The sequence below is a fragment of the Miscanthus floridulus genome, chromosome 8 (genome assembly GCF_019320115.1).
Source record: "Miscanthus floridulus cultivar M001 chromosome 8, ASM1932011v1, whole genome shotgun sequence".
Classification (NCBI taxonomy): domain Eukaryota; kingdom Viridiplantae; phylum Streptophyta; class Magnoliopsida; order Poales; family Poaceae; genus Miscanthus; species Miscanthus floridulus.
The window spans coordinates 228,532,723-228,673,748 of NC_089587.1; the positions used below are offsets into that span (position 1 = coordinate 228,532,723).

Consider the following 141,026-nt stretch of genomic DNA (forward strand, 5'->3'; position numbering starts at 1 on the left):
TCAATGGTCATCCAAACAATAATATTCGAACTGTGGCCATTTTAATACCATGGCTGCTTTGGTATTGAACCCAATTCAATTCCAGCCCCTCTAATATCTACATCCAAACGGACCCTAATTGGCCGCTATTAATTTGATCCTGTACAACACTACTTTATATATTGGCAACTAATTAACTATTGTGTGATATTTGTGTGAATTAAGCCAACTATTAATATTCCCTCCATTTCATATTACTTACCATTGTAGCATTCAAATTTTTCTATAAAAATATTTGTCATTCACACATTCTAAAACACTGCACCCTTCATCAATGTAATCGCATGGCTTCTTTAATTTGAAAAGAAAAACATTATGATCTTATCTTATTATTATTAATAATAATTATAGGCTCCAATGGAGCCTCCAAGTTAATTATCACTAGACATGTTAGAAAAAAGGACCCGAACTGTTTACATATCTGTTGACATATTTTAGCATCCAAAATCTGTCACTTTTTTAACCAATCACAACTTTGCAAAATTTGACAGATAACTACAAAGAAAATCTGTCAAATCTGTTAACGGGTAAACAACCAAAAAAACCCAATAAAGAAAGAACATAAACACAGCATGTGGTAGGCCTAAAAAAAGCCCAGTTGTAAGGTCCTAATGGCTAGAGACGGGGTGAATAGCCTATTAAAAATTTCTACAACAACACTTAGCAAAACGGTTAGATAATTATGAGGCGAAGCAAGTGTTGCGCTAGCCTACTAAAATTTCAAGCCACCTACCACAATTCTAGTTTATATATAGTTTCTATCCACACAATAGCTATGTCACTACACTAAGTTAGTGCCCTCTCAAATGCTAACTAAAGAGCCACACTAACCAAACTAACAAGCTCTCACAACTAGCTACACTAAAGAGCTTGACAACTAGTTTGTGGTATTATAAAGAGAGAGAGCAAGATAGTTATATCGCCGGGTTGAGGAGTGAACCAATCAATCACAAGGATGAATACCAATGAAGACCAATCACCTCGAAATCAAATGTTGACACAATGATTTTTTACCGAGGTTCACTTGCTTGTCGGCAAGCTACTCCTTGTTGTGGCGATTCACTCACTTGGAGGTTCACGCGCTAATTGGCATCACACGCCAAACCCTCAATAGGGTGCCTCACAACCAACACAAAATGAGGATCACACAAGCCACGAGTAATTCACTAGAGTACCCTTTGGCTCTCCGTCGGGGAAAGGTCAAGAACCCCTCATAATCACCATGATCAGAGCCAGAGACAATCACCAACCTCCGCTCGACGATCCTCGCTGCTCCAAGCCATCTAGGTGGCGGCAACCACCAAGAGTAACAAGCGAATCCCGTAGCGAAACACGAACACCAAGTGCCTCTAAATGCAAACACTCAAGCAATGCACTTGGATTCTCTCCTAATCTCATAAAGATGTTGAATCTATGATGGAGATGAGTGGGAGGGCTTTGGCTAAGCTCACAAGGTTGCTATGTCAATGCAAATGGCCAAGAGAGTGAGCTAGAGCCAGCAATGGGGCATAAATAGAAGCCCCTACGAAATAGAGCCATTATACCCCTTCACTGGGCACTGCTCGAGGTGACCGGACGCTCCGGTCAGATCGACCAGATGTAGGACCCCAGCATCTAGTCGCCCGATGCTTGCCACGTGTCATTGGCTTCAAACGTTGATCGCCTGATCTCAACGGTCATAAGTACATTTAAGTAGTGACCAGACACGCTGCTTAAAAGTGACCGGACGTAGGACCCCAACGTCCGGTCATTTCTAGTAAGGTTCCACTCGTGATCGAACGCGTCAGTTGGATCATGATCGGATGTAGGACCCCAGCGTCCGGTCACTTCCAGTAAGCCTCCACTCGTGACCGGACACGTCTGGTCATGACCGACCGAGCTGACCCAGCGTCCAGTCACTCACTGTCTCCTCTGTGCGCTGCCACATCAGTAGGACCGAATGTAGTCAGCCAGTGTCTGATCACGAAGTTACCCAGCGTCCGGTCGAAGACCGATGCTAGCGTCTTCACTGCTTCCACTGACCGGACGCACCGGTCCAGTTGAGGCCAGCGTTCGATGCACTCTACAAAATCCTATCTTTTCTATACAGGGCATCGGTGGCACCGTCGGACTGTCCATACTCTACGGGCAGACACTCCATTGGTGAAGTTTCTCACCCTTGCTCAAATGTGCCAACCACCAAGTGTATCACCTTGTGCACATGTGTGTTAGCATATTTTCACAAACTTTTTCAAGAGTGTTAGCATTCCACTAGATCCTAGATGCATATGCAATGAGTTAGAGCATCTAGTGGTACTTTGATAACCGCATTTCAATACGAGTTTTAACCCTCTTAATAGTATGGCTATTGAACCTAAATATGATCACACTCGCTAAGTGTCTTGATCACCGAAACAAAATGGCTCCTACCACTTATACCTTTGCCTTGAGCCTTTTGTTTTTCTCTTTCTTCTTTTCAAGTCCAAGCACTAGATCATCACCATGGCATCACCATCAACATATCATGATCATCATTTGCTTCACCACTTGGAATGTGCTACCTATCTCATGACCACTTTGATAAACTAGGTTAGCACTTAGGGTTTCATAAATTTACCAAAACTAAACTAGAGCTGTCAAAAGGACATAAAGAGAATTGATATTAATCAGCAAAAAGGGGGCAGCCAGCCGCAACATAACGAAGCAGCCAAAACAGATCGAAGGAGCCACAAAAATGGCGGTAGAGGAAGATGACGAAGACAAAAGGGGAACAAAAGCAAAAGGTAACAAATCTCCATCCCAAACTCCAAAGTTACACCACAAACTCGGCAAAAACTTTTAATACAAGTACACTTCTTAGATTTGATGAGCACTAATCACACCTGCTGACCTGCACCATGAAAAAAGAAAGGGGAAAGAATTAGACAAGATCCCTAGAATAACAACCCTAACCTCAAAGCAGAACACATTAATTCTTCTGGTGTGCATGAGTTTTTGTAATAGCATAATGCATCAACTATGCAGAAGCCAAAATGACTATTCTACTGTAGTTGTTTCATCAGTAACAATACCCTATTTTTTATAATACAAGCTTCTAGGACAAAATCATTCTACTGCTTTTGATGTTTCTCAGTACCAGTACCCTGTTTTCTTTGATGTGTTCATTCTTTTGCATTGCCACTATATGGTATGCAGCAAAAGCGGCAGCAAAAAAATCATATAATTTGCAAAAGGAGTCATGGGTCTGAACTCTGAAAAGAAGCACGGGCATGTACAATTTCTCTTACAGAACTTTATCTTCTTTTCATTCAAAATATATATAATCCCTGTTTGCCAAAATTCAATCTTACAGGTCTTGTGCCTGTAACTAGAAGTCTAGGTTTTACCATAAAACATCCTACCTCACCAAAATCTTACAGGACTTTATCTTACTGATTTCAAAATGAACTAAATTGACAAAACTGTATGGCCAATTGCAGATGATGGGCACAATAGAAATTGTGTTGCTACTGCTATAAGAAACATTGAAGGAAGCCTCAAAGATAAATGAGTACTACAGGATGCAGATGAAGACAAAAAGAAGGAACTTCTCTGAACAAAACTTCTTCAAGAATTTAAACATTTACATTGCAAAAAAAAGTGACACGTATTACTCCACAGGAAAAAATGATAGGTGTTACAAAACAAGAAACATGATGCACACAGGAAGCAGATACATAATCCATGCAAGTATATGATCAAGCATTTGATCTCAATCATATGAGCTATAGCCAATTGCTTAACCAAATAATGTGTACACCAACAAATCAGCAGATGCTTGCTACACATAGCAACACATTGGATGCAAATGATGATTGGCCAAGATTCATGATGGACATGCCCATAAGCAGCTATACAGAACTACTAACAACACCAGAAAATATAGAGGTATGGAGAAATAGTATTTGATATTTATTCAACTAGTGTAAGGCCAGAGAGGTATTGAAAAGGATGAAAGGAGGTAAGACGATGGGACCGGATGGTATCTCAATCGAGGTGTGGAGATGCCTCGGGGACATAGCTATAGTATGGCTAACCAAGCTGTTCGACCATATTTTTCGATCGAACAAGATGTCTGACGAGTGGAGAAGTATATTGGTACCGATCTACAAGAATAAAGGGGATATTCAAAGTTATACTAATTACCGAGGAATTAAGTTGATGAGTCATACTATGAAGCTATGGGAGAGAGTTATCGAGCATCGCTTGAGAGCAATAACGTGGGTCTCTATGAACCAATTTGGTTTCATGCCTAGAAGGTCAACCATGAAAGCCATTTTCTTAATACGATAAGTTATAGAGCGGTATAGGGAGAAGAAAAAGGACCTACACATGGGTTTTATTGACTTGGAGAAGGCTTATGATAAAATATCAAGGAATATTATGTGGTGGGATTTGGACAAACATAAAGTTCCAATGAAGTACGTCGGGCTCATTAAGGACATGTACAGTACAACAATGTTGTGACTAGTGTTCGAACAAGTGATGGAGACATGAATGACTTTCCGATTAGGATAGGACTACATCAAGGGTCAGCTTTGAGCCCTTATCTGTTTGTCTTAGTGATGGATGAGGTCACAAGGGACATACAAGGGGACATCCCTTGGTGTATGCTTTTCGCGGACGATGTAGTGCTAGTTGATGAAAGCTAGACAGGAGTGAATCAGAAACTGGAGTTATGGCGAGAGACTTTAGAGTCCAAAGGTTTTAGACTCAGTAGAACTAAAACTGAGTATATGAGATATGACTTCGGCACTACTACTCGGGAGGAGAAAGATATTAGTTTGGAAGGTCAAGTAGTGCCTAGGAAGGATACCTTTCGATATTTAGGATCAATGCTATAGAGAGACCTGCTATGTTGTATGATGCAGAATGTTGGCCAACAAAAAGATGGCATGTTCGACAGATAAGTGTCACAGAAATGCGTATGTTGCGTTGGATTTGTGGTCATACAAGAAGGGATCGAGTTCGGAAGGATGATATACGTGATAGATTAGGGGTAGCACCAATTGAAGAAAAGCTTATGCAACATCGGTTGAGATGGTTTGGACATGTCCAACGGAGACCTCTAGAGGCACCGGTGCATAGTGGAATCCTAAGCCAGGATAGTAACGTGAAGAGAGACAGAGAAAGACCGAAGTTGACTTGGGTAGAGGCAATAAAAGGAGATTTGAAAGGATAAAATATACCCAAAGACTTAACCTTAGATAGGAGTGCTCGGGAAATAGCTATTCACGTGCCTAAACCTTGATTGTTTCTGCTGGGTTTCAACTCTATCCTACCCTAACTTGTTTGGGACTTAAAGGCTTTGTTGTTGTTGTAGTAGTGTAAGAAATACAAATATAGCACTAACAAACTCGTGTTTGTTGACCACATGTTTCTAGAATAGCATGATCATATCAACAAGCAAGATAAGTGGAAGGACCTTCACAAGTGAACAAACATCTAACTACAAGCATGGTAACTTTGTCCTCACATCAGATGATGGGATGCCCATAGCAAGTGACATCAATACATTTTTCAATGACCCAAACATGTCATATTTCAATAAAGAGGTACACATACTATAAGTTTTATATTTTACAGCACAAAAACTACAAGACATGGATATGAAAAGCAAAAAAATATGCATTTACCTTTGTATTTTACTGCAGTTTGACACAAAACAAACGGAGGAAGAAGATGAAACACACTGGGACATAGACCTGTTTAGGCAAATACACCAAAGTCAGGTAAGAATTATTTGAATCATAGCATTGAACCATCATACTGCAAAAATAAATAAGTGTCTCTCTATGTGTATATATAATGTTATAACAATAACAAGTATTCATACAGGAACAAGAGAAAATGCCAGATCAAACACATGATGACGAAGAATATAGAGAAGAAGAGGAAGAAACAGATGGAGAATGTGATGAAGAGCAGCAAATCCAACGTGTAGAAGAAGAAAAGAACATAAGTAATGCTACTGGGCAATGAACTGATCTTTTGGACGAGGAGGATGTCAATAACTTTCTGGAAAATGATAAAATAGTATCAAGCCAAGGGGCAAGTCAAGAAGTAGATAATCAGTACATACCGCAAGAGGGAATGCAGTTCACATCATCTACAGAAGCACACAAATTCTTCAACGACTATGCTTGATTCGCAGGATTTGCAGCGGTTATAGCTCACCATGCTCGCACACAAAGCAAAAAGAGAAACAATGAGGTCATAAGGATAACCTACAGGTGCAATAGACAAGGACAGCAATAGACATCAAAAGAAGGGAATACACAGGAAGAGGAAATCACAACAGTTAGAGATACAAATGTTCTACTGCAAGTGTTGCATGGTTATAAGTGAAAGAAAAGGAGTCTGGATTGTTACAAGGCTAGACCTAGAACATAATCACCCATTGAGTTTAGGGGCAAAATATTTCAGAGTCCACAAAGATATGACAGAGCAAGAAAAGAAAATGATAAGGACACTCAACGAATGCAACATACAACAACAACAACAAAGCCTTTAAGTTCCAAACAAGTTGGGGTAGGCTAGAGTTGAAACCCGGCAAAAGCAATCAAGGTTCAGGAAAAATGAATGCAACATACCAACCAAAAAAATGATGTACCTTTTTATCACACCTTCGTGGTGGCCTTGGAGCAATGTTGTACAGAGACAAAGATATTAGCAACTACAGAGGTAAAATCAGAAGAGACAAGTCAAAATGACATGATGCAAGCACTTATGTATTTCACTAAGAAGAAGGAGGAAGACCCAACTTTCTATTATAAATTCCTTGTGGACGATGAAAACAAGGTCAAGTGTCTATTCTGGACAGATCCAAGGTCAATTAGATACTACCAAGAATATGGAGTTTGTGTTACCTTTGACATGACATACCTTACAAACAAGTATCATATGCCTTTTGCACCATTTGCTGGCATAACAGGACATGGTCTTACTTGCATCTTCGACTGTGCGCTGATTTCAGATGAAACAATAGAAACATTCAAGTGGTTGTTTCAGGCATTCCTGGAAGCAGTGGGAGGAAAACAACCAAAATCAATTATGACGGATCAAGATGGTGTAATGAGATCACTAATAGCATATATTTTCACAGAAGCAAACCATAGAAGTTGTGTGTTCCATATCAAGTATAAAGCTGAAATTAAGTGTGGACGATGCATGGATAAGGACAACCTAAGGAAAGAATTAAGTGACATAATAGACAACTCATTGACAAAACAAGAGTTTGAAACACTATGGCAACAGATGATTAACAAGCATGAGATTCAGCACATAAAGTATTTCCAGGGCATATATGCAACTAGAGATAGGTGGGCACCAGTGTGGTTCAAGAATGAGTTCTACCCATTCATAAATACTACATCACGAAGTGAAGGAACAAATGCAAGATTTAAAAGGAATGTGAGTCCACAGTATAGCATTACAAGCTTTCTGAAGGAGTATGAAAGAATCAAAGATACAATCTATGACAATGAAGCACAAGCAGACCACGAGACAGAGACAAAGAAAAACATCAAAATTATGGTCAAACTACTATATGGAGCAGCAGGCGCAGGAAGCATATAACTTGAAAATATTCAAGAAATTTTAGTGGCAACTTAGGCGCGCAACTAAATTACAGGCAGATGAGGTGGATAAAGATAGGCTGTACAACGAGTACACACCACCAGATCATCCATGTCAAGAATTCAGGGACAGAACTTACATTGTTGAAATGGATCGACAAAGTGAAGACTTCTCTTGTAGGGTTCTAATTGAGCCTATTCGAGACAACTCTGATAATTGATTTCTGATTTAAAGAAAGTTTTGTGTTTTTATGTTCACCAGGATCATAACTCATTTGAGTGTTTTAATCCTTGTTAAGCTCCTAGGTTAAAGTAGTAATCGTTAGTATAAGCATGGTGCTTAGACTTTTTGTTACTTGCGCCCCTGCATTTTGGAACGTGTGGTAGATCGCGTGAGTGTTAGTCATGTTGGTTCTCTGCAGTGCACCTCCCGTCTGTAGGTCTTTTAGGACCCCGGTTACGATGGAAGAAGTCATACTCTGTTGTTGTGCTCTTCCCTAGTAATGTTCCCAGGTGAACACTAAAATACAACGCTAACTTAAGTTAGAGGTTAAAAGCCTTAGAAGTCCTCTCTACACTCCTGTTTATCCTTAACCTTATTGCTATCCCTGATTAAGTTAGTTTGTAGTTAATCTCACATGTTTCCCTTTGGATACGATACTCTTAATACTCATTCGAAAAGCTACTTCGATATCCGTGCGCTTGCGGATTTTTCTGTGTGCCACCACAGGTGCCAACACTGAGGTATCCTGTCCCATTTGGGTTGTTTTCCATATGGTGAGGTACCCTAGGTACAGTACATGTACATATCACCAACAATGTGTCACCTAGGTCCAAATAGACTCCATATCACGACGTGATATGCCATAGTGGTTAGATTGACACCTCATTCTTGACTGGGGCATGAACTTAATGAAAAAACAATCGTTCGCCTAACTCTTCTGCCTAAGGAATACCAGCTTTGGCATTGCTGCCGCCACTACTGATGACTCCGTATCCTTTTGATGTGGAGGTATGAAGGCATGGGTTGCATATCGCTAGTTGGCGACTGTGATACGATGCCACACTAAATTGGAATACAGAGAGAGGGTTGATCATGGAGATGGAGGTAGAAGAGAGGGAGAGCATGTATAGATGGAGCGCTAGATACCAACATGTGGGCTGATCGATTGGAGCTCATTTGGAGCTTGATGACATAGTATGACAAGTTTTAAGGACCCAAAACTTAAATTTTGAGAGTTCTGGAACTAGATGGCACAATAAGACAAGTTCAAGTACCTAAAAAATATATTTTGAGAGTTTAAAACATGGATGACACCACATTTCATATTTAAGTATATCAAAAATGCATTTTGAAAGTTTGAGAACCTGATTGACACCGCAAGACAAGTTACTCTAAATAAATATACACATGTAGTACTACTACTACTACCGAGGAGTACTCCTGTATATGTACATATACAAGTTATTACTCTAAATAAATATACATGTTACTGTAGGGTATACCTCAATCCCCAACCTTTATCTCCCTCCTTCCTCTCTCTCTTGCTTTCTTCTCTTCTTAATTTACGTCCTGTTCGTTTGGACTTATTTGGCTGATAAGCCGTACTTTTCTGGCCTTCGCTAAGCTGTGCATTGGCCACGCCAACCAGCGCACCGCCTCAGCCTCCGCCACATGCATGTCTCGTCCCTGCCCACTACTAGAAATCCATGTTTTGATAATGGCGTTACAGAATTTAGACGGTTTTGATATAGAAAACCCCTTCTTCGATCGATCCTCCGTGCGCGACGGAAGGAACGTTCACCCCTGCGATCGACGCTTTACTCTGCGCATTGGGGAGGGGAGGAATGCGTCCACAGGTCTCGATCCATCCATACATGTAGAGTAGTAGTCCTGTACATATATATGCAACTAACATTTGTACGCTGCTAAATAAAACAATGTCTAAATTAATTTACAAGCAGATTCATCGTCATGATGATTAAAATTTGGAAACACACGGATGGTTCTGATTCTGATGATGGGACACGACCGTACCGACGACGACAGATCAAGATCGACTCTCCTCTCTTCTTATGTTATGTCGTTATTATATGCGACCACCGGACATCCCTTGGCGACGACTCCTGGCGCCGTGGGGCAGCCGGCCAGGTCGCAGCGGTCGTCGGCGACGCCGCCCCACCACTGCGGACCGTAGACATCGAAGTATCCCAGCGCGACGAAGGTGAGGACGCCCATGAACGCGACACCGGCGTCGAGTCCCGCGGCGAGCACGTAGTTGTGTCGCATCCACCAGGCCTTGTAGCGGCGGTACACGACGTGGTTGAAGAGGAAGCCGACGAGCCCCCACATGAGGAAGTTGACGCTGCGCGCGGGGAGCAGCCCGCTGGCGCCGGCGAAGACGAGCGGCAGGTTGACGGCGGCGAGCACGCGGTTGGTCGGGTACGCGCGCTGGAGCAGCCACACGGGCACCGGCGCCAGCAGGCCGACGAGGAAGAAGTAGTTCATCTGCCAGTAGTTTCCCAGGCTGCCGAACATCCGCAGCGGGCCGACGACGCCCCAGATGATGGAGGCGTTGTAGAAGACGTCGTCGCCGGGGCACGTCCAGGGGCTGCCGGCGGGGAGCCTGTCCACGTCGCAGATGTCCTTGACCGTGGTGAGCAGCCACCACGCGGTGGCGAAGTGCACCGTGGACGCCGTGAGCGTTCCGGCGAGCTGCGCGAAGAACATGGACCTCGGCGGGATCTTCATGTAGTGGCCCAGCTTGAAGTCGGACAGGAACGCCAGCGCCTGGCCCATGCTGATGAATCCGTACGTCTTGAACACCACGTTCGCCAGCGGCTTGCCCGGGTAGAGGTAGCCGATGATGAGCTCCGTGACGATGTTGAGCCCCGGCTGCATGTTGGTGGTGGCGGAGATGACGCCGACGGGGAGGGTGAAGGCGAAGGCGATGGCGCAGGCGAGGAGGAGGCCCCAGTAGGGGAGCTGCAGCTGCCGGCCGAAGCCCTCGCAGGTGAAGAGCGAGAGCGGCAGCACGACGGCGAGCATGAGGTGGAACCACCACTGCGGCACGGGCTTGTAGTTGCGCCTCATGATCCGCGCGTGCACGTCGTCAGCCGACGTCGCTTGCTGCTGCTGCTGCTTCCGGCAGAGGTCCCAGATCTCCTTCCCGTGGTAGAGCGCGACGTGCGAGAGCGTGGACATGAGGCTGGCGAAGCCGATGCCGTAGTTGACGGCGAAGAGCACGCTGACGTTGATGCGGCTGTAGGCGTCGTAGCCGGCGAGGTTGAGCGTGAAGGTGTCCGGGTTGATGACGCGGCCGGTGTCGTAGGGCCTGCCGGCGTCGTCGTAGACGTGCGGCGAGATGAGCGGGAAGCGCCGGGCGTTGTAGGTGTCGGTCCAGTAGAGCAGCGGCAGCGCGACGTAGGTGCTGAGCGCGAACCCGGCCATGACGTTGACGATGGTGAAGGCCGGCGACGCCAGCGGGTTGCCGAGGAACCCGGCCACCGTGTTCCAGTCCAGGCCGAAGGAGCCGACGCCGAGGCCACGCAGGCCCGACCCGATCTGCTGCGCCGTCACCGAGTCCCTGTACACCCAGCACAGCACCGACACCGTGCTCAGCGACGGGAACAGGTAGCTCGGGATCAGGTAGTAGGTGAAGCTGCAGATCATGACGATGATGAAGAACTGCAGACGCGTCACACCGCCCCGGGGACGCTTCTCCTCCTCGTGCATGGCTCTAAATGTCATGTTCATGTTCATTCGTATCGACAAGAAGGATTATATTGGAAGCAAATAAATAAAAACTGACTGACCTGAAGAGCGTGACCTGGACAAGGTTCATCGGCCACCACATGTAGGCGGAATCAACGAGGAACTTCCTGAAGAGGCCAGCCCACCCGTACCCGATCTGCTGGGTGGTCTGCGCCAGCAGCATGGCGGCGCACGGGTTGATCTGCCGCCGGTAGAACACCTTGACGATGACGATGATGTTGAGGGCGTAGACACCGGATGCTCCGGCGCCGGCGAAGATGGTGATGAGGCAGTGCTCCTTGAGGCTGAAAGGGCCCGGGTTCAGGGAGAAGGACCACGACCTGCCGCCGCCGGCGAACGGCACCGGCATGCGGACCGGGCGCTCCGGCAGCGTGGACGCCATGAGGCGGCCGATGGGCAGCGACGCGATCTGCACCAGCACCGTGCCGATGCTCAGCTGGGAGGACCGGTAGTTGAAGAACTCGTTGACGAAGGCCAGCAGCACGCAGGAGGACATCCCCAACACCCATGTCCGGAACGTCAGGCACGGCTCCGACGGGTCGTCGGTGATGGGCACCGTGTTCCGGACCTCCTCGATCGGGTGCTCGTTCACCTCGGAGTTTTTGGCCATGGGGACGTACCAATTAAAGTCGGGCGCGCCGCGCCGCGGCGCTCGTCGTCGGCCGGGATAAGATAGTTAGGACCGGTCGGCCGGCGCGGCTGGCCGCCGATGGAGAATTTTCTGTCTCCTCCGCAGTGCTCGCTGGTGATGAGTAGCACGCGCGCGCCTACGTCCATTATTTGTCTTCTTCCTTAATTTCCTCCCACCAAAGCAGGATGCTATATATATTTGTCTTCTACCCTTGGTCAGCGTGGCCTCAAGTATTGTACGGACGTACTTACTACATTCCAAATTATATAAAAATTATAAGTGAGCCACTGGCTTTTCTCAATGAAAAATGCTAGTTCGTGTCACTCACACATGTTGTTTTAAACCAACTGAGCAAACTTGCAGTTTTTTTTTGAGAAATGCTATACGTCACACGTGTGTTTTTTCCCTTCTCAGCACACGAATTTTGTGTCTGTCCGATCAACAATCGACGTCTCCTCGCGCTCAGCTTTCTTTTGTCCCTGACTTGCTGGGCCCGCTCTGGGAGTACTGTTTCAATTTGTGAATCCCCATTTCGTCATCGCCTTCGTCCTCCGGCAGCTCTCCTGGTCAGAGACGCCGATTCATTTCCAGTGGCGACGTCGCCGCTCCGTCCCTCCCTGTGTCTATCGGTCGTCTTGCCCTCACCACCACCATGGCGACGGCCACCGCGCTCTCCACTCACTCCCGCACCTCCCGCCCCGCCGCGCCACGCCACCTCATTCCCCTCCTCCACTGCCACCATCTCCCTCCCCGTCCCCTCCCGCAACGTCTGGCTACGGGACTCCCGCCTCGCGGCCGCGGCACTCGCGACCTCCGGGGTCCTCGAGTCCACCAACGGCGCCAGCCCCATCCGCGGCCAAGGGCGGTGCGAGTACGGGAGGGAGAACTTCCCCCTGGCTGCTGTCATCGGGCAGGTGAGGAACTCGGGCGCCGCTCTCCCCGCTTCGTGCTCTCTCTGGGTGCTTTGCTAGATTGCGGATTGCGTGGTCGGATTAGTGGTAGTCAGCAGTGGATTAGCGGCACTGTTTCCTGATTTCTGTAGAGGCATTTCGTGGAGCACATCACGATCCCCACTGAACAAAACGACGAACCTTGTCCGTGTCGGCGTCACCTGCACGGGCCATTGGTGATGTCGGCCTATCGCTTTTTCGTGGCCGTGGTACACGCCGAGCGACCTGGTGCTTGTGCGAGCGGTTGTTGAGACCTGCTTCGCTGCTTCTGCGCTGGGATCTAGCATGGCAAGGTTTGGATGAGGCCGCTAGCGCCACGGATGGAACTGCTAGGGCATTTTTTGCGCCCCCACGTTCTGTCTATAGATCTCGTTTTGTGATGCAGTGCTTGTTGATTTGAGTACCTTACAGTCAGTTACAACCCATTCTCTGAATGAATTTAGAAGCATTGCTAGCTAATCTATTTACATGGATGAAAGTATTCAATGTCTGTAGCAGGTGCATGAGACATGTAGTGTCTGATTTTGATGCAGTGCTTGTTCACTTTCAGTTTGAATGTGTTCCTGATTTTTCAGGGGTGTAAAGTTTGGGCTCCATTTTGTCCATGGGCACTTTGTCTTTTTATTGATGAACCAGTGTGGTTGCTGATGATATATAGACTGTAGTTTCATGTGCCATGGCATCCTACTCTCTGGAAATGAACATATATTTTAGTCCAGTAAATTTAGTATGACACTTCTACCAAGCTTCTTAAGGATAATTTATTTGATATGAAATTTCTATGCACAATCTGATAGGTATTGTTTTTAGCATACATCAGTACTGATTTTCCTCAAAAAGGGAATTAGGACAGGTCAGGCCACCATTATTAGTACCTGGATGCTGCTATTCTTTGTTGTCTACTGTAGGGTGGTTAACAGTGTCAACACTATCTGCATTGTATCTATCGATTAATTGTTATCTTTTCTTCACAAGAGATGAATACCCTTAGCCCCTAGGATAATATGTGTGGAATTTGTTAAGACCACGAGCTATCTGTTAGATAATGGGTATTTAATTTTGCACCATTTCTCTGCAGTTTATTGCATTAGTTTTGGTCCTTTAGTGTATTGTTGGGGAGCAGGATGCGGTGTGGTGTATGTGTGTGTGTGGGGGGGGGGGGGGGGGGGGGGTTGATTGAGCCATCTGGTGTCGCAACTGATTGTAGGAAGGATGTACTTCTGTTAGCTCATACATGTACATATAGACAGGATCATGCAAGAATGGTCAGCAGGATCTTCTTGTATAGATCAGATTTGTACTATTTTGTAGATTGTCACTGTCCCTACTAATCTTCCATACTTAGGGAATCCTTGTTTGCTACTAGAGCTAGTTTGTTATTGTGTATATTTGTCAAGTCTGCTGCCACCGAATTTTCTAATTATATACATATACATATATAGTATAGTTATGTGAGGGTGCTAGAACCAACTCAAGTCTTACCTTCTATTTTTGCAGATTATGTGAGGGTGCTTAACTATTGGACTAGATTTTGTTCAGGAACCTCCTTTATGCATGTCATCAGTTTAACTACACCCACCTATTTGTGGTTTGTAATGTTCAAAGCTAGACAAACTTCATTAAGATGCACCTAAGATGGTTATAAGTAGTAAATTTGTCATGCTAGGGCCTTATCTGTGTCAAGTTGCCAAAGCACCTGTTATAAGGAGCAGTTGGAGTACTACACCCATTCCTTCAAATCTATTCAATTTAAAATTAGAAAGGGAAAAGGTGGAGATTTAAAGTCTGAACACTGTTCTTGGATGTGCATAAGACGGAGATCACTGGTGCACACACCTGCCTAGGAAGAAGGCAAGCTAGGGTTCTTCGATCAACAAGCATCTGCATGTCGGTGAGGCACCTATGGCTAAGTGAGCCGAACTGAAATCCATATCGGTTAGATAATTTTCTGATAGACACTTTTGTTCTAAATACGTCAATTCAAACATTCAAACTATGTAGTAGTAGGTAGATATTAATGTTTTTCAGGTCTTGTACGTATGAGCTATTTTTTTCACTGAAAAGGATCTAATTACATGCCTAATAGAGATAAGCATACCTACCCTTTATTAAGAATTACATGCCTGATACCTTGTCTTCTGCATGTGTCCTTATTATACTTGAGAATGGCTAACATTCTGCAATCTGAAAGAAACCATGGTAGTAATCATGAATGCTTGACAGCTGCTCCTCTTCTCCGAAGGGTGTTGTTGTGAGGCTTAGTTGCTGGTCAATCAACCAATTGCACTTACCTTTCATGAACATAGCTTTGGTTGAACTTACTGTCATGCTACTCTGTCATTCTGATATCATACATATGCAGATCATGGTTTCTCTCTAATTACTCAAACTCTCTAGGAATAGATGTACTCTGTTTGTCTTGTTTCCTCTAGCTGGCTTTGTTTTTTCAAACTTGAATTCGATTCAGTGTCAGTCAGTTTGTATTGTCGTCAGGCATGCATGGATGTGGTGTTCGAAAACGAGTATCCTCTCCTCTGACTGACTGCATGGCTGCATATATAGCTCTGGTTAAACCAACAGTACCAGGGCTGGTGTATTTTCATTTTGGCCCTTAGTTCTAGAACAATTGTTCTATAGCTACTGCTCTGCATTTTCAATTTTTCTTAGGAGTTGCTCGTTTGGTTTTCAGGTGTGCACCAAAGCTTCAGGTGTTGGATTTTTCAATCTCCGTCAGTTCGATAGTGTTTCTTCAGCTTCTGTTTTATTGGTATATATGATCATTGCATATTAGTCAGTGACAAAATAATTCATGACCCCTCCCCCCTTCCCACTCCCCCCCTCAAACAAAAAAGAAAGAAAGCAGGACCTCATGTATCGCATGCCTTGTTTTTGGCTGTAGGGACGCTTTGAGTTCCTGTCCTTGTCTAGTCCTTTATGCCAACAGAAAGGAGCAGAGCATGAAGTCGATAAGGTGGGGTGAGCGCTCTTGCGACCCGAGATGGTCATGTTGTTGGTGGCCGTGTTGTCGGCTTGCTAGTGGTAGCAAATCCTGTTCAGGTATGCGTTTGAAGTTACTTTCCAGTTGTTTTGGTGCAGTACTACAAAAATAAGATGCATCCACATATAGTACTATATTTTGACGTGCTCTGTTACTATTAATATCTGCTATTGATGAAAACCAAACAAATAAAAAAATCAGTTACATAATTGTAATCACCAACAACGTAAATTGCAGCTATTAGGCACTGCAATTATAGTTATCAGTATATGCAATTGTAAATCTAAAATCATCATAATTGAGATTTGTAGAACAGAACTAGAGATGTTTTAAAAGGTATGAATGAACTAATAAATTTCTAAACTCTGTAGTGAAGTGCTACTGAACAAAGTGTGAGTAGCAGCTTGTTAGTATTGCTACTAGTGGTTCGCATATGTCATCTAAGCTTACATCCATTTCCTTGTTTCTGTTGAGTTTTTTAGGCTGGCGCATGTTGACAAGGACAAGTGTCAATATTTTGTGAACACATATAGGCCCATGTTGACAGGGACAAGCATCTAGTCTGTGCCTAATAATTAGGTCATATCTGGGGCAGGGGCACAGGATGATCAACGCCATCCAGATTCGCCAGGAGATGACCACACTCAGCACTGCAACATCCTTCATCTTTTTGATGAGGTTGGTGAGCTGCTCTCTGTCTGTCTCTCTACGCATATTGGTCCTTGTATTTTGTGTGGCTTTTTGTGAATATGAGGTTGCTTCAGCAGTCCACCATTAGTTTTTTTAAGCTGGACACAATTTTGTGACCTATAGACTGCATTAGAATTCTACTGAACTGGGAATTTATCCTATTCATTCTGTTTTGTACATGTCAACAATCTGTGCCTTCATATATTTAATCTCTGTGTTGCATATACTTCCATCTCTTTATGCACATTCATAAGTAGTAAATTGCACTCGTTAATTTCTGAAATTATGGTACCAAACATGTGCAATATCTAGTCGTCATGATGAGTAATATGAAGTTGTGAATTCTGTTTAACCTAGTACACTCAATGAGGTACAAAGGGTAGTACACAAAAAACATTGAGCTTGTTACATGCTTGTGATTACATAAATACATTAAAGTGGCACTAAAATTTTGCTTGTATCTGCTGATCATGACGAGTTGCTGCATGTTTTTGATCACCGCGCCCTCAGCTTGTTGTGGCTTCTGGATCTTTGTTAGCATTACAAGTTTATTTCCTCATCTTTCTTTGCGGCTTCACTGGAGAGCCTACAAAACAATATTAGTTCTCAGAATCTATTTGTGTATGGTAGCTGCAGTTGATGATGTACATGATTTAGTATTGTGAAATTTAGGTGGATTCACTCATATTTTGTACAAGTCCATGGAAAAATAGTTTTGTCCTTAACCAGAAATTAATTATTGACGTTTATATTACCTAAGTTATGCCGAACCATAGTTTCAGTGTAATACTTCCTGCTCCGGTCTCAATTCTGTCTTATTCTTTGCTTGCATTTAGTAATAGATGATGACATGTCAATATGATAGAGTTGAATGATATTAAAGAATCAGTTTGTGAGTTTATAGCCATTCCTAGCCACCCCTGTCCCCTGCACCACATGAAAATTGCATTTGGTATAATTGCATTAGCAACAAGTACAATTTGCACTATGCAAAATCTGCAATTCCCATATCTGTGTTTTGTAATTTATTAGCAATTGAAATATAGGAAATGCATAATATATAAGTGGTAGTGGTGTGAGGTTGCAGAATGACTTCTAGAAATTTGCCCAGAAAATTGTATTTGCGCGCGTGCGTGTGTGTGAGATCTCATGCTCTCTGTTTTGCACTATGTAATCTCATGGATCTGCTAATTTTGGCCGACGTAGGTGATCTAGGAATTAGTTTACCAGGGAACTTGATTCAATAGATTGGTGTACTAATCTTGGCTGATGAGGTATGAATCTAACTTCTAGTAGTGCTTCTTGAAAAGTCCTTATAGAGATTGGAATAAGTGTGAGTGGTGTGAGGCTATATTCCTAGTTACAATAGGAATATAGCCAATGCATAACCGGTATAAGTGTGAGTGGTGTGAAACTACTGTTGTTACCGTTCTCATTTGTGTCATTGTAACTCATATGTGATAGAACATAGGATTTGGAAATGCATACTGGTTGGTGTGGTACATAAACTGTAGGGCTTCTTGCCATTTGTTGACCCCTTCTTGTGTTGTCAGGTTAAAATTTTGTAGCGAGTTCCCATCCATGTTGTCAGATGTAACCTGAAAACAAAACAGATGCATAAGATATATTGTTTTGTTTGCCTGAAATAGTTAGCAATCTGTGATTGTGCTGATCCCCCCTCTCTCTGTGATTGTGCTAGTATGAAGGAAAAAGATTGTAAATTGTTCTTGCATAGAAATAAATTGTCTCTTGTAATCTATGATCTGTGTTTGTTTTAGATGAAGGATGATGGAGGTAGGACAAGATGTGGGGGCTGTCGGATCTGTGATTGTGCTAGTATGAAGGAAAAAGATTGTAAATTGTCTTTGCATAGAAATAAATTGTCTCTCGTAATCTGTGATCTGTCATATGTGATATATGTTTGTGTTAGATGAAGGATGGTGGAGGTAGGACAAGATGTGGGTGATGTCGGATCTGTGATTGTGCTAGTTTGAAGGAAAAAGATTGTATAGAAATAAATTATGTCTTGTAATCTATGATCTGTGATCTGTCCTATGTGATCTGTGTAAACAGGTTCTTACTTTTGGTCTTGTTCTGTTTCTCTAAACAGGTTGATTCCAATGCATCCTAATTTGGTTGTGCCTAGGTCTGGGACTATGTCAGTTTGTTAGAGGTAAGCTCTTTGGATTATCTTTCTACACTGTGACAATGAACTTGTTGTTTTCTCCAGTTTCAGCAAAAAATGTTAGGCTAATCACTACTACACTAGTTTCTTAATGGGAAAAACTGTTAGGCTGCTGGGCCAACGGCAAGAAGGCACAACCTCCAAAAAGTTTAGGTGGTTCGATCATTGTCATGGGTTTAGTGTTGAATTGTGGTGTTAGTGTGGTGGTCATTTGTGTATGTTTTTTTCTGGTGCGCCTCGATTGTTTATTAGGATGCATCGTAGTGAGCCCCATCTTTGTTGTGGTTTTATGTGGCCATGTGGATGGTAGGTTGAGAGAAGCTATGCTGAGATATTGTTAGGGGTTTACTGTGGACAATTAGGGCAACATTTATGTTTGCAGATGCTATGAAAATGCCCATTTCTCAGTTAATGCTCCTGTTTTCCCAGCCCCATAAGCATCTCACCTGCTGTTTTCCTGGAGGTTCTCCAGTACTAGTTTAGTATTTTGTGCTTAGAAATTGGTCTTCGATGAGTCATCCTCTTGATTTTCAAACTAATGGGTTAAATTCCTTTGCACAGATCGTTTGAGATCAACAAATTAGGGATCTAACACAAGGAAGGGTTGGATCTGGTGTGTACTGACCTTGGATGATGTAGAGGTGAGTCCTGCCTCCTTGGATCTAGTGATCCTCCCCCCCCTCCCCACCCCTTTTTTCCTGCTCTGATCTGGGGTTTTCACCCTTTTTTGCCCTGGTGTGCGTGAGCTCCTCCTCAAGAACAGATCGATGGATCTGTTTGGTTTGCTTCTTTGTCAAGTAGGTCATATATAGGACACACATTTATTTGATGGGCTGATGTGCTTTGTAGTTGTTAACATGGGTCATTTTGTCGTTAGGTTTGTGGGCTACAACAGAGTACAATAACAAGTACAACAGATCTGCTCTATTTTTGGCCCTTGTTTCACAAAGAATACAAGTACAAGTACAACTACAAGAAGATTTGTGTGCTACTTCTTTGAAAAACACATGTTTTTCCTTGCAATATTTTCGTGTGCTACTCATGGAAAAAAACACATGGATTTCCTTTTGTCTGTTGTGACTCTTTTTGTGTGCTAGGCTGCCAAAATTCGTGTGCTACCTTGTTATAAAATACATGAATTTTTTTGTTCCTATAATCTGTGTGTGTTTTTTTGGGACAAAACACACGTGTGCTAGTTCTCTCTAAAACACTCGAGTGTGAGGTAGACAGCCTCTTTTTTTCAGTCTTCGAGCAATAATGTGAGACATACATGTTTCCCTTACAAGACCGGAGCGGTTGCTAGGCCCATGCCCATTCCCAATTGGCAGACACGACACGATAACGTCCTTGACCCCTACCTTTTCATCACTACATTAATTACGCATTTCTCACTTTAGTTAAAACCAAGGAAATGCAACAACAACAAAAAAGACGATTGTTTTGGCCTCTGTGATACATAACTTTTGTTACACACCTCGATACTACGCTATGGCTACATATATAGCGAAAACTATGTAACTAGAAAAAAAACCTAATAAACAACTTATAAGTTAGAATAGAGGGAGTATATTTACAAAACAAAATAGCCACAAAACATGTTGAGTATTAGAGAATCTCCCGCAATTTCTTAATCCCACTCCTCATTTTCATAAAACTGTTATATGGGAAACATGGATCAATTTTTTTTTGCTCCAACTGTCCCCTAATAGCTCTATATTTTTATGCCCACCAATATCTCCCCAATATCCCCCTCAAATAAAGCGGGAGTTGCACCACCCCAATAGGTTGGGACCGAACCCAACTATAACCCTCCTCGATTTTCCTCCCCCTTGCACCTCTTCGCCTCCATCGCAGTCTACACTGAAGCAATGTTGAAGGTGCACCACCTCTACGCTCAGTCCGAGAAGAAGAGCCGTGGAAAGAGAGAATTAAGATATATGGGGTGACGGAGAAGAAAAAAAGAGGGATGAAGGATGTATGAGGCGCTAGATGATAAGGGCGCAAATGTGTTGTGTGAACTCAATGCCATTGAGAAGTGTCCGAAGGTGGAGTAGGAGACAAGGAAATAAGAGGTTGTGTACTGCTCGTCAGACAGTGGGGCAACCTAGAAAGAGTACGGAGAGAGAGGCAACAGATAGGCATGCGTGCAGACATGTGTACTCAGGTTAATGTGACGGGATATGACGTCAAAATGGCTCTACAAACCATTTGGGGGCTCATTTGAACATTACTAGATGCTTTAATGATTACAATATTAAATTTTATAGTTGAGAGGGTTACGTAGTCAACCCTTAATATGTTAGGGGTGGTATAGACTTTTTCTACGGTTTGCTGTCTCACTCCCATGTCAACGAAACCACATTCAAAACTGCCTCAGGGGTTATGAGGTAATTTAGACGGTTTTAGGTAGTTTAAGGTTGTTATGTAGATGGTTTCGATTAGTTTAACGGGGTAAAATAACTGATTTTATAGGTGGGAAGATGAAGTAGATAACTACCAACTCAAATATACATTTTTCCCTAAATATAATTGATTTTATAGGTGGGAAGATGAAGTAGATAACTACCAACTCAAATATACATTTTTTTCCTATATATATATATTTATTATGAACTTAGTTTTATAGATATTTGATAAAAAGGCACAATAGTGTAAACAAAACCGAAAACAGGCTATGTAAAAAAATATCACATTTACATTTTTTTTAAGGAGGTGCTTCGACTGGTCTGGTTATTTGGACATTTTCTTTCTTTCTGGGCCTAATTTAGTACTAGCTCCGTAGAAGTTAGGCCGTGAAAAAGAGAGGCCCAATTAACAACAACCCAGCAGGACGGTCGCCATCACCAGCCAACTTCCACTCATAAAAAAAAAAAACCCCCACCAGTCAACTCCTCCCCATTCGGCCATTCCATTCCCCACATATTCCGCCGCATCACAATCTCACGTGTCCGTCGCCGGCGATGGACCGGCAGCCGCCCACCGCCTTGCTCTCGCCGCAGGAGTGGGAGCAGCTCCTCGACGATTTCGCTTCCTCCTCGAACCCCTCTCGCCGCGACCGATGGCTCCACCTCCCGCTCCTCGACCTCGCTGTCTCCTCGCTGCTCCGCCGCGACCTCCCCTCCCACCTCAAGCCCCTCCTCCTCTCCCTAGTAGACGACCACCTGCCCCCGCCCTTACCGAGCAGCCTCCCCGCGCTCCTCGCCTCCCTCCTCTCCTTCCCGCCGGACCACCCGCTCCGCGACCACCTGCTCGTCACCGTCGTCTCCGCCTTCGCCTCCGCCCTCGCCGCGCCCATCTCCAGGGACCACGAGGCCCAGCACCTCGCCGCCCTCGTCGACGCGCTCCTCGCCGCCGCCAACCGCCCCAACCACGCGCCCGACCGCGCCGCGCGCGCGCTCGCCTGCGACGCCCTGCGCGCCCTCGACGCCGCGCTGCCGGGTCTCCTCGCCGAGGCCCTCGGGCACCTCTACGCGCTCGCTGCCGCGGAGCGCTCCCCGGCCGCGCAGTCCTACCTCCTCCTGCTCGCCTCCGCCGCGCGCCACGCCGTGCGCCTCGGGAGGCTCGCCTCCGGCGCCTCCATCCTGGCGGTAGCCGGCCCGCCCACCCCCTTCGCCGTGCCCGCTCACCTGGTCTCGCCTCTCGCCGCCCCTGGCGCGTCCGTGGCGCCGCCCTCGGAGGTGAACGTCAGGGACACACGGAAGGTGCTCGCTCTGCTCATGGACCGGCCGCAGGTGCTGACGCCCGCAGCGGCCATGGAGATGATGGCCATCCTCGCCGAGGTCGCGTCGGCTGTGCTCCAGTGGGCGCCAGCGATTGCAGCGCACATCAAGGTGCAGTTCGGGGGGATGGTGCATTCGTCCAGCCCCATGCTGCTACACTCGCTGCTCACGCTCTTCGTCCGGTTCCCAGATGCCTTTGGGGCTGAGGATGAGCGCACAATGGCGCACCGCCTGGCTTTGGCTGCCCGTGAGGTGCACCGTCCACTCGCAGTGCGATTGCTGGCTTTGCATTGGCTACTCGGCTCTGGCAGGTTCAGAAATCTGGTGCCTGGTCTCGCCCGATGGTTTTACCCTGCCGTGTTCGATCCCCTCGCGCTCAAGGCCAAGAAACTGGATTGTCTAGCTTATGTTGCTGCTGGTGTTGACGGGGAAAAGGTTGCAGCAGCAGACAGAGCGAGTGACCAAGCAACTGGGCTACTTGACGATGGCTTGGTTTGCATCTCCGCCTTCAGGTGGCTCCCAGCATGGAGTACTGAAACGGGTGTGGCATTCCGAGCGCTGCACAGTGTCTTGGTTGGTGCTGCTCCTCACAGCACTGATGGCACACGCTGCTCCGGGGCTGGTGAGCTCCTGAATTCTACTATCTTCCACCATTTACAGGTAGAAATTTGTTGAGATAGATAACAATAGGCACGTCCATCAGACATGCAAGACAACAAGTTCAATTATGGTTCAAACCAATTTAGCAAGTCTTTCTGTTGTCACTATGTATGCAGGCTATCTTGGTTGATATGGCATCAGAGCATCAGGGTTTAGTCCCAGTGATTGCTGATTTCACCAACCGTCTGCTAGCATGCAACTCACATCGGTGGGCTGGGGAGCGATTGCTCCGGACACTTGACGAGCGTCTGCTTCCAAGGCTTGAGCCAGGCTACCAGCTTGCGTCGTACTACCCTATTTTTGAGAAGATTGCACAGAATGAGACGGTGCCTCAGCACCGCCTAATAGAATTGCTCACCAAGCAGATGGTTTCTCTCACCAAGAAGCATGGACCAGACACAGAGCTGAAGTCATGGTCTCAGGGAAGCAAAGTTGTGGGCATTTGTCGTGTCATGTTGAAGCACCATCACAGCTCTCATATCTTCCTTCCCCTTTCGCACCTTCTTGTGCTCACTATCGAGTCCTTCCCAGATCTGGAGGTCCGGGACCATGCCAGGTAGAGTTTAAGTTATCACGTGATTTGTGTTATCTGTTATTGGATTGTCTTCTCATCACTTTAAATGATCCATCCAGGATTTGCTTGCGGATGTTATCTTGTGTTCCTGGGAAGAAACTGAGGCATATCATGGGAGTTGGAGAACAACCTTCAGGTGTCACACCTTCTCATCCTGGTTCCTTGTATGACATCCCATCACCGCGTGCTGCTCAAGATCTTAAGAGCATGCCTGATCTGGCGTCTTACATTCATCTTGAAAGGGTTGTGCCTCTAATTGTGAAGCAATCGTGGGCCCTCACATTGCCTAATTTCAGTGTCCAGAGCAGACCATCTGGTTCCATTCTAAGTATACAGGACGTCAGCTCTGCTCCCTCAGAGCAAGAAAATCCAACAGGACCTACAATTGAGAGAATTGGCTATAGACAAGAAACCTTACGTGTGATGGACTCTAAAGGTGCTGCAACATTGCAGATTCTCAGAAGGTATTTCGCGTGCATTCCAGACTACCTACACTCATCTGGTTTCAAGATACGAATACAGTGCACTTTTAGATTTGACTCAGAGCCATTTAACGATGCGTGGGGGTTAGATTTGCCAGTTTCAGGTTCTGATGGGGCTGATGAGCTGCCTGCCCTTTATGCAGTGACGATTACATTTTCATCAAGTGCACATTTTGGGAAAATTCCATCATGCCATATTCCTTTCATCCTAGGGGAACCTCCAGGTTCTGGTATGGACATTGTCCCCATAGATAATCAGAACAGGGAAGAATCCAGTTACTGTGCTTCAGTGATGATAGAACTGGAACCTCAAGAGCCTTCACCTGGCCTTATTGATGTTTCAGTTGAAGCAAACACTGAGAACTGCCAAGTTTTATCAGGGTCCCTTAAACCCATTACAGTTGGCATTGAGGACATGTTTCTAAAGGCCAGCGTACCACCTGATACTCCAAGAGAGGGTGTGGCTATGTACTACCAGGATCTGTTTCATGCTTTATGGGAGGCCTGTGATAGCTCTACTAACACAGGTCGAGAAACTTTCCCTTTGAGTGGAGGGAAAGGGTCAGCTGCCATTAACGGAACTCGGTCTGTTAAACTTTTGGAGGTAACTCTAAAGGTTTTGATTGGAGCTGTTGAAAGATATCTGGCTTCCTTTGTTGTCAGTGTTTCTGGAGGTTCACTTGTAACCATCCTGAGAGGAAACGGAGTCATTAAGAATGTCATGTGGGAAGAAAACGTCCCAGATGCCAGTGTAGGTGCTGATGCACTGGTTCCGTACTCACCGGACAATAATCTCCAGCTTCAGCTCATAGATGACGAAGATATTGGGGTTGGTGCTGAGAGGTATGGCCATGAAAGCAAGAGAGAGATGGGAACCATGCGGGTCATGATATTCCTACCACCCAGGTATCACCTCCTGTTTCTGATGGAGGTAGGCCGTGCCTCAACATTGGTCAGGATAAGGACCGATCATTGGCCATGCCTTGCATATGTCGACGAATACTTGGAAGCATTGATTTCTTAGAGGATTTATGTGGCCAATGGTGTGCAGTTTTGTACCAATGTTGTTCAGTTTTGTACCTTATGTAACACTACAGAGTGAACATTGAGAGTTTGGGGGCTTATGCTTTTTGAGGCCTTTTTTCTCTTTACCATTGAGGTTGGAGCAGCATTCTTTTTTTTTTTTGGATTTGAGTTGGGAGCTGTAAGCCTGTAACTTCCGGGAGAGAGCAGTTTTGTTCACTGGTATCATCAAGAATACATATTTATATACGCAGAAATTAAGTCCCCATTGCATGTTTTGACTGCAATTTGTTCCTTTTTTTCCATAGCTGTACTGCTGAGGTGATGTGAAGTAGGGGGCTTTCAATTGTGCTGTATCTGTCGAATATATCATCTTATAACAAATTTATGTAAAAAGCTGAGAAAAACATTCAGTGGCCCGAGTCACGTATGCTTGATTCATTTGCTTGGTGTGCCGCTGAAGGTACAGTCTGCAGCTGTATTATAATTTATAAGCATACGAAAGCATTGCATTCTCTGGTAACAAATGCACATTTAAGAGCCGAGCATCATGCACACTATTCTCTGGAAGCATCAACATTCAACCTCCTGGAATCCTTATTTGAGCACTGACTGAAGATGCTCCTAGGCGGCCTAGCTTGTGTAGTTAGCTAGGAGGGACTCCATGGCTGCATTCTTGGCCTGCACATCTTTGTACTTGATTCGATAGCCATGCCCTGTGAACAACATAGAATAGATAAAAGTAATATGAAGTAGAAATGGGTTACAAATCCAATTGAAATTTGCCAACTTATATTCCATCTCAGGGATATATTTGAAGGGGTGCATACCAGGTAAAAGCCACTCGAACTCTACCTCCAATAGTTTCCTGATGCTTTCCAGCTGAAGGCTCACTGCAAGTTTGTTGCACAACAGACGGACATAATAATCAGATTTCCAAGCTAATGGTATAATAAATTCATCGGTATCACTGGTTAGATATGAAAACTAGCAGGAAGGGATCAGCACTTCTACCTGACTGCTTGCTGTACATCAGAAAGAGATTCAGGTCGTCTGATTCTTCTGACTTTGCAACATGGTCTCCAGTGAACAGCACCTTTAGCGGTTTGTAATACAAGCAGACCGAGCCCTAGAAAAATGTTTGACTTGATTATCAAACTAGATGCAAAGGAGGTAATGGGCAAGGTGCTAAATCTGTGTTGCTAAAAATTGATTGTTACTGATTGCGTTTGGATTCAAGTCTATTAAGTTGAATTTCTTACTGGGGTATGGCCTGGCGTATGGATAAGTTCAAAATCTGTTCCTATGTTCCATGGCCCATTTCCTTCAAGTTTCCATTCAACATCTGCAGTAGCCTCCTCCACCTGCATCAGAATGGTTACTGCGGCCAAAGGGCGCCTAGCTCAAACGGTTAGTTGACCCAGCGGCACTCCTCAGGTCCTGGATTCGACTCCCCGTGGGAGCGAATTTCAGGCTGAGGTTAAAAAAATCCCCTCGTTCGTCCTCATAACCAAAGCACTGGGGGGCACCGGCCCAATTCTCACTTGGGCAACGGAAAGCCACCGCACTGGGGGGGGGGGGGGGCACCGACCCAATTCTCACTTGGGCGACGGAAAGCCACCGTGTAAGGGTGAGGGCGGGGGTTCGGGGGTTTTCTCGGCCGGGTGAGAAGGTCCTTCTTCTTATTTGAAATGCTGCGGGGGCAGTCTTAACCACCACCCCCCCCCCCCCCGGTCGAGTTTTTAGAATGGTTACTGCGGTAAAGACCATTAGGACATGTTCGAAAGAGCAGAGTTCACTGGGAGGCAGGAATAAATGGAACCTACATTATTAATTCGATGAATGCTTGCTAACTATTCCAATGTTGTAAGGAAATTTCCTCCATTGAAGCACTATGGATGATCTAGACTATTAGAGAATAGTCAATAGACTTGATTAGAATTACAGGGGTGATTACACACATATATATAGGAGAGAGAGGGGAGCCCAAAGGGCCTAATCAGCCAGAGGTGGCGCATAGGGAGAAGAGATTACAGTTGGCATATAATTAATTCTAACATCCCCCCGCAAGCTGAACGTCGGTAGAACGAACGTTCAGATTGAAGCGAAAGTCGGTGAAGACGGAGGAGGGTAGTCCCTTGGTGAAGACATCAGCGAATTGCGACGTGGTGGGCACATGGAGAACACGAACAGCACCAATGGCCACCCGTTCACGGACAAAGTGAAGGTCGATCTCCACGTGCTTAGTGCGCTGATGTTGAACAGGGTTGGAGGAGAGGTAGACGGCGCTGACGTTGTCGCAGTAGACGAGGGAGACGGTCTTCAGGTGGTGGTGAAGCTCCTGAAGAAGCTGCTGTAGCCACACGACTTCGGCGACTCCGTTGGCGACGGCGCGGTATTCGGCCTCGGCGCTGGACCGAGAGACCGTGGGTTGCCGCTTGGATGACCAAGAGACAAGGCTGCCACCGAGGAAGACAGCATATCCTGAGGTGGAGCGGCGAGTGTCAGGGCAGCCAGCCCAGTCAGCGTCGGTGTACACAATGAGCTGAGTTGGTGCAGAACGGGGTATGATCAAACCATAGTCAACGGTGCCCTGAAGGTACCGAAGAACCCTCTTGGCTGCAACCAGGTGAACTTCCCGGGGGTCATGCATATAAAGGCAGATTTGTTGAACAGCATAGGCAATGTCAGGCCTTGTGAAAGTCAAGTACTGCAGGGCGCCTGCAAGGCTGCGGTAGGCGGTGGGGTCTGCCACGGGAGGACCATTATCTGCAGAGACTTTGGCACAAGTGTCAACTGGAGTGGAGCAAGGTTTGCAGTCACTCATGCCGTGCCGACCAAGGATGTCCAGAATGTATTGCCGCTGAGAAAGAAGGAGAGTGTCCTTGGTGCGCTGAACTGCCACGCCGAGAAAGTGGTGCAGAGGGCCAAGATCCTTCATGGCAAATTCATTCTTCAGAGCCATAATCACACGGTGGAGGAGCTGCTCGGAGGAGGCAGTGAGTACAATGTCGTCCACATAGAGAAGTAAGTAGACCATCTCCGTGCCACGGCAATATATGAACAGAGAGGTGTCTGACTTTGCTTCAGTGAATCCGAGAGACAGTAGGAAGGAGGCAAACCGGCTGTACCACGCACGCGGAGCCTGCTTTAGTCCATAGAGGGATTTGTGGAGTCTGCAGACATGGTCCGGAAAGGCAGAATCAGCAAATCCAGTGGGTTGGGAGCAGTAGACAGTCTCTGACAAGGTACCGTGGAGGAATGCGTTCTTCACATCAAGCTGATGGATGGGCCAATCCCGAGAGTGAGCCAAGGTGAGGACAGTGCGAACAGTAGCGGGCTTCACAACGGGGCTGAATGTCTCATCGTAATCGATGCCGGGACGCTGAGTGAACCCAGCGAGCCTTATACCTGTCCAGGGAGCCATCAGCATGAAACTTGTGTTTGAAAATCCACTTCCCGGTGACCACATTTGCGTTGGCAGGCCGGGGAACAAGTTCCCAAGTGTCATTGTCCAAGAGGGCAGTATGTTCTTCTTCCATGGCCCTGCGCCAGTGAGGATCGGCGAGAGCATCACGGCAGGAGCGCGGAAGGGGAGACAGGGCCTCGGTGTGCATAGCAAGTCGAGGCTGCCGGTACCCAGTCTTCCCGCGGGTTGCCATGCCATGAGTATTGGCAACCGGGGGAATGGGAACAGCTCCGGGCGGAAGAGGAGGATCACTCTTGACATAGCGCGGCGGAGATGGGACCATGCTGGAGCGGCGAGGAGGCGCTCCGGCGGGGGACGCAGGGGCTGTAGCAGGGGCGCGCCGAGTGTAAACGTGGACCACTGGAGGTTTGTCGAAGCGGGCAGTCGAGGGGGGGCCGCCGTGGGCGCCTGCTGCGCCTGAACAGGGGGCGCCGCCGTGGGCGCCTGCTGTGGTGCAGGGGGTACCGCTGTGGGCGCCGGCTGTGCCTGGACAGGGGGCGCCTGCTGTACCCAGACAGGGGACGCCGGGGGTGCCTGAACCGGGGACGCCGTGGGCGCCGGTGCAGGGCGCGAGGTGGCCGGCGAGGCCTGCGGGGGCACGACGACACCCGATGGCCGGGGCGCCGTGAAGCCAGGAGGGGCCGGCCTAGGCACTGAGGTGCCCAAACCCGGCACAGGACCTGCAGGAGAGAAAGTAGCTGGCAGAGGGTCGTCAGCAGTTAGAAAATCCAGCTCGTGAGTAGGTGGCGAGGGCCAACGGAGGCTGAAAGGGAACGTTGTTTCATCGAAGACAACGTGGCGGGATATGATGACCCGGTTGGAGGTGAGGTCGAGGCACCTGTAGCCCTTGTGATCAGGGGAGTACCCCAGAAACACGCACAGCGAGGAGCGGGGGGCAAGTTTGTGGGGTGTGGTGGCGGTGAGGTTGGGGTAGCAGGAGCACTCGAAGGCCCGGAGATCATGGTAAGAAGGGAGAGTGCCATAGAGGGCGAAGAATGGGGTGCTCATGTTGAGAGTTTTGGTGGGGAGGCGGTTGATGAGGTGGGTGGCGGTGGCGAGAGCATCGGCCCAGTAGGATGGGGGCATAGATGCCTGGAAGAGTAGTGTGCGAGTGATGTTGTTGGCGGTGCGAAGCATGCGCTCGGCCTTGCCATTCTGTTGCGAGGTGTAGGGGCAGGACATGCGGAGAGATACACCTTTGGCAAGAAAGAAGGCGCGAGACGCAGAGTTGTCAAACTCACAGCCATTGTCACATTGCACAGATTTGATGGTGCGTCCGAACTGGGTGAGCACGTAGGCGAAAAAATTGGAAAGAGTAGTGAAAGTATCAGACTTTAGCTTGAGGGGAAAAGTCCAAATAAAATGCGAGCAATCATCAATAAGGACAAGATAATATTTGAAGCCGGATACACTAACAACCGGTGACGTCCACAAGTCACAATGGATCAAGTCAAAATTATTGGATGCTCTAGACAAAGAAGTAGAAAAAGGCAAGCGAACATGGCGCCCGAGCTGACAAGCATGACATAAGGAGCCATCGCCAGGTGTGCTGCAGATAATGGAGGACGACTTGGCGAGGTGCTGGAGGGTAGATGACCCGGGGTGACCGAGACGGCGGTGCCAAGTAGTCGATGAAGGAGTGGCCACGAGAGCGCAGGAACCGGAGGGTGACGATGGGAGCTGTAAGGTGTAGAGGGGTCCCGAGCTGTCACAGCGAAGGAGGAGGTTCCTGGTACGAAGATCCTTTACAGAGACACCAAGTGGGTCAAACTCGACAGAAACAAGATTATCAGAAGTAAATTGTCGGACAGATAAAAGGTTTTTGATGATGTCAAGAGCAACAAGAACGTTGTTGAGGCAGAACGGGCCAGGGAGGGTTGAGTAGCCGGAGCCCACAACCGGAAGAGTGGCACCGTTTCCAACAACGATGGAGGAGGGAAAGGAAGAGGTAGGGGACATGGTGACCATACCAGGGTTCGCAGCAATGTGCGAGGAGGCGCCCGAGTCGATGACCCACTCCGAAGAGCTCGGTGGTGGGGTGAGGGACACGGTGCTGAAGGCGTTGGCGAGGTTCTCCGGGTTCCAGGGTGCCCAGGCCGGAGGAGGCGCCTGAGGGGGCGCTGCGTACGCCTGAGGAGGCGCAGCGTAGTACGCCCCAGGAGCCGGAGGGTAGAAGGTCGGTGGCACACCAGCTGCCATGGCTTGATGGGGCGCGCCGACGCGAGGAGAGGGGCCACGGGGACCGCCAGGGGTGGAGCCGGGCCACATATGGATGGACCCGGTCCACGGGTTGAGCAAGGAGGGCCACTGAGCAGTGCCCTGCGTGCTGCCCGTCGAAGCAGGGGTCGAGCCGGAGCCGCTGAAGCTGCCCTGACCGTGTCGGCCGCGGCGGCGTCGGCCGCGGTAGTTGGCAGGCCCCCCCCCCCCGTTCGCCCCGGCCGGCTGAGTAGGGCGCGGGAGGACAGGGGCAGACGCCTGCGGAGGGGCGGTAGGCTTCGAGGCGACGAGGGCCGAGGAAGGCGCCGATGGAGGAGTCATGTTCAGCTCGGCCAGGCGCAGGTCAGCACGGACGTCGGTGAACGACGGGAATGGCTTCTGGCGGGTGACGAGCTGAGCCATGAACTGGAAGCGCTCGTTCAGTCCACGCAGCACGTTCATGACGAGTGTGCGGTCCTGAACTGGCTCACCAAGATCAGCAAGCGCGTCGGCCATGCCCTTCAGCTTGCGGCAGTAGTCATCGATGGAGAGGGCGCCCTGAGAGAGAGTGCGGAACTCGGCGTCGAGAAGCATGGCGCGGGACTCACGATTGTTCAGGAACTGCTGCTCGATTCCGAGCCATGCTGCCCGAGCAGTGAGGCCGTCGCGCTCGTGGACGACGTCCAAGAGATCGGCGGAGACGGTGTTGTAGAGCCAGGAGAGAACGACGCAGTCCACGCGCGCCCACGCCGGATCGTAGAGGTGGGAGGCGTCGCTGAGGACGTGATCCTTCAAGGCGAAACGACCGAGGATGAGGAGCACGTAGCCACGCCACTTGGAGTAGTTGGAGGAGTTGAGGTCAAGAACGATGGGAATGAGGTTCTTGATGTTTTGGATGGCGGCGGCTTGGCTGTGGAGGTGAGCGACGGCAGCAGCCTCGGTGGTGAAGGAGCGGACGTCGTCGTCGTCGTGCGGGTCCTCCTCGTCGCGGGCGGACTCGGCGCGGAGGCGGTCCCGGAGGGCTGCGGCCTGCTGTTCGAGGAGGTCCGCCTGCGCGCGCTCCTTGTGGAGGGCCTCGACGGCGGCGCGGACGCGGTCCTGGGCCGCGGCGGCGGACTTGAGGAGGTCGGCCTCCGCCTGGAGTTCTTGGCTGCGCTTCGCGTTGGAGGAGCGGAGGGAGGAAGCTTCGTCTTCGAGCTTCTGGGCGGCGGCGGCGGCTTCATCGCGCAACTTAGCCGCGGCGGCCGCGGCGGATGCGCCCGAGCTCGAGACGCCGGAGGCCATGGGCGCAGCAGCCGGGACGGCGCGCGCGGGATTGGAGGAGGCGGGCGCTGCGGCCGAAGCGGCGCGCGCGGGATTGGAGGGCGCGGCACGAGGCGAGCGCCGATAGGAGCGGAAGCAGAGGAACGAATCTAGTCTGATACCATATTAGAGAATAGTCAATAGACTTGATTAGAATTACAGGGGTGATTACACACATATATATAGGAGAGAGAGGGGAGCCCAAAGGGCCTAATCAGCCAGAGGTGGCGCATAGGGAGAAGAGATTACAGTTGGCATATAATTAATTCTAACATAGACAACTAATCAGTTCTTCAATAAGATATATGAATATCAAATGCTTTAATAGTGCCCAAACTGCAAAGCTTATCATGTATTAATTAAAGTAGAAGCACATGTATTAAAGTAGAAGCATAATATGTAGGCAGCGTGTGCTTTTGTCACTCTTCAGGATGAGGCCTTGCTAATCAATATATGAGAGCACAGTTTCAAAAAGGATACAAATAACATACATGGGGTTTGCAATTAATATTTATCAGGAATTTTGCCATTCTATCATGTCAAATAGAAGGATATAGTGAGAGATGCAATTCTTACATCTCCTGAATGAATTATTCTTTCACATTTTATCTGCTCAGCCCACTTCCTGTGATCCGCCACATCATCACTGAATAGTGGTAATTAATGAGATCCCTTGAGTTTCCAATAGCAGATGAAAACTACATGAAGAAAGAACACAATAGTGTATGGTTGAGGTCCAAACATACATGTGGGTCAAAAACATGTAGCGCACTCCACCAAGCTTTTCAATATTGTTGGCCAGCTTAGGAGTATACCTTGGGCTAAAAGAAAATAAAAGATATATATTAAAGCATCTGTATGACTGTATCGTAGAATTCTGCTTCTGAAGTACATAATCATCAAAGGGAAATTAAAATCATAAAACTATGTGCTCAAGGTGAACTCTGCCAGGAACATAGCCCTTTTTGAGTCTAATAAAAGGCTTGTGCAACTTTCATCTTTTCTTTATAGTCTACTCAGATCATCAAACATCGATCTTGTAGGCAATGACACAGTATGCAAGGTGAACCTTTGGCTACCAATTTGTACAAAAACGTATTATTTCAAATAGAAGAGTTATATATTATGAAATTACTTTTTACTGATGGATATAGGAGCATCAACCTTACATCCAGAAACTATTTGATTTGGATTCCTAGCTACTGGCTGGAGACCCATCTAGTACCTGTCAATCAGTATGTTTCCTTGTGGATGAATTACCAGGTAAGATGTTGCCCCATATGAGTCTTCAGAATTGTACCCACAGAGATAAACGCCCTGAACATTAAATGTTGGTGATGTGATTGCATAGTATACCAGACTGAAGATTTTCATAAATATTGGCTGATAGCTGTACTGTAACTACATCTTAGATTCTTATAATACATATATAGACAAAAGGAAGAAGATTCGGACTGAGAAAGGGCACAAGGAAAAGGAAACAGTGAAACATGCATACTGGGAGTAGTTTGTCGTCGATTGGTAGAGGAAACATGTTTTGCACTTGAAGGATGTCTTTTGGAGGTTTCTCTGTGTGAATTGAGGATGTTGGACAGGAGAGCAGCGCCTGGAAATCACACAAAAAATTTTAACTTTGTGAACGATAGTAGTGTTGCAGCTGCAATATAGCATATATCGCAAAGCATTCAGAGTTGAGAGTTCAGTAACAACAACAAAAAAAGAAAGCATTCAGAGTTGGCCCAGCCGCCGCAGTACACAAGCTACATACAGGCAGCTAGGATATATGGGGGGAGCAGAGAGACGCACACACACCTGCAGGGCCTTGGTCCTCTCCTCCTCGGAGCTGGGCTGCGCCGCTACGGCGGCCTTGCCATCCACCCTCTTGAACACCTCCTGCATACATGCCGGCACGCCTCACGCCATGAATGATGGTTAGCCAAGCGAGCGATTGAAGGATTTGGATGGGAGGAAGCTGCATGCGTACCGGCGCCATCCATCGGCAGGTCTGGCAGTCGATGCAGCGGTGATCTGCATGCACGCGCGGCCGATGAGTGAAAAGGCAACACCGCGCATCAGTCAGGCAAAGCTCTTGTTGTTGGAGGAAAAGAAAGAAGCTGTATCTTGCTCTGCTCATTGCTCACCGACGAAGAAGTCGCCGGCCACGTTCTGCGGCCGTCGCCGGCGGTCCAGCGCCGCAGGGGAGGCGGCGGCGCGAAACGGCAGGATACATCTTCGGGGACGCGGCGGCGCGGTGGGCGTGGAGAAGTAGGAGTGCACGGCGGCGCCAAGGCTCATCAGCGCCATGTGTGTGTCGAGTGTGTGCGTGAGAGAGAGAGAGGGGTGCGTGGATTGAAGTGAAGAAGTCGGAGTTCTCTTGCTGTGGACTGTGGTCAAAATTGCACAGGAGAGTGAGACACAGGGTGCGTATCGACTAGTTTTTTTTTTTATCTCAGTCCACGTGTACTAGTGTGGATTAGAGTGAAAAAAAACTAATTTTTACTTCCAACTCACTTCAACATACATGGATTAATTTGAGTACAAGTGCATCCAAACAAGTCCTCACAAGTTTATAGTAGTCACTGCATGACAAGCGAGACTTGGTGCGCAAGCACAAAGACATAGCTAGTCCAAAAAAAAAAAAAAAAACGCTACACAGCGTCATCATCCTACAGCCACAATCATGCATGAACATGTACAGTTGATCTTAAGAGCATGCCTGATCTGGCATCTTATTACATTCATCTTGAAAGGGTTGTGCCTCTGATTGTGAAGCAATCGTGGCCCTCACATTGCCTAATTTTCAGTGTCCAGAGCAGACTACACACACACACACACACACACAGGACGTCAGCTCTGCTCCCTCGGAGCAAGAAAGTCCAACAGGACCTACAAACGAGGGAATTGGCTATACACAAGAAACACTATCGTGTGATGGATTCTAAAAGGCATTGCAAATTCTCATAAGGTACTTCGCGTGCATTCCAGACTGCCTACACTCATCTGGTTTCAAGATACGGATACCGGTCGGGCACTTTTAGATTTGACTCAGAGCCATTTGACGATGCGTAGGGGTTAGTTAGATCTGCCAGTTTCAGGTTCTGATGGGGATGATGAATTGCCTGCCCTTTATGCAGTGTGACAATTACATTTTCATCAAGTGCAACAGTTTGGGAAAATTCCATCATGCCATATTCCTTCCATTCTAGCTAGGGGAACCTCCAGGTTTTGGTATGGACATCGTCCCATAGATAGATAGATAATGAGAACAGGGAAGAATCCAGTTACTGTGCTTCAGTGATGATAGAACTGGAACCTCAAGAGCCTTCACCTGGCCCTATTGATGATTCAGTTGCAGCAAACACAGAGAACTACCAAGTCTTATTAGGGTCCCATAAACCCACCACAGTTGGCATTGAGGACATGTTTCTGATGGCCAGCGTACCGCACCACCTGATACTCCAAGAGAGGATTTCTGTGGCCTATGGTGTTCAGTTTTGTACCTTAACTGAGAGTTTTGGGGATTATGTTAATTGAGTTGAGGACTTATGTTTCTCATTACTATTGAGGTTGGAGCGGCATTTTTTTTTTGGATTCTGTGTTGAGAGCCATAAGCCTGTAACTTGACGGAGAGAGCAGTTTTCTTAACTGGTATCATCAAGAAGACACAATTATACGCAGTAATTAAGTCCCCATTGCATGTTCTGTCTGCAATTTGTTCTCTTTTTTTTTCTAGCTCTGCTGATGAGGTGATGTGAAGTAGGGGCGTTCATTTGTGTTGTATTTGTAAAACACATCATCTTATAACAAATCTTAGGATCTTGCAAATTTTCTGAAATAAGCTGAGAAACATTCAGTGGGCCAAGTTACATGTGTTAGTTGATCTCCACCGATAGCCTATTGGGCCCTTATCTCTGCTCCCTGATCGGGGGAGCCCAACCCTAATCCGGTTGGTGGGCCCCTGTCGCACAGCACACATAAAAAGAAAGGTGGGGGTGAGGGCTCGGATAACGAGGTTCGACTGGAGCCGCCACCCACCTACAGAGAAACCCTAATCCGATCCTAAAGAGTGCTGCCAGCGACGGGATGAGCCGGCCACCACCGCCGTCGTTCCCCTGCAGGCCTACACTGGACCGCCGTCTCGCCACCGAGCCGGAGCTGCCCCTACACCGGCTCTGGTACCATTGTTAGGATCGATATGGTGTACCTCTCCGTGTAACCCGTAGATCGAGTAAGCATCCTCGTCTTCCCGGTAGCTGCACCTCAGAGGGTAGACGCTGGTGTAGGGGCAGCTCCGGCTCGGTGGCGAGACGGCGGTCCAGTGTAGGCCTGCAGGGGAACGACGACGGTGGTGGTCGGCTCATCCCGTCGCTGGCAGCACTCTTTAGGATCGGATTAGGGTTTCTCTGTAGGTGGGTGGCGGCTCCAGTCGAACCTCGTTATCCGAGCCCGCCCAACGAGGTTCGACTGGAGCCGCCACCCACCTACAGAGAAACCCTAATCCGATCCTAAAGAGTGCTGCCAGCGACGGGATGAGCCGGCCACCACCGCCGTCATTCCCCTGCAGGCCTACACTGGACCGCCGTCTCGCCACCGAGCCGGAGCTGCCCCTACACCGGCGTCTACCCTCTGAGGTGCAGCTACCGGGAAGACGAGGATGCTTACTCGATCTACGGGTTACACAGAGAGGTACACCATATCGATCCTAACAATGGTACCAGAGCCGGTTGCCTCTGTGTAATCCTAACCCTAACCGGGTAAAAGCAAAGAAAAGGGACTGGGGTGGCGGAAGTCACTGTCTACCGGTCGCCACCGCCACCACGCGGGAAAAGTGCCGCACTGACACGGCAAGAAAGAACAGATCTGTGTTTGGATCAGAGAAGAAGTAAAGAAAGGGGAAAAGGATCTCAAGAACCCTAACCCTAACCAGCGCAGAAAGCTCGGGGAAGAAGAAGAGAAAAGAACCGAACGAGTTCACAAACCCTAAACGAGTAAAAGCCTTCAACGGGGAAGAGAAACAGTACCTAGAAAGTATCCCCATCTCGATCTTGAATCCAAAAGAGAAAAGTAATCAAAGAAAAGAAAAATCCAAAGAAAAGAACAAAGAAAAGGGGTCGGCCCTAACCCTAGATCTCGATTTCGGATGAACAATGAAACGGAAAGAGAGAAGATCAATTCAAATCGAAAAGAACAAGGGGAAGAAGGGAAGGGCTGCCGCCTCGCCGGCGTATGAAGATGAACAGTGAAACCCCATCCCAAACCCTAACCCTAAATCATGACCCCATCCCCAAATCGGGTTAATCCCAGAAGGAAGAAAGGAAAACAGAAAAGAAAGAAGAACAGGGGTCGACACACGAACCCTAACCCTAGATCCATTCGGATGAACTCCGAAAAGAAAAGAAAGATCACAAAAAAAACAGATCCAAATCAGAGAAGGGGAAAAGGGGAAGAGAACGACCTCGCCGTGCACCGGGCGAACCGTTTCGCCGGTGAGGGAGAAGAAGACGAGCCGGGGAGCTGGCTCTCCAGGCTCGGCCAAGGGGGCGCCGCGGCCAGGCCGCTCGACGGCGGTGTTCTCACCCGTCGGGGAGCACGCGCGCCGGCGAGGGGGCCGGCGACGGCGCCATGCCTTGCTCCACCGTCCGCTCGCTCGCCGTCTCGGCTGCTGTCCTTGCGCTGAGAAAGAACGGCGCGAGAGAAAGAAAGAGAGAGAGCGAAGAGAGAGAGAACAGAGGATCAAATGAACTAGGGTTTCGGGCACCGGCCGCGGCATCGGTTTTTATACCGCCCGAAACGAGCGCGCGGCCGTCGGATCAAAATCAATGGCTGAGATAGAGCAGGCCAGTTTCGGCCCAGGCGGGGCGCGCGGTCGAGCGGGTTTGCCGGCCCAGGCCCAGGTTGCGGCCTGGGCGCGGGGAGGCGCGGCACGCGTGGCTTCTGGGCCAAATTTTTTGCGCTGGGCCGCGCTGAGCGAATGGTTTTGGGCCGAAGGAACAGTACAAAAAATGAATCAGTTTCGTTTTTTCAGTAAATATTTTATTTCCTGGAAAATGAATAAATGGCTCAAAAGAAAAATAGAAAAGTAAATTTTACCTGTGGGTAAAATTCAAGAAATTGAGTATACGTTTTCCGCTGCTAAAGAAAAGGTATATTCTCCAGTGATTTTGAACCGACGTGATATTTAACTGGAGAAAAGGAAAGTTTTTCCAGTAAATGTTTATTTCCTGAAAATTGATTAATGGATTAAAGAAAATAAAAAAAAAACAATTTTCCCTGTGGGTAAAATTCAAGGAAAAGAGAATTTTTCCACAACCAAAGTAAAGTTGTTGATTCTCTAGTTATTTTGAACCAATGTGGTATTTAATTGGAGAAAAATAGATTTTTTCTGATGCTAAAGAAAATATTGATTCTCTAGTTATTTTGAACCAATGTGGTATTTAATTAGAGAAAAAGAGATTTGACATGATTATGATATTGTTATTTTCTGACCAACGTTGTTAATAACAATATCATAATTTTAATAATTTATGCATTAATTCTACTTCTGCCCAACGGTGATGTAGAATTAGTGTATAAGAAGAGTTGTAAATTTTAATGATTTATGCATTAATTCTACTTCTGCCCAACGGTGATGTAGAATTAGTGTGTAAGAACAATTGTGAAAGTTAATGATTTATGCATTAATTCTATTTGTGCCCAACGGTGATGTAGAATTAGTGTATAAGAATAATTATATGTTTTGATTTTGACCAACGTTGGAATCAAGGCATTCAAATGGTGTTATTTTATGTTAAGAAAAGTTTTGACCTGGTTTTCATCTTGTCTAAGGTGGACTGGGTAGTTACCTCACCGTGTTCCACTGAGGTTGTGGCACCGGTAAGGAAGATAAAAGAGAATGATGCCACTTGGGCAACTAAAGAGAGAGATTTTGAATCCCAAAAGATATCCTATGACTCCTTGGGCATAGGAAATGAATCACTACCAACAAGAAAAAGTTTGGCTATGATAAAGAACATGATTGAGCTTGCAATTATGGGCTCAATCTCAGAGTGTGACACGGTCACCGAGTACCTCGATAGAATAAAGAGTCAGTTCACTGACACTTTAAAGAAATATGCTACTCAGCTGATAAAATAGCTGGTGACAGAGTGTTACTCTGGAAATGGTGGCATAAGAGAGCTCACGATGCGTTATCGAAATTATGGCACTATCGTTCAGGCCATATTTCGAGGGGGAGAATGGAAAGACAAGTTAAGAATGATATTCTTCCTCCATTAGAGCTCTCAGTTTTAGAACAACGCAGAGAATGCATAAAAGGAAAGTATGTAAAAAGAATTAAGAAAAGATGACAAACGAAGCGTAGGAATTCTATAGATTATTCACACAGACATCTGTGGTCAACTTTTCTATAAAGAGTGTGGATGGTTATGATCCGTTCATAACATTCACAGATGATTACTCTCATTATGGCTATATTTATCCAATCAAAGAAAGAAAAGATGTATTGGATAAATTTAAGATATTAAAGATTAAGATAATCAGGTCTGACCGTGGGGGAGTACTACGGTCGGCATACCCTAAAAGAATGGCAAAGTAGCCCAGTATTCTACACCGGGCGAACCTCAGCAGAATAGAGTAGCTAAAAGAATCAATCGCACCCTGATGGATATGGTGGGCAGTATGATAAGTTACTCCACCTTATAGTTGAGCCTGTGAATGGAGGCGTTAAAACTGTCACTCGTATTCTCAATAGCGTATCAAGAAAGTCGGTGCCCAAAACACCGTATGAGTTGTGGACAGAAAGAGTACCCTCGCTAAACCACTTCCATGAATGTGGGGAGCCCTGCTGAGGCTAAAGTGTTTAACCTAAACATTGGAAAGTTATATCCCAAAACAGTAAGTTGCCATTTGTTTGGCTACACAGAAAAGTCAAAAGGTTTTCATTTTCTACTGTCCAGAGAGACATACAAAGTTAGTGGAAACGAGACACGCTGTCTTCCTAGAGGATGAATTGATGAGGGGGAGCATGGTAGCTCGAGAAATTGACCTTGAAGTGAAGCGGGTGTATGCACCCACTCCAATGATTCATAAGCCAATTTTCTCACTACCTGCTGTCGCTGCACCGACAGTGCTAGATACTGTGGTGCCAGCAGTTGTTGTTATCCCACCTGTGGCAACAATGAATGACGATGAGGAACCTGTTCTTCAGGATTCTATAGAACCTATTGCCACACATGAGGAGGAGCAACAACAGCCTCAAATAAAAGATGTGCTAAATGTAAAGGCCCCTAGTAGGTCTCAAAGAGTTAGAAAATCAGCTATTTCTGCTGATTATGAAGTGTATAACACTAATAAATTTAAATGGAGGATGATCTCACCTTATTTGAAGAAGTCATGAGAAGTGATCATTCATCAAAGTGACTTGAGGCCATGGAAGATGAAATGAAATCGATGAATGCCAATAGAGTTTGGGACTTGAAAATAATTCCTAAAGGAGCCAATACAGTAGGCTGTAAATGGGTCTACGGAACAAAACTTGACTCTCAAGAGAATATAGAAACATATAAAGCGTGACTTGTGGCAAAAAGCTTTATGCAAAGAGAAGGGATTGATTACAATGAGACATTTTTTCCAGTCTCATATAAGGATTCCTTCAGAATCATAATGGCATTAGTGGCACATTACGATTTAGAATTACATCAGATGGATGTAAAGACGGCATTTCTCAGCGGAGACTTGGAGGAAAATGTTTACATGGCATAACCGAAAGATTTTGTCATGGAAGGAAAAGAATGAATGGGATGCCGCCTAAAGAAATCCATTTATAGATTAAAGCAAGCTTCAAAGACGGTGGTACTTGAAGTTTGATCAGTCAATAAAGAATTTTGGGTTTTAAAGAGAAGGTAGAGGATAATTGTGTCAATACAAAGTTTAAAGAATGAGAAGTTTATCTTCCTTGTCCTGTGTGTAGATGATATCTTACTTGCTAGTAGTGATGTCAGTCTACTACTGGAGACAAAGAAATTTGATATGAAAGATCTTGACGAAGCCTCGTTCGTTCTAGGGATCGAGATTCACCGAGATAGAAGAAAAAGGGTATAAGGACTGTCACTAAAGGCATACATGAAAAGATCTTAAAGAAATTCAGTATGCACAAATGTAGTCCCTCATCTGCTCCTATAGTCAAGGGCGACAGATATAGGGATTTTCAATGCCCTAGGAACCAATATGAGCTTAATCGATAAAGTAAAAGTGGTTCCATATGCTTCAGCTGTCGGAAGCTTGCAACATGCTCAAGTATGTACGCGCCCTGACTTGGCATTTGTTACCGGGTTTTACTTGGCAGATTCCAGAGCAATTCTGGAATAGAACACTAAAATTAGTAAAGAAAGTCTTGCATTATTTGCAAGGAACGAAAGGCCTCATGATGACATATAGAAGATCTGATATTCAGATTCTGATTATGCGAGAGTGAATGTATATCCAGACGTGGATTTTCTATTATCTCACAAAGGGGAGCTATTTCATGGAAAAGCTCAAAGCAAACTGTCACTACATCGTCCACAATGTATGACAGTTTGTAGCGTGTTATGAGGCAACGGGCAGGTGAACTAACTAACGAAGTTCATACCCGGTTTGAAGGTGGTTGACGACATCTATAGACCACTAAAGTAATACTGCGATTATAATCTGGCAGTACAGGATGCTCACAACATAAGTCAAGTGGTGCTGCCAAACACATTGACATAGAGTATTATGTTGTGAAAGATAAAGTCCGGGATCAAGTCATAAGTCTTGAGCATATAAGAACAGAAAGGATGCTCGCGGATCCGCTTACAAAAGGCTTACCACCCAACATGTTCAGAGGACATGGTGTTCAGAGAATATGTAGCTAGCTTGGGTTTAAGGGAAAGCCTAAAATATTCCTGGATAAAGGAAGGCCCAAAGATAAGTATCTATTTCAGAACAGAGTAGTGAGTTGTAGCTGTTAAGTCTATCGGCAATGGACCGTGACGATGAGACATGCTCTATGAGCTAATCTGTAATGGAATGAACAAAAGCAAATGATATGAAAGTGAAAGATGGAATGAGATCAAGGGGGGAGAATGTTAGTTGATCTCCACCAATAGGCCCAACGGCCTATTGGGCCCTTATCTCTGCTCCCTGATCGGGGGAGTCCAACCCTAATCCGGTTGGTGGGCTCCTGTCGCACAGCACACATAAAAGAAAGGTGGGGGTGAGGGATCGGATAACGAGGTTCGACTGGAGCCGCCACCCACCTACAGAGAAACCCTAATCCGATCCTAAAGAGTGCTGCCAGCGACGGGATGAGCCGGCCACCACCGCCGTCATTCCCCTGCAGGCCTACACTGGACCGTCGTCTCGCCACCGAGCCGGAGCTGCCCCTACACCGACGTCTACCCTCTGAGGCGCAGCTACCGGGAAGACGAGGATGCTTACTCGATCTACGGGTTACACAGAGAGGTACACCATATCGATCCTAACAACATGTGCTTGGTGTGCAGCACTAGGTACAGTCTGCAGCTGTATTATAAACATACGAAAGCATTGCATTCTCTGGTAACAAATGCTCATTCAAGACCCGAGCATCATGAACATTATTCTCTGGAAACAGTAGCATCAACATTCGGCCTCCTGGAATCCTTATTTATGAGCACTGACTGAAGTAAGATGCTCCTAGGCTCCTAGTTTGTGTAGTTAGCTATGAGGGTCTCCATGGCTGCATTCTTGGCTTGTACATCTTTGTACTTGATTCGGTAGCCATGTCCTGTGAACAACTCAATTCCAGCACACAAGTTAATATAAAAAACAAATGGATAAACAGCATAACATGGATAAAACTAATACTTATGAAGTAGAAATGGGTTAGAAATCAAATTGATTTTTTTTCTACTTATATTCCATCTCAGGGATATATTTGAAGGAGTCCGTACCAGGTAAAAGCCACTCGAATTCTACCTCCAATAGTTTCCTGATGCTTTCCAGCTGAAGGCTCACTGCAAGTTTGTTGTACAATAGACAGGCATGATAATCAGATTTCCATGCGAATGGTTAGATATGAAGACAGGCAGGAAGGTATCAAACGCTTCTACCTGGTTGCCTGTTGTACATCAGAAAGAGAATCAGATCATCTGATTCTTCTGACTTTGCAACATGGTCTCCAGTGAACAGCACCTTTAGCGATTTGTAATACAAGCAGACCGAGCCCTAGAAAAATGTTTGTCTTGATTATCAAACTAGACGCATTGAAGATAAGGAGCAAGGTGCTAAATCTGTGTTGCTAAAAATTGATTGTTACCGATTGCGTTTGGATTCAAGTCTATTAAGTTGAATTTCTTACTGGGGTATGGCCTGGGGTATAGATAAGTTCAAAATCTGTTCCGATGTTCCATGGCCCATTTCCTTCAAGTTTCCACTCAACATCTGCAGTAGCCTCTGCCATCTGCATCAGAATGGTTAAGACGGCAAAGACTATCAGATCAGGACATGTTCGAAAGAGCAGAGTTCACTGGGAGGCAGGAATAAATGGAACCTACATTACCAATGCGATGAATGCTTGCTAACTATTCCAATCACTAATCAGTTCTTCAGTAAGTTTATTTCTTTTGGAATTTTCCTCCATTTGAAGCATTATGGATAATCTAAATCACTAATCAGTTCTTCAGTAAGATATATGAATATTAAATGCTTTAGTAGTATACCCAAACTGCAATGCTAAGATATATGAATATCAAATGCTTTAGTAGTGCCCAAACAGCAATGCTTATCTTGTACTCATTAAAGTAGAAGCATATGTATTAAAGTAGAAGCCTATTACGTAGGCAGCAATGTTAAGATGAGGCCTTGTTAACCAATATCTGATTGAAGATTATCAAAAAGGACATAAATAATGTTCATGGGGGTTTGCAGTTAAGATTTATCAGGAATTTGCCATTCTATCATGTCAAATAGAAGGATATTAGCGAGAGATGCAATTCTTACATCTTCTGAATGAATTATTCTTTCACATTTTAGCCGCTCAGCCCACTTCCTGTGATCCGCCACATCATCACTGTATGGTGGTAATTAGTGAGATCTCTTTAATTTCTAACAGAAGGTGACAAGTACATGAAGAAGTAACACAATTGTGAAGTCCAAACATACATGTGGGTCAAAAACATGTAGCGCGCTCCACCAAGCTTTTCAATATTGTTCGCCAGTTTTTGAGTATACCTTGGGCTAAAAGAAAATAAAAGATATATATTAAAGCATCTGAATCACATAATTCTGTTTCCGAATTGCATAATCACCAATCAGAAATTGAAAGGGCTATACATTATGGAATTACTTTCACTGATGGATATAGTAGCATCAGTCTTACGATTGAGAATCTAGTATTTAATCTGGATTCCTAGCTATTGGCTGGAGACCCATGTAGTACCTGTCAATCAGTATGTTTCCTTGTGGGTGAATTACCAGGTACGATGTTGCCCCAAATGAGTCTTGAGAATTGTATCCGCAGAGATAAACGCCCTGAACATTACATGTTGGTGATGTGATTGCATAGCTAGTATACCAGACTGAAGATTTCATAAACATTGTCAAATAGCGGTACTCTAACTACATCTTATATTCTTAATACATATATAGAAAAAAAAAGATGAGGATTTGCACCATGCAATAAGAAAAAGGAAACTGTGGAAAACATGCATACTGGGAGTAGTTTGTCGTCGATTGGTAGAGGAAACATGTTTTGCACTTGGAGGATATCTTTTGGAGGTTTCTCTGTGTGAATTGAGGATGTTGGACAGGAGAGCAGCGCCTGGACATCACACAAAAATGAAACTTTGTGAAAGATAGTGGTGTTGCAGCTGCAGTATAACAAGCCTTCAGAGAGTTGGCCCAGCAGGTAGTAGGATATATGGGGTGAGAGAGAGACCTGCAGGGCCTTGGTCCTCTCCTCCTCGGAGCTGGGCTGCGCCGCTACGGCGGCCTTACCATCCACCCTCTTGAACACCTCCTGCATACATGCCGATGCCGGCACGCCGCACGCCATGAATGATGGTTAGCGAAGCGAGCGATTGAAGGTGAAGGATGGGAGAAAGCTGTGCCTGCGTACCGGCGCCATCCATCGGCAGGTCTGGCAGTCGATGCAGCGCTGGTCTGCGAAAAGGCAAGGCAAACAGGCAAACAGCGCGCGTCAGTCAGGCAAAGGCAAAGCTCTTGTGTTGTTGTTGGAGGGAAGCAGCTACATAGAGAGCTCTGCTCACCGACGAAGAAGTCGCCGGCCACGTTCTGCGGCCGGCGCCGGCGGTCAAGCACTGCACCTGCACCAGAGGACGCGGTGGCCCGAAACGTTAGGACACGTCTTCCTCTTCGGGGGCGCGGCAGCGCGGTTGGCGTGGCCAAGTAGGAGTACACGGCGGCACCAAGGCTCATCAGTGGTGCTGCCATGTGTGTGTGTGTGTGTAAGTGTGAAGAAACTCGGACTTCTCTTGCTGTGGTCGGAGAGGGAGACACTGTGTGTATTATTTATTAACAATCAGGGTAGTCAATTTATAAGCAGCTGCAAATTGTGTGCTATCCCCTTGCAAGACTTGGGAAACAAGCACAAAGACACGGACACGACACCATCAGCTTCCTACAACCACAATCGTGGATGGACATGGTGAGTTTGTGATTGACTTGGTTGCAAATTTGAATGACTGACTTGGTTGCAAATTTGAATGGAAATTTGTACAGGATCACTCTGCATCCTTTTCCTTTCCAACGCACAGGACACAAGAGAATAGAGAATAGTGCTCCCCTAATGGGCATCCTTTTCCTTTCCATCGCACAGCAGGACACAAGAGAATAGTACTCCGTCCCCTAATATGCTAGACAAGACAATAAGAGAGAAGGGGGGCAAACGCCACGAAAATCCCATGTATGCACAAGCAACGCTGCTGCAAAATCATCCGCCGCGCCGGGCCGGCTCCTTCATTGTCTACTCTGCAGGAGTGCTTGCACCTTTAGCTCCCCCGCTTTCCTCAGCGACCTGTACTGCAGCCGTATGCTTTCTCCGCTATCAACTGCCTTCACAAGGTACCTGCAGTCCCCGGACGGCTTCTGCCACTAAGCAAAACAGAACCCAAGCCAAAAAAAAAAAAAAACCCAATACTGAACGAGTGAACCAGCAGCGAACGCTTACCAGCCATTCAGGCACTGTGATGTCACCACCGCCTCCTTCCCAACGAATTTATCAGGCGTCCTTTTGTTTCCCTGCACGCACAGTAAAAGAGGAAGAGAGTCCACCTCTCAGAAAATTGTTCTCCATTACCCCCATTTCTTGATAGTAACTGTCGCCAAAGAATGCATTTCCATGTACCATGATCACGACTCTCTCACCCGCCACAAACGGGTACTGCGCCCCCTTGAACGCTCTAGGGCTTTCAGCATCTAACCCCAGCTCAATACTGTCCTGTTAGATGCTCAAAGACAAAAAATATCTCAAAACCATACAACAATATTACTTATACAACAGAGGCATGCTCCAAGAATTATGCACCTTGCTACTTCCATTTCGCCTTTGGGCGTCCATATGCTCAGTCACTTCTTTCCGGCGCTTTCGAAGAGCAGCGTTATGAAAGAGCCTCCTATCGTCTTCCATCTTCACCACTGTAGCTACCGCTCTTAGAGCTGTACAACATTCAATACTGACAACTCTAAGTGAGCAAACGGAATGATACTGATACCACATTCATGCTACAAAATAAGCATGGAGACATACCAAGGTTAGGAAATAAGGAGGCCTCATCAACTTCTCCGTTGCAAATGCTGCACCTTGCCTGATTAGATAAAAAGTTAAAAAATGGTATGCAGTCTCAGTTGCATGTTAGCTCCTACCAAAAATACTTCCTGGATTACTAACTCATTATCAATTTCTTATGAAAAATGTGGCTTCTGAATTCTGATCGTAATGACTCAGTTGTACTGTATTCCAGAACATTTTTTTGGTGCTTATAAGGGATTGACCTACTAACTACTAAGTTGCAGATACAGCAGACTGGGCTATATAAAACCATAATCAGACAAATCAAAGATTTGGGGTAACGGTTAATTTCAATGGTACCTAAAAGAACAACACCTAAAGTAAAGCATAGAACTTTATTCTTGATGTCACAGACAGATTTACAAACAACAACAACAACAAAGCCTTTAAGTCCCAAACAAGTTGGAATAGGCTAGAGTTGAAACTCAGCAGAAGCAATCAAGGTTCAGGCACGTGAATAGCTGTTTTCTAAGCACTCCTATCTAAGGCTAAGTCTTTGGGTATATATTCCATCCTTTCAAGTCTCCTTTTATTGCCTCCACCCAAGTCAACTTCGGTCTTCCTCTGCCTCTCTTCACGTTACTATCCTGGCTCAAGATTCCACTACGCACCAGTGCCTCTGGAGGTCTCCGTTGGACATGTTCAAACCATCTCAACCGGTGTTGGACAAGCTTTTTTTCAATTGGTGCTACCCTTAATCTATCACGTATATCATCGTTCTGAACTCGATCCCTTCTTGTATGACCGCAAATCCAACGCAACATACGCATTTCCGCGACACTTATCTGTTGAACATGTCGTCTTTTCGTAGGCCAACATTCTGCACCATACAACACAGATTTACAAACAAACCGAATTTTGAGAAATGATAAAAATGGAATACAAAGTCTCAGAACATACCATTTCAAGAACTTTCTTCAGCATGAGGCCACCAAACGAGTGCCCACATGAGAGAACCATAGCATCTTCAAGAAAAGCCCCACTCAAAATAAAAATATTATTCCGTCACTAGATGGCTATATTCATCATTTGTAAGCTAAGTGATTAAATGATGTGTCACAATCTGGATTTTGCAGCTGTATGCTTTCAACAAGTTTCTTTTGATCCAGCATGTCTAAAGGTGTCTCTCTTCTTTACTTGTTATGTTAAGATAAGAAACATATAACAGCAGACATAAAAGGATCCATGCAGAAAAACAGATACTATATGCATGGCATTGATCTTGGGATGAAGTGTTACATTCAACAAGGAAGAGCTTACGACAAAGGGTCTGGGAGTACACTTCTGAGCGATGGTTCATTAACAAAGTTTCCCTGTGATTCCTGCATCCCAAGTTAGCAAAGTATAAGCAACTTCAGAGTTTTAAGGCTTTTGATGAAATAAGCTCTGAAATACACACAACACCCATCTAGTTTTCAATAAAGCACTTTACTACTCTTATCAAAGAGAGTCATGAGGTGTACTGGCTCTCATCATCTCATGCATTACTGTAACTGAATGTACAATAAGATCACATGCATGTGATGAAATTTATGCAACTTTAGATGTATACTCCCAGGTGGTGCTTCCAAGTGATGGTAAAAACTCTCTTCAGCACGCAAATCATCCATAAACTGGCTTGCAGATATGGGCCGGTGGATCTGCGGTATGCAATGCCCAGCAGCTGAAATTGGAGAGCAGTCCAATATAGCATTGGCACGAGGCATCAGCCTAAACATGAGTGATGCCCTGGAAGATAACGGAGAAAGAAAATAAATGACATGCCAGCGGAAAACTTTAATCCTTCTAGCAGCCCACAACTCTCACCTGTTTCCATTATTAGTGATCCTGTACTGAGAATTTAGCTGTAGACCAGCAGTAACATGACTCAAGGCTCTTCCAGTCAAAAGCAATAGGACATCAGGGCTTGAGCCCACATCTGCTGGGTACCAATGACCATTTGGGTTGCAAACCTGCAAAAGAAGATAAACAGTAGGAATTAAAAGATGCAAACGCACTAGTGACAAGGCATAGTGATGAAGTCAGTCAAATATAAACCAGGGAAGAAAACACTAACTGACTAAACAGGAGGATGATACAGAACAGTTGTGCATTTCACCAAAAGTAATACTAGAACCAGGCACAAAATTTGTTATTTGTGCCATTCGGGATAAAGATTACAAAAGAGTTACATGATGAGCAACTTCACACCTCAATTCCTGGATGGTCAGAAGCAACCAGTGTAACAAAACCTCTATCAACTTCAGCCATTGATGACCTGAGGCCCACCATAGGTGCCTGGCTGGCTGCTTTGGGGATGTCCATGAGAAAATGACACCATCAATTCTGAAGCTGAAACCTCATCAAGAGGCAATGGGTTGTCATCAAGCAAATGGCTGAAAGCACTGGAAATCAAAGAAGAACGATTAGCTGGTAGAAAAAAAGAAAGAAATGTGAAGGCATTACAGAAACAAAATAAACTAAAAAGAAAGGGCAAGTGCATTACTATGCACGTAAGCGAAGGTTCCGTGCTATTGAACAGAGAGCAGCACGGGCTGCCTTACCCAAACATCTGAAAGCATCAGACATGCAAGCAGGTGACAACTCTCCATCATCCAGAGCCCTGTTATAGAGTAGATTAAAGCAAAGGTATTGCAGACAGGATAAATGCAAACCAAAAAATGATGAAGATGGCATTGATAAGGGCATATGGTGAATCAATAAGTGAACATATTTTGTTTGGAAAACAAAAAACTATGTTACACATAAAACTGAGATTTTGTTGAGAGATATAGCTATCCCATAACAAGTGCGCAGAAGGTACTATGCAGTAAGCAATAGTTGGGTACAACCAGGATGCCTTGTGTAATTATATACAGGAAGCTGGTTGGATATGAAGCACACACAACAACATGTGAACACATTTCAGATAGTGACATTGCCGAAATTCTTTATGGATGATTCACAAGCATGATGCTTCTAGCAGTAATATATAGGGTACAATACACAGTTCCAACAGACATCTCACATCTCAGTGTGCTATCAGCATACTAACTCCATTCAAGTTAAAGGCACCGGAGCATTCCCACATTGCGCAGTGTGATACTACTTATTACAGCATCTAGAAGTCCTGCTGCTGCTGCTACTACTAGAATTTTATAGTAAAATCGCAAAGTAATAGGTGTAACGGGAAAGCAGCTGCTGCAGCAGCTCTCCATCCAGTGAAGTGAGGTGACAGAACAGAATGAGCAGAATCGTATTGAGATTGGCTGCGCGTACCTCCCGGCGCGGTAGACATAGAGGCCGGGGCGGGCGCGGAAGAAGCCACGGGCGGACTCGAGGGCGCAGCGGACGACAGCGGCGTCCGCTGCAGGGAGCTCGACGGCGGCGGCGCCGTGGCGCGTCGACTGCGCGCGCGTAGGCCGGAGTGGAGGTGCCGTCGAACGGGGCCAGGTCGTCGAGGCGCACCCTGGCGAGGGGGCTCCTAGCGGCGGTGGGGGGTGGGGGAGGGAAGGTCGACATGGGTCATGGTGAGGCGCCAGTGAGGGTGGGGGGAGTGAGGGAGGCAGGGCAGACAGCGCTAGCTAGGAGGAGGAGTAGGATTCGGAGGGGAGGGCGCTCGCCGGAACGGCGCCACCGACGCCCTGGAGGACAGCACAAATTAACATCACTGTCGCTGGACTGGACTGGGCTGCGGTGCTGATAATGCCCAACCACTATTTTGCAAAAATGGGCCGTGCTATGAATGTAGGCTATCTTTCCATGCCCAATTTTCCACGGAGGTCTATGACTCTTGTTTCTAAAAAAAATGTATTCTAACTCTTTTCTTCTAAAAAAAAGTATTCTAACTCTTTGAGTTAACACGGGTGCTTATTTATAATTATTATGCACACATAAGGTCGGTTCATTTCCTGTGCTGCTCCTATGACATGTGCGGCTGCTCTCTAGGAGCAATTGCTCTCCCCATGGCTAACTCATGAGGATGATTTCTCAACAAAGTTAGGCCATGTTCGGCTTACCTTATATCTGGTTTGTTCGGCTTATTTTTTCAGTCGGAATAGTATTTTTCTTTCACAATAATTCAGCTAGAATAGTGTTTTTCAATCAGTTTCAGTCAAGATTCAGCAAGCCGAACGGGGCCGATTCTAACTCTTTGACTTAACACGAGTGTTTATTTATAATTATATTTTTGGTGGATTATTTTCAAGTGGTAGAGGATACGCTAGTCAATGACAAGGCGGCATGTGGTGATTTCTCAAAGATCTGCTGGCCTAATCTCTTATAAATAGTGTTATGAATTGGGTATACATACGTGTATTCAAAGTGATGAGTGTTTCTTATATATGAATGTTTATACTTCTACCATGTTTCAGTCGCGCATCAAATGTTCTGATCGAGTGATCGTGATGAAAGAAGTCAGTCCTTTGCGCACCTTTTTTTTTCTTTCTGCGAAACTATGACCCTCTTTGGAACGTAGGAATCTGTTTTATATGTTTTTTCTGTCAAAATGAATTGATTTCTATGAAATTTTTGTAAAATTCCTGCATTTCGAAGTGGTCCTATAGCATGGAACCAGATCAAATACAAATTAGATAGTCTATTTCACATCAATATTCATATTTTATGGTGTTAAAATATGGATTGAACATTCTCAAATACAAATATGAATATGAATAGGCAGTGATCAAAATCAATACATATAGATTATGACCACTCGTGTAACATAAATATACTTCACTAGTTGTATTATAATAAATTAATAAAGATACTATCTGGCAAGATTCCAATACAATCATAAGCCTGTTCGCTTGGTCGTATTTGGCTTATAAGCCATGGCTTATCAGTCAACGAACAATATTTTTCTCTCACACCAAATCAGCCAACAGTATTTTCAACCATGGTTTATAAGCCAAACCAGCCCAAACGAATAGGGCGCAGGTCGCCAAACGTCAATCACCACCGGATAATAACAACCAACAGCCTGTTCGGCTGGTGCTGATACGATCGTATACGATCGTGGATTATTACTGCTGGCTGGTTTGGTGTGAGAGAAAAATACTATTCTGGCTTATAATCCACGATCGTTTACGACTAAGCGAATAGGCTGCAGCTTAATAGCTTTAAATGTACTCCAGAAGTTGTTCAGCATCATGCATGCTAGTTGAACTAGCTACAATGACGAGCAAATGCTAGCAAAGGCTTTGACACTTCCGAGTTCCCAAAGGCAAAGCTCTAATCCTCTAGCTCAGCTTCATCAACAACAAAAGGCTGGAAACATAAAAAAAATGAGTCTTTTACTGGTATGCCATTAAAAAAGATGGTCTAATCGTCTATGTCCCTAAAAAGTTCGATCTATCGTCAGTGTCCAAGCTCGAAAAACTTTTCTCTCTCACGCCATTCTGTCTATTTGCAGCATTAACGGTGTGAAATGTGGGTGGCAAATGACTTGAATGCCCCTGGAACTTTTGTTTCTCATGTGCCACTGCTTGCTGAACGATAACCTGATGGCTTTTGACGCCAACAAGGTTGGCCTTGGCGTCAACTTGCCCTACTCTATATATAGCCACCCCCTCCATTCCATTCCCACTCACCTCTCTGTCCACTCAATCCCTCTCCTCTCCATGGCCATGTCTGCAGAGGTGGAGTTCAAGACAGGGCAGGTCGGCAAAGATATATGTGAAATGTTTGTGACGAGAATGACAAACAGTGCTGTGCCCGTGATTTACAAAGACCTCAGTGGATGATAATATACATATAAAATCAGTCATGACTCATTAACCTATACTATTATGTGTGTAACAAATATAAGCTGGCAAGATATTAATTAAAAAAAAAGCAATTGAACTAGTGTCATCCCGCGATTGCATCCTTGTCATGGCAATCACTCAAAGGACACACATTTATCGTTGCCAATCTCGGCAGGCACCTCTCCCTACGTGTTGTGCAGTTACAGTGAATCTCTGCTGCACGGATGCATGGGAAATTCAAGAACTACTGCTAGTCTATCTGAAGCCTGTACAGACAAGTAGATGAGATATAAAGAATTGTTTGGAGATCGATGCATGGTGGCCTACGGCTCTGCTCTGCGGCGGCCACGCGCCATGGGCGACGGCAACTCGCTGGCGCTGTTGGTGCCGGATCCGGAGGAGCCGCCGTGCCTGGAGACGGCGAAGACGAGGTCCTTGACGCCGTCGCCGGAGGTGCGGATGTGCGCGAGGATCTTGCCGAACTTGGCCTTGGGCCGCTGCGTGACGGCGATGGACACATCGTTGGGGAACAGGTCCTTGCGCACGAACGCGCGGTACACGGTGGTCACCAGCACGCCGGCGACGGTGACGGTCGCCACCCCGGACAGCCCCACGGCCAGCGCCCGGGTGAGCACGTTGGTCACCGCCGACGCGTACACCGCCGTCGCGATGGCCACGCTCGTCATCAGGAACGTGTACGCCCACCACGCCAGCGAGAAGCGGACGCCACGGAACAGGTTGATACGCACCACCTGTATACGTACGTATGTACATGGTCAGGAAGTGCATGTTGTATATATATACATCACGTGTGTCAAGAAGAGAACAAAGACAATAGATGTACACGTACCAGTGACATGTAGAGGAAGAGGGAGGTGAAGTAGAGGATCTTGGCGGCGTAGTTGAAGTCGCCGCAGAGCCTCGCCCAGCCGACGGTGCGCACACGCTGCAGTGGCGGCGGTTCCTCGGTCCGGATCGTCAGCGCCGGCTGCGAGTGGTACCGCGCCTGCTGGTTCAGCAGCTGCGGCAGCGGCGCCGCCACCGCGTGCTGGTGCTGGTGCTCCGCCGGCTGTGGCGGCGCGACGCTGCGGAAGGAGGCGCACGCGCCGAGGTGCAGCCCCGACGGTGACGCCGGCACGCTGAAGGCGACGGAGCACGCCGTCCTGGCAGGAGCAGCCACGGTGGAGGCCGAGCAGTGCGCGCGCGACGCCGGCGGTCCGTGATGCGGACGTCGGAGCAGGCACGTGGCCGCATCCGGAAGGTTCGACCCGCGCACGTCACTGTGTGGCTCCGCGGCGACTTGCTACGGACGGACCGGATGCCGATGCGACGTGGACCGCCGTGGATCCGGGTCCAATGGAAGAAAGTGTGGCAGCAGCAGGCAGCAGGAGAGTGAGAGCGGTCAACACGGCCTCTACCTCTAATTCCAATGGCAAGGGACAACTGAGGTCATTTGCCATAGCGGACCCCACTCGTCAGGACAGCCAAACGGCGCAAATCAAATAGAAGGCGGACAGAATGGCGTGAGAGAGAAAAGTTTTTCAAGTTTGGACACTAACGATAGATCAAACTTTTTAAGGACATAGACGATTAGACCATCTTTTTTAATGGCATACAAGTAAAAGACTCAAAAAAAATATATATAGCACAGCTTCAAGAAGCAAAGTTAGAAACATCAAAATAAACAGAATGAATATCCAGCACAAGGGAAACGAGCGAATCAGGCACCCAGAGTAGCATATTTAGAGTACTGTAGAAGCGAAATAAGCTCATCCTTCATGTAACTGCGTATTATGAATTGCCAATGCCTACTTATTTCAGGATCCTGGCATGATGATTGACTCAACAAAAGATGAAAGATTCTACTGAATATATTATCCACAAAGGCTATCCTGAGCAACAGTTATAAGTTTCGCTTGGTATTCACCCAGAAAACATGGCACATGGCTAGCCTGACGCTATAGGGAAAGTAAACAAACTCACAAAACAGTCCTCGAAAGTAATACGGAGTATTTTGCAGCACAAATGTTTGACAATTCACACAGCTAACACAAACACTAACCGAATAGGCTGCAGCCAGTTCATTCAGCTCATCAAGGTAACATAATACAACATCACAGCCAAGTGATGTGAAACAGGTTACATCAAATTACATAATATATTTCGCAAAAAAAAAAAACACACACATAATATATAGCATTTCAAAACTGGCAGAAAAAACTACACATCACATCGGAAACAAGGGAAACCAACTGCAACAGTGACGCATGGCACAAACCTAACATAGCATCGCTAAACATGAATATCCACCAAAAACGCACCCAGGGGAGTTCATCCTAAAATGAGTGTTTTCTTTCAGAGCGACATCTTAAAATGATGAAAATTGATATACCTACAATTTGGAATAACATTTCACAAAACAAAATGCCAGCAGATCTATGTTGCGAAATGTAACCACACAACAACATCTGGTCAGGCATACAACAAGAAGGATTAACCATAAGAATTAGCTTATTTTCTCTTTGTAAAATGTCAAGGAAATAGTTGCTCCTTGCCCTCATCTTGATAACATGTGACTACCAAAGATATATGGCGTGCATTCTGAGTTCATGGAACTTAGAATATAAAATGAATTGAAAAAAAAAAACACGAATCTGCATGCCTGGATGAGAAGCATTTTGTGTCATAACTAACTAAGCATACATGACTGAATGGTAAACCAACGGCCATAAACAGTCACCCATCCCATTAATTTATAATGCAAGTCTCATCTAAAACAAACCATTTTGAGCAATAACAGATGCCGGCTGTAAAATGGTGATCTGTCGGGTCAGGTCCAGATATTGCATACATGGTTCCTGGTGGTTAGGCTTTCTTGTCAGCGAGCAACATCGGGAACTGAGCCTCAACCTTGATCCACTCCTGTTTGGCGTCACCCTTGACAGCCTTTCTCATGGCCATGAGAACCTCCCTTGCGTGCTTGGCCTTCCTGCTCTTGAGCAAACCCTGAACCAAACCTTTGACAGCTTGGAACGGCGGCGCCCACTTGTTGTGCAGGCACTCCTTGCAGATCTCCAGGGCAGGATCAAACAAATTCTTGTTGACAAGGGCCTCGAGCAGCATAATGTAGGTCTCGAAGTTGGGGGAGACCCCTTTGCCGTTCTGCCTGGGCACCTCCGGCATCCTCTTGAAGAGAGCCATGGCAGCACCCACCTCCCCCTCGTTGCAGAGCCCCTTGATGACCGTGTTGAAGCTCGCGCGGTTGGGCGGGACGCCATTTGCCCCCATGGCATCCAGCAGCTCTTCAGCTTCAAAGCTCCTGCCTTTGGAGCACAGCAGGGCCATCCGGAGGTTGTAGGTCCCGACATTGGGCTTAAGCCGCCTCTTGGGACCAGTGATCTCCTTGACTAGCTGATCGAAGGCGGCATCGTCGCCGGCGTTGAGGTAGCCCTTGAGGATCTCGTTGCAGGAGACGATGTCCGGCTGGACGCTAGCGGTGTCAGGCATTTCGTCGAACACGGTGCGGGCGGCTGCGACGTCCCCGCTGGCGACGAGGGCCTTGAGGAGGACGTTGTGGGAGACGAGTCCCGGCTTGATGCCGAGCTCGGCGGGGAGGGTGTTGAAGGCCCGGACGGCGCGGTCGTAGAGGCGGTTGTCGTGGTAGGCGGAGAGGAGCGCGGAGAGGGCGCGGTCGGAGGGCGGGTTGACGAGGCGGAAGACGGTGAGGGAGTGGTCGGGCATGCCGGCGGCGGAGTAGAGGGACATGAGGCGGAGGAGGAAGCCCTCGGAGGGGTGCGGGCTGGGGAGGGCGGTGAGGGAGGAGGAGAGGACGGAGGCGACGAGGTCGCGGCGGCCCGCGGAGGCGAGGCGGTGCACGGAGAGCGCGAAGAGCGGGCGGTCGGCGAGGAAGGCCGGGTGCGGGAGGCCCGAGAGGAAGAGGGTGGCGAGCGCGTCCGGGCTGGTGGCGGCGTCGCGGATGGAGGACTTGAGGCGGGAGAGGTCTGCGGGGGTGGTGGGCGTCGGTGGGGTAGCGAGCTGGGTCTGCGTGGAGAAGAGGCGGACGAGGAGGTGGCGGCGGCTCAGCAGGGAGGGGCTCCGGTAGAGGGCGGCGGCGGAGGCCATGGTGGGAGAGCCGGAGAGGCGAGGCGCGTGGGAGGGGAAAGGGGAAGAAGGGAAGAGTTCCGGAAGGGTTTAACTGGCGGGCCCACTGGGCTGACTTCTCCTCACGGACGGATGGCCCACAGGTTCCAAAGTCCAGAAGAAAGCAACGAAATGCACATGCCCCTTTCCGAAGCTCAAATGTTGTCACCCCTGACCCTGATTAAACGAAACCTTTGCCCTTTTTCCAGGCGACTGACCATGAGTAGCTAGTTGTGTATGGAATTAATGAATTGTCATCAATCTGCTTATACATGCATGTATGACTGACTTGTTGGAGATCAATTTGGATTGGATTGGATTGGTATGGTACCAACATTATATTCATTCTACACTTGATGGATTGCTCTGTTCATCTCTTTGACTAGTAGATCTGTAGGTAGCTACTTGTAGATCCACTCGTTGGAGCGTCCTCCGGTCTGGTCCATGTCGATGAAGATGCTGACGGCCTTGCCGATGCGCGGCCTCTCCTTGAGCTTCTCCAGCGTGTTGCGCACGTGCGCCACGGCTCCCCAGCACTTGAGCGTGTTGGCCACGTCGTCCAGACGCAGCAGGTACTCCTCCTCGCTCAGCGGGAACGATCTCTGATAGATCATAATATATGTATATATATTATTAGCAATATAGGTAGCAGATAATAATAATAATAATAATAATAATACATGACTGAATTGCATATCATGCATGTCCAAGCGGCTACTCACTTGCTCCCTGTACTTCCACATCACATTCATGGCCAGCAGATTCCTTCCCATGAACTCCTGCAGGCAGGCAGGCGTATAATCATCATGTGAATAATGCTAGCTAGCTGATGAAGCACAGAAGAGAAATTGAGTCATATATGCATCACGAACGTATATATGTATGTACCTTCTTTATCAATGTTACATCGTACGACCTGCCGTACTTCTTCCTGATGAGGTTTGCAAGATCCAACCCATTGAACTTGGCATCGTCGTCAGTTCCGACCAGGCGCTCCAGATCGTCCCGGGACAAGCCGCCGCCGCCCGACGACGACCTACGGCCGCTGCCCTCCTTGTCGCTGCTGTAGTTTTGCTTCTCGTCATCGTCCTCTGCTTCTCCGCCACCACTTGACGACGACTCACCTCCTGATGATGCATCGTCACTACTGCCGGCCGCTCTGACCGCAACGAGGGCACGAGGACGCGTCCTGCTGGGATGGGGAACCTGAAGGCCTCTAGCAGCTGGTGAAGACGACGAAGCTGCAGCTGCAGGGCACTGGTGGTGCATCACCATCACCTTGTTGGTGGGCTTGCTGATGAATGATCTCCCTCTCAGGCTCAGATCCTGAACGGGCAGCTGCAGCTGAAGGTTCTGGGAGTTCATCATCGATCGCAAGCAAGAAATATATGGTGGATTCGCCTCTGATCCTTTCTTCACCTCCTCTCTCGTGCTCTGCAAATTGAATAGGAGCTGAGGAATGCAGTGAGCAGCAGCTGCAACCTTTGTTCTTAAATCGTTATATTTATAGATGAATAAAGTTTATGTTTCGATGAAACCAACACAGGGCATTTGGTCTAGTGGTATGATTCTCGCTTAGGGTGCGAGAGGTCCCGAGTTCAATTCTCGGAATGCCCCAGTTTTCTCATTTTGAACTGTTTTTTTCATCCTTCCGATTAGCATATGCATACACAACTCTTCGAATGCCCCCAAATCCTCTTTTTTGTTTTTTTAAAGATTACCATATTATGCCATAAATTAGCATATGCATACACAACTCTTCGAATCCCCCAAAATCCTTTTTTTTTAGAAAAAAAAAAGATTAGCATATTATGCTATACATCAAGAATTCATTCAGATCGATAGTGAAGATAGGATAGGAAAGAAGTACTGTAAAATCCAGTGAATGAAGCTATATAAACTAGCTAGTAGAGAAGATGGAGATGACAACTTACGAAACGACGAAGAGAAGGACGAATCGAATCCGAGCAGTAAGCTATGCTTTGCTAGATCATCCCTCTCTCATGGACAATTGGACATGGAGGAGGAGGAGGAGGATCTCCTGCAGGAGGCAGCCCTGTCCGCGGCCGGCTGTGTGGCCACGGGGAGAAGAAGAGAAGAGAGGAGGCAGCAACAGCAGAGCAGGAGTCACCAGTTGTGTGGTGGCAAGGGGATACAACACCAGGGCCACATCTCCCGTGCTTTTCTTCCCTACCCGAACTCCATTTTATCTTTTCGATTCTGCACTCACTACTTGACAGGTATGTTTGCTTTACACCTCACACATATCACAATAATAAACCGCTGAAAATATGTTTGATTCAAGGACTATAATTAACCTAAATCACATACGCATTTGCTAAGCAATCCAAGAAATTAATTGATATCACCACCCCATTCCTCATCATAAGAAGTCCTCATAAGCGCACATACAAGAAATCAAACCAAGTCAGTCCGCTGAAATTCATATGATGATCCCATACGATAGCAGAGACAGGAATTCGTTGCCTACCGGGTACAAGGAGCCAACAAGCGTCACAAAGTTGGCTCTAAAAGCGCGGGCACAAACACATCACAACATGTCCAGCAAACACTCTTATCAATTACCTCCACGGAAACTCAAACGTGCAACTTGCCGTGTACTTGTGCAACATTCCAATTGTACAAACAATGATACTAGCGGTAGTGGTGCTTTACATGCCACTCCAACATCTGGAAAGATGATACAAGATGATACACGGCCGCACATGTTCACGCAACATTCATACGTACATACATACATACACACACCACGATGCAGGCTATGCACGCCGGTCCTTGGACTTTTCTAGTTGAAGACGGAAGGGTTGGTCGTCGCGCTGCTCACTTGAACTTCAAGCACCTCCAGCTTCCGCTCTAGGATGTCAAGCTTCTCGTTCAAAGTTGCCAGCTTGCTCTTTGTCGTAGCTTCTGCATGCACACAGACTTTGGAAATATTAGTAACTGGTTCATGATCATTTTTCTTTTCTCCTACACCTCATCTCATCCAAGTAGATGGTGAGTTAAACAGCAAACAAACATGCACAGCAGTGAGCAATAAAAGAAAAATACCCAGACAAACCAGTCTACACCCTAGTCCATACAACCTCGAAAGTCATACTTAACATGTGGAATTTTGGACCGCCAACTCGATGTGATATAGATTCAATTGTGTTACCATAAATGACTTGGCTCAAGTAAGACAAACTTGGTTGCCTATCTTGCTGGAGCCTGGGTGTCTAGGAGAGATGGCTTTAGTGTTGTTTTTGTGCTGTTTGTCTTGCGTATCACAAAAACCATGTAATTTCATTGCTTTCAGTAATGAAATTCGGTTTCGACCATGGTGGAAAAAAAGTAAGAGAAACTTCAAACATGAAGCCATCTTGGGCTACTTTCTAGTTGAAACCACAAATCTTGTTTCCAGAACGTATCTATTGTTCATACGAGTCTCCCAAAGTTCTTGCTGCATCCCCATATGCGACTGTACAAGAATTAGGGGATTCCTGCTTAGGCCATAGCAACTCACAGAAAACATTTATTGACATTGGAAGCTCAATCATCAGAAGGGATGCCAACAATCGAAGCTTGAGCGAACCTGCCTGCCTAGCTTAGATCTTGGTACAGGCTCTAGCCAAGCCTAAGTGGATTAAAGAGCTAGAGCTTGGCTTAGCCAAAGCTCGTAGCTCTAGTAGGCTCAAGCTGGACTTGTCAAACCTCGAGTGCTACTCTCTCAGTGAAAATCATGCCATAAAACTTAACTTAAGCTCAAGTTAGCTCCAGCTCGACTCAGGAAACTGAGAAACTACCCTTCAATACAATAACTTGTAGAAAAAGCTCTTGCAGAAAATCTGAGAGGAAATCATGTGGGTTATATTAGAGAGGACTAAATCGAGCCTTAACCACACTGCTGAATATTACAACACTGAAGCTCCATGAAACCTCGAATCAAGACTATATCGATCTGACCTCAAGTAGCTCGTGAGCCTTGCAGTGTTTTTTTTTTTTTTGACAGCCCTAACCATCAGGTAGTTAATAAGTTTATCCTTGAAACGTTAACATTCCAACTTAAACACTCATGGTATAATTAAGTGCGGCGTTGTAAAGCCTTGTCTCAACAAGTGGTTTTGAGATCTGAATCCCATGTTGGTGATGCCTGTGGCAGCTGTCAGGTTGTGTTAGATTCGACTATTTCCTGATTGCAGATGGAAAAGAAATGAAGTCCGCCGGAAAATTCTGTAACAGGCAAACTGACCCCCGCAGTACTTAGTTACCGCAAGTTAGAGCTACTTCATGCAAAACCTGAACCTAATTGACAACGAGCATGAGGCTGGTAAGTAGCAATGGGCTTGTGAAAGGTCTGAAGATAGTTAAGTTTCTAGCTCCGAATGAGTCCACAAGGTTTTTGCAACGAGCGGGCAGGCAATGTCGTACAGATCAGACGGCTGTTAGGGTGTGTTACTACACCAAATTATCTGACATCAAACGTCACCGGCATATTGATTGTTCCCCAAGGACAAGTTAAAGCACCCAATCACATGAATTGTTTGAGCAATTAGCTGACATCAAACGCCGCGAGAATTTTACTGTACTTCGTACTAGACATGCAATCTGCGACCGGCAAGGACAATTAAGCACCGCGCTGAATGAAATGAGAAGGCAGCGGCAGCAGATCCGAGCAAATCCAGGTGGGAGATGCAGATCGTGAGAGGGTAGCCCGGGGGGGAAATGGAAGAGGAGCTGACCGAATCTGAGGAGGAAGTCGAAGAGGCGTCGGACGTTGAGGGATATGTTGGAGATGAACTCGCGGTTCTCCCAGTCTGCCTGCACTGCGATGCCCACGTTGACCGGGTTCCCCATCCCGCCGCCGCGACCCATCCCCGCCACCTGATGGCTGCTGCTGCCTGCTGGCCTGCGGCTTCTTCCTCCTCCCGACGGGACGCGCACCACCAGTGACACCAACTAATCCTGCTGCGGCTGTTGCCTCTTCTGGCCGTGCCGCTTCGCTTGCCTTGGAAGGCTGGGCTACATGGTTGGTGTGAGTGGGCCAGGTTGGACCGGCCCTTCTCACAACCTCAGACCATACAAAGCCCAACTAAGCGAGATACCCGGTGGGCCTGGAGATGGGCAGCCACTGCCGCCATTTCGGCCGGCTGCAATCGCAATGCAATGGCCGACGGCGGCGCTGCAGCTGCTGTGCCGGCCGTCGCTGAGCGCCGCTCAGCTCCGGCAGGTGGACGCGCACCTGCTCAGCTCTTTCTCGCACCTCCTCGCCGACCGGTTCCTTCCCAACCAGCTCCTCCGCTCGCTGCTCTCGGCGCACCCGCTCGGCGCCCTCCGCCGCATCCTCCCCGACTTCCGGCCGAACAACTACACCTTCTCCTTCCTCCTTAAAGCTGCCGCTGATTCGTCGGCGCCAGCGTCTCTGGGACCGGACTCCCCTTTCGGCGCCCACGTCATCGTCCCCTCTCTCCATGCCCTCGCCGTCGTCCTCGGCTGGGACGCCCACGCGTACGTCGCCAACGGCCTCATCCACGCCTACGCCACCCACGGCGTCCTGTCCTCTGCCCGCCGCCTCTTCGGCAACGCCATCGCCTCCCGCGCGGCCGACGTGTGCTCCTGGACGTCGCTCCTCACTGCCTGCGCCAAGGCCGGGCAGGTGGACGAGGCGCGCTCCCTGTTCGACGGAATGCCCCCCAGGAACGACGTCGCCTGGAGCGCCATGCTGAGCGCCTACGTGGCCGCGGGCAGCTTCGCCGACGCTGTGCGGCTGTTCGAGGACATGCTCAGGTCCGGCGTCCGCCCCAACAGGGCGGCGGTGGTCGGGGTGCTGGCCGCCTGCGGGGCGCTCGGGGCGCTGGACCAGGGCAGGTGGGTGCACGCCTTGCTGGTTGGCGCCCACGGTGATGGTCCAGCAGCGATGGACGGCGTGGTGGCGACGGCGCTGGTGGACATGTATGCCAAGTGCGGCAGCCTGGACACGGCGAGACAGGTGTTTGCGGCGGCCCCACGGGGGCAGCGGGACGTGTTCACCTACACGGCCATGATCTCGGGGCTCTCGGACCACGGCCGCTGCGGGGAGGCGATCGAGCTGTTCGGGCAGATGCAGGCGGAAGGGGTGCACCCCAACGAGGTGACCTTTATCTGCGTGCTCACCGCCTGCGGCCGCGCCAAGGAGGTGTTCCGCAGCATGGCGGCGGCGCACAGCATGGAGCCCGGCGTGGAGCACTACGGGTGCCTGGTGGACGTCCTGGGCCGCGCTGGGCTGCTGGCGGAGGCCATGGAGGCCGTGCGATCGATGCCGATGAGGCCTGACTCGTACGTATTGGGCGCGCTGCTGAATGCTTGCGCGGCGCACGGCGACGTGGAGGCCGGGGAGCAGGTGGTGCGGTGGCTGGCGGAGCTGGGGCTGGACCACAGCGGGGTGCACGTGCAGCTGTCCAACATGTACGCCGGGTGGAGCAAGTGGGAGGAGGTGCTCAAGGTCCGCCGGAACATGGAGGACAGGAAGGTGGCCAAGGTGCCCGGGTGCAGCATGCTAGAGGTGGATGGCGTGGCTTGCGAGTTTGTGGCCGGCGACCGCTCGCATCCGCGGATGCGGGAGGTCATGTCAGCCATTAGAGACCTCCACGGGCAGCTCCGGCAGTTGGACCACGACTGTTGTTACCTCACCATGGAAATGGAGCTCCAGCTTAGCTAACTAGCGGACAGTGAACCGAGGCACTTTGTTTGTGAAAGCTTGCATTGGATTGGATGCCCATGAGTGAGACCGATAGACTCGGGGGGAAGGTACTCAACCTTCCTTGCTGATCGCTTCTTTCTGTCACAGGCTCACAGGCTAAAGCATGCCCACTTGTGATTTCAGAGTTGAGACCAAAGGTCATGTATGTACAGTTCTTCCATTTTACTGCACCTCTGTAAGATCGCAAAACTTGGGTACATATATGAGCAGTTTTGTTTGTGTGTTGAGTTTACCTCTGTAAAATCGCAAAACACTAGAACCATAAGCGCGGCGTTGCCACGCTCCTTTGGATCTGGAGAGGATCTGACCAGTGTTAATGTATTATTGTCAATGTCTGTGAAATTTTTAGCTGATGACTCATCACGTAACTTGCTTCCGTCATTGCTTGGAGGAAAGCGTGTGGGGAAATTGCTCATATTGATAGTCCGAGCATTGCGATGATGGATGTCACTGACATTAAATTCGCAATAATCTGCATATGAGAAATAAATATATTAGAGAGAGAGAGTACTACAGAGGATACATTTGAATTATTATTCATTCACAGAAAAGATAAGATCTTTTGTGCAAAAAGGGCATAGTCTTATCCCTTCCCACATCCAGAGAATGTGTAACTGAATTACAGGGGATAAAAGAACAAATATATGATCATCCAGATCAGCAATGATTGGGTAGATCTGGAGCAAAATCTAGCTAGGCTTGATTATATAGATGGCCTAATCGTCAGCTCTTGCCTGCAAAATCAAACATTCAGATAAATATAAACAATTAGGAGCAAAATTATATGATAGAACATACATGCTCATGGGCTGAGAAACTCCAATATTATCAGGGAGTCCTTTGGATAAGCATAAATCGGAAGAGTCATAACTGATAGTTTATTGACGAAAACGTTGGAAGTAATGACAGTATAGATACTACAAATAACTTACAAATATGATTAGGGGAAGCACGCGGTGTATATCTAATTATATTTTCGTGCTGTATATCTAATCCTACTGCACGCGGTGTATATCTAATCAGTCCATACATTTTCGTGCTCTAGCTCTTGACTGCTGCCTTCATCTCCCTTTGCTCATCCATCTAGGGTCTGGCAAGAAAACGAGTAGGGATGGTGCGACAGCAACGAAGGGGAAGAACAGGAGGATGCGGCTACACACCAACGACGACGAGAGCTGTGGCGATGCGCTTGCTTATTAGCCTGGTTACCTACACCCGAGCGGCTGGGAGGTGTGCACTCCAGTAAGCAACTCAAAGTACTCCAAAGTCCTAACCCCATTCTAGAAATCAAATGTAGTGTCTTTCTCATGCGGATGTCAAGAGAAATTGATCTTTAGTTGGTCATTTTGGCAAATTTGCATGGTCATTATATCAGTGTTCACTGTTCAAAGAGATAAAAATGGTTAAGGGACTGAATCTTGGATGTTCCTGTGTTTAAATCCTTTGAAGTTCTGATCAATAAAGTAAATGGTGGGCTCAGATACCTTCAGAGTATACATTGTAGGAGCTGAAGGCTTTGTAGCTTACCCAATTGAACTTTTAAGTTCAGGATTCAGGGAATCAGACGGCAAGAAAATGCTAGCCATGGCTGATAAGCCATGGCTGAAAGTACTGTTGGCTGATTTGTTGTAAGAGAAAAATATTGTTCATTCGCTGAAAAAGTATGGATTATAAGGCCTTGTTTAGTTCCCTTCAAAATTCCAAGTTTTTTCACTCTCTCTCCATCACATCAATTTTTAGCCGTTTGCATGGAGTATTAAATGTAGGTAAAAAAAATAACTAATTACACAGTTTAGTTGGAAATCACGAGATGAATCTTTTGAGCCTAGTTGGTCCACGATTGGACAATATTTGCCAAATAAAACGAAAGTGGTACTATTCATCAGGTTGGAAAAACTTTCAATCTAAACATGGCCTAAGACAAGCGAACAAGGTTGGGTCATGCCAAAATGTGTCCCAAAAAGTCTTCTAGAGACGTGTAGATCTTAAATAGTAATCTTTACAACCTCAAATTCTAGCTAAAAGGGCATAAGATTGCTAGGCACTCCTTTGCGAGCCTACCACATCAAATGTCCAGCACAAACTGTAAGAACTGAAGGCTTTGTAGCTTACCCAACTAAACTTTTAAGTTCAGGATTAATTCTAAACTGATTATCTCTTATGTATTTTTCAGTGTGTCAAAGATTAATTCCATGTTATCCTATTTTAGGAGAATCCATCACTGGAGCAAGTTCATTCTAGAACCAGTATTCATTTGTTGTTGTTGCTTGAATAACAGTATGCCCCAAATCACAGCACATAAAATTATTTTTATTATATTTTCCAGTGTAGTTTATATTGACTAACAAGATCTATATGCTATTATTCAGATTGCTGTGGAAGAAAAACTTGAATATTATAACGATAGAGATGTGGTATGTACAAATCATCTAGAAAAATTGAGAGGAAGAAATACAAAAAAAAAAAGATACCTTGTTCCCATTTCATCGAACACATTGGCTTCATTATCCATTGAAGCGGCGATGCCGGCATTGAGTTCTTTGGTCGCTGGCAACGGCGAGCACACGGGAACACAAGGCAGCTGGCGCTGTCCAGCTGATGTCTTTACCATCGCTGGGCCGGGATCGCTGCAGACTGGTGCCACCGCCGCCGGTCAGTCTCGTGCAGGCATCGCCGCCTCCGGCCTAGCGTGCGGCGGCGACGTGGCCCCGGCGTGGGCGGGGTCGGCTTCCCGACACGGGTTGCGGCCGGTTCCACGACGCGTGCGCGGCCGGCCACCGGGCGAGCGCTACTCTGGCGGCGCGAGCTTCGTGGGCCCTCGGCGCACAGCGGCTCCACCGGTGCGAGCGGCTGCTCCCTCGGCGCGGCGACCATCAGGCATCAGCTCGTAAGGGCTGCGCAGCTGTGGCGAGGAGGGGTCACAGGGGGAAGGAGTTGCTCGCGCGGAGAAGCGCGAAGTACGACTAAGCGATCCTGCGACCCCGGCACGGGCGGGGTGTGGGAGCGGCGGTCTCGGCGACCCCGGCGCGAGCGGGGGTGCAGGCGTGGCGGCTCTGGCCACCCCGGAGCGGGTGGGAGGCGCGGGCACGGTGGCTGCGGCCACGCCGGCGCGGGCGTGGGGCTCGCAGAGGTCGCCTGGTCAGTAAAGGCCAGAGGGAGGCGCGGTGGCCCAGCGACGGCAGCGAGGAGTCGCATGCGAATCATGAGCTCGAGACGAAGGCTCTGGAGACGCCAGCTTCTATGGCCGTTTATGCACGCTCGATCAAAATCCGACGGCTGAGAAAAAAGCAGGCTACGTGGCCGAATCAGGTGCGAGAGGGTCTGGTGCAGCTTTCGTCTAGTAAAAGATGAGTACATATAGGAGCAATTTTGTTTGTGTGTTGAGTTTAAATGTTCTTTTGTTTGATAACTAGTTTAAATGTTTGGAAATGATATGGGTACATATATGAGTACTTTTGCTACACGTTACATGAACGTAAGACCTATGTTCCGGGAAACCTGTCGGTTTGAGATTTGCATTGCATCTATGGTTACATAACTGCACTAAGGTACACAGTTTAGTTGTACTTAATGTTCGATTTACTTCACATCTTTAAAAGATAGAAACCTATAGATGACGATCCATAAATAGGTTTTCAAACTTTAATATTCGTTTATTAGACAACGTTACAACTTAGAGGCACACATCTAGCTTGCAGTAAATGTTACCACCGAGAATGTCTATCTTCATCAAAGCAAAGCAATGTGCCCAAACAACTATTCTTTTTTTCTAGAAAATACTGCGATTGGCCGGCCTTGTTAGTGGATGTGGTGCTAGTCAATACTGCCATTATATACTTGTAACCACTACAAGCGGTCCCTGTTTAAGCATAAATAACAGCCTAATTGGCACGGCAATCTTTTCGGTCGACGCCCCAGAGAAATCTTTGAATGCTGGTGAGCACTACGCAGCAACAGGAAGCAAGCCGTTGTGCCTAAGAAGTGGTTCAGGTGAAGGCTCCCGTCCTCGGAATGAAACAAACACCTGCAGCCAGCGGCGAGCATTAGTTTGGCTCCCAGCAACTCAAAGAACCCAAAACAAATTTGTATCCCAAATCATATGGCGACTACACTCACACTTTAAAATACAGATCACAATTCTATTTTAGCAACCGTATAATAAGAATGCCTTGATGCAAAACAATGCTATGAAAGCAGCCCAAGAGATTACAAGAAGCCATTACCTCAAGCGGAGACTTTCCACCTCCAAGAGCAAGAACAGTATCTCTGAACCGTCTGCCAGTTTCCTCAATTGCCTACAAAACAGGAATTCGAAATATTATAATTTACATTGATGCCATTGGCAAATGGGACAAAAGAAATGTTGACCCTCCGTCGTTGTACAAAGAAACAATCCTAATCTATTTTTCGGTGAAATGCGTACCTTCTCATTATCCAAACCAGCGTCTTCAAAAGCTGAGAATGCATCAGCTGACAGTACTTCAGCCCACTGAATCAAGGACATGACATGATATTAGCGTTACCATACCCTCAAGGAATATAAAGTCAGGACAGAAGGGCATTCAAAGCAAAACAACCTACCTTGTAACTGTAGTATCCAGCAGCATAGCCACCTGCAATTGCCCATAAATGAAATGAGAGGTCATTCTGTCATGAACTTGACAGAATTTATATGATATATACCGAGTGGTGCAAACCTGCAAAAATATGGCTAAAGCTGCACAGGAATCTGTCCTCCGGCAGAGGAGCAAGAACTTGTGTTCGTTCTGCAACTCTTCGGTCAACATCATATATGGACAGTGAGCCATTGGGATCATAAGTTGTATGAAGTTCCATATCTACACTGGCAAATCGTATCTGCAGAAGTAAAAGAAATAGAAGTTGGAATGGCATGGATTACTCCTTATATAAATGTATAAGCAGAAAAAGCAAAGGAGAAAACCAATTAATAACAAGACAAATATTATGATGCATATTTTGTAATGTAACCATACCAGTAAAAGTTACTAGAGTAACAAGTTGAATATGATGAAACAAGCTTACGGACCTGGCGCAGGCTGAAGGTGCCAGCACGGAAATTCTTTGCAGCTACAAGCTTCGCATAAATTTCCTCTGGAAGAGTTTCACCGGTTTCATAATGCTTTGCAATGCTCAAAAGAGTATTCCTGTTACAGACACGCAAGAGATAAGTTATAATAAAAAAATGAGAGAGATTCAAGCTAAAAACCAACTGGTATGGACCAATCATACTTGTGATAACACCAGTTCTCCATGAATTGGGAGGGTAACTCTACAGCATCCCATTCAACTCCACGAATACCAGCAACAAAGCCTTCATCTTGTTTAGTAAGCATATGCTGAAGGGCGTGACCAAATTCATGGAACACAGTTTCAACCTACAGGCAACATGCAACACAATTTACACTTCTTTATTTATACTACCATAATAAGGAGAGAGCTACTGCTTTCTCCAGATATCCTTATTCACATGTCACAGATGTATTACTTACCTCACGGAAGGTCATAAGACTGGGCTTGTCACCAACTGGTGGAGTCTGATTGCACACCATATGGGCAACAGGAAGCCTAGCAGCCAAACCATTGCGAGCTAGCACGCGACTTCGAGAAAAGACCACATTCATCCAAGCCCCTCCGCGCTTTTCAGATGGTCTTGAATAAGGATCGAAGTAAAAGTAAGCAACAGGGCTATTGGAAGAGTCTTTGACACAATAAAATTTGACATCACTGTGCCAGACCTGAAAAGGTAGTCACTTGTCAACAATTGCAGAATTTGCATCAAGTGAAGAAAAGTGAACCAGTACTTACAGGAGCCAGCCCATCTGCAGGTTCAACAGTAACTCCAAAAAGCTTATGTGCCAGAGTGAAGAGGCCATCCATAACCTTGGGTAGTGCAAAATAAGGGCGCAGCTCTTCCTGCAATGGCAGTGTTCAAATAAGCTCATTGGTCAGTCGTTACCATGTGTTTCTTTCAATGAGAGAACATTTAGTGGCACTTCAGTGTCCGAGTATCAAAGTATTTGAAATACATATGCCCCTGAGGACCTAAGACAAAATGGAATACAGTGGAACATCAATAAAGAAAAGGGACAAACTACTGAGAACAATACAAGAAACTTAGCAGCTTGCGGCTAAAACTATTGAGATACTTAAATGAAGCAAAACAGAAAACAAACCTCATTGATATCATATTTAGACTCTCTCAGTCGTTCACTCCAGAAGGTAAGGTCCCAGTGAGTCAAATCATTAGCTTCAGGAGAACCAGAATCTTTCGCAAAGATTTTTAGATCTTCCATATCTGAATACACAAATCAGCAGTTAATATATGTGCGGGGAAAAACAAGAAGTTCTGCCTACTTTCCCTACACAAGAGAAAATGATTGCTGATAAGAAATATTCATGTTAGGGTATCTCAGAGGTTAAAGAAAACCTAAAGTTTGGTGCACGGGCTCAAACGCAAATACAATACAAGTAATACAAAATTCAGATGGTGATAGAATAATAGGCATCTCTCTAGAATCCTGAATACAAACTTGATATATTTAATCTGTTGAAAGTAGCATCGAGGAGAACAACTCAATACAAATTACATAATGCAAATGACGCAGAAGAAGAAATGCATGGAAGCAAACAACCTTGCCACTGTGCAGAAGAAAAAACCTATAGGAAGAAGAATAGTAATTTAGTTGGTTGTACCTTTGACAGCATGACCCCAGGAAGCAGCACGCAGCTTCTCGAGAAGCTCTTCTACTCGCTCAACAGTTGCCATTTTCTGAGCCATGCTTACCTTCACAAGTATCATCAATTAGTTAGAACACAACTATTGCGTGCTTGTTTTAATGTCAAGGAAAAAGAACAGCAGAAGCACCTCAGCATAGTTCTTGTAGCCAAGAAGTTTAGCCTTCTCTAGCCTTAACTTTAGAACTTGGGAGATGATATTGGTGTTATCAAGTTCACCGCTAGAGGCGCGGGTAAGATAAGCACGATAAACTTCTTCCCGGAGCGCTCTGTTCTGAGCATGTTGCATAACAGGGATATAGCTTGGTGCATCCAACGTGATAACCCAAGGTCCATTTTCAGCTGTAGCATTTTCATGGCCCTAACAATATTGCTTGTCATCAGCATATAGGATTAGTAATGGAGGAAGCAGCTACTGAGATTTTGTAGCGGTGCAATACCTTTGACACAGCAGTCTGTGCTGCTAAACCAAGGGCTGTAGCAGGTAACCCCTCAATTTCTTTCTTATCAGTAATTAATTTCTCAAATTTCTTTGTGGCGTCCAGCACATTTTCGCTAAACTTTTGTGTCAGTTTTTCAAGCTCCTGAAATGAAATTAGCAGTCCATTAATTCACGTAGTGACATACACCAGTAAAGATTAGAAGAACCAAGCGAACCGGAAGCGATTATTTGGATGATCATTCAAGTGGCACAACAGTGACAAAATCTGGGCTTACTTGTTCGATTTGGTTAAATTTCTCCCTTTGTTCATCCTCAAGTGCAACTCCACTGAGAACAGCTTCATTTATTTGAGCTGCATATGGAAAGAAGAAAAACTATTACTCTATTAGTAAAGGAGAACCACACTCAGTTCTCTCCCATGGGGTCATTGGAAGTGGGCATCAGTTATATTTTATCATGGCTACTAGACAGAGGTTTCAGTGTGATATGCAGAGGTGGTGACCTTCAACTATACGCTTGCGAGCATCACTGAGACTGTCCCAATCGGAAGAGTTCCTGATGGCCTTGAAAGCTTCATAGATAGGCTTGCTCTGCCCCAGCCTTAGTTGGAACTTGACTTTGTCGGGCTGTGAGACGAAGCAGAAATTCGATCAGGCGGTGATCCATGTGAGCTGCTTTGCTACAGCGCACTGTAAGAAGCTAGGACCGAGGAGAAACGAACAGCAAAAAGGGATAACTCAAGTGGACCTGCACTTCCTCTACGGCGGCGCGGAGATCGGCGGAGTCCTTAACAGCCTTGAGGTGATCGACCATGCCCCAGATGACCTCGAGCCTGTCGGTGATGCGCTCGAGCGGCTCGACAAGCTTCCCCCACGTGGGCTCGACGCCCTTCTCGAGCTCCTCGAGCTCGCCCTCCTGCGATCAAGCAGCCCCCGTCAGAACCTCGGGATCCATCCATCCAATCTCAGACAGATGAGAGGGAGAGACGGAGAGCCAGTGGTGAAAGTCGGGATGGAGGAAGGCATGGCTTACGAGTCGCGTGAGCAGTTCGCGGATGCCGGGGCGGACGTGGCTGGGCTCGACGCGGTCGAAGGGCGGGAAGTCGAAGTCGGCGACGAGGAGGGGGTTGTCGGCGGCGGCCATGGTGGAGGAGAAGGCGGCGCAGGTGGCGGGCGAGGGCCGCGCCCTGGGGCAGAAGGCGCGGAGTGGGGAGGAGGAAGGGAGGCCGGCGAAGAGGAGGAGGCGGGTGGTGGTGGTAGGGTTTGGGAGGCGGGCGGAGACGGCGAGTGGGAAGCGTGCGGTGGTGAAGAGGGCGGAGGAAAGGAGAAGCATGGCGGCGGCGACGAGGACTCGGATGTGCTGACGTGGGTGCGGCCGCGCCCGCGCGTGGGCCATCTTGCTTGGGCTTCCCAACCCCTACCGATGGGCCGCCGCGGGAAGCCAAATATCCTCTGTCCAAAATCTAATATCGATCCCTGCTAAAAAAAAATCTATATATCGATAAATATATATCTTGTAAAGCTAATCCTCAAAAACATGTTCAATCCAAGATTACAACATGTAAGACATGCGTATCCACATCATCTACCAATAGCTATCGACATCATCTTTCACTAAAGCAATGTCATGTCACTAACTTTAACTTTTTAATGCAAGTTATCCACATCATCTCCCACTAGCTATCCACATCATCTTCTACCAATAGCCATGTCATGTCACTAACTTTTAACATTTTAATGCAACCTATACACATTATCTTCACTTAATTTTATTCAAAAATTCTTCATAGTCCTCGTAGCAACCTATGGCGTGTCTTCTAGTTTCTTTCACGTGAGTGCCGAGTGCAACCACAAGTAAGTCCACGGGACCACAGGTACTCCAGAAACGACATTGGCTTCATTTTTGTAGAAAACAAACAAATTCGAAAACCTTGGAGTTTTGAAAAAAAATCCATACTTCGTTTTGTTGCAAATGCTTTCCTCGCCTCTGCTCAATTTGTTGCAAAAACCAATCCACCACGCCTGCATGCATCACTCGGTCGATTCCTACTTAGTTTTGCTAATTTAATTTAAAGCCACAACAAGTCAAACTAAGGTAGTCAAACTTGTTGTTCAAGTGTTTACGTTAGACTTATTCGTCATGATTTATGCTTCAATAAGTAGCAAAACTCGGGTTTATCAACAACGTTAACAATGTTGGTGGAATTTCTAGGAGTCGGTCAGGGTCAGGGGCGGAGGGTAGTGGCGGCAAAACTGGGCCTCCACCCCCTTTATGACAGAAATTCAATGACCGTAAATTTTTAGCATGTTGAACTGCATGCCTATTTATTTTTTCATCAGAATTTGACAATGCAAAGATCAATTTGCCCCCCCCCCCCCAGTGACGAAGCTATAGCAAATTAGAGGGTAGTGCAGTTGCGTTGTGGGTGCATAGCCTTATGCTATAGGTGGTGCAAATATAGTGAAAATTTAGAAAAAAAACATTGTTTTCACAAAATTCGGGTGGTGCATTTGCACCCACTAGCTTCTAGCTAGCTTCGCCCCTCCCCCCATTCTTATGCCAGGGTTATACTCATGCAAGTATGTACTACCTTAGATAAAGATCACATTGATGATATCGATGAACACGAGCTTTAACCGGTTAAGCATGTACTCATGTGAGTATCTACCTTCGATAAAGATTAAAGAGGCAGTCCCTAACTAATTGATGATCACGCGCGGTGGGTTGGTTGTTTCGACACATATAATCCAGCAAGGGGTTACCATTTTCAAAAATAAAATATTGAGCAAACTGAAAATCCAAGAATATGTACTGGTTTAGGAATTTTTCCTTGATTCTACGAGAGTTTAGAAAACAAGTCAAAAGTAACAAGACTCAATGAAGAGGCTGTATGTGGGAGCATCTTAATTACACCAGTATATATAAGTAGTATTGGCGTCAAGGTTGTCAAACCACATATTATAATAAGGCCTAGTTCGATAACCTTTGATTATAATAATCAAATTATATAATCAAATTTTGGTCTAAACACGATTGATTATATGGTGGATAATTATAATTAAAACTCTTGATTATCATAATTCCATAATGCAGTGGAGACCAGGTCATAAGGGATTATGGGTGCCAGAAGTCTTACTTGCCCCAAGGATAAGACATGAATTTCTCACTTTAACCAACCATAATCAATTATCATATTCCATGGACTCAAACATGCTAATTATTATAATCCATAATCCTAATCCTTATTATAATAATCATCTATATAATTTAGATTATAATAATTGAGCTATGATCCAAATAGGCCCTAAATCAGATGAGACGTAAGATCACGATCACATGATCTTAATCTTAACGGAGGCGCTAGCGCCCAGACGTCCGGATGCCCTCGTCCGCTGATTTTTCCCACCCAGCACGTGTACCCCGCCCCGTCGCAGTGCCCGCGTGTCTGGAGGACTCGTCTCGCACTCGCAGCTCACCCTATCCGCCTCGATTCGAGGCTGTTCGCCCCCCCCCCAACGCGCCGCGACCGTCGGCCCCGAGCGTACCACGCGCCCCATTCCCCGGTGTCCGGTCTGTGCCACCATCACTTCTCGGACCACCTAACTCTTCGAACAACATGAAAGATGTGCAACATAAAACACTTGAATGCAGCATACTTATGCAACAGATGAAACATCTGGAATACACACTTGCAACATACGTGTGAAACATATGCAACATCCAGATAAAACACTTACAACATGAAAACACTAACCGCAACATAAGGCTCAAACAACTGAAACATTTGGAATATATTGTTGCAACATATATATGAAACATATGCAACATCCAAATAAAATACTTGCACCATGAAAACACTTAAGGTAACATAAGACTTAAACAGCTGAAACATTTGGAACATACTGTTGTAACATATCTATGAAATATATGCAACATCCAGATCAGAACATTTGCAACATACGTCTGAAATAGATGAAACATTTTAAACAAACCTCTGAAATACTTTCAACATGCCTCTGAAACATTTGCAACATGTGCAACATCCTCGATGTACTTTTGCAACATCCATATGAAATATTGCAACATACCTCTGAAACGTCTGAAACACTTGAAACATATGCTTGCAACATGCGCTTTCATTGCAACATCTTCTTGCTGAGGTCGCGCATCGCAGCGGCCATAACCTTCTGGTGGGAAACAACGGTGTTGGCAGCACCTTGGCACGCGCGGGGGCACGGCGAGCGCGATGGAGGGGGCGCGGTGCGGGAAGGAGTGCGGCGCTGGATGGGGGAGCCGTGCGGCGCGAGATGGTGTGCGCAGTGGGGAAGACGGCAGCAGCGAGCGCACGACACAACAGCACGCGATGGGCAAGAGCGATGGGAAGATATTGTTGAGAGGTATGCTGGCCTGTTGGAGAGACGCAAAGAGTAAGTAGGCCTGCTGGACCGGTATGCGCAAGCCCGGAAAGCAGCGTCCGGAGGCCCGCTCCTGAGCATTACTGTAATTTAAACATAAAGTAAAAGCATAGAACCGTGAGTATCGGAGACATGAATGCCCATTGGCCAAGATCTTACATAATCATGAACGCATATACGGTATTCTGTTGACGCTTCTTTTATTTATTCTCTTCTTGAGCCCAGATTACTATCGAAACGAGAAGATCGACCAAAATTAAACAGATGACAACTGCCTCGATCCGGTAAAATGCTACTGCACTGTCGTTAGTTATACGAAATGTACACAACTGCATTGTTCCTCCTGCATCCAATTTAATTTGGAGGGTAAAATTCAAATTCAGCAGTCTATCTCAAAAGTCAAATCTCATCACGAACAACAGTACCGGCCCTATATATAATGTACTGTACTGCTTTTTGTTAACTAATTAACCAGACAGGCTCGACCGGATCAACTAACCCTGAATGAAATGAATCCTGATGATCTGCATGCATGCATCTGTTGGTTGGTTGGTTGTTGCATTGGTCAGTCAGTAACTCAGTATGCATGGGATAGATAGATTAGTACTAGGCTTGGTAGCTTGGAGCCATCAATCCATCATTGGTAATTCCATTCCATCTGGCTGCTCGAGGAAGCTAATTAAGGCAAATTGAAGAAGCTAGCTGCTAGCGCAAGGTGGTGATGAGGCGGCTGCAGAGGCGCGACAAATCCGACGCCCTCACCGGCTTGATGAGGAATTCCTCGGCGCCCTCCTCCAGGCACCGCCGGATCCTCGGCGGCGAGTTCTCCGACGACATGAGCACCACCGGGATCTCCCGCAGCTCGGTCGACTCCTTGACCCGCTTCAGGAGCTCGTACCCGCTCATCTCCGGCATGCAGTAATCCGTGATGATCATGTGCACGTTGTCACCATCCTGCTTCAATTAATTAATTTATTTATTAACATCTCTTTATATATACAAACAAACAGGGATGCCTTGCCGCTATGATGCATGATGAGTTTGAGCTTACATACCAGGCTGAGAACCTCCAAGGCTCTCTTGCCACTGTCCACCGTTGTAACTGCAGCAGCAGCAACCCAACAAAAGATTATGTTATTTTTCAGACCAATGCAATGCAAGGGCGGCTAGGCTTTTAATTTATACGTACTACTAGATATGAGAAGAAGAAGAAGAAGAAATAACAATGTTGCATTGAGATATACATAAACTCTAGTAAAGTAGTGGTAGTAATTACAGTACAGACTAGAGCATGCATGCACCTCGGTATTTGGAGCTGCGCAGGAGCCTGGAGATGACGGCACGGTCGACGATGCTATCGTCCACGGCCAGGACGTGCGGCGGCTCCGGCGTCACGGTCGTCGTCGACATGCCAGCTGCGGGCCTCTGGTGCCTGCCTGCTACATTTCCCTCTACATGTTATACAGGCACTGGCATTTTATACATGTCGGGAGAATGTTGTCTAAGGTGTTTGATACTAATAAAAAAATGAATTACATAGTCCGTTAGTACTCCAAGAGATAAATTTTTTAAGCCTAATTAATCCAACATTAGCATATGTTTACTGTAGCACCACATTGTCAAATCATGGCCTAATTAGACTTAAAAGATTTGCCTCGCAAATTAGTCGTAAACTATGCAATTAGTTTTGTAATTAGTCTATATTTAATACTCTATGCATGTGTTCAAATATTCGATAGAACAACGACTAAAATTTAGGAAGGGTAACCCTACACCACCTTATTAGAGCTACTAGCTGCTGCCCACCCAAATTAATTAGTAATTAATAAAGAGGTAGAATGCCCAGACCGAACGACTCAGCATCGTGCATGCATTTTCTATTCGGCTTCCCGGCTCCATCCCCATGGACGATTCTAATTCAATTCTATACTACCATGTTTCACATGGCGTAAAGTTACAAGATGCATGTGATAAGGCCGGGGCGGCCATCACCCAGCTAGCTCATCTACAAACAACGTCAAAAGGTCAAACATGATCACATCACTACCTGAAAAATGGTCGGTAGCAATGGAGCAAATTTTTTTTAAGGCGGCGGGTGATGGAGCTGCTTCTATAGTGACGTGCTCAGAATCCACGAGACCAGCCGCCCCTATAAATAGAACAGCAGGAGTGGTTGGTGATACGAGCCATCCCTATAAATGGGTATGATTTATAGGGGCGGCTCACTCACCAGCCGCCCCCGGTGTTGTTATTTGTAGGGGCGGCTGGTGAGTGAGCCGCCCCTACAAATGCCCCATATATAAATATCTGGGATTTGTAGGGGCGGCTCAGTCACCAGCTGCCCCTACAAATGTCTGCTGTATAAATGGTTGCAACCCCCTTCTTCCTCCTCGGGTCACTCACTCCAACCCGTGAAAGAAAGGTGGGGAGGCCTTGCGCACCTTCAAAAAATTACTCTACTAAAGGGTGAAGGTTTTGGTCTCAAATCCTTTGATGGAGAGGTTGTAGAAGGTAAGAAAATGCTATTCCACATTTTTTTTGAAGTTTTAATGGTTGGTTAGTGAGTAATTAGAGTTTTGTTTTTCTCTCTCTTCTATGGTGCTTGAGCTACTTATGAAGCAAATTAGACCCAAGTTTTGAATGTACTAGGCTAAATTAGGTAGGAAAACAAGATCATACCCTTATTTGGTCCATGTTTCTTGATTTTAGCGAACAATTAGTTAGTTTTATGGATGTTTTATGTGCATGTAGATCTAGATCTAGGGTTTGATTTTTTTATTAATTTCGTTTTTGTAAATTTATGTTTGATGAAATTGGACTAGGGTTTGCATGAAAGATATTGGGTAAAATATAATTGTTGCTAATTGTTGTCTTTAAAATTGTTTATTGTAATCAACAAATATGTATTTTAATTATTTATGGATAAATGGGCCATTAATTAATTTTACTCTATCATGGTGTGTTTGTATGCTTCATGTAATTATATTTGATTTATATTCATATATATCTGAAGTATAAACAATGATAAACAATTATTCTCAAGTAATTAATTTTACTCTACCATGGTGTGTTTGTAGTCCTTTAATGTTTGTTTTGTTGTTGTTGTAAAAGATGGAGTACAGGAACTCTTGGATGTATGGTTCGTTAAGGTTCAAGACAGGTTTCCGTGAAGAGGTGGATAAATTTATTAAAACCACAAAGAAGCATGCAACGACGTTGATAGAGAATAAGGATACAATTATTTATCCCTGTAAAGATTGCAAGAACTGTATGGCATGGACAGATGTGACTATCATCAGATCACATTTGATTATGTGATGATTTGTTGAGGACTACACAGTATGGATTCATCACGGTGAAATGGTTATTGTTAACGACGAGGATGAGGAGGAATACGATGACGAAACCCTAGAATCCCTGTCCCAATATTCAGCAGAGCTTAATGCACGAATGGATTCCGAGTTTGACAATGAACAAGGCGATGATGCTGATGGTTGGGATGGTAACGACGAAGGTGGTGCCAATAATAATGGTGGAGCACGTGTCGGGGATGAAGATGATTTGGAGGACATGATTCGAGCCCTTAGGCCAGAGATTTTACTAAAGAGCCCGAAAGGTTTAGAAAATTTGGAAAGGGTGATAAAAGCATCGAAGGAGACTGTGTATGGTGTTGAAAAGGGCTATCCGATACATTGGACATTGCTATGTTTTGTGCTTGAGCTACTCATCCTGAAGGCTAAGTACGGCTGGTCAGACTATAGTTTCAATGATCTATTACATCTCCTGTCATGGGTGCTGCCACAACCAAACTCAGTTCCCGCCAACACATACCAAGCGAAGAAGGTCATAAGTCCATTGACAATGGGGGTTGAAAAAATCCATGCATGCCCCAACCACTGTATACTTTTTTGTGACGAAACGTTCAAGTCACTGGATAAATGTCCCCGGTGTGGGGCCAGCCGGTATAAGAACAATGACCTTTACGGTGGGGACAAAGCCTCAACGGGAAAAAAGAGGAATAAGAAGGGTACAAAAAAGGTGGTACAAGAATCTTAGCCCCCAGAGGACACTCTATTAGGCAACGATGCAAAGCAGAGAAGAATTCCTACCTTGGTAATGTGGTACTTACCAGTGACAGACTGCTTGAGACGTATCTTCCTAAACCCTAAAGAAGCCACACTCATGACATGGTGGGATGATGAGCGCAAGGTGGATGATGATAAGATTTCACACCCGGCTGATTGTAGTCAGTGGCAAAGGATCGATGAGAAGCACAAAGAATTCAGCGATGACCCAAGGAATGTACAGTTTGGCTTGAGCACCGATGGAATAAATCCCTTCAAAGAGAGGATGAGCGACCACAGCACTTGGCTAGTGATCTTGACCATGTACAACATCCCAATGTGGTTGTGTCAGAAGAGAAAGTACCTTCTCCTCACTATTTTTATTTTTGGCCCTAAACAACCAGATATTGATATAGACGTGTTTCTCGAGCCTTTGATGCAAGAAATGGAGAGGCTATGGAGGCATGGGGAGCCGATGTACGATGCATTCCGAAAGGAGAACTTCATATGTAGAGCAATAATATTTGTTACTACCAATGATTACCCCACGCTGTTTACTTTGTCTAGACAGATCAAAGGGAAGACGGGATGCTTGATTTACTTGGATGGTACTACATGAGTGTTTCTAGATGCATCCAAGAAAATAGTTTACCTAAGGAACTAACGCTTCTTAAAGACAAGTCACAAGTACCACAACAAACTATTTTTTAGATTTTATGACAACACCCCGAAGATTGAACCCCCTCCGGAGAGACGTCATAACGGAGAACACGTGTACAGAATGGTGAAAAACATATGTGTCGTCTATAGAAAGAAAAATCCAGATGGGACGAACAGAGATAGAAGCACACCTCTTATCGAAGGCGTACCTTTCAAGAAACAATCGATCTTCTTTCAGTATCTGCCTTATTGGCTAGACTTGGAGGTCTCCCATGCCATTGATGCTATGCACGTGCAGAAGAATATATTTGAGAGTCTCATTGCTACCTTAATGGACACAGGCAAGTCAAATGATGGTCTGAAAGCATGAAAAGCCATGGTGCAGCTAAACATGATGCCACAGCTTCACCCGGTACCTGAGGCTAATGGAAAATACACTCTGCCCGCGGTGTGCTTCAACCTAACACCAGAAGAGAAGAGAGCTATATGCACTTTCCTGAGGGGGGTCAAAGTCCCGACTGGGTTTTCAGCGAATATGAAGAAGCTAGTGTCGATGAAGGACTTGTCAATAACACACCGCAAGGCTCATGATTGTCATGTGATGCTGATAGTATTTCTATCTATTGCAATCAGGGCTATAAAGCCAGAGTTCTTGAAAATGGCCATCACCCGCATATGCTACTTCTTTTTGAAGATCTCACAGAAGACGATTGGCAAGCAAGAGCTGAGTGACCTACATAAATTTGTGATGGAGACACAAAACCAACTAGAGATGTGTTTATCTTCTGCTTTTTTTGATATAATGCCACATCTCATGATTCACATGGTTCATTAGATACAGTCGCTGGGCCCTTGCTACTTGCATGAAATGTGGTCCTACGAGCGGTTCATGTCGGTTCTAAGTCGATACATGCATAATCGAGCATACCCAGAGGGCTCCATGATAGAGGGTTACAGTACTAAAGAAGTCATCGAGTGCTGTCACAAGGGTAGGCTGGCTGGGAAGGGCACCAGTGGTAGAAAAGTATTCATCGACCATGATTACAAAGAGGTGAGTCGGGCGCATTATAGTGTCTTGCAGAGTATACAACTGATGCAACCATACATTGATGAACACTTGGCTATCATTATGGCAGAGAGAAATGGTCGTTCAGATGATTGGATTATAAAATAGCACAAGCAACGACTAACTACATTGTTGAAGGACCAAAACATATCGCTTGGAGAAACCATAGACTCTATTACCATCAGTAGGTTGGCGGAGGGGCCATCGAGACAAGTGACATCTTGGAATGCTTATGACATCAATGGGTATACGTACTATACCCACGCAAAGAATAGTAAATATGTGAACCAAAATAGCGGCGTTTGAATAGAAGCTCTTAATGGAGTGGGGCGAAAGATCCAATACTTTGGCATCATTGAAGAGATATGGGAACTTGACTATGGAAGAGATATAACGGTAGCCCTGTTTCGATGCCACTGGATCAAACAACACCAACTGAATGAGATCGGATTGAGAGTCCTGGACCTCGAGATTCTAGGCTACCAAGATGACCCTTGGGTGCTCGCTTCACATGTCACATAAGTTTTCTATATGCCTGACCCACAAAGTAACCTCCCCCCGAAGAAGAAGACAAAGCACGTGGTTGCCTCTGGAAGTAGCAAATTATCGGAGTTGATGGCGTGGACGATGTTGAAGCTTACAATAACTATGATGAGATGTCTCTATTCATAGACTTTCCTAAGAAGATCAGTGTTGTGAAAAAGAATCTGCCCAAAGACATATTGCCATGGGAACGAAAACATGTCAAGGGAAAAGTTGTTACAGCGGGCTAGCTAGTTGTTGAATGTGGAGTGTTTGTGTAAGTGTGTGTTTGTAAGACTTTATTTATGTATTTTTGTGAGACTATATATTTATGTATATGTGTGAGACTATATATTTATGTATGTGTGTGAGACTACATTTATGCATGTGTGTGAGACTATCCTTTGCAACATGTCTCTCGTATAGTTTATGAAACTATGAGTCATATGTGAATTTATGAATAATATTTACTAATACTTTATCACATGAAGAAGTGACCAAAATAAAAGTTGTAGATAGTGATGAGTTCAACAACTTTTATGTTCACAACTTTTATAGTTGAAATCATTTAAGGTTTTAAAATCTTGTTTGAAGTTGTCATTTATTGAAATTCAAAATTTTAACTGTACAAATTTGGTCAAATGAAAAGATGACCAAAATAAAAGTTGTAGATAGTGATGTGTTCAACAACTTCTATGTTCATCACTTTCTTATTTAAAACCATTTAAGGTTCAAAATCTTATTTGAAGTTGATATTTATTGAAATTCAAAATTTAAACTGTTTAAATTTGGTCAAATGAAAAGATGACCAAAATATAAGTTGGAGATCTTGATGAGTTATACAACTTTGGTATTCATCACCTTTACAGCTGAAATCATTTAATGGTTGAAAATCAGGTTTGAACTTATTATTTTCTAAAATAAAAAATTTAAATTGTCCAAAATTAGTGACAAAGATAGATGATCAAACTAAAATGATAGAGCATGATTTTATAAAATTTTAGAAAAAAAAACCATCACATTTGGAGTTAGTATGAGGGAGAAAAACTAGTTACAAGTTTCAGCCACAGATTAAAAAGAGAAATCACGCTTGTTCATCAGTGATCATGATGAACAATTGTGATTTTTCTTTTTAATCTCTGGATAAAATTTGTAACTAGTCTTTCTTCCTCATACTAACTCCAAATGTGATGATTTTTCCTAAAATTTTCTAAAATCATTCCCTATCAAGTTACTATGTTGATTTGGTCATTATTTTCATTTAACAAAGTTTGATCAATTCAAATTTTAAAAAACGACAAGTTCTAACGAGATTTTCAATCATTAAATGGTTTCAAATAAAAAAGTGATGAATACCAAAGTTGTATAACTCATCAAGATCTACAACTTTTATTTTTGTCATTTCTTCATCTGACAAAGTGATAGTAAACATTGTTCACAAATCAACATATCTCTTGTATAGTTCATGAAACTATGAGTCATATGTGAATTTATGAATAATGTTTACTAATACTTTGTTATATGAAGAAGTGATTAAAATAAAAGTTATAGATAGTGATGAGTTCAACAACTTTTATGTTCATGACTTTTATAGTTGAAATCATTTAAAGTTTCAAAATCTTGTTCGAAGTTGTCATTTATTGAAATTCAAAATTTTAACTGTTCAAATTTGGTCAAATGAAACGATGATCAAAATAAAAGTTGTAGATAGTGATGTGTTCAATAACTTCTATGTTCATGACTTTCTTATTTGAAACCATTTAAGGTTTTAAAATCGTATTTGAAGTTTACATTTATTGAAATTCAAAATTTGAACTATTCAAATTTGGTCAAATAAAAAGATGACCAAAATATAAGTTGTACATCTTGATGAGTTCTACAACTTTGATGTTTACAAAATTTTATTTGAGGTCATTTAGTGTCCTAAAATTCTATTAGTTGTTTTGAAATTCAAATTTAAAATTTTAAAATATTATTTTTGTAAAGAAGAAAATATAAAACTATATCTATATATATAATAAAATTGTTTATATATACATATATTTATATATATAGAATAATAAACAAACTAATATATAAATTTACATGTTCTTTATATATGAATGAATTACAGAATTAGTGATTAAAATAAATTGAAAAATATTTATAGGGGCGGCTAACTAGGGGCGGCTAACTCAGGAGTCACCACTACAAATAAACTCCCATATATAAACCAGAGCCCGTGGGTAGGTAGAAAATTTTCTAAGTCTCGGCGCTATTCTCCTCCACGACGCCTGCAGGCTGCCGTCTCTGTGCCCTACCTCCGTCGCCTCTGTGCCCTACCTCCGTCACCTCCGTGCCCTACCTCCGCCACGCCCTACCTCCCTCGATTCGCCTCCAACCCCCGGTCCGTCTCCTGCCCTGCGCGCCGCCGTTCAACTCGGCAGCTAGGGTTTTTGCCGCCGTTCCCCCTCCCACGACGGCTAGGGTTGCCGCTGCCGGTGCCCGTGCTCCCTCCCCCCGGTGGCCCTGGTGCCCTACTGCGTGTGAGCTCTCCCTCCACCGGCGGCCCCGGTGCCATTGCACCCTAGCGTCCCTGCTCCCTCCCCGACGGCTCTGGTGCTGGTGCGCCCCGGCGTCCCTGCTCCCTCCCCGGTGGCCCTGGTGCTGGTGCGCCCTGGCGTCCCTGCTCCCTCCCCGGTGGCTCTGGTACCCGCCGTGTGCTCCGGTGTCCGCGCTCCCTCTACCGGCGCCCCCGGTGCTGGTGCGCCCTGGCATCCCTGCTCCCTCCCCCGGTGGCTCTGGTACCCATTCGCTCCAGTGTCCACCACCCTTTTTTTGGCTCTAATAGTTTCATGTTTTGTTTTTTGATTTGATTGCTGCGGTGGTAGCCATTGATTTGATTGTTGCGGTTGACATTCATCAAGATTGCAATGTGGTCTTCGGTGTTAATGAATTAAGCCATAAATTGGTAACTTAAGACATGGACCATAAGGAAGTGATTGTTATTGGCACTTTTGAAAATCTAGACAGTACGATAGTTGCTTGTTATGTTTCATATTTCTTAGAATTACCAGTGCTAACAAGCACTGAAAGTGCATGCTCTAGGTATGAGCTGCTAGCAGCTTTGTTAGGTTGTAGTAAACTCTGAGGTGTTCGGTCTCTGTTTGGGTGTATTCCATCTTGTGTGTTTGACCAATTAGTACTACAAAGCTTGTTGAGACATTTATATAGTGTATCTTCATGGACATTACGTACGCCAAAACTGAATAGCTAGCTAGCTAGGGGAACTAGCAAGCTAATAGTAAGTACATCTAAACATTGGGATCTTGCATATCTTGACTTGCATTGGGATCTTTCCGTGCATGCCGTGTTCATTGGCACCTAGCTCTCTCAAAGAGGGCCATGCATGCATGAAATGCAGCACTAGCTAATAGCTGTACTTTGATACTACTAGATTAGTAGATGTCTGGCCATTTGGCTTTAATTTCATGCTTTAATAGAATATAGAAGACGATCTTGCTAGCTAATGGCTCCATCATTCTTGTTGCATCACGGCCACTGCATTATTTGGTTGGATGAAAAGGGAGAGCAAAAAGGCGACAATCATATTGTCTCTCTTCTGCTTTTGAATGCTATTTAGTGCGAACAATATATAGCTGACAATTGCATCCTTTCTTTTTCTTTGAAACGAAAGAGACTAATGGAGTTTGCTCTAGGCGGCAAAATACACTTATGTTACATAATTAGAACATTGGAACTTTCCTTTATTAATTCATGTTAGATATTTTGTAGATGTTTCATGCATCATTTCTTCACCCAAATCAGTCCACTAGCAAACTTTCAAGTTCCTGGAATAGAAGTTCCAAATTTTATCAAAATTCCAAGATTGGGTCATGTTACATTCTTCTTCATGATAATGAAATAGAAAATAGGGAAATCTTAGTTTATTGTTGTCTTCCATTAGTGTCACTTTAGTTGGTTTAAAGGCATCACCAAATTAATTAGTTTAACAGAAATTGATCACTAGCTAGTAGCTAGATATCGTATATAATATCAGAAAGATCGGGGAGATGATTCTAGCTGGTTGCTATGATTATGATCTCACCTATTAATTTCTTGTGTTTTCTCATTTGGCCGATGATGCAAACTATAGCAATCTGAGGTGGCTGTGGGTATTCTTCCTGTTGGTGCTTTTTTGTCTTCTTGTGTTTTCTCATGTTTGTCATCAAATCGTGGGATACGTCCATTCCCAAGCAACTATTGTAGGCATGCCTACCTGATGGCTAGGATAGACATGTCCCATGCTTCCATGGTAGCCATGAACTTGCCTCAGCAATTTGTGTTCTTATTTGCCACCTGGGATGATTGCAGTTAGCTTACAAGATGATCATAAGTTAGTTTGCAGTTAGCTGAGGCCTGCATTTTTTTGTGCCTATGATGTCAACCATTTTTTTGACTATGGCTGATATAATTGTGAGATCCTTTTCATGCCTATGAAGATAACAATGCCAGTTGAGTAATGGATTATGCACATTGATGACCTTGGACTTGTGAGGTACTAGAGCATTGTTTCTTCTATCTTCTGCTTATGCTTCTCATGGCTATCATCAAACAATGTGAGACATCCATGCCTAAGCAATAGCTGGGCGGTTGTGATAATCTGATGGCTGGGCTGGATGTCTCTCATGGTTTCATGCCTGTCATGATCTTGGTTTTCTACTATCTGTTTGAGGTTTGTTGCTGTCTATGTTTCTTAAGCTCCAAGTTCAAGGTCAAATGAAAAGACAATTAAATCTGAGACAAATCGATTGAACTAACCCTCATCTTATCAACATCTTATACTTGCTTTCATCGATCTGCATCTATGTATCTTCGATCCATCCATCTAGCACTAGTTCCTTCCTTCATCATGAACTACCACTGCTCATGTTTGCAATGATATGAGATGGATGCTACTGCTCTGCATCATCATGTTCATATATGCTCTTCATTCCCTGCTAACTAGCTCTTTTGCTGCTGGTACACCTGTCCATCATATTATTCCTTCCACATATATATCATGGGCCATGGCTGCTGCCTGCTGCATGCAGATGCAGCTAGCCTGTAGGCCAGCCCTTGCATTGAGAGATATTTCAGCTGTCTGTGCTAATCTTGTGTTTAGTAGATGTTAGCTGTCTTTTGCTAAACACTGACCCCTCTTATACCATGTCATTTGCTTGCTTGCCTGCTTGTTGCTTCACTTGCAAGCATCGACTGTGTTTGCTTGCTTGCTTGCCTGCTTGTTGCTTCATTCATACACACTGCAATCCATAGCAGCTAGCTTCTGCGGCTTCTGAACATGAGTACTAGTAATGTCTAATTTTAACTTTGATGATCTTTGTGAGACGTCATTTGCTCTAAAGCAACCCCGGGCTACAGTTTCTTGGTATATGACTGATTCTTTAGTTTAGTAGGCAGTAGCTTCATGTGTTTATTTTTCTATACTTGGCAGTATACATGATATTATTTGCACTCCCGTATCTCACCTTAGACTACTATATCTTATTTAAGTATAAGTACCTTTGATAGTAACTCCAGACCTCACAAAATTGGGAATAGAACCTTGAGAATTCTTCAAGGTTGGAACTTGTGGGTTAGGATTAAATAAATTTGCTCCACCCTGTATACTTTTTGCAACTCGATGGGGGCACCACTAGAAGCCAGTCCTTCAGGAAAATTTGGAATTTGAGCCATTGAGAATGGATTTGATGGTTTTGTCTTGTCCATTGTCCTCCCAGAAGGACCTTCTGGGTGAGTCCTGAGAAAAGGCGCACCACCATGTATCAGTGGCACCTAAGCAGTACCACCTTGTAGTATATGTGGTTGCTCAAGCTCAATTCCCATGGAAGGTTGACCTTGTCTACCAGCCTTACCAACCTGTTTCCCCTTTCTGGTATTCTATCCAGTGGACATAGCATCTGAATTTAAGTTGTCTTCAGAATGCAAATCCCTAGCTATTAAGTGAAATGATTCCTTGCCTCTCTTAGTAGCTATTAAGTGACCTTTTTCTGGCCCCTGGCATTTTGCATCTGAATTCTAGTCCTACTGCTTGCCATCCTTATTTCTAGGACAAGGCTAGTCTTTTCTAGTGCTGCTGCTCTTTTTCCATTTGTTTTACCAACCTTGGTATAAAGAATATGATATAAAACTACAAACTACTATAAAAAGATACCTAAGACAACTCCAATTACTAGGAATGGCTTCTTTGCATTTATTCCATAGATGACAAGATCCCCTGATCCATGAGCTACCTAGGTGAATAATTATTTTCGGAGTGCATATTTGGTTGGCAAGGACAGCTGAGTCATTGTCTTGGTTTTTTTGGTTGGCCAGACAACATGTGAGATACATGCTCATGCTAAGAAGTATTTTGTATTTTCCTGCTAGGAGAGCTGAGTTTCTATCTTGTTTCTATTTGTCATGGTAAACATTGATATTGGTGCTACATAGACAGCAGTACCATTATTTTGATATTTGTTATTTTCCTGCTAGCTAAGTGTCGGGTACCATAAAACGGGGTACCCCGAGCGTACACCAAAAGAGTCACTTAAACCCCATCAACAACAAAGCCAGAAGGTGAGTCGTGGGTTAACCATCGGCCCCATCCGAGCCCACCGACTCTCCGCCTCGCGCGAGGCCTCTCGTGGGAGGCCTCGGCAAGGAGCCCAATCTCCGTCTCGCCCGAGGCCCCGTGCGTACAGCCTCGAACGAGACAGCGATGCTCCATATCGCTCGAGGCTGGCTTGGCAATAACCCGTCGCTCCCGCCTCGACCAGTCTTCCCGATAGCGCGTCACGTTCCATTAATGCGTCAACCACTCCCGTAATCTCAGCTGGACGACGGCTCGACACCACGGAGTGACCGACGGGACAGGGAATCACATCAACGCCATACTAGCTAGGACAAGGCGCGGCGGGGATTACCGGCCGCTGTGTTCTGGCGCTGTGCCCACGATCAGCGCCTGCACTACACTGTGCCCCGTAACCCCCGCCCAAAGACAACGCGGCATGGGAAGTCTAGTCAGGGTCATCATCGTCTCAGAATCAGCGTACAAGATCAATCGCTCCCTCCGAGACTCGGCACTCTACGTCAGGGCCTCGGCTACTTGAGATTCATGTCTACTGAGACCCCCACCACGGTTCGGCCTAGGCACCAACCGAGCCTCGGCTTCACGCGTAGTCAACCTACAGTGACCTGCACACCGACCGCCACGCCCGCTTTGAGGTAGCACTGGAGCTCCCATGACGCACAGGATCGGATCTGACCAGCACCTCGCCCTAGTACTTCAAGGACAAACCACTCCGACGGCCATGCCGCCATAGGAACAGGCTACAGGGCTCGGACACGCCGCCTCCGTTCGCACGACGCCGTATAGTTAGCACACGTACTACCCTTGTCCCCCCTTCAACTATAAAAGGAAAGGACCTGGGCCATTTCTAAAAAATGAACACACGCGCACGCAAGCAACACCTTGTAACACGCACACTCCCCCGCTGCCTGAGAGCAACGTCTCAAGCAGCCTGCACCGCTCCACGCTGAGACTTGGGATTAGCTCCCTCTCTCGCTAGCTTGTAACCCCCTACTACAAGCACTTTGGTGCAAGGAATACAAGATCGATCTCTCAGACTAGACATAGGGCATCGATTGCCTGAACCAGTATAAGCCTTGTGTCTCTTTGCATCACCATCCGGGATCGGGAACACGTAGTATAAATTCACTAGCTAGTTGAGGACCCCCTGGTCCGAAACACCGACAGTTGGCGCACCAGGTAGGGGCCACTGCGTGTCAGCTTTGTCATCCCAACAAGTTCCGGATGGCAGACCCCGTACGACCACTGCGTCTCAGCACAGTGGTCTGGTTTGGGAGCCTAGAGTTCATGTCTCTAGGGCATGAGTACGACATGGTACTCCTCACACCCCGAGCCCTGCCTGCCGACGACGACGTCACACACCCACAGCCTAGGTGCAGGCGGCGCCTGGGCGGCCGCTCTCGTTGCGCCCGCCAGGCGCGACGTGAGTGGGGACATGTCAACACCACGCGAACCTAGGACAACACGCCGCGCTCCGTCGGTACCCCGTGCCCAGCTGTTGGCATAAGGTCCCTGGTTGGGGACCTGTCTGGCCTGAGCCTGGGCAAGGGAAAGATGCCGGCGGCGTGCGGCAATGCCCGGTCACCGAGCTCTGCTCCGCCACCTCCTGAGGCGCCGGCTCCGGCAAAGCGGAATCCGGTGATGGCACCATCTTCGTACCCCTTTGGGTTGAGAAATGCCGCTGCCTCCTATGCTTATGCCTATGCTTCCATTCACGCGGAGCCATCGGGACACCACCAATGCTTCGCCCTCGACTTCGGTACCGTGACTTCGACTCACTCCCACGCTGACTCCTCGGAGGAGAACGAGGCATGGACCAGAGTGGATTTCTCCGGACTTCACGACCCTAAAGCCATGCGCCGCTTCCTGGCCACGAGTGACTATTGCTTTGGCTACTCCAACTCTGACGACGAGGATACTTACGATCCCACTCGTGAGTGCTTCCACGTCGGACTTGGGATGCCAAGCACGGGCGATGAGGACGAGGGGGTAGGCAACCATACTCTGCTTCATCAGGGAACGAGCGATGCCACGCCCTCACACATTATCCCACCGGTAGCGCGGAATGAGAACCTAGCCCTCGGACAACTCCGATGCTTGGACCTAGAGCAGCTCCAAGAGCTTTAGGCCAAGGTCGAGCAAGATCGACTCCTTCTGCAACAGCTCCAAAGCACTCTCGAGCAGGAGCAGCAGGGCCGTGGTGATGGCAGAGGAGCCCGGCGGTGGGCTCACGACATGCACCACCGCATCAACGACGACGAAGGGGATGATCGTCCCCCAATCTTCAATCGCGCTAGCTAGAATGTCGTGGCTGCGGTGATGCTAGTGCGCGCGATGCCCGAGCCCTCTACCACAGAAGGGCGACGGTTTCGCGGCGAGCTCCGGGATCTCCTCGAGACCGCCACGGTGCAGCAGGCCGAGAGTTCCGCCTCTCGGTGGCGCGGAACCATCTCGGACCTCCCCTCAGCACCGCATCGGCATGATAGGGAGGCCTCGGTTTGTCCTGAGCCCACTCGGGCACCGATAATCAACAGGGTCCCCTCGGTCCAAGACCGCCTCGACAACCGATGCGAGGCGCAGGGCGACCACAAGGTGGTCGGCCGATGACGGTGCCACGACAGTGAAGGGCCCACCCGAGGCTACCATCCGCATCGAGACGGCCGTTATGACAGTGAGGAAGACCGCAGTCCTTCTCCTGAGCCGCCCGGCCCCCAAGTCTTTAGCAGGGCCATCCACAACGCTCAGTTTCCAACCTGTTTACGCCAACCAACCAACCTCACAAAGTATAGCGACGAGACCAACCCCGAGCTCTGGCTTGCTGATTACCGCCTAGCTTGTCAGCTGGGTGGCGCGGATGATGACCTGCTCATCATCCGCAACCTTCCCTTGCTCTTGTCAGACTCAGCACGAGCCTGGCTCGAACACCTCCCTCCCTCACAGATCCACGACTAGCGCGACTTGGTTAGGGTCTTCGTCGAGAACTTCCAGGGCACATACGTGCACCTTGGAAACTCCTGGGACCTTAAGAGGTGTCACCAGAAGCCAGATGAGTCTCTCCGAGACTTCATCCGGCGCTTCTCCAAGCAGTGCACCGAGTTGCCCAGCGTTGGTGACTCAGAAATTGTCCAGGCCTTCCTCTCTGGCACCACCTGCTGAGACTTGGTCCAAGAGTTAGGTCGGAACATGCCGCGCTCAGCTGCCGTGCTCCTTGACATCGCCACCAACTTCGCCTCGGGCAAAGAGGCTGTTGGGGCCATCTTCCCCGAGGACGACGCCAAGGGGAAGCGGAGGGACGAGGCCCCCGAGGCCTTGGTTCCCCACCTCCCCAAAAGAAAGAAAAAGGGTCGCTAGGGGAAGCAGGCCGTCCTCGAGGCTGATCTGGTCATGACCGCAGAACGCAAGAATCCTCGAGGCCCCAGGCCCTTCGACGACATGCTTAAGAAACCCTGCCCTTACCACCAGGGCCTGGTAAAGCACGCCCTCGAAGATTGCTCCATGCTGCGGCATTACTACGCTAGGCTCGGGCTCCTCGATGATGACACCAAGCAGAAAGGCGCCGGCGACTGGGACAATGACAAGGACGACGGGTTCCCCGAGGTGCACAACGCCTTCATGATCTTTGGCGGACCCTCGGCGTGCCTTACAGCGCGCTAGCGAAAGAGGGAACGCCGAGAGGTCTTCTCGGTCAAGGTGGCCACTCCCCGATACCTTGACTGGTCTCGGGAGGTGATCACCTTTGATCGAGAGGACCACCCCAACCATGTCCCGAATCCCGCGCAGTACCCGCTCGTCATCGACCCGCTCGTGGGCAACACCCGGCTCACCAAGGTGTTGATGGACGGAGGCAGCAGCCTCAATATCCTCTACGCTAGCACCCTGGAGCTCCTAGAGATCGACCGGTCGAGGCTCCAGGGTGACGCCGCACCTTTCCATGGCATCGTGCCAGGGAAACGCACGTGACCCCTCGGACGCATCGACCTTCCCGTTTGCTTTGGCACCCCCTCCAACTACTGCAAGGAGGTCCTTACCTTTGAGGTGGTCGGATTCAAGGGAACCTACCACGCCATCCTAGGGCGGTCGTGCTATGCCAAGTTCATAGTAGTCCCCAACTACACCTACCTCAAGCTCAAGATGCCGGGTCCCAACGGCATCATCACGACTGAGTCCACGTATGAACATGCATACGACTGCGACGTCGAGTGCATCGAGTACGCCAAGGCTCTCGTGGAGGCCGAGACCCTCATCGCCACCCTCGACCGACTCGGTGGCGAGGCGCCTGACTCCAAGCGTCGTGTGGGGGCGTTCGAGCCCGTGGAGGCCATTAAGCTCGTCCCGGTTGACCCCACCTACCCCGATGACCGAGCGCTGAGGATCAGCGCCACCCTCGACATCAAATAGGAGGCCGTGCTCATTGACTTCCTCTGTGCGAATGTCGACATGTTCGCATGGAGTCCCTCGGACATGCCGGGCATACCGAGGGAGGTCGCCAAGCACGCCTTGGACATCCAGGCTGGCTCCAGACCGGTGAAGCAACGCCTACACCGATTCGACAAGGAAAAGCGTAGGGCCATCGGCGAGTACTCTTGGCGGTCAGGTTCATCAAGGAAGTATCCCACCCAGAGTGGTTGGCTAACCCCGTGTTAGTCAAGAAGAAAAATGGGAAATGGAGGATGTGTGTAGACTACACCGGTTTGAATAAAACCTATCCAAAAGTCCCCTTCCCATTACCCCGAATCGATCAGATCGTTGACTCCACTGCGGGGTGCGAGACCCTGTCTTTCCTTGATGCGTATTTTGGCTACCATCAAATCAAGATGAAAGAGTCTGACTAGCTCGTGACTTCTTTCATCACCCCATTCGGCATGTACTGCTACGTGACTATGCCTTTCGTTCTCAGAAATGCAGGGGCCACGTACCAGCGGTGCATGACTCAGGTCTTTGGCGACCACATTGGGCGAACAGTCGAGGCTTATGTGGACGACATCGTGGTCAAGTCCAGAAAGGCTGAGGATCTTGCCAACGACCTAAAGATAGCTTTCAAATGCCTTAGAGGGAAGGGCATCAAGCTCAATCCTGAGAAGTATGTGTTCGGAGTCCCCTGAGGCATGCTCTTGGGATTCATAGTCTCAGAACGCGGCATCGAGGCCAACCTGGAGAAGGTCTCGGTCGTGACCAGCATGGGACCAGTCCGAGACCTCAAAGGAGTGCAGAGGGTCATGGGATGCCTTACGGCCCTGAGCCGCTTCATCTCGCGCCTCGACGAAAAAGGCTTGCCTCTATACCGCCTCTTGAGAAAATCCGAACGCTTTTCTTGGACCCCGAGGCCGAAGGAGCCCTCGCCAAGCTCAAAGCACTGCCCACCAATCCTCCCGTCCTAGTACCGCCGGTCAGGGACGAGGCCCTCTTACTCTATGTCGCCTCAACGACCCAAGTGGTCAGCACTACCATAGTGGTAGAGAGGCAGGAAGAGGGGCATGCCCTACCCATCCAATGACCTGTCTACTTCATCAGCGAAGTGCTCTCCGAGACCAAAACACGATACCCCCACATCCAGAAGTTGATCTACGCCGTAGTCTTGACCCGGCGTAAGCTGCGTCACTACTTTGAGTCTCACCCGGTGACCGTGGTGTCATCTTTTCCCTTGGGAGAGATAATCCATAACCGGGAGGCTTCGGGTAGGATAGCCAAGTGGGCCGTCGAGCTCATGGGGGAAGGCCTGACCTTTGTGCCTCGGAAAGCAATAAAGTCTCAGGCCTTGGCCGATTTTGTAGCAGAGTGGACCGACACCCAGCTGCCACCAGCTCAAATTCAGACGGAGTGCTGGACCATGTACTTCGATGGGTCCCTGAAGAAGACCGGGGCAGGCACGGGTCTACTCTTCATCTCACCCCTCGGAGTACACATGCGCTACATAGTTCGGCTCCATTTCGCCGCCTCCAACAACGCAGCCGAGTATGAGGCCCTCGTCAACGGCTTGCAGATTGCCATCGAACTTGGAGTATGGCGTCTCGACATCCGGGGTGACTCACAGCTCGTCGTCGATCAAGTCATGAAGGAATCAAACTGCCTCGACCCCAAAATGGAGGCATACTACAAATTGGTACGTCGCCTGGAAGACAAGTTCGACGGTCTCGATCTCAACCACATCACGTGGAAATACAATGAGGCCACGGACAAACTGGCAAAGATGGCCTCGGTGCGGGCTCCGGTCCCCCCGAACGTCTTTGCCAGGGACCTCCACAAGCCTTCCATTGAGTACGCCTTGGCAACAGAAGAGGGCCCACCGGCCGAAACCACCATGGGGCTTGGCGCCCCCTCCGCTGCCGAGACTCTTTCGACCGAGCCTGAGGTCATGGAAGTCAATACCGGGCCTCCCCAGACCGACTAGGACACGGATTGGCGAATCCTATTCCTTGATTGGCTTGCTCGGGGAGAGCTTCCTAGGGATAGGACCGAAGCCCGACAACTTGCGTGACAAGCCAAAACTTACGTCCTCTGCAATGGTGAATTATACAGGCGAAGTCACTCCAGTGTCCTCCAACGATGCATCACTACCAAGGCAGGTCAAGCCTTACTTTGGGACTTGCACGCAGGGGCCTGCGGGCACCATGCGGCGCCTCAGACGCTCATCGGAAACGCCTTCCGCCAAGGGTTCTATTGGCTGATGGCAGTTGCCAATGCCACCAAGTTAGTACGCTCCTACGAGGGATGCCAGTACTATGCGCGGCAGACACATCTCCTAGCCCAGGCCCTCCAAACCATTCCCATTACATGGCCGTTTGCCGTATCGAGGCTCGACATGGTCGGGCCTCTGCAAAAGGCCCCCGGGGGCTATACCCATCTACTAGTAGCAATCGATAAGTTCTCCAAATAGATCGAGGCTCACCCGATCAATCGAATCAAATTCGAGCAAGCAGTGCTGTTCTTCACTGACATTATCCATAGGTTCAGGGTTCCTAACACCATCATCACCGACAACGGGACACAGTTCATCGGCAAAAAATTCTTGACGTTCTGCGATGACCACCACATCCGTGTGGCCTGGTCGGCCGTAGGACACCCAAGGACCAACGGCCAAGTAGAACGTGCCAACGGCATGATCCTACAAGGCCTCAAGCCAAGAATTTACAACCAGTTGAAGAAGTTTGGGAAGAAATGGCTCGCTAAACTCCCATCGGTCATCTGGAGCCTGAGGAACACTCCAAGCCGAGCCACGGGGTTCATGCCTTTCTTCCTGGTCTATGGAGCCGAGGCCATCCTCCCCACTGACTTGGAATATGGATCCCCGAGGCTACAGGCCTACAATGAGCAAAGCAACTGCACCACCCATGAGGACGCCCTTGACCAACTAGAGGAAGCCCGAGACGTCATGCTGCTGCACTCGGCCAAATACCAGCAAGCCCTACGGCGCTTTCAAGCCTGGTGCATTCGAAGCCGAGACTTGAAGGTAGGTGACCTGGTGTTGAGGCTGACACAGACCAACAAGGGCCGCCACAAGCTGACCCCACCATGGGAAGGTCCGTACATCGTCGCCCAAGTGCTGAAGCCCGAGACCTACAAGCTAGCCAATGAGAAGGGCGAAATTTTCACCAATGCTTGGAACATAGAATAGCTACGTCGCTTTTACCCTTAAATTTCCAAGCATTGTATATATTGTTTCTCAGAATACAATTAAGAAGCGTTCTTTAGTTGTTCTAATTTCTCGAGAAACCCTCCCCCCGAACCCATCGTGGGTCTCGGCAATACGATAACACTATAAGCGAGACTCAGCTCTGCCTCCGCAGAACCGAGCCTCCCTCGGGGGCTAGATGGGGGATCCCCCCCCCTAAGTCCCATGCACCATTTTTAGTCATTTTTCAAAAAAAATTCCTACGCCAAACCCTCTAGCACGCTCTGATGAATCGGTTGCGAAAAACCCAAGGACCAAAAGCCCATCTCAGGGCCGGAAGGCCGGTAGAGTCGTGAGACAGCCTAAGCCTCCAGGCTACGGTGCTCCCTCACCACCTTCCGCCCAGGGGACGGCTTAGGCTCCAAGGAAGTTTTTTGCAAAGAAATCTGATCAGAGACAACAAGAGGGCAGAGGCTCGGAAATACAAGACAAACGATTAAGAAACACGAGTACTTTAAAAGAAAGGCCTCGACAACCACAAGTGTTACGATACAAAGTTAATTCCTATTCTATTCACATGGCCTCTTGGGCCCAGGTCAAGGCTCAGGACCTCCAACATTGGCAGACGGCGAGGGAGGGACCACCTCCTCTTCAAACAACATTACCAGCGCCGTGCCGGGGCCTTCCGCCGCCTCTAACAGCTTCGTCACCGCCTCGTCGGCCTCCTTGTCATCATCGGGCAAGACGTAGCCATCACTGATGGCTTGGAGGTCAACACCGATGTAGTGCGAGGCGATGACGGCCAGTGCGCGCTTGATGCCCGTATGCAGCGCTCCTCGGAGCCGCTCACGCACTTGACCGCTCAGTGCAATCAGACGGCTCCCAAAGGAGCTGCCTGACTGAACCCCCTCGACCTCCAGGGCCTCGTAGGCGGTACGGGCGGCACCCTTTAGTGCGTCATGCTCCCTGATCTCGGTCTCGAGCACCATCTGCACCGCTACCGCCGAGCCCACTGGGCTGACAGCACGCTTGCCCAACACCCGCTCCTCAAGCGTGTCGGCCTTGGCCCCGAGGCGAGCAACCGCCAACCCTGGGGCGGCTCCTCCTCCTCCTCCTCCTGGGAGCACCGGGCTACTTGCCGACGCCCCGGGCACCGTCTCCCCTATGTCAGGGAGATGGTCCAGGGGACCCCGCCCCATCTCGCCCTCATCATCTCCGTCTGAGGCATCCGTCGATAGCGACGGCGACGGGGACTCCTCCAATGGGAGGCTGTCCTTCCTTTGCTGCCAGCGGCGCTTATCCAGTTCCTCGCGCGCAAGGATCTTCTTCGTGCGCTTCGCCACCTTGGTGTCCTTCTGCCTTTTCTATGCCTTGGCGTGCGCCCGGTTAGCCGCTTGCCACCTTGCATCCTCAGGAATGGGCAGCAGGGAGGCTCGCACGTCCCTCATCCCCTACAGGTATGGCGAACACAGATAAGGGAACAAGAAGCAATGAGAAACGTGGATGCCCTGGGGGTTACAGTAGTACGTGACTTACTAGCGAGAGGAACCCCCGCGACGGGTGCATTGCGAAGGGGGTCAGGTTACTGCCCCTCAGCTTTGCCTCCACCGTCTCCCCCACCCGGCAAAGAATTTCCTCGTCGGAAAGGGCAGAGGAGGACATCCGGATGCCCTCGTTTGGCTCATCTAGCCTCATCTCGAACAGGCGCCACCGCCGAGCCATCAGCGGCAGCACCCTCCGGCGGTGGAAGGCGGCCACAACCATGGCCGCAGTAAGGCCATGACCCCGTAGCCTCTCCAGCCCCTCTAGGAGCGGCTGTAGCTTGGGTTGATCCTCCCTCAGGATGCCGTACTTCCATCTCTCCGGGCAGCTCCCCACAATCCGCCCAGTGTAGGGGGAAGTCCGCCGTCATCGTTGCAGAGATAGAACCAGCTCGTGTACCATCGACGATTGGATGACGTGAGCTGGGCCGGGATGTAGAGGTGCTGGCGGTCCTAGCGCACTTAGAGAGTGCAGCCGTCGGCCCTCACCGCCTTCCTTGTGCCCGACGTGCCCGTCGGCTTGGTGGTATGCCCCGCCCGGAAGAGATGGAGCCACAACTCCCAATGGGGAGCAATCCCCAAGTACCCCTCGTAGACAGCGACAAAGATGGCCGCCTACATGATGGAATTAGGGTTGAAGTTGTGGAGCTCCACGCCATAGTAGTGTGGGAGCGCCCGCATGAACCGGTTCGTCGGAACGCCGAGGCCACGCTCGTGAAAGGACACGAAGCTCACGACGTAACCGTCGTGAGGCCTCGGCTCCGGCTCGCTTGATGGAGCGATCCACTCCAGCCTGTTGGGGTCAGTCACCGGATGAAGGAGCCCGCCGTCAATGAGCGACTGAAGCATCTCCACGGTGACATCGGATGCATCCCAAGGGTCTGCCTCGATGACAACAATGTCGCCGGCCATGAGTGCGGTGGAGGGTTCAAATGTGGCGGTGAGTCTGTCTCTTTGTCTCTCTTTCTCTCTCTCTCTAGCTTGCCCTTCTCCCTTCTTCTTCCCGACGCCCACTGCTCTAGCGATGGCTCAATGGGGGCAGAGCTAACGCAGGCAAGGTAAGGTGGAGAGGGGCGAGGCTCATTGTGTATTTATGTAGGGTAAAGGCAAAACGGATGGGCGATGAAATCAGGGAAGTTTCCCCCAGATCCGGTACGGTTAACCCCGATCCGATTTTACTGCCCACGTGCCCACCTTTTCCTCATTAATCGTGGGAATAGTTACATCCCATCCGCTGACACCACGTCGCGCCCGACCGCTATAGTAGCAGGTGTCGTTCCGTCTCCCTAGGAAATCACCTCAAAAGGCGCACCAGCCGTTGTCGAGCCGATGGGGGAGACGCTCCCCCCACTCTATTCCTTTCAGATGAAGGAACTAGGCACCAAGCCTATTATGGTCCAGGGGTTCGGAGGCTGGGCCCCTAAGGGTTTCGACAGTCGCCCCAGGGCAACAGAGTCAGGGACGACCGCGGGCGAGCCCACACGGGGCCGAGGCCCAAGCAAGCGAAACGCTTGGGACGCCCTAAGTCGTGTCCAAGACCGGTAGGGATGTCTCCAAATGGGATCCCACCGTAGGGAGGCACTGAGCCACCGGGACCCAGTGAACGGCCTCGGCACCCACTAGAGAAACCCTCTGGTACTCTTGGAGTGCGTCTATGGACCACTAGCCGACCCCTAGCGAACAGGACACGGGCCTCCACTCGGACTCACCCGATAACGGCTCACCGGAAGTGCCACCGCTCGCACCCATCGAGGGTAGCTTGGCATATTCCACCCCTCCTTCCGAACGAAAAGGAAGCGCGAGGGTCGTACGAAAAGCCAGGGGAACCCCTGACGGCCCTCTTGCTCCGTGTAGAGGCTAGGGGGCTCCTCCTGCAATCTTGCCGAGACCCAGCGACCCAGGCTCGTGCACGAGGGGGCTCGGCAAAACAACCCCTCCTTCTGAATAAAAAGGATGCGCGAGGATCGATTCAAAAAGTCAGGGGAACTCCTAATGGCCCTCTCGCTCCGTGCAGAGGCTAGGGAGCTCTTCCCGCCAATATGCCGAGACCCTGCGACCTAGGCTCGCACCTGAGGGGGGCTCGGCAAACAAACCCTCATGCGCGAGGGGCGTACAAAAAGCCAGGGGAACTCCCGACGGCCCTCTCGCTCTGTGTAGAGGCTAGGGGCTCTTCCTACATCCTTGCCGAGACCCAGCGACCTAGGCTCGCACCTGAGTGGGCTCGGCAAATAACCCCTCCGTCCAAACAAAAAGGATGTATGAGGGTCGAACAAAAAAGTCAGGGGGACCCCTGACCGCCCTCTCGCTCTATGCGAAGGCTCAAGGGCTCCTCCTGCACCCAAGACAAAGACAAGCGACCTAAGCCTGCGCTAGAAGTTTTGTTACAAGCACAATAAAGGGCACCGAGCCCGTTACGGTCTAGGGGTTCAAAGGCTGGACCCCCTAGGGTTTCGACAGCCACCCTAGGGCAACAGAGTCAGAGACGACTATGGGCAAGCCCCCGTATGGCCAAGGCTCGAGCGAACGATCGCTCGGGATGTCCTAAGTCGCGTCCGAGACCGATAGGGAGGTCTCCGAATGGGATCCCACCGTAGAGAGGCACCGAGCCACCGGGGCCTAGCGAACGGCCTCGGCACTCACTAGAGAAACCCTCTGGTACTCTTGGAGTGCGTCTCCAGACCACTAGCCAACCCCTAGCGAATAGGGCACGGGCCTCCACTCGGACTTACCCAATAACAGCTCACCGGAGATGTCATCGCTCGCACCCACCGAGGGTAGCCTAGCATATCCCCCCTCCTTCCAAGCGAAAAGGAAGCATGAGGGTCACACGAAAAGTCAGGGGAACCCCTGATCACCCTCTTGCTCTGTGCAGAGGCTCGGAGGCTCTTCCTACGACCCTGCCAAAACCTCGCAACCCGAACTCGCACTTGTGGGCTCAGCAAATATGATAAAAACTTCTCACTCAATATGAAAAAAGCCCCTGGAGGAGTGAATCCACTCCTCCAGGGCCTCGGGGGCTACACCCGGCGGGTGCGCTCGCGCGCACCCACCGAAACCTCAAAAAACAAAACACAATCCCTACAGCGGCGGCCGCAAGCCAAGTTTCGACAAACCCTCAGGGAGAGTGCTCGCATTCCCCCTAAGGCTTGGGGGCTACTGTCGGGTACCATAAAACGGGGTACCCCGAGCGTACACCAAAAGAGTCACTTAAACCCCATCAACAACAAAGCCAGAAGGTGAGTCATGGGTTAACCATCGGCCCCATCCGAGCCCACCGGCTCTCCGCCTCACGCGAGGCCTCTCGCGGGAGGCCTCAGCAAGGAGCCCAATCTCCATCTCGCCCGAGGCCCCGTGCGTACAGCCTCGAACGAGACAGCAATGCTCTGTATCGCTCGAGGCTGGCTTGGCAATAACCCGTCGCTCCCGCCTCGACCAGTCTTCTCGACAGCGCGTCACGTTCCATTAATGCGTCAACCACTCCCGCAATCTCAGCCGGATGATGGCTCGACACCACGGAGTGGCCGACGGGACAGGGAATCGCATCAACGCCATACCGGCTAGGACAAGGTGCGGCGGGGATTATCGGCCGCTGTGTTCTGGCGCTGTGCCCACGATCAGCGCCTGCACTACACTGTGCCCCATAACCCCCGCCCAGAAGACAACGCGGCATGGGAAGTCTAGTCAGGGTCATCATCGTCTGAGAATCAGCGTATAAGATCAATCGCTCCCTCCGAGACTCGGCACTCTACGTCAGGGCCTCGGCTATCTCGAGATTCACGTCTGCCGAGACCCCCCACCATGGTTCGGCCTAGGCACCAACCGAGCCTCGGCTTCACGCGTAGTCAACCTACAGTGACCCGCACACCGACCGCCATGCCCGCTTCGAGGTAGCACTGGAGCTCCCATGACGCACAGGATCAGATTTGACCAGCATGTCGCCCCAGTACTTCAAGGACGGACCACTCTGATGGCCACTCTGCCACAAGAACAGGCTACAGGGCTCAGACATGCCGCCTCCGTTCGCACGACGCCGTATAGTTAGCACACGTACTACCCTTGTCCCCCCTTCAACTATAAAAGGAAAGGACCTGGGCCATTTCTAAAAAACGAACACATGCGCACGCAAGCAACACCCTATAACACGCACACTCCCCAGCTGCCTAAGAGCAACATCTCAAGCAGCCCGCACCGCTCCACGCTGAGACTTGGGATTAGCTCCCTCTCTCACCAGCTTGTAACCCCCTACTACAAGCACTTCGGTGCAAGGAATACAAGATCGATCTCTCAGACTGGACGTAGGGCATCGATTGCCTGAACCAGTATAAGCCTTGTGTCTCTTTGCATCACCATCCGGGACCGGGAACACGCAGTATAAATTCACTAGCTGGTTGAGGACCCCCGGTCCGAAACACCGACACTAAGATAGTTGAGTCACTGTCATGTTTCTAGGACAAGGCTGCTCTTTTCTAGTCCTGCTGCGCAACAGGACCAAAATTGGCATGATGATCGAATGGCCCCCTACTTATAAGCAGTTGTTGTTTTTTGCCATCTTTCTTATCCGCTATATTTGTAAAGCAGCAGCTACTTTTTTTACACCTTTTCCTCTCTATGTTTGCTAAGCAGCTGTTGCTTTTTTTGCTAAATCTCCCCTCTCCTCTCCTCTCCTTTGTTTTGACGATGATGAAATTGTCCAAGTCCATACATTATATGGAATATGAGCTGATGATCAAGAACTTGTGAGGAACTTGGTATAATTAGCAGCCACCCCTACATTACCTTCTCCTCTCTTCTCTGTTATGATGCCTTGATGCTCCAAGTTCATGATCAAATGATGACTGACTTGTTTCTGAGGCCTCTACTACTGCTACTACTTGTTTTTTTGATAAATTATTGTTTTATAGGACTACTTTGGTTTATAGACATTTTTGATTTCTTATACCTTCTCGCGTATCTAAAGCACACTTTCTTGCATCTATTAGAACAAAGCGCAAAATAATGTCATGGACACCAGACAGTGCAGCCCGATGCCCCAAGCATGATGAGCAGCCAACCTATGAGGAGCAAGCACTAGAGGACCAGCTTACTCAGGAGCAGTTCGATAATGAGTTAGAAAAGGATCTAGAAGTGATGCTTACTTAGGAGCAGTGTGACGAGGAGGAAGAGAGAGTAGAAGGAAGCGTAGGAGAGGCTGCTAAAGGCGAAGAAGAAGAGGATGAGGACTCAGAAGAGGGATATGTAAGTCTTGAGGATCCTTTCCCACGTGAAGCCAGAAGGAGGCCAACGGAGGAAGATTTGGACAAGGATTTTGACCCGAATGAGGAGGTAGGGAAAAAGCCTTAGCTTGTAAATTTTGCTAAAGCTTTAGTTGTGTTACCTCTACTAACACTTTGACATATCGTATATACAGGTCTCTCCTGAAACTTGGAAAAGACGACGTCAACGTCCGCAACATCTCATCGGACAAGACGGAGTAGAGGAAAGGAGGGCAGATGCAACAGCCACAGAGATGAACATTGAGGCCTCTGCTCCACAACCTCAAGACACAACCATGACTACCAAGCCTAAGAGGAAACGAGGGGATAGAAAAGCAAATTAATATCTAGATAAGGCATGCTATGTGATAACGGAGGTCGGAATAGCAGGGGAGATCCTTGAGCCGAAGGAATTAAGAGGACGATTCCATAATGCGATCGGGGCCCTAGTAAGAGATAAATTGAGCCCAGCAGTCCCTAACTGGAAAGAGGTACTAGAGAAGAAAAAGGATGAACTATGGGATAGGCAGCTGAAGCTCAATTTTAGATTTCCGAAGGGTAAGCACAAACTGGTAAAAAATGCTTTCAGGATCATGGGAGAGTCATTCCGACATTGGAGGTCGGAGCTCAACAAGAAGTATATCCAAAAGGGGTTAACTCCCTTTAACGAGTTCAGAAACATAACTCCTAGTCAATGGGAGGAGCTCATGGTTCAGAAGACTTCACCGGAAGCATTGGAGCTCAGTGCCCGTAACATCGAGCTGGCGAAGAGGAACAAACACCACCATCATCTAGGCCCCATTGGCTACTATGCCAAGGAAGAGCAGTTTAGGAATATGGACGAAGAGGTCACAGTTGCTGGGAATATCGATGTGACGAATTTGACGGTACGCTCAAGGAATTGGATATATGCGAGGAGTATAGAATTATCCGACGGTAATCTTAAGTTTGATAAGCCGGAGACCCAAGAGGCAGTATTAAGGATACTAAAATATGCTGAAGACAAGGAGAAGGGCTCATTCAATCCTTCTAGAGAGAGGGACGAGCTTAGCCTTAGCTTGGGAAACAAGGAGCACACAGGCCGCACTAGGGGGCTAGGGAAAAGGACGACCTAGAAGCATGGATTCGAAGAGGATAGGCATATGTACAAGAAATATGGCAGAGACCGAGAGACTAATCTTGAGCTCCAAGTGAAGGCTCTGGTTGCGAAGGTGCTGGAGGAGCAAGGACTGTCTACGGAGCCACGGATATTAATGACGCCACCGGGAGAACTAGCATTAGTTGGCAGCCCTTCGAAAGTTCCTAACAGCCAAGGTTCCACTACAGCCACAACCTCCATCGATCGCATATGAGAACCAACTAGTTGCACCTTGGTGTTTCTCAGCGGCTGGCAGAACATTGTGATGGATGTGGCAACGGGTGTGGCACATCCTCCCGATGGCTTACACACAATAATAAGATACCGCCGGACTACACTAGGGTCGAGGTGCATACCGTGAAGCCCAAGTTCATGCAGTGGAGGATAGACTACGCAACTCCCGAGAGGCTGGTGTTACTCAGAGACGTAATGGGGTAGTTCATCCTCTGGCACAAATGGGACATTATATTGACTGCTTCTTCCCAGTATCCCCCTCTCCTAAATTTAGAGTGGGTTGTTGAGGTCGGGAGATATTTTCACCGTCTCATGACCACCATATTCCTGAGATGCCACATTCTTCCCTGCCTCCTAGCGAGCATGTGCCTGATAAGCCACAACCTTCTCCAGCTCGTACCGAGCAAGTGCATAATGAGATGCTACAGTCTTCTCAACAAGCACAGTCGATACATGAACAACGAGTGCCTCCTGAAGAAGGTGATGCACAAGAACATGAGGACATGCCTGAATGGGAACTTCAAAAGAAGCATCCAATCACCATAAGACCAATTTATGTTCCGATGAAAGACAGCTCGTCGGTGCATAAGTGGTATTCCCATGACCAGTTTAAGCCTGAGAACCAAGTTAAAAAAGTCCCATCACGGGCTTCTAAGGAGGCCGTCACTAGCAAACTCCACCAAACAGTAAAGCAGTATCCAAATGTTGATGCCATCAAATGGTCAAAGGATTGCCTAAAAAACATATGAAAGAGGCAAGCCCTTTCTACCAAACTAGGACATCCAGCGTCTATCACTTGGAATGAGAAGGTTTCATGATTGGTACTTGCGTGTTCTCCCAACGAGCATAGACCTCGTATAAGCATGCTTCTCCACCGGCATATTTGGAAGCCCAACCGGGAAAATTTTCTTTGACTTCAATGACATGTAGACATGCTTTCATCTCGGAGCAATGGAGATGAATCTAATTCGCACATGGTGCTTGTAAGTCATTGTCCTCCCGATATGATATGAATGTAATCTTTGAATTTTATTGTAACTAACCCACGCCATGATTTGTAGAATGCAAGTGCACATTATAAAACAAATGCCAAGTGTGAAAGCCAGGTATATAGACCCTCAAGCTATAGTACAAATAAATTTTAATTACCCTAAATAGTGGAAACTGGATGACAAAGAGCTAGCTGCTAGAAAGACCCTTTGGGAGAAAGAGCACATCCGTACGAAGAAACTAAGGGAAGAGTCCCTTAAGATTTCGGTATACATTACCCTGGCTTTTAAAATTCTCCAACAGCACTCTACTCTATGGCTACCATACAACTTCGAGTAAGTTCAACTCTATACTTAAAGCTTTGTTCGATATATTTTATTCGATGCAAAAGAGCTTATATAGTTCTATGATTAAATCCATGCAGCAACCACTGGATTTGTATAGGCGTCGATGTCGGGAGGAGCATGGCATGGATCTTTGATTCAATAGATAGGGACTCGGTGACATACAAAGACTTCATATCGATTCTCAAGACGTATATATATCGACAATCCTCATTAGCTTATATGTTTGTATACATACTTGTAACGTTCACTTTTGAATACTAACAAGTTGTATTTGTTAAAATAATTCGAACAAGGCATTTAGGTTCTATGTCACTAAACATCACGAAAGGCATGATCCAGTAAGGAAGGAAAAGCTGGCTATAAAAATACTATGTGCGGTAAGTATAACTTACTTCTTTAGTACTCCATTACATGGCTATCAAAAACATTACTTAATATTTTCATATGCAAAAACACACAGTGCCCCAAGCAGAAGCCTGGGAGTGTACATTGTGGATACTATATATGTTCTATGATGAGTAACACCGGTGCCTACAGGAGACACCCCTTAAGGGTAAGTTTAAACGTCTTCACCCGTAGTATAAAAACTTCGTACATGGTATGAAATACTAAACCGAAACTTGTTCTCTTGTAGTGGAAAGAAGAGAAAAAAATGAAAAGAAACCCATACAAGGATGACCAACTCTTAGAGCTCGTCGGTGACCTTTGCAACTTTATATTGGACCAGATTGTACACGTCAAAGGCACCTACCATGACCGAGAGTCTAACTTAGGTAGAAATCCTCAGTACCAACACCTTCATGAGACTGAAAGGCTAGCTCTAGGCCGTTGATAACAATGTGTATGAAATTTGATATTGGTTTTACCTTATGAATTATGTCTATTTAATGATGGATTATATATATTCTTGTGAATTGGACTTGTAATTGTAGTTTATATAATACTCTTGTGCTTGTAGTTTATATAATACTCTTGAGTGAACGCGGTTCGGAACGTTGGTTGTGGGCCGTTCGGCGGGATTATCTCGCTTTCCTCGCTCACTCGCAACGTGAACGTGGAAACAAACAGGGCCATATGTATGTTCTGGTCGAATTCGAATTGTAAATTTGATTTTTTGCGGAAAAATATATTGTAGGAACGGTTCTAGACTGAACCGACCCTACAAACAGGTATTATAGGGGCGGCTGGTACTACAGCCGCCCCTACAAATCGATTTGTAGGAGCGGTCTGGGAACCGCCCCTACAAATACATGATTTGTAGAGACGGTTTGGTAGAGGTGGCTAGTCAAACCGCCCCTACAAATGGTCTTGAGCTGTCCCTACAAACCCTATGTGCCGTTGTGCATGAAACATAACATAGGGCTGGAATGGGATTAAACAACAAGCTTGATCTCATCCATTTCCCTCTAGATCAAGCATTCGAGCTAGTCACGCCTCGTTAGGTTTTATCACACCTAGTCACACACAACCTCTAGCTACATCTCAACGCATCCATTTCTTTTATGTATACACGACATATACATATATATATATATATACCGTCTTGATTTACGATAATGTTTGTACCAATTTACGATAATGATAATACACATTTACGATACATGGGTTACTATAATTCAAGATAATACTTACCATAATGCTATAGTAAATCACTTACGAGGAAGTTACCATAATCTCATAAATTAATATAGTAACTATCGTAATTCAAAGCGGCCACAGAATAACTTATTCTGCGGCCAGCTACATAACATAACAGTAAGTCTATATATATATATATATATATATATATATATATATATATATATATATATATATATATATATATATATATATATATATATATATATATTCTAGCCTATCTCAAGCCTTGGCTAAGCCTAAATAACAAGTATATATACCCATGCTTCTTTTACTTTCATAACTTTCCATCACATTTAGGCCCCCTGGAATGCGGGATTTTTTCTCCGTTTCCTGCATTTTTCTTGTGTGTGAAATTTATGTGCTCCAAAGAGGCCTTTAGTGCTTAATTATTTTCTTATATATTGCTGTTATCAATAAAAACAGGGGGGCTGGGCTGGGCTGGGAGTTCAAAAACAAAGAAAGAAGAAGGGCATCCCTTGATAACCTTATAACGAGCCCTCTAGGGCTCTAGGTACAATGTCTCAGCTTAGGGAGCTCACCAAACAGCAGGTGCACAAGACAACCAAAGCTGCAAGAGTAACAAATTCTTAAGCACCACAGAAAAAATAAAGGATAATCATTTGCGCACGAACAATCCACATTCTTAAGCATATTGGGATGGAATCTTTTGGATATTTTTCTTTGTGCGCAGCAACTACTACTCCCACCACCCCTGTTCTACAACTGAACTGGCAAAAGCATACAATGATTCACAACCTAATGGAAAATTAATAGCTTGGAGATTCTGAAATGTGACGGCTGACCTGATGCCGGAGAAGTGAGGAGCCTTTTCTCTAAAATAACTCCTCAAGTCAGTTTCTCTGCACCTGGACTTCCATACAGACAGAAGGCCACAATGCAACCAGGACATGGCTTGTGGCAGCAACGTGATTGGTCTCAGAAGAGGGATCAATCACTGCCACTGATCGATATTGGGAGCTGCACCCTTTTTCTTTATGGAACATTATAGTATTGCAGTACCATACTTCATAAGAGCAAGTATAATAACGTTTTTTTAGCCGGCTGGGAGGAGTCCACATCGACACGGAAAAGGGCCACGTCGGAGAGAGATTACGGAGCGAGCGTTTCCCATCTCGCCCACCTGCAGCTCATGGTCCGAGAAAAAATTTATTCTCGCAGCCGTCTCCCAGCTCGCTATCGGCGAGAAGCCGACGCTTCGCTCTCCCGTCTCTCCCCTTCCCGATCCCGTGCTCCACACCATCTCTCTCGGCGCCAAATCGGCATGCTCTCCCGCCAAATTGCTTCCCCGCGCGCCAGATTGGTTGTTTGCGCGCCAAATCGAACAATTTAAGCCTCAATTCCTCCCCAATCGACCTCTCTCCCAAACCCTAGACACCACACCGACCGGCCGCCGCCGTTGCCTGTGCGAGATGAGTAAGAAATCGAAGAGAACCTTTGCGCCGGCACCTATGGAGATTCCCCGGCCGGTGGTTCAGCCTGTTGGCGCCCCGGGCACTGAGCCCGTTCAACCAGCATCCATCCCTTCCATGTTCGGACCCGGCATGTGGTGTCCGCCTCGCCCGCCGCAGTGTTTGCCTCCTTCATCCGCACCATACTGGTTCGGTGGCGGCATACAGCAACCAGGCGTGGCAGGTTCGTCAGCTCAGCAACCAGGCATGACTGATTTATGTGCTGCACTTAATGTAGTCTATGCTGAAAATGTGGACTGTTAGCATGCAGTCCAGATACTCATACACGTAGTCAATACTCCAGATAACCATACTACAATTAAATTGCACGTAACTACAATGCAGTGCAGAACTACAACACGTATCAGAACACTCTATATAATCCCCTCATCTTTCTATTCTGGCTGCAAAACTGAGTTTCTCTCCTCGTGCTCTCTGATCTTCCTACTCAGCCCAAACCATGTCAGATTCATACTCATACTCAGATGATTCTGATGAGCTAGCCCCTTCCAAAATCCTTGAAAAGCATGTTGCCGAGCATAGCGTCCTCGACTCCTTTGCTAGGAGTCTTGCAATGAAGTTCAAGTCTGCCTTCTCGGGTGGGGTACCTCAGCGACAATATGGTCCTTGAAAGAGCACCCGGAGAGATCATGCAGGTGCCCATGAGCGTCTTGTAGCGGACTACTTTGCTGAAGAACCACTCTACCCCGAGAGTATGTTCTGTACTAGATTTCGTATGAATAGGCGTCTCTTCCTAAGAATTGTGGATGCCCTTGGTCAGTGGAATCCCTATTTTACTTATAGGGCAGATTGTGCTGGTCGAATAGGGCTCTCACCATTGCAGAAGTGTACAGCAGCCATGCGCATGCTGGCTTATGGCAGTCCTGCAGATGCTCTTGATGAGTACTTGAAGATTGGAAAGTCCACTGCATTACAGTGCTTGGACAAGTTTGCGCGAGGGGTGATTGAGGTGTTTGGTGGGGAGTACTTGCGACGCCCCACACGTGAGGATGTTGAGAGAATACTCCAGGTTAACGAGTCTCGTGGTTTTCCTAGAATGCTAGGTAGCATAGATTGCATGCATTGGCGTTGGGAGAATTGTCCTTTAGCTTGGAGGGGGCAATTCACCCGTGGTGATTATGGAGTTCCAACTATAATCCTAGAAGCCATTGCTTCCCATGACCTTCATATTTGGCATGCATTCTTTGGAGTTGCTGGGTCAAACAATGACCTTAATGTGCTGAACCAGTCCCCACTTTTTCTTGATGCCTTAAAAGGAGAAGCCCCTCAAGTTCAGTTTTCAGTCAATGGCAATGAGTATAGAACTGGTTATTACCTTGCTGATGGTATATATCTAGAATGGGCAGCCTTCATGAAGTCAATAACACTTCCCCAAACAGAGAAGCATCAGTTGTTTGCTGAGCATCAAGAAGGGGCAAGGAAAGATGTGGAGCGTGCTTTTGGGGTATTGCAGTCCCGTTTTTCCATTGTTCGTCGTCCTGCACGCCTATGGAAGAGAAAGAGTATTGGAATAATCATGCTAGCTTGTGTGATTCTCCACAATATGATAGTGGAAGATGAAAGAGAGGATGTTAAAATTCATATTGACTTGAATGAGAATCCAGGGGCATCCTTTGCTCTACCTCCTGAAGTGAACACTAGTCGTAATCCACGCTTTGCCGATGTCATGCGTAGAAAAGCTGCTATCCGAGATCGTCCACAGTATACCCAGCTTAAAAATGATCTCATTGAGCACATTTGGCGCAAGTTCGGAAATAGGCAACGTAACTAGTCATGGTAGAATTCTGAAACCTGCATGTTTCTGTTGTTTTTCCCTTCATAGTGAGAACTAACATGATGTCTTACATGTATTTTTCCAGGAATCAAGACTGGGCATGGTGTACTGAATGCTGCAGATGCTACTTGCAGGTATCCACTCTAAAATTCTGAACATGTTGTCTTGAACGTATTTGATCCACACTTGTCCACAAACTTGAACTTTTCTAGCTAATTTTCAGGACCCATATGTTTAACTTTGACACTATTATGCTTGCAGTGTTGTCACTTGATGCAAATGTGCTGGCTGCTCCATTCTACCGAAGTTGCTTCTATCTCCGTCGTCTAGATCTATGTGCTAGCGAACTCTTGCTTGAACTTATCAATGTGCTAGTTAATGAACTTATTTAGTATGGCTTGATTGATGTTGTTTCACTAGTTGGAGAAAAAAAAATTCTCTGAAGTTCCGTGGATCTCATTTCAGTATACAGTCATGTCTTGGCTTAGTATTTTTCATTTATCCACCTGTTTCCGTCATATTATTATTGTTTGGTGAATGGCTACAAAGATATCTATCACAGCTGATGGCATGTACATGGGCTTCTACATGTTGACATTAAATGCTTGTATTTTTATTATAGTACACCTCTCAGTCGGCTCACTGTACAGGTTGACTGTATGATTAGCTGTAAGTGACATGGCAGCTTCTCTCAGCCGGCTGTGGGCTAAACCATTAGCCTTGCTCTAAGTGGCCTGATATTAGGTGTTCAAAAAGGAGCCGCTGCTCGAGTCAAGAGCGAGCATCAGAAGCAAAGGTCAACTCAAGACAAATACATCTCAAATGTTGCTTCTGAACAATAAAAGAACTAGAAGAATATAATATGTTTTCCTTTGAGCTTCAATTCAGATTCACTGCAGAGTAGGAAAAACAGTATGTAGATGGTTCCAAAGGTTCAGTTCAGGTTGAGATCCAAAGCAATGTGTTCTGAAACATTCCCTTCTTCACTGCAGCGCTAATCGATCAATTTCATGAACCATATGCATTCTAAATGGTACAGTTTCATGTACCTGAAACAACAACCACAGAAAATGGACATATCACATACCAAATATATGGGTTTCAAATGAGAGGAGGACATACACCGTAGATGGGGATTCTTCAACTCCAAGGTCGCATCCTGTGTTGACTTATATTAAAAACAAAAGTATATATTATGTATCACACAACATATCTTTCAGAAGTCAGAATCATATCTTTCAGCAGCCAGATGGCACTTACATAGGTCTTCGTTCAGGCTCCAAGAAAGAAGAGTTCAGATCAAGCATTATTAGTGTTTTGACATGTCAACAGATCTTCAAAATCTTATTAGGTTGACATAGCCCATACACTATACATGCACACTACATGTAACATATTTAATGTTTGGGGTCAATAATTTATTCAAGTCAACAATGTTACTGTGGACTTGAAGCATCCAACATGATCTGCCAACCTGATGACTGCGGCATCATATAGTTCAGAGACAACTGGCAGCATGCAAACAATGCTGCAAAGTTAAGTTGTGATCCATCCTGAGGAAATTAGAAAAGCCTGATGTGTAACATGGCCAAACAATTCTTTTGCACAAATAAGGAATAAACATGCTCAAATTGCTATGTGGCAATTGAGAATAGAAGTGACCTTTCGCTGCAAAAGGAGATTCTGATACAAGGAAAACACAATACAAGATTAAATTATCAATGTTCAATACTAATCATATTACAGTAAAACAAGGTACATCTGGTTACAGGAGGAGATATAATTTGTTGCATCAAGACCTTCTAGCAAACAGGCCATGAGATGTAACTCATCGGAGTTGCATCACGTCATGGATGTGAGAGAGCCCTTCATGGGGTATAATTAATTCATAGGATAACGAGAATCTTAATAATTGATCCACCACAAGAAAACAGTACCAATTATTGCAGCACAGAGAAATAGAAAAGTACAGAGAATATATAACAGAAGTACACAATTCTTTTTGGAAATATATATGCAGTACCAACATGAAATACACAAACAAATCCTCTCACCTATTACCAAAAAGTGTATTCTACATCCAAAAAAGAGAAAAAAATCCAAATCACTTGTGTGATTGTGTCCTACAATCCCCTAATAAAATGACACTATGATGCCTTAAATATATATATCTTTTTTATTACTTTTATTTTTCTCTTTTTTTTCCTTTCTGTGGGTGGCTCATGTGGGTTTCAAACGTAGCTAGCCTACCTCAACTTCCTTTGGACTTTCTTCACTACCAGAAACAGTAGGTTTGCCGAGTGCTAGATCACAGGCACTCGACAAACCCGTTTTGTTTTTTTTCCATTTCCAAATCCTAAACTACTGCACGTGTGTGGGGCCCTGTGAAGCGGGTTGCCGAGTGTCTCAGGTCTGACACTCGGCAAACCCCATGTTTGCCGAGTGCCATCTCAGGGACACTCGACAAACTTCGCAAACTTTTTTTTTCATTTTCCTTCTTTTCCATAACGCGTTTCCTCAATTTATTCTGATATACTTTGAAAATACATTCTCAAATTCACTAAACAATATATATTTGATTTTTCTAGGAATATTATTCCATTATTTCATGCAGTTATAGCTCAAATCCAATTTATATCAATTAAAATTCTATAATTGCACTTAATAAATTAAAATTATCAAACGGATAAAAAAATACCAAAATTACACATGAATCAATCTATGTTCTCTATTGCCTATACAAAAAGTTTTAAAGTCAAACCTCAATTCGACCGTCACTTTGACTCCAAATCTTATCGAATCCTTCTCAACGCTACGATTCTTCTTCTGAGATACTTCGGTTTGTAAACATCGTACATGACAGATTGTGTGAAACCTTCTCAAATTTTTACCATGGCCTCCACGTATGATATCATGAGATCTTGACAAATCTCATAATTTTTAGACTTCGTTTGCTTTTTTAGAATTTAAAAACCATTCGGTCACACGTTCGTGGTCGTGTTTCCTAAACAAGATGTTCGAAATTTCTTTTCATTTCCTGGATAAGGCCTCACACCGGACTCAATAACATGAATATCATTTTTTACTCATTCTATTCTATTATTTGAATCACTTGCGGTTCAAATTTGACTTATACTAAAAAATTCTTTGAAAAGTAATTAATTAATTAATTATAGCAAACAGATCCAGAAATATACAAAATCTTAACATAGAGTACCACATATTGTATGTGGACAGTAGAAAAAGTTTCAAGGTCAGAAGAGAAAAAAACTTATTATTTCAAGCAATTATAGCTTAAATTCAATTTATATCAATTAAAATTCTATAATTGCACTTAATAAATTAAAATTATCAAACGGATCAAAAAAATTACCAAAATTACACATGAATCAATCTATGTTCTCTATTGCCTATACAAAAAGTTTTGATGTCAAACCCCAATTCAACCGTCACTTAGACTCCAAATCTTACCGAATCCTTCCTAACGCTACGATTCTTCTTCTGAGATACTTCGGTTTGTAAACATCGTACATGATAGATTGTGCGAAACCATCTTAATTTTTTACCATGGCCTCCACGTATGATATCATGGGATCTTGATAAATCTCATGATTTTCAGACTTCGTTTGCTTTTTTTTAGAATTTAAAAACCATTCGGCCATACGTTCGTGGTCGTGTTTCCAGAACAAGATGTTTGAAATTTATTTTCATTTCCTGGATAAGGCCTTACACCGGACTCAATAACATGAATATTATTTTTATGCTCATTTTATTCTATTATTTGAATCACTTGCAGTTCAAATTTGACTTATACCAAAAAATTCCTTGAAATGCAATAAATTAATTAAATATAGCAAACAGATCCAGAAATATACCAAATCTTAACATGATGTACCACATATTATATGTAAATAGTAGAAAAAGTTTCGAGATCAGAAGAGAAAAAAACTTATTATTTCATGCAGTTATAGCACAAATTCAATTTATATCAATTAAAATTCTATAATTACACTTAATAAATTAAAATTATCAAACGGATCCAAAAAATTACCAAAATTACACATGAATCAATCTATGTTCTCTATTGCCTATACAACAAGTTTTGAAGTCAAACCCCAATTCGACCGTTACTTTGACTCTAAATCTTATCGAATCCTTCTCAACGCACAATTCTTCTTCTGAGATACTTCGGTTTATAAACATCGTACGTGACAGATTGTGCGAAACCTTCTCAATTTTTTACCATGGCCTCTACGTATGATATCTTGACAAATCTCATGATTTTTTCAGACTTCGTTCGCTTTTTTTAGAATTTAAAAACCATTCAGCCACACGTTCGTGGTTGTGTTTCCTGAATAAGATGTTCAAAATTTCTTTTTATTTCCTAGGTAAGGCCTCACACCGGACTCAATAACATGAATATCATTTTTCTACTCATTTTATTCTATTATTTAAATCACTTGTAGTTCAAATTTGACTTATACCAAAAAAATTCCTTCAAATGCAATAAATTAATTAAATATAGCAAACAGATCCAGAAATATACCAAATCTTAACATGGAGTACCACATGTTGTATGTGGACAGGAGAAAAAGTTTCAAGGTCAGAAGAGAAAAAAACTATTTATTTGCCGAGTACAAAAAAAAACACTCGGCAAAATTATTTCTTTGCCGAGTGCTACAGAAAAACACTCGGTAAACTTACTTCTTTGCCGAGTGCCACTAACGGATACTCGGCAAACTCCTAACGACCGGCACACTAACTGACAAATATCCACGTGGTGATTTTTTGCCGAGTGTCTCTGTTTTGCCGAGTGTTTTTTTTCTAGTTTGCCGAGTGGTCCTTTTCAGCACTTGGTAAAGATATTGTTATGCCGAGTGCCATTGTTTTGCCGAGTGTTGTTTCTGAAGCACTCGACAAATAGTTTTTTTGCCGAGTGCCCGATGGAATGCACTCGGCAAATCTTTTGGCACTCGGCAAATCTATTGTTTCCGGTAGTGCTTGTTGTAGTTGTACTTGTACCCTACAGGGCACAGACAAAAACAAAAAAGACTAGATGTGAGAAGCATTCATCTAAACTACCGTCGTCACATGAAGACATGAGATCCAAGGAGATATCAATGGTTAACATATTTACCAAATTAGTTTCATTTTATTGCTGATTGGTTCCTCTGTGATCACTGTCCAGAGATTCAATCAAGTTGACTTCTGCAGAACACAACAATAGCTTTGCATTGTCTGAATTGTTTTTAGAAACAGAAACATTGTTCGGATAAACAGAAGTCTCCTTGAACATTAAGAGGTCCAGAGGTTGTGCTTCAGGTCATGCATTTGGGCTGAAGAAATGACTTCCTACTGTACTGTGGAGATCTGAAGCATGATTAGCAGTAAGCAAATTTTTAGCATTACTAATCCCATCAGGAGATATGCAAGTCCCTTAATAAGAGTAAAAGCACCTACATCTTGGGACTTGGATAGCCCTAGCTGAGCAGATCCTGAAGCATCATTTGACATTTTCTTGCTATTTTGGAGATTTCCTGTTATATTGGTCAAATAAACCCCATCATCACAGATCCCTTTAGTAGTAACGTTAGTCTTGGCAAAAGTAAAAACATTTTCAGATTGCAGCTTAGAGAATCCCTGACCCTGAGCAGATTGTAGCTCATCAATTTTCACACCTAGGGCCATTATCAAAGTGTCTATAACACTACGTCAGAATAACACTTCACTGCCGGTTCAAAATACCCTATCACTGCTGAATTTTGAATCGGCACAACCATACCGGCAGTGATGAGGGTAAGCTATCACTGTTGGTTCCTATAAACCGGCAGTGTTCTTCAACTTCACTGCCGGTTCTTTACACAACCGGCAGTGTTAATTTCCACCAACACTGCTGGTTCATAAGACCACCCGGTAGAGTTCAGTTCCAACAACACTGTCGGTTTGTGTTTCAACCGGTAGTGTTATAGTAAGAATCACTGCCGGTTTTTGAGAAGAACCGACAGTGATGGCTAAGCCAATGCTGCCGGTTTGTGGCTCGAGCCGGCAGTGCCATCACTGCCGGTTTTGTTGATAATCGACAGTGATGTTTACGACAACACTGCCGGTTTTCTGATAACCGGCAGTGATGTTACGTTCGTATTTTATTGTTTTATAATTGATTTTAATTTATATTTTTTCGTGGAATCGGATTTCTCTTTATATACGCTACGTAGACGACAGGTTCATCAATATTAAACATTACAAATGTTATGGTTACAATTCAAATGTTCTTATCTAGATCTCGATCCCTAAAAAAATGTTCTCAGACTTCACAGATTGTGCAATGCTTCTCGGACTTCTTACAATAATGTGGCGAGTAGCTCTGGGCCATACTGGTCCTTGTATTTCTCGGATTGTGCAATGGAAAATACTCCATCTTTTTCCAATACCTCGGCTAAGATGAATTTTGCCAGCTCCGATTGCAGTGCGACGATCTCCATGTCTAACAGTCTTCGTGGTTATATTTCTTGCGCTGTCGTTCAAAAAAGATGATATCCAAAGAGGAACAGTAAATCATTTTGTTGAATTATTAACAGACATAAATGAAATGGGGATTATACACACCAACTTATCGGTTTCTTCCGATTTCCCGCCGATGTAGCGAAGTATTGCCCACATTACATAAAACCCGTATTCATTGTTTCCCACCGGCTGTGATAGGTACTTCCCCTCCATTTCGACAACCTTGAATGGGACCTGCGTGTCATCGATATATCTTCTTCGGACACTAAGCAACATTAAAGGGAGAAACATTAGAAAGCGGTATGCGTGATTAGAAAATAATATGTTATTAGGATCGCTTATTAATTCAGCACTGCCACCAGTGCATCCAGATAATGAAATGGTTTTTTCTTCGAGTCCTATACCTCGATTAGATTTTTAGCAAGATTGACACAAATGCAGAAGAAATGGTTGATGTAATCACAAAATCCTAATTATCGAATAATCTTAACGAAAAAAGAAGCATAAAATTAAAAGCCGAGAACACATACTCGCAGTTGTAGGCTAGAAGTATATGGGTTTTGTTCTTCATCGTGAATTCGTCGAAAACAGCAATCAATCTCTGTTTCAGGTCTTCCACGTCATATCCATGGAGGCCTAGACATGTTCTCTCATTGACTCGCAAGGGGTCCAAGAAGCCTATGTAATTCCATTTGCTTTTTAGAATGCAAAATTTTGCTATACACCTATATAAAATCATGGGAAGTGCTCAAAAGTTAACAAATTGTGTCTCAAGAGAGTAGTTAATTGTAATATCATGCGTGTAGGGTACTTACATAGTCCACAGCATCAACATTTGAACATCAAGAGAGCGTTTCTGGTATAGCTGGAACAAGCACTCCCACTCGACATCGAACTTCTCTTCTTCAGGATAATGGAAAACATGTGGCAAACGGATAATAACCTCAAAACCAAAGTCATCCGTCTCTGTTGCTTGAGCCATGTAATATTCATGTAACTGGCGCATATATGTTGTCAGATTTTTATACTCATGATCGGGAACCAAAAGATTGCCCCTTTCATACTTCATTGCCGGTGTTCCCGTCCCTTGTACATCATAATAGATGTTCACGGCCTCTTCCATGGTTAATCCTGGGTTGTCTTCGACGTAGTTCTGTATGTTCCTTAAATCTTTATTGTGTATTTCTTCGTCTCTTGTTGTAGTGTATTTATTCTATGTTTGCCTTTCGAATTTGGACTTCAACAAAAACAAAGGCAGTGAGGCACAGAGATTGAAGAAACTAACACAATCTTTCTTCGAGATGTGTGCTATAAATTTTTCTTTCATCAAGGTGGTAACGCTGCCATTGAATGGCCTTTTCTTTTTTGTTGGTCCACTTTGGGAGCATTAGCGACCGAATCTAAGGATCTTTTCTGCGACTACGAGGATGTCCTTGATCTTGTTTTGGGCTGAGGTGGAGGAGGAGGAGGATGACGACGAGAATTCTGTTTTCTCGGTGCTAATGAAGATGGAGGAGGAGGAGGAGTCTCTTTTCTCAGGGCTGATGAAGATGGAGTCGGACGAGGAGGAATAGAAGGAGACCTCTGTCTTCTCGGGGGTGATGGCTCCGGATGAGGAGGGGAGTGATCTCTATTGGGAGATGGTGAGTGATCATCGTGGGTGGGCGAAGACTCGCAGTCATCCTCATCATCAGAGGACAATTGATGGTCAAGCTTAATGAAGCGCTTGCGCCAGGCCACTTGAGAGCCCTTGTTTTGACCAAGTTTCGGCCTGTCTTCCGCTACGGGGTACTCAATGGGTATCTCGTTATACTTCTTATCAAGTATTCTATCAATGGTGATGTGAGCATACCCCTGTGGAATTGGGTGGCCATTAATTGTTCTATCTCCCATAGGCCAGGCCTGGCCAAGCGCCACCTTGTCCTTTGTCCATTCCTGACGGATGTATAACTTGACATTGATGGGTTCGGTGATGTCGTCCACCGGATGAGGCACATTCATCTCTTCTTCATCGAGCGGGGTCAATCCGCAGCTGCTGTGACCCCTAAACTGTGGGCTAAAGGTAGTAAGAGTAGGGTTTTGTGGTACTCCTGAGCCCTTGGACAGCAAAATTTGCTCGACTCGCGCTTCAACAGTCACCTCAATCTGTGCTTTCATTCTGTCTTCCATCTCTTTTAGTTGCCTCAAATACTCTACCTCCTGTTTCGCTCTACCCCTCGAGCGGCTTCGGTAAGTGTTAGATTCTTGGGGGGATGCTAGTTTCCAAGGAACAATACCGGTTCCTCTAGTGTGACTAGGGTGCTCCTTGGTTTTGAGTGCTTGGGTGAGCACGTCTTTCTCCCTAGTAGAAGTGCAAGTCCCTTGCCTCACCTCCTCAGTTACCTGGGAGATCCTCTGGATGAGTTCGCTCATGGGTTGATTTGTGGAGCTAAAGCTCCCGTCCTCAACGTGCCGTACATTCCTCCCCATACAGTATATTACCGATCTGGGCCCCCAATCGGCGATCTCAACCTGAACGCCTTCCTCAGCAAGGCGATCCATCTTTTGAAGTTCTGCTTCAAATTCTAGCATCTTTTTGGCGTAGCCACGAGAGCCGAGATGATGAGAATTCGTCGTTTTCTGCGAGTTCTCCTTGTTCTTCCTGCTCAGTTCTAAGTACTCCTCGGATAACCTATATTCCTTGAAATCCTGCCAGAAGTCCTTCTGCTTGCTAAACTGTCCACCATTGAAATCTGGCTCTTTATTTTGAAGGATAAAATTCTTGTACAATGTCCCCTTGAAATTCTTGAAGCATGTCCCCATGATTTCATTTGCTTTTTTCTTGACTAACTCCCTGTCATACTCTGTTGGGAAAGTGAAATACTCTGAGATCTTGACATCCCATATGTAATCCTTCTCACTTTTGGGAACCTTCCACGGGCCATCATCTTTCTCAATCCACTTCCTGTACCTAATCGGGATGAAGTCCCTAACAAGTAACCCAAGGATAGTCTTGTATTTGGTCAAAGCTATAGGCGGTGAGAGTGGATCCCCGAATTCATCGAATTCAGTAATGTGCCAGTGTGCATTCCTACCAATAGGAATCTTTGGCATGCCTCGCTTGGATCTGGCTTTCTTGCTACCCGAACCCTCTAGCTCCTCGACCAGCGGAGGCTCCTGCTAGAGACACCAAGTAAGCTATGACCTTCTCAATTGATTAGCGTGTGTGGCTACATAATCACATGATACCAAAGTTACCTAGCCATCTTGGTCATTTTGACCTAGATCGAGTAGGCCGAACGGGGTCCATCACTACCACAGAACGGAATTTTCTTGGTGGCCAAAAACCACCAAGGAATATAGGAAAACCGCCAAGGAAATGTTTTTTGGCGGTGCACCGCCAAGCATGAACCGCCAAGTTTGGATTGCAAGGAAAATAGAGTTTCCTTGGCGGCTGGCCCTCAAGCAATGTTTTCTTGACTGCCAACCTGCCAAGAAAAACATGGACATGTAACAACCGATAAGAGGACAGGAAAATGAGCAGACCGACAAGTAAATACATTTTCTTGGGGGTGAATAACCGACAAGTAAATACATTTTCTTGAGGGTCATACACCGTCAAGTAATCATATTTCCTTGGGGGTGCTTGACCGCCAAGTAATTGCATTTTCTTGAGTGCTACTTACCGCCAAGTTAAGGGTGTATTACTTGGCGGCCTTAAACCGTCAAGAAACCTTGTTTTCCTTGTCTGTTGTCCCACCAAGAAAATTAATTTTCCTTGCTCCCTTCTTAGCCAAGGCAATACATTTTGCACAAATATGGTAGCCAAGGAAATATGATCTCGCCAAGGAAAAGGCAGAAATATTTCACTAGAACAATTAAATCGAATGGATCAAACAATATCCATTAATGATCCAATAGTCATATAGATAATAACATCAGAAAATCATACATAACCTGCAACATCCGATGGTTCATTACAAGACCATTTTGCAGATATATACAAAATCTATATGGCAACATTGTTTCATGCCTTCATGTAGCAGCCATGCTTAAGGCAACATTGCTCACTACATTAGCAAAAGGATAGCTGGCACCAGCACCAGTCATGCCTACATGTCAGCAACACATGCTTAAGGCAACATTACTTACTACATCGATCAGCAAAAGGTTAGTTAGTGCACACTTGCATTTGGAGGGTACCAGCACCAATACACTACAACACTATTGGTTTCTACCAAATTAGACCAAAAGGAAATCCAAACTGTAGCCTACTAGTCACTTGGAGCCAATGGCGTTACCATGTCATGTGCCACTCCCATCTGTTGCCACTCTCATCTTTTTGTTGCGTGCATGGCCAGTTAAGTGCTCATCGTCACCTTGGACATTTTCAACATCTCTGCAGCCATTGCCATCATTATCCAGTTCCTAGTCAGCATTCTGTAGATTATTGGCTTCATCATAAATGTCATCATGATCATCTTCCTCGTACATGCCATCATCACCTGACATGTCCTCATCAGCTTCATCATCAGTGCTATCCTCATTAGCGTAATCCTCCTCATCAGCGCCATCAACAGTGTAATCATCATCAAATTCATCATCATTGTAGTTGTAGTTGTACCAACCATTATCAACAGATTCAGAGCCTCCAAGTGATAAACTTGTAGTCTGCAAGAAGCAATATAGTTGTACTCAATATACTAGTTTCCTATTATTAGCAAAACTCAAGTGAACCAATACATATTCCCTAAAAATATCTTTTTTATAAACACCTAAAAATATCTGTGCAAACAAATTGTGTCATTACTGTTTTTCTTGCTTATTCACATTACACTTTTTGTTTACTCAGTAAAGCATAGAAGAATGAGTTGTCAAGATAAAGGATGATCTTAAGGCCTTATATCAATGTTACTGTTTACATAAAGATTCTCTTTTTGTCCATTTTTACGCCAAGCAAAACTGATCTTGGCTACCTTACCATCAACATAAAACTAAGAATGGCATTTCTAATCAACAAGAAGCCACTTGTTCACTGCTGCAACTCGCATTGCCATTCTACCACCAAACATTATTAAATCTCTAGATGAAATGTCCAGAAAATACAAAGTATGAAACGTGCAAGATAATAAAATGAATGGTGTAACCTGGTTGCGGCGGGCATCAATGTTTGCTAGGCGCTGCAGCAGATCAGCAGGTGGTTCTTTTTTGAAATCTGCATAAATTCTCTATAGTTAAAAAGCACCCACATAAAAATGCATGCATAGGGTGAGTTAAACGGTGTAAATAATAAACAATTTTTACCATGACAAGGTCACGATGGACACCATTTTCCTCAATGAGTAGCCCATTAGTTTCTTTCAATCGCTCATTTTCAGCGATCACACTTCGATACTTATCATGATTGGGTGGCATAACCGATGCTGATTTGGCATGTACTAGAACACATGCCTTATCCACAGCAACATCGCCTATTAGAACATGGCCATGGGGCATTCCACGTGCCATGGTGTACAATGCTTTCCCATCAAGTACTTTTGAATTCTCATCTGGAGCTAGTGCTTTGTAGTCATCCTAAAATGAAGATAAGATGAAATTAAGATGGGCATGTGAAATAAATTATGTTGTAATACATTCAGGAAGTAAACAATCATGCAAAAAAATATCAATAATAGATAAAAGTATGAAGAGCAGACCAAACGTTTCTGTGCTTTTTGGCTAGGGATTGGACCACTCCTTCCAGTGCTATCCACATTCTTAATTCCGGATTTCATTATAGCAAATGTGTTTATAGTGCCACTCTGATGCCCAGGCCCAAAAGTATATTCCTGTAAAACCAATAAGAAATTATGCATGAAAAAATGTACTGCAGGTCAATGACTTCAGTAAGACAAAAATGATTTCTCCTACCAGGAATTGTTGTGTCTCTGTAAAATTTCTTGAACCTCCTCTATTTTGAGCAGGATCTTCAGCACTCATGCGTGACTCTTGGGCTCTGTGCCTCTTTTCCTTGTACTCATCAGAAGTCCAGTATTTGGAGAACCAAGCCCAGACTGTCTTATTGCACCATTCAATATGAGCAGACAAGTATTCTGCTTCTGTAAGTTCAATGGTGCGTGCTCGTGTATCATCACAGTTCTCACCCCTTTCATGAAAGAACATCTTGACAGACTCCAAACGTAGTTGGTATACCATATTGCTTACCCTTCTCACAAGATAGTTCTCTAGATTTTTCTTAGCAACTCTCCTATGGTTGGGATGAACTGTAAACAAACTCTACATATGTAGGACAAGGCAAAGCTACATATGTATAGCCAATCCAACAAAATATCAAAGTTCTTAAACCAGAAGCTAGATGTTTACTTACCCAGATCACCTTCTTTACTCTCTGAGCATAGCAGACATCATGTTCATTCTTTTTCCAACAATAATCATTCCATGACATGGCTGGCTGTTGTTTAATAATTGTGCCATCATCATCATACACCGTGATAATACCTGGGTACTCCCGTTTTAGAATAGCTCCTACTTGTGATGGGTACTTGTAGCCTCTTGGTGTGTAACCAACATAACTGAATTGACTGTTATAAAACAATTGAAAAGTCAATTATTCCTATTCATCTTTATACTTCCTTTCAAATAGTTGAAGAATGATAAGAACTATAGTAATATCTAGAAATGAGCATATGCATACTTACCAATGACCAACAGGTTCTAGTTGAACCCTTCCACTACGCGGAACCATTTTCAATTCTGTTCTGGTCAACTTCCCTCTTCCCCTTTTCGAAGGATTCACATTTAGTTGGGAGTTACCACCTTCACTACCACCATTAAGTTGGGCACCATCACCACTACCATTCTGTTGGGAGTCACCAGCATTAGCACTTCTTTTAGAGTTAACACCAGTAGGACTACTCCTTCGAAAGTTCCCACCATCACCTGCAATCCTTCTGGACTGATTTCTATTGGACTGAACACCATCTAGACTGCTCCTTTCAGAGGAGCCACAATCAGCTCTAACCCTTGTGGCATTATTTCTGCTGGACTGAACACCATTTGGACTGCTCCTATCAGAGTTGCCACCATCAGCCCCAACCCTTCTGGACTGATTTGTATTGGATTCAACACCTTGAGGATTGCTTCTGGAGTTTGCACCATGATTACTTCCAGTGTTACTCTTGTGCTTTTTGTGACGAAGAGCATACATCTCCTGCATTATTAGTAAAACAGTTAGTAAGTTGTATATCGCAAGCACAAATGACAGTTAGCATATTTTTAAGAACACGCAACCACACATGTGAATAACATTTTGAGCGCAAACATGGATATGCAATAAGGCATAACAAGTGCATAGTTTTATCCCAAAAGGTACACTTGTTTCAAGGAATACAAACTGCTTTCACAACCCCTAAGTAAAGAAAAAGAAGTCAATAATCATCAGGGTCATAAGCTAGATGTTCAGGCAGATCATCAGGGTCCTCTTCATCTTGGTTGTCTTCATCTTCGTCATATGTATTTTCACAAGCTGTATCTTCTTGGCCTTCATCTGGAGTAGTTAGTTTGGAGAGAAATTCCAAGTCCGTAGGATCAGTTATCTCATCTAACACAATAGAAGTTGTGTTGTCTAGATCCATCCCCAAATCAACGACAAATGTTCCTTCCAAGCCCTCCTCTTGAAAAAATAAACTTCTTGTGCTGGACCAGCAGGAGGATTTGAGTCATCATTGCTCTCATCTGGAGGAATATATCCACATGGAGTAACATGATATGCAACCCACCACTCTGCTAGATCTTCTCTTCTCTGACATGCATAAGGTAAATAATAGATCTTCTCTTCTCAGGAATGTCAAAGCATATATTCCATATAGCTTCAGCTATATTTCTCTCATTGTGCATCACATCTATGTTGTGTCGCAATAGCAATTTATGGAAGTATGGAAGTTGCCAAAAGCAACTTACATGGGTCCAGTTGTGCAATACACCATAGTTTGCACTATTAGACATAAGTGTGCTCATTTGGGTTAGGATTTCCTCTCCTGTTAAATGTCTCAGAGGCTCATCATGGATCATTGTGTTCTTTCTAAATGCATTTGCTTCATATCTAAAAACATGGTCACTGGGTAAGAAACGACGATGGCAATCAAACCAGCAAGCTTTGTGACCATGGTGAAGGTTGAAGGCTTTACTATCACACAAGCATATTGGGCAAGCAAGCCTACCATGAGTGCTCCATCCAGAAAAATTACCATAAGCAGGGAAATCATGGATTGACCATAGATAGGCTGCTCGCATTTTAAATCTCTTTTTGATTGAAGCATCTCATGTTTCAACCCCACTCCACAAGCTCAGTAGCTCATCCACTAAAGGTTGCATTAGTATGTTCAATTTCTTTCTAGGATGCTCTGGACCTGGGACTACAAGGGCAAGAAATATGGGACCACTATACATCCATTCCCGGCCTGTCATTACTTTTATTCTGTTTTAAAAAGATGACAAAAATTATATATATTTCAGGTTCTTGAATATTGACACAATTATCAACCAAATATGGCTAGTAGGGCAGAAAAGAAAGAGAAACACAATAATTATCAACACTGTGTCCAGCTTACTACAAATATGCACTCTAACTAATGTCAAACACACAGGTTTTAAGAAAGAACATGATACTTACTGTTACTGTATTTCAGAGTTGTCCACAGAGAATTCCCTTGCACTCCTCAACAATGGAAAACAGATCACATCTACTGAGATCAAACCTGGTAAAAAAAGGCATGATCAGTTTACACATGGGTTCCCTGAAGACGAACACAATCAAGACGAATACATGGGTTCCCTGAAGACGAACACCAATTTCCATGTGAACTATCTAAAGTCCAACCAGATGTTTCAGATAGCAACAATTAATTTGTTTGAATCGAAAGCCTCAAAAGTTTAGAATATCCAATGTCTCTCAGAACTAATTTCAGACCTATGTCCTAGCGCACAGTATGTGTACTAGTAATGATGAAGAAAAACAAAAAAAACAAAATAAGAAAGCCATCCTCACCAGGCTCTGAAGTGTTTGTCTGGATCTACAGGATATTGACCTCCGGAGCTGTCCAGACCATGGACCAGTGCGAACACCAGGGCAGCAGCGTCCAGGCCAACTTGCTACAGAATCCCCACTATGGCAGCAGCGTCCACGACAACACACTGTAGAATCCCCACCACGGCAGCAGCATCCACGGCACTCAGCACCAACACAGTCCAACACGCTGAAGAATCCCCACCACGACGCCAGAGATAGGCTTCACATCATCACAGATCTTGCACGTCTGGGCGTGGGAACAGAGGGGATGAGTGGAGAAGCTGACGATGTCAAGCCAAAGGGTGGAGGACACTGATTTCAGAGCTAAGCCATGGAGATCTTGGGACGAAGGTTCGAGGGGGTGGAGAATGGAGAGGGTGGTGCTGAGGGGGGTCAGGAGTGGAAGAGAAGGGCGTTGAGAGGAGGCGGAGGGCGTCGAGGAGAGACGACGGAGGAGGTTGCATCGAGGGGAGGAGGTGGCGTGGGTGGCAGATGGGTGGCGGTGGCAGGGGGGATTTTGGTCTATGTTGGGGAGGTCCCTGTGTTGGATGAGTTGCCTTTGGGGCGGCGGCGGGTTAGGGTTACGCGCGGGAGCCAATTTTTTCACGGGAGAGCGACGCGGGACTTGGCTAACTTTGGCGTTGGCACCCAAAACATTTCCTTGGCCGCCGACAGTCAGAAAAATTTATAGTTTCCTTGAGGGTTTTGCGAAACCGCCGAGAAATATCTATATTTCCTTGGCGGGTCTCACCAACCTTCAAGAAATATATATTTCCTTGACTGTTTTATAGCACCGCCAAGGAAATACCATATTTCTTGGCGGTTTCAATTTGGCCTTCAAGAAAATTCCTAGCCCTCAAGAAATTTCAGGATTGTGGTAGTGCATGGCTGCTCGTTCTCACCGTCCTGATTGACATCGTCATCGTTTGTCGGATCATACGGCTTTCCCGTCCCAATGATATCAGCCGCTTCTTGTTGCCGATCTGTTCTTCGGCGACGGGGTAACAAGCGACGATGAGTCATGGCTGTGACGATCGTGGTTAGTTTTGGCTGCGGACAACTACTAATAGCATATGTTCATATATATATATATAAAATATGTTTAATGCAAAATCTAATAATAAGTCAACATACAACAAAGTCAAATAATAGCATATGTTCACCTAGAACAAATTCATTGTTTGATTGACCGTATACAACAAAGTCCACCTACTGTTCTGTGAAACTAAGCCTACGTCAACTTCCAAATAAGAAAAGCAATAACCATAGCCATAAATAAAAGCATGACATCTTTCTAAGACCAAGGAGCAATTCTCCTAATCTTCACATCTCCGACGGGTGGCTTCTCTTCAATCTTCAGTGCCAGCGGATGGCCATGGTTTGCATTCATTGGACCATAGTAGGCCGGTTGCCCATGGTTTGCAAGGTAGGCCAGATGACTATAGTAGGCCCTCAAAGCTTCAGCTTCTGTGTTGTATTTTTTGTGCAAATTAACAGGGTAGCGATTGACTTGAGCATAGCAATCTTCTCAGGTTCGATAAATCCCAAGCATGTGACCAACATGCACTACATACAACCAAACTGCATCAGCCTACTCCTCCCCTCCTGCTTGAGTGCGTGTTTAGTTCGCGAATTTTAGGAATTTAGCCACTGTAGCACTTTCGTTTTTATTTGGCAATTAGTGTTCAATTATGGACTAATTAGGCTCAAAACGTTCGTCTCGTAATTTTCAACCAAACTGTGCAATTTTTTTTCGTCTATATTTAATGCTCCATGCATGTATCGCAAAATTCGATGTGATGACTACTGTAGCATTTTTTGGAAAACTTTTTAGGAACTCAGGGCGCGTTTAGTTCGCGAATTTTTTTGCCTTTGACTACTGTAGCACTTTTGTTTGTATTTGATAATTAGTGTCTAATTATGGACTAATTAGGTTCGAAAGTTTCGTCTCACGATTTCTCACCCAACTGTGCAATTAATTTTTTTCGTCTATATTTAGTACTCCATGCATGTACCGCAAGATTCGATGTGACACTTTGAGGTGAAAATTTTTAGGAACTAAACAGGGCCTAAACAGACACTGAGGCCTTGTTTAGATGCCATCCAAATTCCAAGTTTTTTCACTCTCTCTCCATCACATCAATGTTTAGCCGCTTGCATGGAGTATTAAATGTAGGTAAAAAAATAACTAATTACACAGTTTAGTTGGAAATCACGAGATAAATCTTTTGAGCCTAGTTGGTCCACGATTGGACAATATTTGCCAAATAAGACGAAAGCGGTACTATTTATCGGGTTCAAAAATTTGCAAAGTGAACAAGGCCTGGATAGCTGCTGCTCTCGGCTGCGGTGTCTAGGAGTTCCCATCAGGTAACACTGTTTCTCCTCGAAGATCTAATCGCTGGTAAGTTTTGGACAAAAGGTAAGTAAGCATTCAACTCAGGCTCTAGATTTCTCTTCTATCACGTTGCATGATCTACAGCCCACAGTGTTATAGTGTTTGTGTTTTTCCTCCTCTCTCTGATCTGTAGTGGGTTCCGGGTGTTTCTAGACTCTTCTTTGATCTCTTTGCTCCTTTTTATTGCCTCCCGTAGTGGCCATGACCCGTCCCATCCATCTTCTCTTCTTCTGGCCCCTCAGATTGATCCTTCCTTGCTACAAGTTGAGCGCTGCGGTTAATATGAGTGAGGATGCTAGATCCCCTAGCCCCCCTAATCCTCTTGATCCCCCGCCCGACCACCAAACTTCCAATGATCCTATCCCTCCTGAAATTGATCTCTCCCAGGCCCTCCAAATTTCCAACAATTTCTAGTCTTCTCGTGTTTGGGCCAAAGAAGATGAGGCTAATTCTGAGTTTAATCTTATTGTTAAAATTTCTTGTTCTCAGAGTCATGCTAGAGCTGTTCCTATTCAAGCTATGAGAGTTGATACGAAGAGAGCATGGGGTCAAAATTATGGTGCTATTTCAGAGATTAAGACCAATCTTTTCCTTGCCACTTTCAAGACCCATGATCACATGCTCAACGTTTGGAAGCGTCAGCCTTGGTCTGTTGGTCGCCGTGATTCACTTTTGCTTGAAAAATTCGATCCTTCCAAAGACATCCTTGATTATAAATTCCAGTATTTTTACACTCTGGTTAGATTTTTTGGGGTCCTCACCAACCTCCGAACTGCCCTTGTTCTTCAATCCCTTATTGAGCAAGTTGGTGAGCCCTCTGATTTTGAGCCTATTAATTCTCTTTCTCTCACTAGGGATCCCTATTACATTTCGGCCAGGGTTAAAATTGACATTACTAAGAAAGCTATAGACAAAATTAAGCTTTCAACTGGCCGGAACTCTTCCATCACTGTCTTTGTCCACTATGAAAAGATCAATAAAATCTGCACTTTTTGTGCGGATTTTCTTCATCACACCACCAACTGCAGAGTCAGAGATAACATTGTCCTCTCTACCCAAAATAAAAAAGACTCTGCTACTATTCCTTTCCAAAAATATGGTTCTTGGATGACTGTTATCTGATATTCCAATGGACAGGTTATTGCTCAAATTAATGCTCCTTCTGCCATTACCTCCCCTGCTTCTGCTCTCTTATGCAGTCTTCGGTCCACCTTTGCTGACCGGCCCACTTCAATTGGTCATGACCCTTGTGTCACTGATTCGCGTGTGAACCAATAGACCAGGCTACAAGCTCCTAAGTCATCTAGTGTGATCATGAGGGTATAGTGGCACTCAAGAGAGGGTGATGATCACATAAAATAATGAGATGGTCACATGTGATGATGATCAAGTGCTCAATTTAAAAAGAAGAAAGAGAAAAACAAAATCCTATGAAAATCAAGACAAAGGTATAAATAGGGGTTTTATTTCGGTGATCAAGACACTATAAAGAGTGTGATCATATTTAGGGTAGATGGCCGTACTATTAAGAGAGGTTCTTAGCCCGTGTTTAGTCGGTGGAAAGTTGAAAATTTGGCTACTGCAGCACTTTCGTTTTTATTTGACAATTAGTGTTTAATCATGAACTAATTAGGCTCAAAACGTTCGTGTCACAATTTCCAACCAAACTGTGCATTTAATTTTTTTTCGTCTACATTTAATGCTCCATGCACGTATCGCAAGATTCGATGTGATGAGTACTGTAGCACTTTTTGGGAAAACTTTTCACGAACTAAACAAGGGCTTAACTAGACATTTTAGTCATCTAGTGCCACTAGGTGTTAGACTTCATGCATTGCATTTAGGCCTAGTGCACTTCGGAGAGTAAGCGAAAAATATTTATCGAAAATATTTTTGAGAAATGCTAACTTAGCACTAACATATTTTGAGAAAATACTTTGAGAGTTAGCATCACTTGCGGGGAGTAGCTCAAGTTCACGTGGATCGAATCACGCAAAAGTTTGCAACTCAGAGAGCTAGTGGAGGTGTCTGGGTGGCACCGCCACCCCCTGTCCGGTGCACCGCCACCCTAGTGGTGGTGCCCACCTGAGTCGGCAGAGAAGGGCCGAGAGCAGCTAAGTTGGGGTGGTCACCGGATGTGTCGGTGTACACCGCCATGGGCACCGTCGCCCTTGTCCGGTGCCACCGCCGCTTTATTCCCGAGGCTGGCTGAACTAGAGTTGAGGCCGAGGGGGCACCGCCTTGGTCACCACCACAATATTCTAGAGACTTGATTTTCGGGAGCACGACAGGGATGATCACCATCACCCCTAGAATGGTGCCACCGTCACCTATCCGATGCCCCAACGGCTAGTCAAAATAGCCGTTGAGTAGACCGTTGGAGGGGCACCGCCACCCCTGGGGTGGTGGCACACCGCCGTGTCCGGTGCCCCCGCGCAGACAGCTCCAAGGGGTACAACGACTCTATTTGCTTGTGTGGCTATAAATAGAGGGTGTGGCCGGCCTTGGCCACTCTCTTGGCACCTCTTACACTTGTGCACATCCTTTGGAAGCTGAGCAACACACTTCACTCACTTGTTAACTTGATTTCATCATCTTGAGTGAGATTAGAGAGCCTCTAGTGCATTGCATTGAGTTGCATCATCTTGTGGTACTAGTTGGGTAATTTGGGCTGGTTGTGAGCTTGTTACTCTTGGTGTTTGCTGACACCTAGACGGCCTGTTGATTGGAGGATCATTGAGAGGAGTTGGTGATTGTCTCCGGCCTCGATCGGTTGTTTGTGAGGGGTCTTGTGCCTTCCCCGGCGGAGCACCAAATGCAACTCTAGTAAATTACTTGTGTCATTGAGCTACCTCACTTGTGGGTAGGTTCTTGTGGTGCCCATTGTGATGGGCTAGGTGTGTGATACCTATTAGCGATCGAACCACCAAGTGTTGGTTGACACAACGAGGACTAGCGTGCCAGCAAGCACATGAACCTCGGGAGAAAAATCTTATCTCTCTTATGTGATTGGATTTCTCCCGGTGATTGGTCATCTTCATATTGTGATTGGTTCATTCCTTGACTGGACGGTATAATCACCCTACTCACTCCATTACTTTTCTGCAAACTAGTTGTAGCAAGCTCTTTAGTGTAGCTAGAATTGAGAGCTTGCTTTGTAGTTTAGTTTTATCTAGTGGAGCTCTTTAGTGTAGCCTTGTTGAGAACTCTTAGTGAGTAGCAACATAGTCTTATTGTGTGCCTAGTGATCATAGCAACTAGAATTATTGGGATATGTGGCTTGGAACCATTGTAGAGCTAGAGCAAAATTGCATTACGCCGTTTGTTGTACTAATCAATTGCTCTAGTCAATTTGTAGAGTTTTAAATAGGCTATTCACCCCCCTCTAGCCATATTAGAACCTTTCAAGTGGTATCGGAGCCGTGGTCACCGTTTGATTGAAGGCTTAACAACCTCGGTGTCGGGTTCATAAACCCGGGGTCCCTCGTGGACCGACTTTCCTGCAAAGGCTCAGCCCAAACAGACAGCACACAACTCATGGGCTAGCCCAAGAGTCTAAACAACAAGCTAGAAGGGCGATACAATCACCGACCGGAAGGTCTAGCCAAGGAGGAGCGGCACCCGTTTTCTGACTCCAACCCACGTCTCCGACCGGAGCGCTCACTCCAACTCTAGCCACCTCCGAACAGCCTCTCTAACCGGAAGGCCTGGCCAAAGCACTACTTTCGACTCCGACCCTATGTCTCCAACCGAGGTACGCAGAAGCCCTGCTCACCGCTCTTATCCGATTGGCACAACCAGAGCCGACTGGGACCAACCGACCGGGGACGCCCGCCCAGAAAGGACCAGGGAACGAACGGAGAAAGCAAGGCAAGGCGCACAAGTCAAACCATGATACTAGGGACCATACCCTGTACACCTGTAGGAACAGTACTCTAGAACCGCAATAACATGAACAGTGTTGTAGGCGCTGACTTTTTACCTACAGTATTGTGGGCGCCATCGACTCCCATATGGTAAGGCCCTCCCACATGCCTCTGGGCATCGATAGTGTTGTGGGCGCCGGAATTTACCGTACCGAGTGAACATGGTGAAAGTCCTCACATGCCTCTGGGCATCAACAGTATATGCAGGTAGCGACATCTACCATACCCAAAACAAGACGACGTAACCTCCCACGTGCATCTGACATCCAATAGTGTTGTGGGTGCCTACCATCGTCCTGTACCCGCCAGCGTGGGCAACAAGGCTTAGAAGTAAACATACTCCTTTCCTCTCACTTGTAAGGCCATCCCCTTCATCTATAAAAGGGGATGCGCTCCCTCTCAAGAAACTAAGTTGATTCAAGTTCATACAAGTTATTCTAGATTCATTAGATCGACCAAGCTCACTAGCTCACAACCACAGAACCGCCAGATTCGGACCTCAAGCACACGCTTGAATACTTAGGTCATAGCGGAGCTCCTGTCGCTCTCAGCCCTTCTGACTGGACCTCTTGTACGCCCCACCTTTCTCCTTCTCATTTGTAACACCACTGCAAACTTCGAGCACCTGGGCTCAGGAATAAAGTCACCAACTGGCTCAAACTGGACGTAGGGCACGTTGCCTGAACCAGTATAAATCCTGTGTCATTGAGTACTAGTCCACCTCCGATCACAACGTATGGCAAAACTACAAATATTCACTAGTTGGTCACTTTCTGCACCGATAGTTGGCGCCATCCGTGGGGAAGACGTTATACGTTCAACACTTTTTGGTCATCGAATGGCCCACTTTTCCGCCACCTTCGCCATGGCGAGCTCAGGCGATACGATTCGCTTCGGCTCGCTGGAGTTTCCCGCACTCCCACCTATTGGGATGTGGGTTCCACCAGTCTTCTAGCCATCCCAGACCTTCCTACTTGGAAGCCTGGACTTCATCACCGACCGGCTCGGCGTATTACACCTCCGCGAGGAGGCTCTCATTCCGGCGCCCGTTGGAGGGGTGCCCTCCGTTGGCTCCGGGACGCGCGACAACTTCAACGACGCTGTCGCAGAACCAACCAATTTATAAGAGTACAAGTATAATGGTAGCCCGCAAGCGGTCGCACTGTCATACTTGAACCCATATAAACCCGGTAGTCCATCGAGTACCACGACGGGTCTCGATAAACGATTTACAACAACCAAGATCGTACAGGATTCAACATACATGCCACATATTACATAAAGTTCATAGATACATTTCATCATCAGAGTACGAATAAAAGTTATTACAAACCGAGTTTGATAAATAAAGCGGAAGCAATTAAGTTCGAAAATAAAGTTTCCAATATAGTTTAATACAGTGCCAAGTCAGATCACGGTCCACAAAAGCAAAGATAGGAATTACTAAAGAAGCCTACCCAAGGCTTACTCCTCATCCACAGCAGGATAGAAGCAACTCTTGCAATAACCATGATACACAGTGCCATCTGCAATAATGGGAAATAAAACCTTGAGTACGAGAAGGTACTCAGCTAGACTTACCCGTCATGAACCAGAAATAAAATGACTCCAAGGATTATGCAAGGCTGTATAAGTGGTCGTAACTTGACAACATTTTGCATAAAAGGCAATTGACCCATTGTACAATTATGATTCCTTTATCAAGTTAATTATAACTATCCATTTCTAGATTAGCAACTATCCTATGCCAAACATGTGGTATATCATTTAGAAGCATACAATAGTAACCATAGTAGGTATCGTAATTCTATATTCATCCGAACCATCATGTTTCATAACACAGTTGCTACGATGTTGGGACTAGCCAAGTTTCTCACTATCCGGGAGAGACGGCGATTCGAATCGATTTCAACCAGCTGGGAATTTATTCCTAACACAAACCCAGGTCTACCAGCCACGATAGCCTTAGGTCACCTTTGGTACAACTCCGGTACACATTTCGCGGGTCCGTACCGCGCCGCACAATCTGGAACACCAGATGCCAGGATGCTCAGGCCAAGCCTGCCCTTGGGCTTAGTCTGATCGTTCCCCGGAAGGAGCGCACAACAGAACGGTTCCCCGCCTGAGTTGAATTACTCTGCTTCGCGGTCGGAATGAGTTATCCGGCCAGCTAAGTGAGAGGCATGCGTTCAATCTTGTCAGAAGCGCCAACAACGGTACGGTCCTTAATCGACACAGACGGGGATAAATCCACACCCAAGACCTCCATGTCTTGTTGCTTCTCTATCGACTTCCCGTCCGGTCTCGATTTACTTTTTCCCCATGGTTCTGTTCCACGATAGCAGATATAGCCAACCGTGCTCCGGTATCCACCTACATCTCGCAGGTGATAGGACATCACTCGACTTCTACCGGTCTAAGCATGGCTAAGCATATATTTGATCCTGGACCTATACCGGTTAAAGGGTTAATATCTGGACAAGGAATTTACATGCATCAAGTGGTGCCATTCAACTCTTATAACCTAATGCATCAATCATAAGTACGTAAGTAAACATTTGTAAATTACTGGGAGACTTATAATGCTCCGGGGCTTGCCTCGTAGAAAGGAAGTAGGGTGGTGGTCAGGACACTCCGGAAGCTCTTCAGGGTTCTGCTCCACGCCTTCGGGAGCTGCGGCTTGCGGATCCTCCTACTGATTCCCTTCCTCTGCTTCTTCGAATTCCAGCAACGTGATCTCTTCCTCCGATCCTAGATGCATGAATATGGTATAAGTATTACGAATGAATATATGTTAACAAGTGCATCATGTTTATTGAGTAGGTGCATATCTCTTCTCGATTATTTAATTATCTACTTCCACAATGCATCGACTATACCACAAAACAGTAGCTACTTGTTTCACTCATAACTAGAGTTCTACTAATCCAAATCCAGTGATCCTAGACTTTCTGGAAAGCTTATCAAATTCTCTACAACTTTGTTATTAACCATTTTTACAGTACCCATCATTTTCAACATGCAATTCATCCAACTCCAGAATCTGTCCGGAAGCTATTCAACATGCAATATAAAGTAACACTACTTCTACTTTATGTAATCATTCAAAATTTGACAACATAAAATCTACCAACAGTTTAAGCATACCAAATACATTTAAGATAATATAATAGTGAAGCCCAAACTATTTATTTAAATGCCTTTATTATTTTATTTAGATATCTAGGTTAAATAATAAACACATATCAGATGTACTTAATAAATTCTCAAAAATTTACAGTGCCTTACTAATGCTATCAAAGGACTACTATAAAAATTTCATGTCATTTTGCCAAGTATAACATCCTATACAAAAATGATAAGGCAGCAAGGCTTGAAATAGCATAAATGGAAAACCTTATTGAAAAGTGTCAAGCAGCAGATTTCCTATTTTTCTTAGCATCCATATACTACTAGGATTATCTCCAACAAATTTCATGAATTTTGGACTCATAAATAATTTATAAAAATTCATGCAAGGATCAACTATTCATAAAAGAAAAATCTATAACTATAAATCTACACATGCACTGGTCCTCAAATTTTTACCAGAGCTCATATATGCTAAGACTATCTTACCACAAAAATTTCATAGTTTTTGGAGCACAGGAACTCTAGATATAAAATAAACAAATTTGAATGCATTCAAAAGCACATTTCAAATCTCTATTTAATTCTCCCAAAAATTCTACTATAAATGTCCAGAATATATTTTTCCTAAATACTACACTTCCTAAGGAACACAACCAAATTTATTTCACAATTTTTGAAGTCACCAGACTGGAGATCTAAAAACAACAAAACACATGAAATCAGGATTTGAATCTGAAAAGAATGAACTAGCTTTCTCTTCCTCTGTCGCTGACCGGTGGGACCTACGCGTCAGTTGGACCCACATGTCATCGAGACGAAACAGGGCCGGCGGCGCCACTCTATGGATGCGGCCAGAGCTTGCCAACGGCGAGGTTGCCGGCGGTGAGGTCTTCACGACGTGATCTACGTGACCTAGCGCATCTATTGAACCACTTGGCCGGCCCTATCGTCGATGCTGATGACGACGGCGACGGCTATGGCGGCTCGGCGAGGCGGGACAACGGTGGCATGCCGGAGGAAGCTGCGGCGACTCGACCTAGAGCTCGAACGAGCACAACTGAGCTATGGGGAAACTATCTAGCACGCTAGCGTGGCCTGCAGTGGACGGTGCCGACGTGGCCACGGTGACGGGGCTAGCGGCGGAGCTCCGGTGAGGCACTGCACGGCGCTGGCGCTTACCGAGCTTGAACCGCGGGCACTGGCTGGTGTAGGGAGTCGCTGGGAAGACAGTGATGCTTCTGCGGTGGTGAAAGGGCAGCTCGGCGCGAGCTTGCGCACGGCTTTGGCGACGGCGGAGCTGCGGGAGCTCGACGGCTGCTGCTGGCGCTGCGAACGGCGAAGGAGAGCCGGGAAATGTGAAATGAGGGCGCGGGCAGGAGCGGGCGAACATGGGTGAGTTAAAGGCGCGTGTCTGCCTGCCTTGGCTATGCTGGGCAGAGTGCCGGTGATGCGCGGCCGTCGCGACCTCCACGCGGTGCGCGATGCCTGAAGCCGGTCGGCCACCGAAGCTTCATTCAGTCTCGCGCCATGATGCCTGACAGCTAGTTTTGCAACGATTAAAACTTCATGACCATTGGCTTTCAACGAAAACTTAGTACATAAAAGTTGAAGTCTAATGTACCAGCTACAACTTTCGTTCAAGGATCATGCTCAAATTCTCAACCGTGGCTGAGAAAAATCACCCCCAAGGTAGGCCTGTCAGTCTGTCAGTCAATCAACGACTTAGAAATTTTTGTTAAGTCATGAAATGCTGATTTTTCTGATTTTTGTGGTCCAATTTCACACATGTTAGGAGCTGAATCAGTTAGTGACCCAAAAATAAAAGTTGTTCCTTATGTCAAACACTACAACTTTGCTTTAGTGATCTCCTCCATGCAAGGTCTCTAACACCTAGTTCAACTTTAGTCAAACATGTCACTTTTAAATGATGATACACATCAAAGCATGGCTTAATGACCTTCTTACCCCTAACCATGAATATCAAAGTTGTTCATAAAGATACTCTAAACATGTTTAAGCAATTTGCAAGGTCATTTAATCATTTCATGTAGTAGTCACTCATAGGGCCATTTAAAGTAATCACATGAAACATGACTTAAGGACTTGATCATGGAAAATGACATTCATGAACCATGTTCCATTTGGGAACCTAAGCATTGCCAAAATATTTTGGTGACTCATATTAACCAAGTACATGTGTCCACTCATGATCATATGCATATACACATGGAGACATGAAATAACGAGAAAGGTTGCATATGTTAACGAAACATGCGATAACAAGCAAATGTTGCAGATGTTTCAATCAAATGTTTCAATTGTAAATGCTTGTTTATGAATGCTTTATGATCATGCTCATGCTATGCAAGTCAAGTTATGCAAGGCTAACACCCGAGGTGTTACAGACAAGGCATCTGCGCTTCATTCCGAGCAAACTCTCTGCTCAAACCCTGCTATAAGTAATATGCATACTATTATTTACTATTTATTTACTATCTCCCACCGATCATCCGAAGGGACCATATTGCCCGCGCCACGAACACCGTACGATCGGTTCCCCTACGGCCTCGTGTTCCCCACGGATGCGTACGCTCAGGGGCTCCAAAGGATGCTGGCGCCATCCCCCCTCACATCCGAATTCAAGGGAATGGCGACCTATGCTCCTGCCACTTTCCACGAACTCCCAGATGACGAGGGTGAGAGCGATGGCTCCAGCATCGGCGATGTGGTGCCTCACCACCGTCCATCCCGAGAGTGCGCTATGGCGGACGCTCTAGGACAGCCGTCGGTGGTTGTGGAATCTGCGCAAACTCACACCCCTCTGGACCCGTGTGTGGGGGCCCTCGTGTTTGTGCAAGCGCACGTCGAGGAATTACGACAACGGTGGCATAACCAAACGCCACCTGCGCCGGCGTGCTCGCTACAGTACGTTGTGCCCCATGCACATGGCCCGGCGGGTGGCGCCCGGGGTCACGCCCGCCAAGTCCATCACGACATCATGAATGAGGGGAACGATCTCCCACAGTTCGCTCGGGCTAGCCAGAACATCGCAGCAGCAGCAATGCTTCTACGTGGTGTTCCCGAGCCTATCGACCCCTAGGAGCGGGTAGTCTACCAAAACCTCCGGGTTCTAGTAGAAGCCGCCGCTGTTCAACAAGCGGAAAGCTTCGCATCATGACTCCGACACGTGCCCTCTCTCCCCACTGGGGGAACAGGGATGCACCAGATGGATTGCTCCATCCGCTCGCCAGGTGTGGCTCAGGGGATGGCAGCCATGCCTCGGTCCGACCTGATGCCTGCTCCACACCAACCACTGGTACACAAGTGGCCCAGTCCTCACTAGGACTCTCGCAACATCGTTAGCAACCGACATTGGGCCTGGCACGATGATGATGTCCACCAGGCAGCGACGAGAGCAGGCGACATGGGTACTGGCCGAACCATCGAGGGGGGCGGTGAAATGCGCCCCCGGCACGGTCACCGGCCGAACGACCGAAGTCTTAGCCCTGAGGGCCTAGGGCCGCGGGCCTTTGACCAGTGTATCCAGAGAGCACTGTTCCCACAGCGCTTTCGACCACCCACCAACATCACCAAGTACACCGGGGAGACAAACCCTGGTATTTGGCTTGAAGATTTTCAGCTCGCCTATCGAGCCGGAGGGGTGGATGTTGACTACTTCATCATTTAGTATCTCCCCATCTGTGTGGGGGAACATGTTCGGGCATGGCTTGAATTCCTCCCACATGACAGCATCCGTGACTGGGCAGACCCCAAGAGGGTCTTCGTTGGGAACTTGGAGGGGACATATGTCCACCCTGGGAACTCCTGGGACCTCAAGAGTTGCCAGCAGGAGCCCAGCGAGTCCCTGTGGGACTACATCCATAGGTTCTCCCAACAATGCAACTCCCTCCCTGATGTCATCGACACGGACGTCATCAGCGCATTCCTCTCTGGGACGACCTGCGAGTCCCTGATCCATAAGCTTGGATGCCTGAAGCCCCGTACCACCTGCGACCTGCTCGACATCGCCACTAACCACGCCTCTGACAAGGAAGCGGTCGGAGCAGTCTTCAACGGGGGTCGGGACAAAGGCAAGGCCAAGCGCATGGACCAAGATGAGGGCCCTTCCACATAGAGGGGCAAGAAGAACAAAAAGGACCGGCGCCGACCAGACAACACCACGTTGGTCGCTACAACTGACCGCATGGGCTAGTAGCCCCAACAGGGCCTGCCTGACCACTTCAACAAACTCATGGATAGCCCATGCACCAACCACACCTACCCCGTCAAACACCTCTATAAGGACTGCGAGCTCCTCAAACATTTCCTACGATAGGCCGACGGGCCGAAAGAAGGGGACGACAAAGAGGCGGCAGCCAAAAAAGGAGGCACGGCGGGCAAGGACGGAGACGGTTTCCCTCATGCTGATGAATGCATCATGATCTTCAGTGGACCCGACGTCATCTAGTCCAAGCACCAGCATAAGGCATGCGTCGCTTCACCAATTACTTCCTGAGGGGTCACTGCTCGGCTCTCTGGCACGCCGCACCATCCACCGGCATGGGATGGGATGCACCCACTTGCTAAATAGGGCTAGGGCATGGCCTACAAAGATCAACAAGCACGCCACTTCTAACACGGTCTGCCATGTTAAGCAGGGCAGGCGCAGGAAAGAAGGAAGACTCGGATCCTTCGAAGGACTTTCTATACCCATGGTATTTTCCTCTTTCTCCCATCTGTAACCCCTACTCCTCCCTTGGTCTATAAAAGGGAGGGCAGGGCTCCCCACTAAGGGGAGAGACTCTTAACCGAGACAACCGAACAACACACATCACATACAGACGAGCTCATAGAGAGTTCAGTTCCACATCACGCACACAGCCAAGCTACCACCAGGCTCTTGGCATCCTCTCGACCCTTCCATTGGAGACCTGGGACCAGTCCCTCTCTCGACCATTTGTACCCCCTACTACAAACCATTTTCGGTGCTAATAACACGAGCAACAACGGACTGGACGTAGGGACATTTAGCCCAAACCAGTATAAACCTTGTGTCTTTAGCACACCATCCGGGCCTAACACGCATAAATATAAATTTACTAGCCGGTGCTTGTTCGAAACACCGACAGTTGGCGCGCCAGGTAGGGGACTTTGCACATTCCAAACCAAGCCACGGATGGCTAACCACAACATCAGCTGGGTCCTAGGCGCACGCGTGCGCTTCGGGAGCCTAGATTTCATCATCACGATGGGAGGAGAGTTGGTACGGGTGCACACCGCCATCCAATCTCTCCCCTCCATCGGCCTCGACCACGAGAGGCTTAGGCGCTAGCTCGGCGTCTCCCTTGGACCCTGGCAGTCCAGGGAGAACCAGCGTCGCCTCGCCCTTCCCAATGACAACGACATGGCACAAGCTTCCGGAGAGGGGCTCCTCTCTCTAAAACGCCACGTGCGGAGCGCCTCGACAGTGTTTCTGTTCGGTCTCCACAACGCCACGGCGACCGCTAGCCACCTTGTGGCACTATGCATGGTTCAGCCACCCACGGACAGCGAGTTCATGGGGGTAATTGAACACGACACGGAGTCTCTCCACAAGCTCCTCACGGAGGAGCCATGATCGTCCTCTAGCTCTGACTCCAGCAGGGGGAGCCATAACCCCTCCCGGGAGTGCTTCATGGCGAAAACCCCTAAGGGGCATGTTGACAGCATCTCTAGGGAGGAAGCTACCCCGACAGGCAACCCCAACGGCAAGACCGCAGGGGAAGAAGCG

General features: G+C 46.4%; 11 protein-coding genes, 1 long non-coding RNA gene, 1 other non-coding gene and 2 pseudogenes across 15 annotated transcripts; 4 read left to right on the forward strand and 11 right to left on the reverse strand.

Moving 5' to 3' along the window:
* Window positions 1-9,308: 9,308 nt before the first annotated feature.
* LOC136475269 (oligopeptide transporter 5-like) lies at window positions 9,309-12,185 on the reverse strand. Its single transcript, XM_066472825.1, has 2 exons — window positions 11,451-12,185; window positions 9,309-11,374 (listed from the first exon to the last, which is right to left on the reverse strand). The coding sequence occupies exons 1-2, from the start codon at window positions 12,017-12,019 to the stop codon at window positions 9,709-9,711; spliced, it is 2,235 nt and encodes a 744-aa protein (XP_066328922.1). The 5' UTR covers window positions 12,020-12,185; the 3' UTR covers window positions 9,309-9,708.
* A 9,324-nt stretch (window positions 12,186-21,509) lies between these two features.
* LOC136478460 (uncharacterized) lies at window positions 21,510-25,942 on the forward strand. The gene is made up of 3 exons (XM_066476921.1): window positions 21,510-23,242; window positions 23,359-23,798; window positions 23,876-25,942. Exons 1-3 carry the CDS (start codon window positions 21,824-21,826, stop codon window positions 25,320-25,322), a joined length of 3,306 nt encoding a protein of 1,101 aa, XP_066333018.1. The 5' UTR covers window positions 21,510-21,823; the 3' UTR covers window positions 25,323-25,942.
* A 6,929-nt stretch (window positions 25,943-32,871) lies between these two features.
* Window positions 32,872-34,708, reverse strand: LOC136478462 (uncharacterized). The gene is made up of 6 exons (XM_066476923.1): window positions 34,430-34,708; window positions 34,273-34,316; window positions 34,101-34,181; window positions 33,787-33,894; window positions 33,035-33,109; window positions 32,872-32,934 (listed from the first exon to the last, which is right to left on the reverse strand). Exons 1-5 carry the CDS (start codon window positions 34,590-34,592, stop codon window positions 33,092-33,094), a joined length of 414 nt encoding a protein of 137 aa, XP_066333020.1. The 5' UTR covers window positions 34,593-34,708; the 3' UTR covers window positions 32,872-32,934; window positions 33,035-33,091.
* An 8,090-nt stretch (window positions 34,709-42,798) lies between these two features.
* On the reverse strand, window positions 42,799-45,396 carry LOC136478461 (uncharacterized). The gene is made up of 9 exons (XM_066476922.1): window positions 45,226-45,396; window positions 45,001-45,108; window positions 44,728-44,819; window positions 44,451-44,525; window positions 44,289-44,358; window positions 43,648-43,749; window positions 43,400-43,514; window positions 43,241-43,303; window positions 42,799-43,074 (listed from the first exon to the last, which is right to left on the reverse strand). The coding sequence occupies exons 1-9, from the start codon at window positions 45,340-45,342 to the stop codon at window positions 42,992-42,994; spliced, it is 825 nt and encodes a 274-aa protein (XP_066333019.1). The 5' UTR covers window positions 45,343-45,396; the 3' UTR covers window positions 42,799-42,991.
* A 539-nt stretch (window positions 45,397-45,935) lies between these two features.
* Window positions 45,936-50,784, reverse strand: LOC136478463 (uncharacterized; annotated as a pseudogene).
* A 2,043-nt stretch (window positions 50,785-52,827) lies between these two features.
* Window positions 52,828-54,283, reverse strand: LOC136470769 (uncharacterized). Its single transcript, XM_066468504.1, has 3 exons — window positions 54,242-54,283; window positions 53,674-54,126; window positions 52,828-53,575 (listed from the first exon to the last, which is right to left on the reverse strand). The coding sequence occupies exons 1-3, from the start codon at window positions 54,281-54,283 to the stop codon at window positions 53,147-53,149; spliced, it is 924 nt and encodes a 307-aa protein (XP_066324601.1). The 3' UTR covers window positions 52,828-53,146.
* An 862-nt stretch (window positions 54,284-55,145) lies between these two features.
* Window positions 55,146-57,143, reverse strand: LOC136478466 (small ribosomal subunit protein mS86 (rPPR1)-like). The gene has a single exon (XM_066476927.1). The coding sequence runs from the start codon at window positions 56,943-56,945 to the stop codon at window positions 55,689-55,691; it is 1,257 nt and encodes a 418-aa protein (XP_066333024.1). The 5' UTR covers window positions 56,946-57,143; the 3' UTR covers window positions 55,146-55,688.
* A 42-nt stretch (window positions 57,144-57,185) lies between these two features.
* On the reverse strand, window positions 57,186-59,132 carry LOC136478467 (uncharacterized). 3 transcript variants are annotated; one of them, XM_066476930.1, is made up of 4 exons: window positions 58,898-59,132; window positions 57,852-58,415; window positions 57,686-57,742; window positions 57,186-57,565 (listed from the first exon to the last, which is right to left on the reverse strand). In XM_066476930.1, exons 2-4 carry the CDS (start codon window positions 58,329-58,331, stop codon window positions 57,365-57,367), a joined length of 738 nt encoding a protein of 245 aa, XP_066333027.1. In that variant the 5' UTR covers window positions 58,332-58,415; window positions 58,898-59,132; the 3' UTR covers window positions 57,186-57,364. The 3 variants fall into 3 exon arrangements, with proteins under 3 accessions (XP_066333027.1, XP_066333025.1, XP_066333026.1); XM_066476928.1 differs by having other exon boundaries at window positions 57,852-58,397; window positions 58,898-59,131; XM_066476929.1 differs by lacking the exon at window positions 58,898-59,132 and having other exon boundaries at window positions 57,852-58,885.
* On the forward strand, window positions 58,509-58,580 carry TRNAP-AGG (transfer RNA proline (anticodon AGG)). The gene has a single exon. It is a non-coding gene; the product is annotated as a tRNA-Pro (tRNA).
* A 392-nt stretch (window positions 59,133-59,524) lies between the features above and the next one.
* On the reverse strand, window positions 59,525-61,944 carry LOC136478469 (protein BRICK1). The gene is made up of 2 exons (XM_066476933.1): window positions 61,703-61,944; window positions 59,525-59,891 (listed from the first exon to the last, which is right to left on the reverse strand). Exons 1-2 carry the CDS (start codon window positions 61,833-61,835, stop codon window positions 59,770-59,772), a joined length of 255 nt encoding a protein of 84 aa, XP_066333030.1. The 5' UTR covers window positions 61,836-61,944; the 3' UTR covers window positions 59,525-59,769.
* Window positions 61,945-61,986: 42 nt separating this feature from the next.
* On the forward strand, window positions 61,987-64,169 carry LOC136478465 (pentatricopeptide repeat-containing protein At5g66520-like). Its single transcript, XM_066476926.1, has one exon. The coding sequence runs from the start codon at window positions 61,987-61,989 to the stop codon at window positions 63,655-63,657; it is 1,671 nt and encodes a 556-aa protein (XP_066333023.1). The 3' UTR covers window positions 63,658-64,169.
* A 3,158-nt stretch (window positions 64,170-67,327) lies between these two features.
* On the reverse strand, window positions 67,328-72,337 carry LOC136478464 (probable cytosolic oligopeptidase A). The gene is made up of 17 exons (XM_066476925.1): window positions 71,930-72,337; window positions 71,645-71,812; window positions 71,400-71,523; window positions 71,173-71,249; window positions 70,896-71,039; window positions 70,586-70,816; window positions 70,414-70,504; window positions 69,894-70,015; window positions 69,526-69,633; window positions 69,210-69,455; window positions 68,950-69,095; window positions 68,747-68,864; window positions 68,397-68,556; window positions 68,281-68,312; window positions 68,123-68,188; window positions 67,923-67,994; window positions 67,328-67,723 (listed from the first exon to the last, which is right to left on the reverse strand). Exons 1-17 carry the CDS (start codon window positions 72,290-72,292, stop codon window positions 67,643-67,645), a joined length of 2,349 nt encoding a protein of 782 aa, XP_066333022.1. The 5' UTR covers window positions 72,293-72,337; the 3' UTR covers window positions 67,328-67,642.
* Window positions 72,338-76,008: 3,671 nt separating this feature from the next.
* Window positions 76,009-76,737, reverse strand: LOC136478468 (two-component response regulator ORR3-like). The gene is made up of 3 exons (XM_066476931.1): window positions 76,614-76,737; window positions 76,368-76,414; window positions 76,009-76,266 (listed from the first exon to the last, which is right to left on the reverse strand). The coding sequence occupies exons 1-3, from the start codon at window positions 76,720-76,722 to the stop codon at window positions 76,018-76,020; spliced, it is 405 nt and encodes a 134-aa protein (XP_066333028.1). The 5' UTR covers window positions 76,723-76,737; the 3' UTR covers window positions 76,009-76,017.
* A 32,253-nt stretch (window positions 76,738-108,990) lies between these two features.
* On the forward strand, window positions 108,991-110,247 carry LOC136475270 (uncharacterized; annotated as a pseudogene).
* A 13,404-nt stretch (window positions 110,248-123,651) lies between these two features.
* On the reverse strand, window positions 123,652-126,152 carry LOC136475271 (uncharacterized). Its single transcript, XR_010763144.1, has 3 exons — window positions 125,780-126,152; window positions 125,405-125,489; window positions 123,652-123,943 (listed from the first exon to the last, which is right to left on the reverse strand). It is a non-coding gene; the product is annotated as an uncharacterized lncRNA (long non-coding RNA).
* Between the last annotated feature and the right edge of the window lie 14,874 nt (window positions 126,153-141,026).

Excerpts from the sequence above, each read along its gene's own strand:
- LOC136478469 (XM_066476933.1), bottom strand. The coding sequence starts at position 61,835 with ATGGGTCGCGGCGGCGGGATGGGGAACCCGGTCAACGTGGGCATCGCA. Across the intron at positions 59,892-61,702 it reads CGACTTCCTCCTCAGATTCG|AAGCTACGACAAAGAGCAAG; the intron begins GTCAGCTCCTCT and ends GTGTGCATGCAG.
- LOC136478468 (XM_066476931.1), bottom strand. The coding sequence starts at position 76,722 with ATGTCGACGACGACCGTGACGCCGGAGCCGCCGCACGTCCTGGCCGTG. Across the intron at positions 76,415-76,613 it reads GCGCAGCTCCAAATACCGAG|TTACAACGGTGGACAGTGGC; the intron begins GTGCATGCATGC and ends CTGCTGCTGCAG. Across the intron at positions 76,267-76,367 it reads CCTTGGAGGTTCTCAGCCTG|GATGGTGACAACGTGCACAT; the intron begins GTATGTAAGCTC and ends TAATTGAAGCAG.
- LOC136470769 (XM_066468504.1), bottom strand. The coding sequence starts at position 54,283 with ATGGCAAATGACCTCAGTTGTCCCTTGCCATTGGAATTAGAG. Across the intron at positions 54,127-54,241 it reads CCTTGCCATTGGAATTAGAG|CAAGTCGCCGCGGAGCCACA; the intron begins GTAGAGGCCGTG and ends GTCCGTCCGTAG. Across the intron at positions 53,576-53,673 it reads TCTTCCTCTACATGTCACTG|GTGGTGCGTATCAACCTGTT; the intron begins GTACGTGTACAT and ends GTACGTATACAG.
- LOC136478460 (XM_066476921.1), top strand. The coding sequence starts at position 21,824 with ATGGACCGGCAGCCGCCCACCGCCTTGCTCTCGCCGCAGGAGTGGGAG. Across the intron at positions 23,243-23,358 it reads CTATCTTCCACCATTTACAG|GCTATCTTGGTTGATATGGC; the intron begins GTAGAAATTTGT and ends CTATGTATGCAG. Across the intron at positions 23,799-23,875 it reads GAGGTCCGGGACCATGCCAG|GATTTGCTTGCGGATGTTAT; the intron begins GTAGAGTTTAAG and ends TGATCCATCCAG.
- LOC136478467 (XM_066476930.1), bottom strand. The coding sequence starts at position 58,331 with ATGATGAACTCCCAGAACCTTCAGCTGCAGCTGCCCGTTCAGGATCTG. Across the intron at positions 57,743-57,851 it reads ATGTAACATTGATAAAGAAG|GAGTTCATGGGAAGGAATCT; the intron begins GTACATACATAT and ends GCCTGCCTGCAG. Across the intron at positions 57,566-57,685 it reads TGTGGAAGTACAGGGAGCAA|AGATCGTTCCCGCTGAGCGA; the intron begins GTGAGTAGCCGC and ends ATGATCTATCAG.
- LOC136478466 (XM_066476927.1), bottom strand. The coding sequence starts at position 56,945 with ATGGCCTCCGCCGCCGCCCTCTACCGGAGCCCCTCCCTGCTGAGCCGC.
- LOC136478464 (XM_066476925.1), bottom strand. The coding sequence starts at position 72,292 with ATGGCCCACGCGCGGGCGCGGCCGCACCCACGTCAGCACATCCGAGTC. Across the intron at positions 68,865-68,949 it reads GAGAACTGGTGTTATCACAA|GAATACTCTTTTGAGCATTG; the intron begins GTATGATTGGTC and ends TGTCTGTAACAG. Across the intron at positions 68,189-68,280 it reads CTGGATACTACAGTTACAAG|TGGGCTGAAGTACTGTCAGC; the intron begins GTAGGTTGTTTT and ends TCCTTGATTCAG.
- LOC136478461 (XM_066476922.1), bottom strand. The coding sequence starts at position 45,342 with ATGGCGTGCGGCGTGCCGGCATCGGCATGTATGCAGGAGGTGTTCAAG. Across the intron at positions 45,109-45,225 it reads AGAGGACCAAGGCCCTGCAG|GCGCTGCTCTCCTGTCCAAC; the intron begins GTCTCTCTCTCA and ends TGTGATGTCCAG. Across the intron at positions 43,075-43,240 it reads ATTCGAGTGGCTTTTACCTG|GACATGGCTACCGAATCAAG; the intron begins GTACGGACTCCT and ends AGTTGTTCACAG.
- LOC136478462 (XM_066476923.1), bottom strand. The coding sequence starts at position 34,592 with ATGGCGCTGATGAGCCTTGGCGCCGCCGTGCACTCCTACTTCTCCACG. Across the intron at positions 34,182-34,272 it reads CCTGCCGATGGATGGCGCCG|GAGGTGTTCAAGAGGGTGGA; the intron begins GTACGCATGCAG and ends GCATGTATGCAG. Across the intron at positions 33,895-34,100 it reads AGAGGACCAAGGCCCTGCAG|GCGCTGCTCTCCTGTCCAAC; the intron begins GTGTGTGTGCGT and ends TGTGATTTCCAG.
- LOC136475269 (XM_066472825.1), bottom strand. The coding sequence starts at position 12,019 with ATGGCCAAAAACTCCGAGGTGAACGAGCACCCGATCGAGGAGGTCCGG. Across the intron at positions 11,375-11,450 it reads GTCCAGGTCACGCTCTTCAG|AGCCATGCACGAGGAGGAGA; the intron begins GTCAGTCAGTTT and ends CATGACATTTAG.
- LOC136478465 (XM_066476926.1), top strand. The coding sequence starts at position 61,987 with ATGGTTGGTGTGAGTGGGCCAGGTTGGACCGGCCCTTCTCACAACCTC.